A 144,179-nucleotide genomic window follows, 5' to 3' on the forward strand; every position below is an offset into this window, starting at 1 on the left:
CTCTGACTCCATCAGCTCTGAATGAGACTGATGTCTCTGTGAGCAGTGACACCAGTTCCATCAGGTTTCCTCTGCAGCACTGAAACAGGTGGAGGAAGCTTTGGAGGCTCACTAACATGCAGCAGTTGGAGGAGATTTAATCTGAGCTGAGCAGTGAAGAGAGCGAGCACAGCGCAGAGACACTGCTCTGCAGAAGATCCAGTTTTTAAATGAGAGCATTGATACATTTCTATAAATAACTCAGAGCAGTTGGATATGTTTGGTCTGTAGTTTCTGAATGATACTTGAACCCGACTTAAACTCAAGCCTGCAACTACTTTAAAGAGCAGAACAGGACAAAGAGAGGAGCAGAGAGGAGAGCCGGGTGGAGGGAGGAGGGTACCGCTGCGTTACGTGGAGCAGGAGTCGGAGGAGGACGAGGAGACGTTACTTTAACAGCTGGTTTCTCTGCAACACAAAACAACCAAAGATCAGAATGAAACATGTTAAAAAAAATAGATTCTTCTTTTCAGGAAAGTGTTGGCAAACATAATTTCCTTTTAAGTGTTCATCAAACCAGCCAACATAAAAGCAGACATATTCAGATACTGTATTTTTTTTTTGTGTTAAAAAGCTAAGTTAGACATAAATGTGTCAGTCAGTCCTACCAAGAGTGAGACTGAGCATAATGACAGTGCTTCCTCTGTCAGGTTGCAGTTACAGACTGCAGCAGATTGTTGTTCTCTCACTGATGTTAGTCTTTCCTCGTGCAACAAACCTTCAGCAAATTTAGAAGGAAATATACAGGAAGCCTCCTGCACACCTTCATTACCTTCATTTCACTTCCACTCTCACGACTTGCAGGAACCCTGTTTTTTTTTCTTCTCTAAGGAATAAACTTTGGGATTTACAGATATATGCTCATTGACTCATACACTGCACATACTACTCATACTCATATATTCACAGCTCATATTTATTATCTTTGTTTGGGTCTTGAATATATTTTACAATAAAGCTACTTCGATTGTCTATACATTTGCCTCCCCTCATTTTTGCTATGGGCCATGAGCTGGCCTGTGACAGCACGATTTCCTCTTTGAGGACTCTAATGTGTCGAGCAGCCTGAACAAACTGATGTCTGAGCTCGAGGGGACCGAGAGAGAAACAATGAAAACAACAACAACAACAACAACAACAAATGGATACCAGCAGGTTTGTTCCCTGAGGGTACTGTATGTTCCTGACGCCACAAGAAAAGCTTCTCTTTCACTTTCACAGGACACAAAAGCCAAATGTTATTTGTAAAGAGCTTAAAGGTCTTTAAGTTTTCTGTTAGTGCTGAGTGACAGAAGTACAAGCACTGAAATGAACACGAGCTTAAAGAACTTCACATCATTGATCTGAGGAGAGCATCCGTCATTCAAAGAGTCTTCATGAGGTTTATGAGGAGGTTTAAAGGAATTTTGGATACTGGTAATATCAGCCTGTCACAGATATACTTTAATTATAGTCAGAGTTTTGGGCTGATATGATTGTTTGTAGGGGTTAAAGGTCATCAGGGTCTTTATGAAGAATAACAAAGCTGTTTCAAACCTTTTCAGCTCCATCACACTGTTTGTATCACTGCACTGGAAACTGATGTGACTCAGTGGATAAATCTCAGTCCTGATGTTGGTGCATCTCATTCACATCAGCCAATACAAGCTAATTAATATTTGATTTTGGTGGGAAAACAGATTCAGTGTTTCTGTAGTTGTGTGTTAAAATGAAAAGTGGAAAAAGATTGTTTGCACCAACAGAGGAGCAGAGAGGAGAGCCGGGTGGAGGGAGGAGGTTACTGCTGCATCACCTGGAGGAGGAGGAGGAGACGTAGTTTTAACAGCTGGTTTCTTTGCAACACAAAACAACCAAACAGCAGTTCAATCAGAGCTGAACGAGTAAAGAAACACAAACACTTTTGATTGATTTTTATAACCTGAAGTTCACGTGCAGGAGACGAGGAAGGTTTGATCGAATTAAAACAAAGTTACAGAAGAACCGAAAGACTAAAATCTGAATGGAGTCTGATGGAGTGAAGCTTAGAGTAGGAGACCTGAAAATATTAGAGATTAATATAGAATCAACCTGATGCAGGAGTCGTCGTCGTTGTCGTCTTCATTGTCGTCGTTGTCCTCTTCATTGTCGTCGGTGTCGTCGTCGTTGTTGTCATCGTTGTCGTTGTTGTCATCGTTGTCGTAGATGTCACAGGTGGTTTCTCTGCAACACAAAACAACCAAACAGCAGTTTAACTGTCATGGTCCTGGGCTGTGTGCCCAGCGTTTTGTGTTTTTTTGTTGTAGGTTCTGTTTTCACTGAGTTCTGATTTGTTCCTTGTTTGTTTTTCACATTAGTTTTAATTAATATAGAATCAACCTGATGCAGGAGTCGTTGGAGGAGGAGGAGGAGGAGGAGGAGGAAATGTCACAGCTGGTTTCTCTGCAACACAAAACAACCAAACATCAGTTCAATCAGAGCTAAATGAGTAACAAAACAGAAACACTTTTGAACGATTTTTATAACCTGAAGTTCACGTTCAGAAGACGAGGAAGGTTTGACCAAATTAAAACAAAGTTACAGAAGAACTGAAAGTCTGATGGAGTGCAGCTAAGAGTAGGAGACCTGAAAATATTAGAGATTAATATAGAATCAACTTGATTCAGGAGTTGTTGGAGGAGGAGGAGGACGTTACTTTAACAGCTGGTTTCTCTGCAACACAAAACAGCCAAACAGCAGTTTTATTGTCATGGTCCTGGGCCGTGTGCCCAGCATTTTGTGATCTGATTTGTTCCTAGTTTGTTTTTCACATTAGTTCCTGTTCTTTAAAAACATTAAATTACAAAAACACAGGAGGTCAGAGACGTGACAGAAGGACGAACAGACACAAGAACACAGACGCAGGGGAGACAGGAGCAGTTTGATGAAGTTTAGCTCAGAGTAGGAGACCTGGATTTATTGTATATTAATATATATGAATATTATAAAAACCAGAAGCAGACAAATATTTTTTATTGTTATGCATGATTTTAGATGCAGTCATGTTGCTGAAATATGACATTTGGGGCCTGATCAGGGTTCACGTTGTTCATCTGTAACATGTAGGGTTACATGGACACACGGGGACGCTGCTGATCTATAACGAGGCTTAACGAGAGCCTCAGTGAACCTCGAGCTTTGTGTGCAGCTCGTTGTGAGTTACAGTAAAGCAGCACAGGTGAGCTCGAGGCTTCATCCACACCTACAGTCACTGTGAACAGTTTCTACTGAAACAGCCTGAAGAGGAACTCTGTGCTGACTGATGACTGTTTCAGCTTCAGCTGCTGCTGCTGCACGCACACTGAGTTGTTCCTAATAAAGTGCTCGTGCTCCTGAACTGACCTGTGAGCCTCAGAGTCAGTCTGCTCTCATAGTCTATTCTGGGGATGTAGCAGTCGTACGAGCCGGCGTCTTCTGCCCTCAGGTACTTTATGAGGATGGAGAGGCTTCCCTTCTTGTATTGATCTGGGTAGCTGAACACTCGACCTTTGAACTTTGGATCTGTTTTATCTTCTCTGCCGTTGATGATGTCCAACACAACTTTATCATTTCTGTCCCTCCAGAAGGCGTTGACCTCACGGGGCAGCCGTCCGGGGTAGATGCAGGGCAGCAGGACCTCATGCCCGATGAAGCCGTTCCTCACAGACTGGCTGCTGACTGCAGGAGGACAGGACAGATGAGTTACAGGTTACCTGTGCAGAGCTCCATTAAAGCTTTGAGTTTTAGATCACTGTGTGAGCTCAGCAGCAGAGCAGGCCTCAGAGAATGTGTCTGAACCCTAAAGTGAGCAGCCACACCTGGACCAGGTGAACAGCTTCAGCTTCTGGAGGTTCCAGCAGCAGAGTTAAAGCTTCCTGTTCCAGCTTTTTCTACACTGCTGAAACACTAAACCTCCATCCTCTGAACCAAATCCTCACAAACTAGTTTATGGAATCAGTCTGAGGTTTGGAAAAACCTTAAAACACTTTTGTGTTGGAGGACAAAGTGAAAATCTCAGCCTCTCTGAATCCTCTTGAATCTCTAAAAGCTGAGAGAGGCCTGATGAACAACTCGAACATCCTTGATAAACTGGAGGTCTCATATAAAACACATGTAACAAAGTTTCAAGAATAATTCCAGTATTTTATAAAGTCAAACACATTCTGCATGTCTGATGGGATCAGTTGATTAGGATGTCTCCCCCCTCTGGAGGTTTTTGGGCGTGCCTGGGAGAGATGATAATGAGCCGTGGAATGCTGGAATACATCTGGATCCCCCAGGAGGAAGTGGATAGTTGGCTGAAGGATGTTTTGTCATCCTGTTTTGTCTGCTTCCAGCACTACCCGACTTTAGATGAGTGGAAGGTAATGGATGGACCACAAACACACTGTGTTTTCTTTTGTTCACTGGTTCCAGTGGTTCAGTGGTTCTTATAAATGTTCTGGATCATCAGAACAATAATCCATGATTCTGGTTACAGAGATCACAAAAATCCTCCAAATCAAAAACATTAAAGTCACTGATGCTTCATTTTCACACCACCCAGATTATCTTTAAACTGTTAATGATGATGAGGCAGTTACATTTAAACATGTTTGTTCCTCTGTGCAGTGAAGCTGAGGAACAGACTGAGCATCACTCAGGGCAAAAGGTGCTACAAGAATCTGTTTTTTACAACATACGGGAGGAAGACGGGCTTTGACCGGGCGTGTAAATTTAGCTGAACACATCTGAAACTAATGACAGATAATATGACAGCACAAGTACAAATAAAGACAAAGACACACAGGAAGACCAGCTAACACAAACACAGAGAAAAACAGGAAGAGATGGAAACACCAAAGCTACAGTTTGTAGTTACAACATAAACTCAAACTACGAGCAGTTCAACTAGAAAAGGAGACCCAAGAAAACTTGAGAAGGCAATCATAAAGAACCCAACCTGGTAATATCTGCCATATGGAGAAGAATCCAAAACCACAAATAAAGTAAAGACAAGAATCCAAAATGAATCCAAAACGCTCCAAACGTGGCAGAAACAGGATCACTGACAGCTCTGCTTCTCCTCAGAGAAACTCACCGCCTCAGATTTGGTATAAAAACGTGAATTCAGTTTGTTTTTTGCCTCATCAATAAAAATATAATCTATGGTTTTAAACAAGTTTTTGACAGATTTCTAAAATATTTGGGTTTTCTTGTTTTTTATGACAGTAAAATAAATTTGTTACACACTGTGTGTAGGTGAGTAAACACTACACTGCCCAAAGTATTCTTCCATATGAGCTTGAGTGAGGTTTCATTCACAGGGTTTGATGTGATGTCAGCTCACCCTACTACTACTACTACTACTACTACTACTACTACTACAACTACTGGTGAGATGATCCACCTCTGAGGCAGCAGAGTTTATGGAGCTGCCCTGCGTTGGCACGTGGTGTTGAACAGGATCGAAGGGTTCCTGTGATCAGCTTTTGAGCCGTGTGTTTGCAGCTCTGGGCTTTCAGTCAGAAGCCAATTGAACTGGTTGGACTTGATAAACTTGAGGAAGAACTCCTTATATTTTGGTGTTGATCTGGATTCATTTCTACTTTAAACTGATAAATGAAGCATTGATCTTGGTTTGTTCAGAGTGTTGATGTTCAGGCTTTTTAAAGCCTGTGCTGCTGCTGCACACACACTGAGCTGTTCCTAATAAAGTGCTCGTGCTCCCGAACTGACCTGTGAGCCTCAGAGTCAGTCTGCTCTCATAGTCCATTCTGGGGATGTAGCAGTTGTACGAGCCGGCGTCGTCCGCCCTCAGGTACTTTATGAGGATGGAGAGGTTTCCCTTCTTGTATTGATCTGGGTAGCTGAACACTCAACTTTTGAACTTTGGATCCATTTTATTCGGTGTGCCGTTGATGATGTCCAACACAGCTTTATCATTTCTGTCCCTCCAGAAAGCGTTGACCTCATTGGGCAGCCGTCCGGGGTAGATGCAGGGCAGCAGGACCTCATGCCCGATGAAGCCGTTCCTCACAGACTGGCTGCTGCCTGCAGGAGGACAGGACAGGTGAGTTACAGGTTACCTGTGCAGAGCTCCATTAAAGCTTTGAGTGTTAGATCACTGTGTGAGCTCAGCAGCAGAGCAGGCTTGTGTGTGTGTGTGTGTATATATATATATATATATATATATATATATATATATATATATATATATATATATATATATATATATATATATATATACACACACACACACAACCTCACCCCTCTTTATCTAGGTGAACTTCACCTCACCTCACCTCACTTCACATCACCTCCTCTGCTCTTCCTCCTCTATCCACCTTACTGTTCCCTCTGCCCGCCTCAGCACCATGGAGAGCAGAGCTTTCTCCCACTCTGCTCCACAGCTGTGGAACTCTCTCCCACCACACATTCACATATTGGCTCTCTTCATGTTTTCAAATCCCAACTCAAAACTTACCTGTTCAAGATTTTGTTTACAAACAAAATCCCAGAAACTTCCTCTACAGACTGTAAACCAGGCTGTGTTTAACTGTTTATTATTAGGTCAGAATGTAATGTCATATAACACTATAATGTTCATATTTTAACCTTTGATATGACTAATTTAAACCAATGTCAGCCACGTCTTTGCCATGTTTATGGACAACAGGTAATTTGAGGGTGGTGCAGGAAGTACTGGGTTATAGAAGTAGTGACATGAGAGTGTCAGTACTCTTTTAAATAAAAAGGGCATTTTAATAATGATAAAACCTACAGCTAACCGGTGAGTTTAACTGAGTGGTGTGCCTCAAGGATCTATCTTGGGCCCATTACTGTTTTCTTTATATATCCTACCCCTGGGGTCAATTTTTAGGAAATATAACTTGTCCTTTCATTGTTTTGCTGATGACATTCAGATCTATTTTCCAATGAAATCTAATGCTTCAAATTCATTGCAGATTTTGTTGAACTGTCTTTCTGACCTGAAAAACTGGCTAAACATGAATTTTCTGCATCTTAAAGAAAGCAAACCTGAGATTCTTTTGTTCGATTGTGCTGACCAGTTGAGGACCTCTGTTGCCTCTCTTGGACACTTAGGGTCATACATCCATCAATCTGTCAAAAATCTTGGTGTGATCATTGATGGCTCCCTTAACTTTGACAAACAAATTAGTTCTGTGGTGAAGACTAGTTTTTTCCAACTGAGATTGTTGGCCAAAGTAAAGCCCTATCTTTCTTATAAGGACTTTGAAAGAGTCATACACATTTTTATCATGTCTAGACTGGACTATTGTAACTCTTTATATGTAGGTTTATCTCAGTCATCTCTTCGTCGGCTCCAAATGGTCCAGAATGCTGCTGCTCAACTTTTAACAGGGACCAGAAAGTGTGAGCATATTACTCCGGTTTTAGCCTCACTTCATTGGCTTCCTGTTAATTTTAGAATTAATTTTAAGATTTTATTGATTGTTTTTAAGATTTTATCTGGGCAGGCACCTCTGTACTTGTCTGATCTTATTCATGTTCATACTCCTGTCAGAACATTAAGGTCTGCTAATCAGATGATCCTAAAAATTCCAAGGTCTAGACTTAAAAACAGAGGTGATCGAGCTTTTTCAGTTGTGGCGCCGAGTCTCTGGAATGCCTTGCCATCTCATATTAGATCAGCTCGGACTGTTGCTACATTTAAATCTTTGCTAAAGACGCATTTTTATGGGCTGGCTTTTAATTTGAGCAAATCTTGACATTTTGTATCTATTTAGTTATTATATTTTTGTCTGGATTTTTGTTTGTGTGTTGATGTTTTGTATTTTATGTATTGCCTGTGAAGCACTTTGGTCCATTCTGGTTTTTAAATGTGCTATATAAATAAATTTGACATTGACATTGACAAGGTCCAAACAGGACCCTGAAATAAAGCTGCCTCTTTTTAAAATGTGCTCTTGGAATTATAAAGTGCCAAATCCTTTAGGAACCACATCTGTATTTGAAACACAGGCCAACCAAAGGCGTAGGAATGAGTTTACTGTTGGGGGGAAACCTGACAGATATGCTAAGAGGGAGGGAATAAAAGCACGAATAACCATGTTCAGTTCAGTCTGTGACACAAATGGTCTCAACTTTGAGATGTTTCTTAAATGATAAAAACAAATGAAGAACTGATATTGATCACGTGTCTATCGTGATATATATTGTTATTGATTTATTGCACAGACCTAAGACGTATACATTATATATCTGATACACTGTCAACTGTGCTCACAGCATCACCTGACCCTTACAGTAAAGGTTTTCACTCATTTATTCAAAGACGTGCTCCACCCTCTCCTCTTCCTGCCTCTGCGCTGCATTTCTGCTCCTAAACATACAACATGGTTTCAGAGATGAGGCGCAGCTCCTGAGCCTAAACGTGGCTCATGTTACACTAAACGAGAAAAAAGTTCACTTATTGATCACTATGGAGCAGCATTTCACCATAAACCTGTACACAACTCTAGTGGGGTGTTGTACTGCACCTGGCAACCTAAACATAACCTAACCCATACTCTTCATTATTTCCACAGCACTTATAAAACATTATTGAAACTTTATCTTGAAAAAACAAAATCACACTGCTGTACAAGTCTCAAAAACTCCCCAAATCAGTACATTTCAAATATGATCCACTAGGTATTGGGGGTTAAACCCACCACGCTCACACCTGGTCAGAGTCTCTGTCCGGTTCTCACCGATTAATCACAGTAAACAGGTTTTTCAGCTTAGACTCACCTGAAATCACACAGCACAGCAGCCAGACCAACGCCCCCAAGCTGCAGAGAGACGAACGCTGACAGAAGGACACGAGCCTGAACATAATTCCTGCTGTTTAACGCCGTCAGCGGCCACAATAACTGTCCAGCCATCTGTTTACATCAGGGGTCTTGCCACCCCCCCCCCCCCCCTCCCCCCACACTTCCTGCTTCCAGCCTGTGAATTGATGTCAGAAGTGTAATACAATTTGGCCCTTTAAGTTACTTTTTTTTTTTTTAATTTTGCTTTCCCCTTCAATTAAGATAATGATTTGTTATGTAATTTAAATCATATACCTCCAGGTACCAGAGTTTAGGATATTTGGTACTGGGCCGCATTGAAAAAATAAATTATTTCTGTTTTAATTATTATGAGTCTGAACGACGTTTTATTCTGAAAAATGGGCTGATTCTCTCAGATAACAATGATAAGTGCTCAACAAATATCAGCAAACACACAAAGTGTGTGCAGTTTGTCACACAGTGTGTCTGCTAGCTAAAAGAAGAGCTGCTGCATTTCAGGGAGAGCAAAGAGAGAGAAGTTCACTCAGAGATGGAGAAAGAGGACAGGAGAGGAAGAAGAGAGGCTAGATTTAAAGGTAAGGACTGCAAAACAAACTGAGGTATGCTGACTTTGTGTAATTCAAAGATTGCATGAAAACAGGTCAGCTTGTTGTACTGTGTTTACTGTGTTGGTGCACAGAGGCTGTGTTCATGGTCACAGTTACAGGTTACATCAGTGCAGCAGAGATGAGTTTGACAACCTGATACGTTCACTTTCTTACTCGGAGTACATTTCTACGGTGGCCGGGAACGTGCAAACCAACATTACAAAATCTGAAACACTTTTACAAAGTGCATAACAGAGCCTGTAGGGTTTTACTTTTATAATTTTATACTTCAAGACGTGCAAGCACTCCTGGTCTACACCAATATATGTGGTCCATCCATGATGCCTTTAGGTGCACCTCGTAAATTTAGCTATCTCCACTTGAACAGACTTAATATAATTTAGTGCCCCTTTTGATAGTTCGCATATTGATACACAACATGAGCAACATTGTACTATACAGGCTTATTTACATATTACCAAAAATATTATGACCACGTTGTTACAATCACATTGCATCATGTTCATGCTCAAAGTTTAATTGTGAAAAGACAATTTCAAATGGTTAATGTAACATTTGGCTTTTATTGGATAATTATTATATAGTCAAATGCAATATGGTATTTAGATACAATAATATGTAGGTACATGGTTGTAACTGCATGAAAAGGAGCCGATCAAACTGTTATCAACAATTAACCTCAAATTCCTGTTCATATGATCCTCAAGTGCATCCTTAGTCATTCTCAAGTGAAATGGTTCCCCCTGGTGGCCACATTCTTTAATGAACCGGCAGAAATATTCAATCCACTGCAACACTCACTCAGTTTTCAGGCACTTAACACCCAGCTATCTTTACTTTCTCCAGATTCTCAAAGTCTCTCCATCGCTCCCACTGTGGTTCTAGATGCTGTAGCTCAAACTTCAGGAACTTTGAATCGTCTCCAAACACACAGAAGCACAAACACACAAATTAGAGCCACAGAAGAAGAACTTGAAGAGCTTCACTCTGTGTGACGAGTATCAGCCTCTAAGAGCTGTTACTGTGAAACATCCTGGAAGTTTTGGTCATCATCAGGGTCGTATGGATGTTGTTGGCATATTATTTCCTCCTCTTTATGCTGCAGTGTCTTTTTCTGTTTCAGGGATCATAAAGATCTTCATGAAGAATAACTGAGCTGTTTTACAGCTTCTTCCATCACTGCAGAGAAAACTGATCTGACACAAATGTCTGTTAGTCAGATGTACCTAAATCCCATCTGATTTGCAGTGTTTGTCAGCTAATAAGATATCTAATAAAACAAAGAGGCTAACCCAGGACGAACCTGGGAGAAAGGCCGAGCTCTGCACTGATGTTTCTCAGGTTGAAGCTTCTACTGGTGAAATAAAGACTGCTTACCTTCATCCTACAGCGTGAAATGTTCACTTGAAGCTACGATCTAGTTTCTGACTAACTTAAACTCAAACCTCTACTTTAACAAGCAGAACAGCACAAAGAGAGGAGCAGAGAGGAGAGCCGGGTGGAGGGAGGAGGTTACTGCTGCATCACGTGCTGCAGGAGGTGGAGTCTCCAACATTACTTTAACAGCTGGTTTCTCTGCAACACAAAACAACCAAACATCAGTTTAATCAGAGCTGCAAAGAAACACAAAGACTTTTTTTCTTTTTAAAGAAGGAGGCCTGGTCTGGAGATCCTTTCTTCACTTTCCTGTTTCTGGACCTTAATCTCAGGCTTTTTAAAGCCTGAGCTGCCGCACACACACTGAGCTGTTCCTAATAAAGTGCTCGTGCTCCTGAACTGACCTGTGAGCCTCAGAGTCAGTCTGCTCTCATAGTCCATTCTGGGGATGTGGCAGTCGTACGAGCCGGCGTCGTCCGCCCTCAGGTCCTTTATGAGGATGGAGAGGTTTCCCTTCTTGTATTGATCTGGGTAGCTGAACACTCGACCTTTGAACTTTGGATCTGTTTTATCCTCTCTGCCATTGATGATGTCCAACACAACTCTGTCGTCTTTGTCCCTCCAGAAAGCGTTGACCTTATCAGGCAGCTGCCCGGGGTAGATGCAGGGCAGCAGGACGTCATCCCCGACGTAGCCGTTCCTCACAGACTGGCTGCTGCCTGCAGGAGGACAGGACAGGTGAGTTACAGGTTACCTGTGCAGAGCTCCATTAAAGCTTTGAGTGTTAGATCAATGTGTGAGCTCAGCAGCAGAGCAGGCCTCAGAGAATGTGTTTGAACCCTAAAGTGAGCAGCCACACCTGGACCAGGTGAACACTAAACTTCCATCGTCTGAACCAAATCCTCAGATTTGAACACCTGTATTAAGTTTGATGTTTGATAGATTTACAGATAACATGATTCCAGTGAACTGTCCTACATGAGGCCAATGAGGACCAGTGAATATAAAGCACAGTGGTGTGTTAAAGGTTTACAGGCAGTTATAAACTTTAAGTCCAACAGATGGAGAGAATGAGCAGGGACAGTATCTTTTATCACTGTAGTCCAGGAGGGGTAAACAGGAGGCAGCAGCAAGCCTCTCTTTAAATAAGAGAGGAACACGATTTGTCTCTGACAAAGATCCTCAACTTCAGCCTTTAACAGGTGGTCGATCACAATAAAAGAGTTTCAACAGGAACAGCTTGAGCAGATACAGGACAGGGAGGTGCTGCATTTAGACGTCAGCCGACTCAAAATAATTTAAATACTCTGCTGAACACAAATGGAACCAAAACCATGAAGCTGTCTTCTCTGATTGCACTGGGACATTTTCAGATCTTAACTTCATGGATTCATTCTTCTTCTCTCCTGCCTCTGTGCCCGTCTATACTGTTGTCAGGTCTCAAAGGGACTCTGAGGTGCTGCTTTCACACAGACTCACCTGAGCTCAGGCTGCACAGCAGACACACCAAAGCTAAAGAGCTGCAGATGGACAAACACTGACAGGTGGACATCAGGCTGAATGCTTCCTGACTCATCTGTGCTCAGCCTGCAGGTTCTGCAAAACCATCAGAGACCTCCAGCGCTGCTGTGCTGACTTCTGTGACCCTCAGCTTCGGTGTTCTCACTGCACCTGCATAAAGAAAAAAAAGACACACACACCTGTAATACCACAGCAAAGACCGCCAACGACCAACCATTTAAATAAAGTTTGCATGAAGAGTCGCAGAATCTGCAGGTGGACAGGATTCGATGTTTGCACCTCACATTTGTTGCTTTTAATGTTTTTCTCAACATTTCACCTGTTCACACACACACACACACACACACACACACACACACACACACACACACACAGCCATCACGTTGAGTGTCTCAGACGATGACCTCTGACCTCTCCTGCATGTGCTGTCACACACTAAATTTCCTTCAAGTGCAGCAATGAAAGAGCCTGCTAAAGGTTCCTGCTTAGCTGAGGATACTAACCAAGTGAAGAGTGCAAAGACTATGACACCCTCCTATGACCCCAGAATCTCACCTACTGGTTTGGAGATGAGGTCAGCTGTCGCCTGAGTGGCAACATCAAGGCACTGACCCAAGGTCGTTTCAGGAGGCGCCACGATCAAGTTCTCACCAAACTAGCTGAGATCCTGGAGAGGTGCAGGGTTGTAGCAAACTGTGCTCCAGCAGCCACAAAGCCTACACTGATAGATTTTGTTAGGTCTGGAAGCATGCTCCGTCTTCCCACAGGGGAAAGAAATTGCCTCCTTACTCAGGAAAAGAGTGGCAGATGTTGATAGACCTCAGAAAGCAGTTGGTCTTCCTAAGGGAGACCTTAACAACTGTGCTACAACCAGATGGTCTGGGATAGATAAGAGGACTCTTCAGTGAGCCTAGCATCCCATGGGAAAAGGGCACGGCAGCAGCACATGAGCAAAAGTACCTCAAGTATGCTGATCTAGCAGCAGAAAGAGGGGGGCTGGAAAGCCAGAGTTTACACAGTGGAGGTTGGGTGCCGAGGCTTTGTGGGGAGTCCAGCAGTCCAGCTGCTGCATGGGGCAGAGTTAGCAGGGGGAAGAGCTACTGGCTATGGTTGAGGAGGCAAGACAAGAGCTGGGGGCCTACACCCCAGTAAAGGAAGCTGCAGTGGGTGGTGGGGAGATGTTCCTGTTCATACCACTTGCCCCCCTTCCTGGAGATGTACTGTACTGAGGGGGTAACATCAGTGAACAGCGGCACCAGCTGATGACCCTGCAGCTGACCTAATGGCAGAGGTGCAACAGGCCTAAATGCTAAGGCAGGAAGCAACATCTTACCTGTATAATGAAATTCCTTTGTCATCAATGTCATAAAAATGTGATAAAAATAAGCAAAATATGTGAAAGCAGTGGAGCTGCTCTGAGGTAAACAGGTTAAAAGGTTAAGTACATGTGACCTCTGCTGAAAGGCTGTCAAAGGTCAGATAAAGCATCAAGACGTGAGCAGTGAAAGCAGTGTTCACTGGGTCAAACATGTCTGAGTAAGCGAGTTGAAGTGTGGGGCATAGGAGGGACAAAAGATGATTATTTTATTGTGGAGGTCATTGGAAGATGATGAATGGCCCTCTGAGGCAGCAAACATTTAAATAATGAATTAACCATCAGCTTAGCGTCTTTTTCTCGATGTCCAGTCAAAGGTGAAAATAATTCCAAAATGAAATTTGCCTGGACGTCCTTGTTAGGCTTCCTAGCAAGAGAAAGTTTGTGTCTCTTTATTGTTTAGAATAAAAATGTAAATAAACAAACAAACAAACAAAAAACAGATTAAAAGAGGAAAAGAATGTAATGAGCCGGTTTGACCCGGGCGAGTTTCAACAGTTTCAACCATGGCTGCTGGAAAAGGACTTGAAGTGGAAGAAAGTGAAGGATTCCAAGTCAGGAAAAACTGAGCTGCTGCCATCTCCTGCACATTTACATATTTAAAGTTTATGCAAAAGCTCAGCTGGCTACATGCAATAAAGTCAGCCATAAAAGCTGGAAAGAAGAAGCTGCTTAATTATAATTCTGTGAAACATGAATGAGGCTTTATATTGATTTTGTATTGATCCCATTTCACATCCTTTTTTTCCATATTAGGCCCCGCTTACACGAGCATGTTTTCAGATGGAAACAGCAGTGTTCCTGCCTACAGCTCTCCATGCTAGCATATAACAGGACGGGGAGGCCATGCTACCGAATGAATTAACTTCAGTCTCGTTTTGACTGAAGCGGTTCTGACTGATATGTTTGTTTCTTACCCAGCCCAGATTTGAAAAGTTTGCACTGCCTCCGTAAAGTTTTCTACACAAACTTGGAAACTATGGAAGCTCTTATTTCTTCCTGTTTTTCAAAGGTCAAACTGCACCTTCATAATCTGCCCTCTGTGTTCAAACCGAGTGAAGTTACAGGTTAATGTTTATGTGCTGTTTCACATTGGATCCATCATTGCCCTCCAGTCACACATGTGGTTACATAGTGAACCGATCAAAGGTGATCAAAGGTGATCAAAAGTGAAGAGCCCAGCACCTGCACACAGGTGTGCTTGGGTTTGAAATAAAGAGAGAAGACCATCAACAATACTGCTGAAAACATCACGTACAGAACAGCAGCAGGAACATTTGTGCTGATGATCAGAGTTTATAAATCAAATCAGGTAAATGTTCACATGAAACTACGACCTGTGAGTTTTATTCTTCACTAAAGTGTGAAACATTAATGTGAACAAAAGCTACTCATCACGAGCCTTCACAAACATTCACAAATGAACACAAGCTTCAGCTTTGTAACAACTCACCTGCTTCCTGCCTGTTACGTGTCATCATTTAGCGTCATTTGTGGACCTCTCTGCCTCCATTGCTTTTCTGTCCAACCACCTCGCCAAACTATTTCTCCCGTGTCTGCTGGTTGAGAAGCCAGAAGCACTCCGCCTGCATTTGCCTACATGGATGATTAGGCAAGTGAATCAGATAGAGCAATCGTTTAGCAACAGTGGGGAGGGGAGGCTCCTTTTAAAGAATTCCCTGGTAGAGCCAGGATCAGCCATCTGCTGCAAGTTGGAGATGAGAAGGACGAGAGAGGAGGGAGACAGGACAAATCACTGACTAAAGAAAGAGAAGACAGGGATCTAATTGCTTAATGTGTCTGCCATTGGTGGCCACTCACAGAGGTGAGGGCGGGTACCTGACGTGTCATTTCCGGGCTCAGGACCTCCGTCTCCAGCAGGTATGAATGCTTCGATTGTTCTCTGGTCACTTTTGAGGTGCTGAAAGTAAATGTTTTGCAGAGCTGTAGTGATGGGCAGATGAGGCTCTTGAAGCACTGAACCACAGCGCCCTCTCCTGGAGAAATGCAATGTTTTCAAATCACAATCACGACCCCACTAAAGTTTTTCATTTAAGGCCACACGCCTCCACGTTAATCTTGATACGACAGTGTGATGTATGAACCTAGAGATGTCCTACCAATACTTACCACAGGGGGGCAGACCGCCACTAGGGCATACAGGGGTTCTGATAGCAACAGTAGCATAATAAACAAATGAGTGAACCAGCAAGAAGTTGTCCTCCATGCTCTGTGTGTCGAGTAATAATGTTTACTTAGTGACACTATAAGGGAGCAACATAACATAAATTGGCGACGAGTCGTGTATTTCGGAATACTTTTCATCGACTGGCTGTGAAAGTTAAGTCAGCTTTGTGCAAGTTTTTGGACCGAAATGAACACCCGCGTTTTTGGATAGCTAATGTGCTGATCAACTATGAGCCAACCATCATCGGAGGGCCCGAGTGCAGCTAGTGTTACATCTGCGGATACAAGGACATCGAGTGCTTCGAGTTCATCTACAGTGCACGTAATCCCAGAAAGACGTATGATGGCTGGAATATATGGACATATGGACATTTTCGATGAGTCTGGTGAGCAATGGGCAACGTATATTGAACGTTTTGAGCATTACGTGGTGGCTAATGACATTCATGAGGCTAAGAAAGTTTCAGTACTGTTCAGTGTGATGGGACCTAAAACGTATGGACTGCTTCGTAGCTTAGTAGCTCCCGTGGCACCTGGCACAATGACTTACAAACAGGCTGTGACTGTGCTTAAAGATCACTTCACACCGAAACCGCTTGTTATAGCCGAGAGGTTCAGGTTCCACAAGCGAAATCAGGGGGAAGGAGAAACGGTAGCACAGTATGTAGCAGTGCTCAAGAAGCTATCGGAACACTGTGAGTTCGGGGCTTACCTAGAGGACGCTCTGAGGGACAGATTTGTTTGCGGATTGAAATGCGAAGCTGTGCAGAAACGCCTTCTGACTGAGGAAAACCTCACGTTCAAGAAAGCTGTTGAACATGCAGTGTCAGCAGAGACAGCAGCACACGACGTACAGCAGTTAAGTAATTCCCTGAAAGTAAACGCAGTGTTTTCGCAAGGTGAAAAATGCCGCCGCTGTGGGAAGGGAAATCATAGTGATGATGACTGCTGGTACAAAGACCGCGAATGTCACCAGTGCGGGAGGAAGGGCCACACGAAACGAATGTGCAGGAGTAAATCAAAAAGCAGTCATGAAAGAGAACATAAACACAAAGATATTAAGCCTGAACAGAAAAGCCATGCACACAAACGCAGCGTGAAAGATAGAAAGAAAAAGATCCATCACGTCGAGGCGAATGAAAGTGAAAGTGAAGGAACGAAATCGGATAGTGACAGTGACTTGGGACTGTATGCAGTGTCTCAGAAAGGGAAATATTCACGCATATCAGTAGTGCCAACAGTTAACGGAAAGAAAATGGAGATGGAATTGGATACAGGGGCTGCAGTGTCATTGATTCCTTGGGAACTGTACAAACGAAAGCTGCATAAGTTTCCTCTGCAACCCACTGATATCATACTAAAGACATACACAGGAGAGCCTTTGGCACCAGAAGGAGTTGTTAAAGTGCAAGTGGCATTGAACAAGCAACACGCTGTCTTGCCACTGTATGTGGTGAAGGCGGATGCTCCACCATTATTTGGCAGGGAGTGGCTGAGAGCCATTCAACTAAATTGGAGAGACTTAAAGACTGTACATGCAATTGAGTACAGACAGACAGACAGCTTAGAGACAGTGTTAAAGAGACACTCCGCTGTTTTCTCCGATAAGTTAGGCACCATGAGAGGAGTGAAAGCCAGGCTCACTCTAAGACCAAACAGTGTACCCAAATTCTGCCCACCACGCAATGTGCCATATGCTCTTCGACCGCGAGTGGAAGCTGAGCTGACACGCCTCACTGAGCTTGGCGTTGTCATGGCCGGGGAGGAAACGGACGAGGAAGGACTCACATGAAGGACTCCAGAAGCAAACATAACTAAAAAGGGGATTTATTTCAACGGGGAAACACAAATACAAAAACCTTGGAAGGGAGGCACAGGGAGACGAAGCGCAGGCACAGGGAACACAGGAACATGCGGGCACAAAACATCAACGACGCGACAGAGAACAAATGAAAACTGAGGGCTTAAATACACAATGGGTAATCAGGGCAAGAGGAAACAGCAGGGAACAACAGGTGAGGCAAATGAAACTAATTACACAGGGGAAGCAAAGCTAAACACAAAGCACAAGGAAATCACATTGGCAAAATAAAACAGGAAGTGATAAACCAAGGAACACGCAGACAAGTCACAACACTGGGAACATGACAAACATACAGGGAGGACAAACTCAGGAAATAAATTAACACAAAACGCTGGGCCAACGGCCCAGGACATGACAGTACCCCCCCCTCAAAGGCCGGCTCCCGACGGCCAAAACCAGAAACAAAACCAGACAAGGGCGGGAGGCGGGGGACCAGGAGGGAGGGCCCGAAACAAAAACAAAGACAGGGAGCAAAACAGAAATCACAGGGCGTGAACAAAACAAATCAAACCCGGACAGGAAGAAAACAAAAACACAGGACCAGAACAAAAGGCGACGGCACAAGGCCGGAGACAGTCCAACAGGGGGCATCAAAATGAGGCAGAGCAGAGGCAACACAGTCCAAACAAGAACAAAACACGGGGACGAGAAGCAAAAAAAAAACAACCGGATGAAACAAAAAGCGACGGCACAAGGCCGGAGAGCTCTAATGTCCAAAACAGGGGGCCGAAACAAGGAACAGTCCAGGAGCTATGACAAAACAAAAAACAGCAGGGGAAAAAACAGTCCACAGTTCAGGGGAGTCAGTGGGAAATCCAAAAACAAAAAACACACAGTTCAGGAGGCCGCAGAGGCCAAGGGGCCACAAAGCAAAATCCCAACGAGGGAGGCCGACCGCGCTCCCAGCGGCGGCGGCGACGAGGACGAGAAGGAATCACTGGAGGCCGACCGCGCTCCCAGCGGCGGCGGCGACGAGGACGAGAAGGAATCACTGGAGGCCGACCGCGCTCCCAGCGGCGGCGGCGACGAGGACGAGGGGGAGTCACTGGAGGCCGACCGCGCTCCCAGCGGCGGCGGCGACGAGGACGAGGGGGAGTCACTGGAGGCCGACCGCGCTCCCAGCGGCGGCGGCGACGAGGACGAGGGGGAGTCACTGGAGGCCGACCGCGCTCCCAGCGGCGGCGGCGACGACGAGGGGGAGTCACTGGAGGCCGACCGCGCTCCCAGCGGTGGCGGCGACGAGGAGGGGTCACCGGAGGCCGACCGCGGGGCGTGCGGCGGCGGCGACGGGGAGCAGACACTGGAGGCCGACCGCGGGGCATGCGGCGGCGGAGAAGGGCGACCCCGGGCTCTGGTGGGGAACCCTCGGGTGACGTGGAGCGCTCGGACTGAGCAGAGACCCCCACCGGCTCGGACTGAGCGGGACCCCCTGGCTCGGAGCGCTCGGACTGAGCGGAGACCCCCATCGGCTCGGACTGAGCGGGACCCTCGTGCGCGGAGCGCTCGGACTGAGCGGAGACCCCCATCGGCTCGGACTGAGCGGGACCCTCTGGCGCGGAGTGCTCGGACTGAGCGGGACCCCCTGGCTCGGACTGAGCGGAGACCCCCATCGGCTCGGACTGAGCGGGACCCTCTGGCGCGGAGCGCTCGGACTGAGCGGGACCCTCTGGCGCGGAGCGCTCGGACTGAGCGGAGACCCCCATCGGCTCGGACTGAGCGGGACCCCCTGGCTCGGACTGAGCGGAGACCCCCATCGGCTCGGACTGAGCGGGGCCCTCTGGCGCGGAGTGCTCGGACTGAGCGGAGACCCCCATCGGCTTGGAGTGAGCTGAGCCCATGGGCTGAACGGGGCCTACATAGTGAGGCACCGGATGCGTAGGCTGGGACCGCGGAACAGGGCACACTGCTGCTTTATTGAGCAGCAGGGGCTGCTCGAGGAATAGCAGAGGTGCAGGGGACTGCGTGGAAGCAGGCCGGGAGACGACTGGCTGCGTGGAAGCAGGCCGGGAGACGACTGGCTGCGTGGAAGCAGGCCGGGAGACGACTGGCTGCGTGGAAGCAGGCCGGGAGACGACTGGCTGCGTGGAAGCAGGCCGGGAGACGACTGGCTGCGTGGAAGCAGGCCGGGAGACGACTGGCTGCGTGGAAGCAGGCCGGGAGACGACTGGCTGCGTGGAAGCAGGCCGGGAGACGACTGGCTGCGTGGAAGCAGGCCGGGAGACGACTGGCTGCGTGGAAGCAGGCCGGGAGACGACTGGCTGCGTGGAAGCAGGCCGGGAGACGACTGGCTGCGTGGAAGCAGGCCGGGAGCCGACTGGCTGCGTGGAAGCAGGCCGGGAGACGACTGGCTGCGTGGAAGCAGGCCGGGAGACGACTGGCTGCGTGGAAGCAGGCCGGGAGCCAGAGAGAGCGGGCTGTGAGCTAGGGAGATCTGGCTGCGTGGAAACAGACCGAGAGCTAGGGAGATCTGGCTGCGTGGAAACAGACCGAGAGCTAGGGAGATCTGGCTGCGTGGAAACAGACCGAGAGCTAGGGAGATCTGGCTGCGTGGAAACAGACCGAGAGCTAGGGAGATCTGGCTGCGTGGAAACAGACCGAGAGCTAGGGAGATCTGGCTGCGTGGAGACAGACCGAGAGCTAGGGAGATCTGGCTGCGTGGAGACAGACCGAGAGCTAGGGAGATCTGGCTGCGTGGAGACAGACCGAGAGCTAGGGAGATCTGGCTGCGTGGAAACAGACCGAGAGCTAGGGAGATCTGGCTGCGTGGAAACAGACCGAGAGCTAGGGAGATCTGGCTGCGTGGAGACAGACCGAGAGCTCGCTGACACTGGGGCCTGAGAGGGAGCTGACACTACTGGAGCTACAGAAGGAGCAGGAGCTGAGGGAACTGGGACCAAAACCGAAGGAACTAAGACAGGGGCTGAGGGAACTGACTGAGAGGGCACTGAAACAGCTGACACTGGGGACCGAGGAAGAGTTACTGGAGCTGACTGAAGGCGAGGGAGAGCGACTGGAGCTAGAGCTGACTGAGACCCTGCTGCTGCAGCTAACACAGAAAACCGATGCGAAGGCTTGGACCTGGTTGCCCCCACCCGCGGAACAGGAACGGGTGCAGAGGTCAGCCCGTCCGTGGCTGCCCCCACCCGCGGAACAGGTACGGGTGCAGAGGTCAGCCCGTCCGTGGCTGCCCCCACCCGCGGAACAGGTACGGGTGCAGAGGTCAGCCCGTCCGTGGCTGCCCCCACCCGCGGAACAGGTACGGGTGCAGAGGTCAGCCCGTCCGTGGCTGCCCCCACCCGCGGAACAGGTACGGGTGCAGAGGTCAGCCCGTCCGTGGCTGCCCCCACCCGCGGAACAGGTACGGGTGCAGGGGGAGCTGGAGCCAAGGGAGCGGGAGCAAGGTGAGCAGAGGGAGCTGGAGCTAACTGAGGGGTCTGAGACTGCGACTGAGGAGGAGCTGGAGCTACAGCTGACTGGGAACACTGCGACTGAGGAGGAGCTGGAGCTACAGCTGACTGGGAACACTGCGACTGAGGAGGAGCTGGAGCTACAGCAGACTGGGAACACTGCGACTGAGGAGGAGCTGGAGCTACAGCTGACTGGGAACACTGCGACTGAGGAGGAGCTGGAGCTACAGCTGACTGGGAACACTGCGACTGAGGAGGAGCTGGAGCTACAGCTGACTGGGAACACTGCGACTGAGGAGGAGCTGACACTGGAGGAACTGACACTGGAGGAACTGACAGAGTGCTAGGGTGAACAGACATTAGGGAAACCGACTGAAGGCTAGAGGGGCCTGAGTACGTCAAAACTGGCCGCGTGGAAGCAGGCCGGGAGACAGAAAGAGCAGACTGCGAGCTAGAGAGAGCAGGAGCTAAGGGCGTTAGAGCTGACTGCGAGGAGACTGACTGCGAGGAGACTGACTGCGAGGAGACTGACTGCGAGGAGACTGACTGCGAGGAGACTGACTGCGAGGAGACTGACTGTGAGCTAGGGAGAGGAGCTGACTGCGTGGAAGCAGCCTGAGGCACAGCTGACTGGGGAGACTGAGACACAGCTGACACCGGGCACTGAGAATGCGCTGACACTGGGGACTGAGAATGAGCTGACACTGGGGACTGCTGTAGGTGAAGGGTGGAGGTTAAGAAATCCTGCACTAACCCATGCAGAGAGCCAAATAACCAAGGGTAATCATCGACTAGCCCTTGCAGCTGGGCCGTGAGCTGTTGCTGTTCCTGCTCACATGGGTCAGCCAGAAGGTCCATAACCAGTGAATCCACCCAACAGATAATGGTCTGCTTTGCCACCTCAGGGAGGGGAAAGGCAGGGGGGTGACGGGAATAATTGTCCGCAGGCATAGTAGCGTTGAAGCCAGTGTTACTCACGGAAACGGAGGATTGGGTGTGAAGTGGTGAAGCGGTCCGCGGCGTTATACCGCTCGGGTCTCGGGGTGCCTTCCGCCGTTGCTGCCGGGAACTCCCTCTCCTCTGCGGCTGCCGAGGAAGGGAGGGATCAGCGAAAGGGGAGGCAGGTGAGTGACGATGACGGGGACTGTTCAAAGACGCCGGGCCCCCCAGCGCTAGACGAGTGCCGTCGAAAAAATTGGAGCCGGAGGGGGTTTTGTAATGGTCGCGTCGTTCTGTCATGGCCGGGGAGGAAACGGACGAGGAAGGACTCACATGAAGGACTCCAGAAGCAAACATAACTAAAAGGGGATTTATTTCAACGGGGAAACACAAATACAAAAACCTTGGAAGGGAGGCACAGGGAGACGAAGCGCAGGCACAGGGAACACAGGAACATGCGGGCACAAAACATCAACGACGCGACAGAGAACAAATGAAAACTGAGGGCTTAAATACACAATGGGTAATCAGGGCAAGAGGAAACAGCAGGGAACAACAGGTGAGGCAAATGAAACTAATTACACAGGGGAAGCAAAGCTAAACACAAAGCACAAGGAAATCACATTGGCAAAATAAAACAGGAAGTGATAAACCAAGGAACACGCAGACAAGTCACAACACTGGGAACATGACAAACATACAGGGAGGACAAACTCAGGAAATAAATTAACACAAAACGCTGGGCCAACGGCCCAGGACATGACAGGCGTCATCTCACCTGTGGCGCATAGTGACTGGGCTACGCCAGTGGTGCCCGTGAACAAGAAGGACGGCGCCGTGAGACTCTGCGGGGACTTCAAAGTCACCATCAACCCAGCTCTCTGCATCGACAAGTACCCAATTCCACGTATTGAGGACTTGTTTGCTTCTCTCGCTGGAGGTCAACGCTTCAGTAAGCTGGATCTATCTAATGCATATCTACAGATGGAAGTAGAAGAGAGCTCCAAGAAGTTGCTGACCATCTCAACACAGAAAGGACTGTTCTGCTTCAACCGCTTGCCGTTTGGTGTAGCGTCATCGCCCGCCTTGTTCCAGAAGGCAATGGACCAGGTGCTCCTCGGACTGCCACACACTCACTGCTACCTGGACGACATACTGGTCAGTGGTCCTGACAAGCAGACACACCTGAAAACTCTGGATGCAGTACTCAGCAGGCTAGAGGAATACGGCCTGCACCTCAAGCAAGAGAAATGTCTCTTCTTCCAGGAATCCGTGGAATACCTGGGCCACATCATCGATGCTGCTGGGCTCCACAAGTCACCAGAGAAGGTACGTGCCATCGTGGAAGCACCAGCACCAGGCGATGTAAGTAAACTTCGATCTTTCCTAGGAATCCTAAACTATTATGGACGCTTTATCCCTGATCTGGCCACTGTGCTAAAGCCGTTGAATGAACTGCTGAACAAAGAAAAGAAATGGCAGTGGACGTCAGCCTGTGCATCAGCGTTCCAGAAAGCCAAAGCACTCCTGGTATCACAAGAGGTGCTCACACACTACAACCCTGAGTTGCCGCTCCGTCTCGCTTGCAATGCTTCACCCTATGGGGTCGGAGCTGTTCTCTCGCATGTCATGCCGGATGGCGATGAAAAACCCATCGCCTATGCATCCAGAACTCTCAGCAAAGCAGAACAAAACTACGCTCAGATTGAGAGGGAGGCGTTAGCGATAGTCTTTGGAGTACGCAAGTTCCACCAGTACCTGTATGGCAATACATTCACGCTACTCACTGACCATCACCCGCTTACAACCATCTTCAGTCCAGTGAAAAGCACACCATCCATGGCTGCAGCTCGCATGCAACGCTGGGCGCTCATGCTTTCCGCTCACAATTACACCATTGAGTACCGAAAGGGGGCCCTACATGCCAACGCTGATGGACTGTCAAGGTTACCGCTCCCTCATGCCCCCAGTGAGAAACAAGGTGCAGTGGAGGTGTTCTACACGTCACAGTTGGACACATTGCCAGTCAGCAACGCCGAGATCAAGCGTCACACCATGTCGGATTCCACCCTGTCCCGTGTCATGGAAATGGTCACAACTGGTCGTTTTCCAGCTGCAAAGGACGCAGGTGAGCTGTCTCCCTATCTCCAGCGCCGCCATGATCTCACTGTGCAGCACGGATGCCTTATGTGGGGGTTGAGAGTGATTGTGCCACCCAAACTGCGCCCCCGGGTGCTGACAGAGCTACACTCAGCACACCCAGGTGTAGTAAGGATGAAGAGCTTAGCTCGTAGCTACGTTTGGTGGCCCAGCATCGACTCCCAGATCGAGCACCAAGCAAAATCGTGCCACTCATGTCAACGAGTGCAGAAAGACCCTAGCCTAGCACCCTTACACCCGTGGATGTGGCCATCCAGTCCTTGGGAACGGATACATGTGGACTTTGCAGGTCCATTTGAAGGGCACATGTACCTGGTCATAGTGGACGCACACTCCAAATGGCCCGAGGTGCACATCATGGATAGCACCACATCCAGCAAAACCATCCAAGTGCTTAGGGGACTTTTTAGTCGCTATGGCATTCCACACAGTCTTGTAAGCGACAACGGCCCTCAGTTCTGCTCTGAAGAATTCAGCACGTTTCTGAAAGCCAATGGAGTTAAACACATTCGCTCAGCACCATACCACCCTGCCTCCAATGGCTTGGCAGAGCGATTTGTGCAAACCTTCAAGCACGCTCTGAAATCTTCCAGAGGAACTACACCAGTGCAGCAGCGTCTGGATACGTTCCTCCTGACCTACCGTAACACCCCCCATGCAACAACCAAGGAAAGCCCTGCAATGCTGTTCATCGGACGCAAGCTGCGTTCTCGACTGGATTTCCTGAAACCAAGTATGGCTGGAACAGTGCACCAGTCACAAGAGGCTCAACAGCAACGACGCCAGCTACACTGTAAACAGAGACAGTTTGAACTTGGTGAGCCAGTGCTCGTGCGTGATTATAGGAGGGGGGAGGATAAGTGGACGCAAGCTGTGGTGATCGAGAAGACCGGACCAGTGTCCTACAAGGTACATGTGGGTACACAAGGGGTCTGGAAGCGTCATGTGGACCAGATGCTGACTCGGCCCGAGTCAGACCCACCAGAGACTGCAGGGAGTTTTCCTGTGAGTTGTCCGCTGTCACTTCCTCAGACAACCACACCTGACCCAAATACACCTCAACAGAAGGAGGATACTGATACAGTGCCACACACACCACATGCACCACCAAAAACACCCAAAACACTCAAGACACCACAGTCCACAGAAATGACACACACAGAACATTCAGAGACAACAGGGACTGTACGACGATATCCTGTGAGGATCACACGTCCGCCGGTACGTTACAGGGATCAGTAAACTTAACAACCACAAAAAAAAAAAAAAGAAAAAAAAAAAGAGTTGAACAATGTTGACATTCCAAGATGTTGTAAAAAAAAAAAAAAAGAAAAGAAAAAGTTGAAGAATGTTTAAGAATGTTTGCTCTTGTTGAATGTTGTTAAATGGTTCTGAGTTTTGATATTTGAAGTGATTATAAGCTGTGACATAACTCTCCTATTTTCTGGTAATGTTGTGGAGAAGTAAAGAAAGAAATAATCTCATGTAGTTTAAAAGGGGATATAATGTCTTACGTTTGTTTCCGAAGAAATGTTTTTGTTACTGACAACAAATCTTAGTGGGGAGGAGATATGTGATGTATGAACCTAGAGATGTCCTACCAATACTTACCACAGGGGGGCAGACCGCCACTAGGGCATACAGGGGTTCTGATAGCAACAGTTGCATAATAAACAAATGAGTGAACCAGCAAGAAGTTGTCCTCCATGCTCTGTGTGTCGAGTAATAATGTTTACTTAGTGACACTATAAGGGAGCAACATAACAGACCGCATCGGTCAGCATGTTGAAAGGAAGGAAGTCAGCCATGAACCTGGCTGACTGTCTGACTCTCTCTCCTTCACGTGATCATCACACACATTAGGAACAGCTTCCCCAGGAAGTAAGAAAGGGAGTAAGAAAGGCGCCTCTTGAATGATATGGCACTATGAGTATTATATTTGAATAAACACTGAATAGGTGTGTTACAATCACCATGTCTTTGGCAAGTGACGTCATCTGAGCTCACCTGATTGCTTTTTGACATGTTGAACGTCACTAGCCGCTGATTGCACATTTGGAGGTATATGGATGCCTAGTTTCATGTTTCAATTTAAAAAAGGAGATCAGAGAGATTAATTGGCTGTAACTTAATTATTTTAGGGGCTATTGATATGGTTTAGTTGTCAAAATTAATCATTTTCCATGCTCTCGTTATCTGCACAGGTTTCAGATATAAGTAGAAATAATGACATTTTTTGTAACATACAATGTTACAAAAACAGCTCCATTATTGAAAGTCCAAAATTCAGTTAAACAACAGCTGTTATTGGCACACAGCAGGTTTGGTGCAAGACATGAAACTGTGTTTCAGTCGTCTTAAATACTCTGAACTGAACTGTCAGCTGATTCGGTCTGAATGAAGCAGTGAAGTGGTTCAAACGTCATCAGTGACGTCAACTGAAGCAAGCTCCGACCCACTGCTTAAAGATAAGCAGTGGGATAAGTAACCAATAGGTTACTTATTGGTTACTTATTGGTTACTTATCATGTTCAAAGTGTGTTTCGAAGCCTCGGTGTCAGCTCCGGTCCAGACTCGGTAATCCTTAAGTGTTTGTTCTCCTCTCGTGGCAGGCCTCTCCTCTAACTCCAGATGATTTGAGTGACAGGAAACAAGCAGCAAACCAAACCAAATAAGCACAGCAACAATAACACACTTGGTACGGGAGCCAGCAACACTAACTGTGATACAGTAAGCAATCCAGCAAAGACTAATGGCAGCTCGCCCGCTTAAATAGTGGTCTTGATGAGATCATTAGGAACAGGTGAATCGCCAGGTGGAAGAGTGCCCAGAGGACAGAGACCAGAACTGTGCCCACCCGCTGAACCACCATCCATGAGACAACACAAGAGAGGACAGAGAGAACAAGAACTGGTAGGACACACACAGGAAGACCAAGCGTCAAATTAAGCTTAAAAAGTCCTTGACCATCGGTTTGTCAGGACAGCACATGTACATTAAAATCTCCAGTAACAAGGACCCAGTCATGTTTAGGCATCATTTCAGGTAATAATTCAGAAAAGCCATTTTAATAGTCCTTAATGTATTTAGGTGACAGATGACAACACACAGCACTGAGTGAGAGCAACCCAGTTTAAAAAAAGCTCAGCTCAGTGTCCAAACTTGGTACTGTAAATGCCTCAAATTAAAAGCTGGCATGTCAGTCTTTTGCCCAAATGTTTTGAGTCTCCAGTAAAAATAAGGGGATTGGCCTCACTGTTCCAATACTTTGGAGAGGAGTGGAAATCCAGAATTCAACAGTTGTTAGGCATATTAGAGAATTACTGTGTTTCACTCATTCTCACATACAGCACGATACAAGGTCTTGAATAATCAGGCCCCACCTTGTCTTAAAGACACGACCATAGCACTGCACTTCACTCTCAGACTGTAGGGTTACTCAGGGCTGCTGAGGCCTTTTAGAGTCCTCAAACCTGTCCTCCTGTTTGATAAGACTCACCAACACGAAGGTTCAACAGCCTTTCATCAGAAGGCTGTCGGAGCAGCACAAACAGTCATTGTCTAACATGCCTAACAACTGTCACAGGTCCCATTTTATATTTAGCATTACTAACTCAGTAGTTACTCCTCCCTGTGCTGCTCCTCTTGTATTTGCTCAGGTAACATATGAACCTGTGTCCTTTCAGTGCTGGCTGATGTAGCTAGCCACTTGAAAAAAGCTCAGCATCAATAAGATGTGTGTTAATAGTCTCTCCCAGCTACTCTCTTGGCTGAAAACTGCATCGTTTCCTCAGCTATTCCTCCTGCAACCAAAGGTCAACAACACAGGCAAATTCCAAAGCAGTGGCTGAAAGCCCCTGGAATCCTTCCACTGAGAAACACACAGAGCAGCTTTTGTATCACACACCCACAAAGAAATGACTCAGGATGAAACTCATCTTGTTTTAGTTTCGGTTTCAACGTTTCCTGCTGGAGTTTATTTTATAAATTCTGATCAGCAGCAGAAACAAAGTGTGGCAGTGTGCACAAATATGGATACAAATTAAAAGAGATTTGTCTGCTGTTGTGTCTCATGTCTGTGTGTTAGTGATGAGCTCTCTATACTGTAGCTAACACCTGTTGTTTGTTTTGTGGTGAAAATCCCACTGCAGGGTTTTAGATTTAAAAATATAGAACTACACAGTGAGGAAAAAAATAGTCAGAGCCTCTGTTTCATTGGCAAAGTAGTGACAACTGCTGATGTTGTTTTAGGTCAAGGTTCTGCATTTTTCCCCTTCATAATTTAGTAACATGAAGTTTTTAAAGCCAGAAAGAATTCTGGCAAACTGTCAGGCAACTCAGGAGGGGAAAGCAGTGCTCCAATCACGCGGTCTATAGTGTGGGTGGGGTGCTGCTGACTTCAACTGAGGCTATAGTCACACGGTGGAAGGAATACTTCGAGGACAGTAAATATAAGCTGCACTGTCAGAACTGATGTGTTGGAAGCAGGGGCGGTTCTAGGGGCGGGGCCACAGGGGCATTGGCCCCATCTGAAATCTGATTGGCCCCCTGAAGTGCCCCTGTCCTGTCACTCATCTGTCCTTTATCCAAGAGTGAGGATCAAATTATAGGTGGATGCAATTCCATGCCGAAACACCAGTAGCGCGAATGAGCCAAATAGGAATGTCCAGCATGAATAAAGCTTACAGAAGAAAAAGAAGATCTGAACGATCTCGTGGAGAAAGTTTTTTAACCGACAACCAATGCCAGTGTATATTTTGAGGAATTTGTCGATAATGATAAGTCATAAATTCTTTTTTACTCACAGCTGTCACACAGCGTAAGTCTGACAAACATTAAATTAAGAAGCAAAGTTAGTTAAGAGTAATGTTAACTGAGGCCCTGCTTGTGTTTGGACATGAATGTTAGCATTTCGCTAATTCATGTACTTCTTTGTAATTTGCATTTGTGTGTTAACATTAACTATAATGTTTGGCAGTGATACAGAAGAATATGAACAGAAAGGGTCACTCTCAGGAGGGAATTCAGCAGTTTTTGAGCAAAAGAGTGAGTCTGCCAGCTGAAAATGAGCAGGGTGAGAGGAGGGAGAGAGCAGCAGGACACAGCAGACCAGAGGCTGGTCAGGAGCAGAGCACCTCCAGCCCCTTTTCATCAGGTCAGAAATCATTTAGGGAGAGCAACAACAGTTAATGCTGTAATGTATGAAATGTCTGATATTGTTATTTAGTAAAATGGCACATAAGTTCACTGAATTCTTACAACTCATGGTGATAAGATTTACCATAACTTTAATGTAATGGCTTTAATTTTTATTGGTCCGTATATCACCACATCTACCACAAATACTTGTCCCCTCTATGAATACTGTGGCCCCTTGATGGCCCCTTATTCAGAAAAATCCTAGATTCGCCACTGGTTGGAAGCTGAAGGCTGCATATTCAACTGCTACCTGTGCATTGGTCCAGTTGACAATTTCTTTTTTATACTTGGAGAAAGAGCTTCATAGAGTTGGACTTTGATTTGACCCAAAGATAGATGCAATTGTGACGGTGTGGTCAAGGCCCTTTTTCCGATGTTTAAGTAAATTGCTGCGACAATGCCACCGGAGGGAATTTCACCCTCTGAAAAGTCTTACTTTTAAATGTAGAAAATAAAAAAAACAAACACCTTAATAATTGCACAGGTTCAAAATTATACACTGGGACAGAGATATAGTTCTAGATTAACAGTTTCTTTATTTGTCAAAAATGGGCATAAAACCATAAAACCAGAAATAAAACTACAATAATAAGGGCTCACGCAACCGCAAAATAAACAAAAATAAATAAACCCAAGAGATAAAAGCCAAGCTAGACTTACCAGTAGCAGGGGACCTTCACAACAAAAAGAAAAAAACAAATAATCACAGCGATACACACACGCAAGGATCTCACCCCAAGTGCAGCACAGCAACCGTGACCACAAACTGGACAAAACCCCACCACCAAGAAGGGCCCACACTGCTACTGGCTCGTCGCTGTCCAGTCACACCTAAAGCCAAAGACAAGAAAAAAAATATAAACAAAAGCAAATAGAAACACTCACAATGAGGTGTGATAATCACACAAATGAGCACCTTATAACAACAATTTGGACAAAGGATAAAAATTAAAAAAATAAAAAATAATTCTAAAATGCCCAGTATAAAACCAACAAATAATAGTTAAAAAAGGACGCCAAGCTAAATTAGATACCACCACTGCATCACAGTCAGTTCCGGTATAATGTGTCAAACTGAAGCGATATACTTAGTCCAGGTGGGTGCGAATCCGTTAGCGAGGCGTGGCAAAACAGCCCTCAGTAGGCAAAACAGCCCTCAGTAGGCAAAACAGTCCTCAGTAGGCAAAACAGTCCTCAGTAGGCAAAACAGCCCTCAGTAGGCAAAACAGCAGGCTGGTTATAGGGGAAAATCACTGCGGTCATGGGTGAAGCATGCAGTAGGAATAGTAAGCTGCAACAGGTGCTGATAACCTGTTTACAAAGCTGGGAATCCAGAAAGGCAGGTTTGTAGATATACCACCACGCTAACAGTCAAGGCTCTTATATCCGGCAGCTACACTGTCGTATTCACACGAGGAATTAACACCATTCGACCAGCTGCTCTGTTACTTCCACACTTTAGACAAAGGAATAATCCAACTCGCAAGCCGCATGCCTTTATCCTAAGGGACGCCACTTTGCAATCAACCACAGGTGTGGTATGACGTCACGTAGAGAGCAAGCGAGAGGAGAGAGAAAAAGGGAGCGATCACTCACCGTAACCCAGGTCGGCCACATCTACCCCCTACTTTTGAATCGCCGCCCCGGCGATTGATCATCCAAAACTAACACCAAGGCCTAAAAATTGACCTCTGGGTGCTAGCAATCGATGCCGAAGATGACGGCACATTCACTTGCGAGCCGACCGACCTTGGGAGGTGATGAACATTAGAATGTTGGCCTGCTGTAGTTCGTGCAGACCGTCGCGAGGGTAATTCACTGGCTCCCCCTTGCTCCGCAAGGGGTAAGGGGGAACAATGTACCTGTTGAGCTGGCATGTCAGATGTAGGCAATGGCTTGGGGACCACCGGGGTAGTGGGGCTTGTTGGTTTAGGTACAACAGGTTGTTGCGGAACCCTTGACACCAACAACACCACATCATCCTCACTACCTGAATCCGGTTCGCTGTCAGCCACTGCCGGTGGGATCTCCGGGGAAAGCACAGATGAACCTGGACCCACCTGCGCTTTTAACATGTCCCGATGGACCTGTCGAACCTTACTCGGGTCCCCCACTGGGGCAACGGTGTAAACAGCCCCATCGCCCTGAGGTGCCTTCATGACCTGATGTAAAACAGAACTCCAGGCATCCTAAATTTTGTGCCGACCTCGCACACCATGGTCGCGCAGATAAACCAATGTACCAACCGCCAACGATGCAGCATGCACTCTTTGGTCATGGTGTTCTTTGCGTCGAGCAGCAGCTGCGGACAACCGTTCACGGGCCCCTGCCAAGGCAATATTCAGCCGAGTGCGATGTTCTGGTACCCAATCCTGTACCTCTCCTGGCACGGGATCCTGAACTCGACCCAGCAGGAAGTCAACAGGGAGCCTTGGTTCCCTGCCATCAGCAGAAAAGGTGATTCACCTGTACTCTGATGGGGGGGACTGTTATAACAAAACAGCACATGTGGTAAACACGACGCCCAGTCCCGCTTCCGAGAAGAGGGAAGGGTGCGCAGCAAATCATGGAGGGTCCGGTTAAACCTCTCACACTGCCCATTTCCAGCTGGATGATAAGGGGTGGTACGAGATTTGTCTACCTGATACAGCTCGCATAGCTGTCTGATCAGGGAACTCTCAAAGTTCCGCCCTTGGTCGGAATGAATCCGACTAGGAACCCCAAATTTGAAGAACCATTCATGCATCAAAATTTGGGCTACCATGGAAGCCCGCTGATCTCGAGTGGGAACAGCAACCGTGTATTTACTGAATACATCGGTGATTACCAACACGTGTTCAAATCCATCACGAGAGGGTTCCAGGACAGTGAAGTCCATAGCCACAATCTCATTGGGTCTTGATGCTAATAGGTGGCCCGTGTAGCTATGTGACCCAGATCCTACCCTTTTGGCTACTTGACAGCGCTCACACCTCTGGACCCATTGCTTAATGTCAGAAGACATGCCGGGCCAGTAACAGCGCTGCCTAACCAACTCAGAAGTGCGCTCTACACCCTGGTGTCCATGGTCATCATGCAACCATTTCAACATCTGTGACCTAAGCACTTCAGGGAGGACCAACTGCAGGCACTCCTCGCCCCCGTCTGAACGCCAAGTCTGGCGACACAGCACCCCATCCCTCTCTGCCAACCGATCCCATTGCCTCAACAAAACCAGTACAAGCCCAGGAACCTGCCGTCTCTCCTCTGGAGAGGGAGGCACCTGCCACTTCCAAAAGATCAAGAAATCCTTCAGCGAGGGGTCGTCTTCCTGCAACACCTGAAGCTCAGCAGGGGAAAGGGAAGGGAAGGCTGAAATGGCCGACTGCATGGTCGGAAGCATTGGTCCCGGACAAGGAGCCTGCTGAAAGAGAGCAGGAACCGGCAACCCAGGAACTGCAGACTCTGCCATCTCCTGGCCAGACTTGCACTGGCGAAAAAGCGCATCAGCGTTTTTATTGCTGCGGCCTGGTCGATACTTTATCTCAAAATCAAAGAGTGCCAGTTGGGCTGCCCACCGATGTTCAAGAGCACCCAGCTTAGCCGTCTGAAGATGACTCAAGGGATTATTGTTGGTGAAGACCGTGCACTTATGACCCAGCAAGTATTCACGAAACTTTTCGGTCACGGCCCACTTGAGCGCCAGGAATTCCAGCTTCATAGAGCTGTAGTTGGTCATGTTGCGCTCAGTGGGCCGCAGGCCCCGACTGGCGTAAGCCACTGGCCTAACCCCATTCTCAGTTTCCTGAGAAAGAACGGCGCCCAGGCCATTATGGCTAGCATCGATCTCCAACACAAAAGGTTGTTTGAAGTTGGCATAAGCTAGCACTGGGGCTGACACCAACCGGGCCTTGAGAGCCTCAAAACTCTCCTCGCACTGTGGTGTCCAGGCTTCACTCAGAGCCTGCCCCGAACCCTTCCTTGATTTCGTGCCATCTATAGCAGCGACCAACCTATGCAGAGGGGCAGCCAACATGGCAAACCTCTCCAAAACAAAACGGCGGTAATAGCTGGCGAAGCCCAAAAAGGAACGCAAAGTGGTTACACTTGTGGGATGAGACCACTTTGCCACTGCCTCAATCTTAGCGGGGTCTGTAGCAACTCCCTCCCTAGAAATCACATGACCCAAATACTTCACCTCTCGCTGGAAAAAGGCGCATTTCTCGAGCTTAACCTTAAGTCCCTCCTGTTGAAGTCGGGCCAAGACAACCTCTAGCCGCTGCAGATGTTGGGATACCGTGGATGAATAGATGATAATATCATCCAAGTATAGCAGCAGCGACTGACACTGCTGGTCCCCAAACAGCCGTTGCATCAACCGCTGGAAGGTACTGGGAGCGTTGCACAGCCCAAATGGCATGCGGTTCCATTCGAACAATCCAAAGGGCGTACAAAACGCGGTCTTTGGTTTGTCTTGTTCAACAACTGGAACTTGGTTGTACCCACTGGCCAGATCGAGAGTAGAGAACCAACGAGCTCCAGCCAGTGCGTCCAGGCTCTCTTCAATACGGGGCAAGGGAAATGCGTCTTTTCTGGTCTTGCTGTTAAGCAGCCGGTAGTCTACGCACAAGCGCAGGCTACCATCTTTTTTACGGACCAGGACAATTGGAGAGGCATAAGGGCTACTACTTTCCCTAATCACCTGGGCTTCCAGAAGCTGGTTGATATGAGCCCTGACGGCCTCATAATCTGAAGGTGGGATTCGCCGGTATGGTTGCCGAACAGGGGTGTCATCAAGTAGCGGTATCTCATGTGAAATGAGGGTTGTACAGCCCAAGTTCCCATCCCCGCTGGAGAACACGGAGTTGTACCGCTGCAAACAAGATTTTACCTCCTGTTGCTCTGACCTGGTCAAGACAGACAAATCCACTTCCTCAATTTTATCCTGACAAGAAGTGGAAGCAGCCTGCGTGAAAACTGTGGCAAGGGGCCCCTGCTCCTCACTAACCCCTGCCGGGAGGCTAACAGCCTGTACCTTGCTTAGCGCCCCGAGGTTAGTGCGCGGGTGCAGAAAGGCTTCGGCTGTCCCCACGTTGGTCACAGGGAGGTATACCGTACCTCTGGTCACCGGTACAAGACACGGGGAAGCAAGTAACCCAGCTGGCAATCCTGACCCCAAAGGTTCAAACAGGACAGTCTTGCCTGAAAACTGCTCAGCGCAAGTGGTGGCTACCAACTTCATAGTTCCTCCTGGGATGCACACTGTTCGGGGACCTCGTACCTTAATGGTCCCAACTGGGTCCCTTGGAACTTGCACCTCAGCCTGATGACATTGCTGCAGGGCCTCCACAACTGATTCTGGAGCCTGGGATACAGCACATGAATGAAACAATGCTGGACCATGCTCCCCAAATAGCTCCTTGTAACACCGGCGAATGACATTCATCCCCAAGATTCCAGGGGCAGACACCACACCAGGGGGGTCCTTTACTATCAGAACCCCACAGCCAGACATCACCTTACCACAAAGTGACACACTGAGCTCCAAATAGCCAACATAGGGAATAGCCAAGCCATTGGCAGCCCGAAGCTGTAACCACTGGCAAGACTGCAAACACTCCTGTCCCCAGGGGGCAAAATGCTCCAGAAAGAAGCTTTCGGTCACAGTAGAGACCATCGAGCCCGTATCTATTAGACATTGGACAGCTACCCCCCCTAACAAAACATTCATCGTTGGACACGATGACATTAGGTTGCTCAGCCGTTTTTCTATGGAGCCTAGGGACCCCCCACTGAACCGTGGCTCATCAGCTCAGTGGGCGTCAGTTTTCCGACGACCCAGCAGAAGAGCGCGGGTCTACAGAGTTACCCGAAGTACCAGCCATTGCACCCACACGAACATGGCGTGATACACGCTCCCCATCGCACTCCCTAGCGAAATGCCCGGGCTGCTGACACCGCCTGCAAATCACCGGCCCCTTTAACACAGGCCGGCTAGGTGTCCGTGAACGTTGCAGAGAAGCCACTGTCTGAGTAAGCTGCTGCAACTGTTCCTGCTGGTGTTTTAACAGCTCCCGGAGCTCACCTAGCTCTGAATTAACGGGACGGAGCGGAGCGTGACCTGAGCTGCCCTGTACCCCACACTGGAAGCCACATGCTACGGGGAGTGGGTGGTGATGTTCCTGGAGGGAATGGAACCAACCGGGTCAGAGAGGGCAGCCACGGCCCCATCTACTCCTACACTTTTTTCCTGAAGAAGCTGTTCCTTATCAGCTTGCAGCTTTGCAACCAAGTCTCTAAGCTGCTGTAATTCTTCCTCCATATTCAATCAAAAAAAAAAAAAAAAAAACAGGGGGAGGGGGGAAATTACCTCAAACTCAAGTACACACCCACCCCTCAGACCAGATACTGCTGTTTTGCCTAAAGTCAGAAAAAAAAAGTTTTAGTTTATTAAAATTGCAAACAAAGAAAACAAATAGATGGCACAATAAATCACAGAACCAATTCTCTGTCCCCAAGGTGTATCCTGAATGTGACGGTGTGGTCAAGGCCCTTTTTCCGATGTTTAAGTAAATTGCTGCGACAATGCCACCGGAGGGAATTTCACCCTCTGAAAAGTCTTACTTTTAAATGTAGAAAATAAAAAAAACAAACACCTTAATAATTGCACAGGTTCAAAATTATACACTGGGACAGAGATATGGTTCTAGATTAACAGTTTCTTTATTTGTCAAAAATGGGCATAAAACCATAAAACCAGAAATAAAACTACAATAATAAGGGCTCACGCAACCGCAAAATAAACAAAAATAAATAAACCCAAGAGATAAAAGCCAAGCTAGACTTACAAGTAGCAGGGGACCTTCACAACAAAAAGAAAAAAACAAATAATCACAGCGATACACACACGCACCGATCTCACCCCAAGTGCAGCACAGCAACCGTGACCACAAACTGGACAAAACCCCACCACCAAGAAGGGCCCACACTGCTACTGGCTCGTCGCTGTCCAGTCAGAAGAATCTTGATTGGACTGATTAAATATAAATGCTAATACACCTGACAAGAGCATCATTGACAAACCAAAGATGAGATCAATTATTAATATCAATAACCATGGATCAATAGATTATGGGGATGTGAAATAACTTGGTGTGTTCTGATTTATGTGTGTAATGGTGATCTTATATCTCATGCTTAAAACACAACTCAACAAACATTTGCTTCCTTCATTGCAATATGACAGATTCTCTTACTGTACCATGAACTGCATAAATGATGTTTGCACAGCCAAATTCCAAAGTGGAGCTGGAAAGCTTCTGGAGTCCTTTTGCCAGGAAACACACTGAGCAGCTTTTGTTGCACACACTGACGAGGAGATGACTCAGAATGAAACTCATCTTTTAGTTTCAGATTCAACTTTTGCTGCAAAAACCTGTAACATCATCAAAAAACAGTACAAATAATGAAGAACGAATATGTTTCTCTGACTTTTTCATCTTAAGTAAACTACTCAAAGCAACAGGTTTGCATTTTTTATAGGTACTGGGAACTGTGAGAGCCATTTTATAAGAAGTTTGATCCAAAGTTTGGACAGACTTTTGTGAATGTGTAGTTGAATGGAGGGCTGTGAAAGGCATTAGAGTGTCCAGTTTTTCTACTGTGTGACTATGTTGTGATAATTCCTGAATAAATGTTTGAACTCTGAATTATATTATGCCCACATAATCAAAAATGGCCTCCACCTCGCCTCCTGCCCACACTAAGAAGTGGTGCACGCCAAGGCTGTTTCCTGAGTCTAGCACACTACTTCCTGTAAAGTCAGGACTACATACCAATTCACTAACCCACAATTTAATTCACACAACTGCAACACAAAGGGGATGAGACACCATGTAGGAGGGCGCGTGCAGAAACAGTGCAGAGTCAACTTTCTGGGGGCGCTCATAATAATAATAATAACAATAATAATAATAATAATAATATATTATTATTTTTTAAACATCACAAGCCCAAAATGCTCATAATTAGAATTAAATATAGTACAAAATAAGGTGTGAAAATCATATTTCTTATGGCTGCAAACCTCAATTTGCTTTTTATTTATGTTTATTTTTTCTTAAACGTCACTTTTCTCGAAACAGCCCCCCCCCCCCCTTCCCCCCCATCATGTGACCTTCCTCCACGGTATAAAAATCCTTCTGTCGGACTTCTTGTACATTCCTGCCTGCAGACCTCTGTCTCCAGCCTGGCCACTTTCTCTGCTTCACTTTCAGGTAAACTTCTTAGTTAGCAGCTCATTAAGTTAGCAGCTTCTGTGGCGAATCTTTGTAGAGCCTTTCAACTTAAGGGGGCGACGTTGTCGGCATTTATACTTGTGTTGGTGTATTATGCTTTAAGAACCTTGGGGTCGTGTCCCGGTGTTTTATATGCAATGCCAGCCAATAGAATAGAATAAAATATGATGCTTCATGAGAAAAGTGACTCTCGCAGCCACCTTTCATCCCGGAGCCCTGCTGAGGCTTTTCCTTCACTTTCTATGAACTGACAGATTTCCTCAGGCAGCTCATCGCACCTGTGTAATAAGGCGCGTCACCAAATTCAGAAACTATTTACTCCAGAAAAGACTGAAATTGCCTCTTACAAAGTTCCCTGTCTGTGTTACTGTGTTTATGACGCGTTCTGTCTTCAGGACTTTGCTGCGCAGCGTTTCCTGCTGTGTGACGCAGTGATGCACTGTCAGCTCACCTGTGCAGGTCCCCCTCTTCATCTTTTCCGTATCTGTCCCACCAATCCGCTCTTTCCCCCGCAGCAAGTGAGGAAAAGAGACAGATGGTTTACCTCCGATGTCAGCGTTCAGGTCTTTTGCCTCCCGCCTGTTTGGAAAATCCCTGTTTTCCACTTTTCTTTTGGTCATTTTTGGGGAGTCAGGCAGCTTAAATGTCACTGTGAAAAGTGCTGACCGATGTTTTATCCGCTGATCACTGATCAATCGGCAACACGGAAAACGGGATAGCGCACAGTTCGTGGCCTGCCGGTGTTGTGCCAAAAAGTGATCGTCTGCCATAAAGTGATTTTCGATGTTTCTATGTGCTTTTATGTGTAATGTCTTTGCTTATATTGGTGAATAGAGTGTAGTCAATAGGATTTATGAAGGGCTTAAATATAAAATGAAGAAATGGCCTGTTTTTCAATTATGTTTATGACTCTGCATTATTGCACGTACATTATAATAAATCCAGTCCTCTTTGGTCACTTAAAATATCTTTATAGAGAGTAATGTTATATTTGTTCTGATTTCTGCTGCTCTCTTGGCCAGATTTCTCTTTAAAATCTGACCGATCACAGTTTTTACCCTGATAAATAAAGAATATATAAAAGTCGCTGCTAAACACTGATTGCAGCGTCTACCTTGTGACAGAAATGTTCTTTCTTACTCAAAATTACTTGGTATCATTCACAAGAGAAATGTTTGACATATTTTTCACAGATTCTAGGTCAGCAAGTCATTTACACAGTATAAATACAGGCAATCATTTTCTGGCAATCACTTTTTGGCAGACGATCACTTTTTGGCACAACAGGCAGCTGCTGCAGTGCGTGGAATTTGTAGTATAAGTGGTGGGAGCACATTTACCCGTAGGCTATTAATAATAACTATATGAAATCATCTTGCTGGCCGTATAAAATTAGATCGTGGGCCGGAAGTGGCCCGCAGACCTTGAGTCTGACACATGTGACATAGAGAAAAATTGCAGTATGGAAGTTAAAATGGGCAGATGAATTGTTAGTACAAAAAATTATTTCTTATCCGATTACTTGATTAATTGATAGAATAATCGATACAGTACTCGATTCTGAAAATAATCGATAGCTGTATTCAGAAAGCCATAGTCAAACATTAGTTTTCAGCACCAGTGGAGCTGTGAAAGGCCTTTAAGAAAAATGACATGAACCTCGAGAAATGTAACTACAGGTTCACAAAGACTGTGATTACGCTTTAGGTGTGCTTTCTGGTTACATGTGTAGGCCCCGTCACTCAGTTAACAAGTGGGAGCAGCTTTTAGCGGTTAGTATTAGCTTGCTAATTAGCATTACCACCCCCGCCCCTGGGGGGGGCGCCTAAAAATGTGGCCGCATACACCTCAGAAAGTATATAGCTGCGCCCCTGCTTCTCATCATTATGTACTGCCGCAGACCTTGCTAATCCAGGTGACCTCCGAGCCTGTGTGGCCTCAGTGAAATTATTTGTTAATTAAAACCTTCCTTTTTAATCGCGCTCATAGTTAAGGCTGGATCAGCTGATCATGAACTGTCCTTTAGTTATGCTGCAGTAGACCAAGGTTGCTGTCAGTGTTCTTCATTCACCTCCTTTCACTCTGTTTATACTCCACTCTGCATTTAATCCAGAGTTATTATTAATCTCTGTCTCTCTCCCCCCTCAGCAGATGACCCCCCCTCCCTGAGCCTGGTTCTGATGGAGGTTTCTTCCTGTTAAAAGGGAGTTTTTCCTTCCCACTGTCACCAAGTGCTGCTCACAGGGGGTCGTTGTGACTGTTGGGTTTTCTCTGTATTATTGTAGGGTCTTTACAATATAAAATGCCTTAAGATGACTGTTGTGATTTGGCGCTATATCAATAAAATTGAACGGAACTGAATGATTATTAAAATTCTCGCCTTATTAGGATTTTTCTACATTCAGACAAAATGGTGAAAACGATGAACTATGAAGTCACCCTGTTCACTGGACATTTGGCCTTTGCCTCCACATTCAACGCTGTCTACATTAAGCTGGTTGGCACAAAAGGAAAGAGCAAACGCACACATCTCCTGAGCTTGGAACCATCCTTCTTCAAAGGAGGCGTAAGTCTGAAAACCATCTGCATATTTATGTATGTCTCATGCTTCCTTTACCTTTGGCTATTTGAGGTGATTTAGGACGTTAAATACTCATTCAGGAAACCTACCACCTACATATAACTCTGTCCACCCTTGTAGTAAGGGTATGCTAATTGCTGTAATGTTAAACCTAGACCTTGATCTAGATTTTATCATATACACGTGATGCTGATCCCTTTTAATTTTTTTCAAAAATCTTCTCTGATTATTTCAGGTGTCACGCTTTAATGTGTCCTGCCCAACCTCCCTTGGAAAGCTGGTGCTGATAGAGTTAGACAAACAGATTTATTTTTTCAAGGACTCCTGGTATCCTGCTAAAGCGGAAGTGAAATCCCCTGAAGAAGAAACCTACCACTTTCCCATCTACCAGTGGATCACTGACAGTGAGGTGCACTACTTCAGAGAGGGAAGAGGTATGTGGAAATGTGCCTGTTCAACATCCTGCCATGACAACAGAAGATATGAAAGAAAGAAAACATCGATAAAGATGATCAATCAAATTGCAATGAGAATATATTAAACCTTAATATGCTCTCTTTTTTTGTTTCATTTTGAAGCTCTCCTAATCTTTGAAGATGACAGCAATCTTCTTGGTGGATACAGTCGGCAGCAGGAGCTTAAGCAGCGACAGAAAATCTTTCAGTAAGAGATTTTAATTTTTCATATCTCAACATTAAGATGCCTGAAATCCTCTTCTGTCTCTTCTGTCTCCCTCTCTGCCGGAGGGTTGCCGGTTTGAGCCCCTGTCCCTGCGCTGCATTGTGTCCTTGGGCAAGACACTTAAACCACATTGCCTAACAGTAGCGCCGGTCTCTGGCTGCATGACCGCAGATGCTCGTCTCTGGATGAGTGATCTGGAACCATCATTTCGTTGTGTGCCTTGTGCGCACAATGACAATGAGTTGAATCTAACATCTAACATATGAAGATAAATATACAACAAGTAAAATGTAGCAGGATTTATGAAAATGTAATGCTAATTTCATGTTTGTTTTTGTTATATAAACTAGATTAAGACTGCAGATTGACTGCTCTCCAGACTCTTGAATCCCTCACCTGTCTTTCTCCCAGATGGGATGTGTATGAGAAGGGGGTACCCCACTGCATTAAGGCAGACAGCCTTGATTCTCTACCCTACGATGTCCACTTCTCTGTGACCAAGACCGCAGAGATGAGATACACTGCAGTCACAGGGTGAAGTCCTCACGTCCTCTTACATATGTCTGAATATCTCACTACATGTCTGATGAAATGATTTTAAGAATAATAAACTTTTTCTTTTCAGACTGCTAGAGTTGGAACTGATTGAACTGGCTGAGTGTAAGAGCAGCTGGACTCGCATCAGTGACATCAGTCACCTTTTATCTGCTCATCGGACTCAAGTATTAGGTAATAATCAATCAAGTTCATAGAATACTGCATTATGGTATATGTTCAACTACTACTTCAACTACTGTTTCTAGTCATATAATGCTTCATACCCTGCGCCCTTAGGGTGGCATGTATAATTTTTTGTGTTTTTGATTATTTTCTGTCTTTTATCATGCCAATAATTCCAAACATCGTTCTTATTTGAGTTCTTGTTCCCAGGTTAGTTTCAGCTGGCATTTTGGTACAAGCCTAGTTTGCTTTACTGTTAAAATATCAATCTTGAATTCCTTATTTGTCTTAAGCCTCCGTTCATTGTTTGAGTTTAGTAATCTTTTGAGTGTTTAGTTCCCTTAGTGCAGTGGATCCCAAAGTGTGGGACGGTACTGGCAACACGTAACAGAAATTTAGTTTAAAATTACTCACAAGTATGCATAGTTACATATTTATATTAATGTGTTTATTGATTTAAAAAGTGAGTTAAAGCTGGTAATAGGAGGTGGGTCCAAAGTCCCCAAAGTAAAGTCAAACAATATTATTTTTTCCAGACTTTGTTCAGAAACACTGGAAGGAAGACTCTTTTTTTGGCTACCAGTTTCTAAATGGTGTCAACCCCACGTTGATCCGATGTTGTAGAGCACTGCCTGAGAACTTTCCTGTCACTGGTGACATGCTGTCTCTCTATGGTCAGCATAGTTTGGCAGATGAAATGAAGGTAACAGTTTAATTTCCTTGACTGTAACATCCCTTGTCTCATATTGATCTTAATAACACAGTCACTGTAATGTCCTGGTCGCATGCATGGGATCAAATCATTTGTAATTCTTTCTGAAATTTCAAACAGAATGGCAACATCTTCCTGTGTGACTACAAGCTTTTGGATGGAGTGCAATCAAACACCATCAAAGGAAAGAAGCAGTACTTGATGGCTCCTCTCATTCTGCTCCAGAAGACCCCTGATGGTAGGCTAATGCCAATTGCTATTCAGGTGAGTTTAACAGTGAATAATACCAAAACTATAAGTTGAGACACTATCTCTGAATCACACTTAGCATTCTGTTGCATGTGTTGATGCAAAGTATGGGCTCCCACTGTATGTGTGAGTGTGTCAACTGACATTGCTCTGAATCATATAATATAGCAGGACATGTTTTTGTAGGCTTGGGCACAAAGGGGCTTGACTATTGACTGGGCTGAGTGCAGTCTAACCAGTTACAACCAGTTCTGTGCATTCTGCTCATTGTCACTGGCTCTCTGGGCTCTTGCCCCTTGACTGTGGGGGCTCTGTCTGGGGTCTCCCTCCTTCCTCCTCTGGGTTGTGTGCGTGGTTGCCATCAGGATGTGTGGCCTCGGGTCTTCTGAGCTCCGGGTGAACCGTGGATGGCCTGGGTCCCCTGGGTCTTTCCCTGTTTGCATCTGGATCCTGAGGGGCATGGTTGTGGCCTCTTGCCCTCATTATTATGTTCCATGACAGAGGCACATACACATTACTACAAACCACAGCAAGATTGTGTGTATATACGTATATGCACCTATGTACATGTGAATATGTGTATGTATGTGTATTTACCGCCTACGCCTAGAAATTCTGTCCATAAAAATTATCAACAAAATTGGTGACAAAGGGCAGCCCTGGCGAAGTCCACCACCCAGAGGGAACGAGTCTGACTTATTACCAGCTATATGGTACAAGCTCTCACTGTGGTTGTACAGGGACTGAATGGCCCACAACAATGAGCCAGACACCCCATACTCCCGCAGGACCTTCCACAGGATACCCTGAGGGACGCAGTCAAATGCCTTCTCCAGGTCCACAAAGCACATGTAGACTGGATGGGCAAACTGCCATGCACACTTGAATATCCTTGAAAGGATAAAGAGCTGCATTGTTGTATTGTACCTCTTGGATCCGGGGTTTGACTAATAGACGGACCCTCCTTTCCAGAGCACAGGCCATGCGTCGAGGTGAACTCGACTATATCTAGGTGGTATCTCTCAAACTCACACACTAGCTCAGGCTCCTTCCCCACCATAGAGGTGACATTCCATGTCCCAGTAGCCAGTCTCAATAGCCGGGGATGGGTCCGCCAGGGCCTCTGCCCTTGGCCACTGCCCAACACACACTGCACCCAACCCCTTCAATGCCTCATGTGGGTGGTGGGCCTGCAGGAGGGCGGGCCCATGTTGTCTCTTTGGGCTGTGCCTGGCCGGACACCACAGGCTAATGCCCAACCACCAGACGCTTTCCCTTGAGCTCCCTCCCCAGACCTGGCTCCAGGGTGGGGCCCTGGTAACCCTATACTGGACAGGGTAAACAGTTCCCTTGTTGGTGTTTCCATAGCGGTCTTCTGAACCGCTATTTGTCTGGCCCCTCCCCCAGGCCCAATTTGCCATGGGAGACCTTACCAGGGGGATAAGCCCTGGACAACACAGGTCCTGTGATCACTGGGGCACACAAACCCCTCCACCACAATAAGGTGGCGATTCACGGAGGAGGGCAGGAAATTTCCCCCCTACTAAATAATCCACAGTCAGCTGTTTGTGGGATTATATCAAAGTGGAAGTGATTGGGAACAACACAAACTCTGCCATGAAGAGGTAGGCCATGTAAAATCGAAGAGTGGGGTCAGCAGGTGCTGAGGAGCATAGTCCACAGAGGTCACCATCTTTCTACAGAGTCAGTCACTATAAACCTTTGAACTTCATGTGGCCTTCAGATTAGCTCACAAACAGTGTGTAGAGAGCTTCATGGAATGGGTTTCCATGTCTGAGCAGCTGCATCCAAGCCTTACATCACCAAACACAATGCAAACTGTCAGATGCATTCATGTAAATCAGTGGTTTCCAAAGTCAAGAGTGCTGTGGCCCCCTTAAAAACCAGAAAATCTCCATGGGGACCCCCTTTACAGAAAGTTTTGAAATTTTCCTTGCTAGAAAGCTGTCTTCACCTTCATCAAAATACAAGAGAAAGTGATGTATTTACTTGAAAATTTAACTTTAAAAAAATGCATGTAAAATGCTAATGCCAATATGTGACCCACTTGGCAAAGGGACAAAATCGTCAGTACGAGAGCAGCAAAGTTAGGTCCAAGCAACGAGTAATATCACAAACTACCGTATTTTTCGGACTATAAGTCGCACCAGCCAAAAAATGCATAATAAAGAAGAAAAAAACATATATAAGTCTCACTGGATTATAAGTCGCACCGGGGGGGGGGGGGTTAATTGATAGAATCCAAGACCCAGAGCAGACATTCCATCTTGAAAGGCAATTTAAAATAATAATGGATTAAAGAGCAGGCCGAACAGGGTTACGCCTACGTTGTGGTAACGTAACACATTCAGCTACATGACGCACACTAAACTGAGTACGTGTCTGGTATGTTAACATAACATTAACAGTTATTCAGATAACCACAGCATAAAGAACATGCAAACAAGTTCACCAAACCATCAATCCATTGAATTCTTCGTCCTCGGTATTACTTCTAAAAAACTCCGCACTCTCCGTAGGTAGACGAAGCGCCGCTTTCTCTTCTGTGTCGCTTTCGTCAGACTCGTCGTCAATTGCAGTTCCAATTATTCTGGCCTTTCTGAATCCTGACAGGATGGTTTCAGTTGTCACTGAAGTCCATGTTTTGTTGATCCATCCAATGACTTCCAGGAAAGTTGGGTGGCGCATTCTCCCGGTTGCCGTGAAGCTGTGCTCTCCATCCATCATCCACTGCTCCCACAGGTTACACAAGACTGCCTTAAAGCTCCGGTTCATGGTTCCGGTTCATGTCAAGTGTCTGAGTATTTTGGTTAATGTGTTAATAATTTCACATATAAGTCTCTCCGGAGTATAAGTCGCACCCCCAGACAAACTATGAAAAAAAGTGCGACTTATAGTCCGGAAAATACGGTAAACACCATCTTAATTCATTTTTTAAATGCATTTTTGTAAATGTGTAACTATATGCATAATTTCATGTTTCTAAATGAGAACTGGTTCTCAAACATTTTATCTGTCTGACACCATCTTCACCACCACGACACTGTTCACACACTCTGCACACCCTTCAAGATTACTCCTATTCTGTTTCTCTTTCTATCTACACCGTGGTAGAACAGCTTTAATGTACCTTCAGTGCACCTGGACTTGCTTCCCTTCCACCAGGTATACTACACACAATATTAAATTTGTCTGCTTTTCTTCTCTCCATATCAGCCAGCTGTCTCCATCTGACAGTTATAATCCCCACATTGTCATGTTAGATTGTTTTCAATCAAATGTAGGTAAAAAAGATCAAATGCAGTGAATAAAAAAATAAAACCTTTTTCCTTCATTCTCCTTCAGCTAAAGCAGAAACCAGCAAAGGACAACCCAATCTTTGTTCCTACTGACTCTGAGACCGACTGGCTGATGGCAAAGATCTTTGTGAGAAGTGCAGATTTCAACTTCTTTGAAGTCAATGCTCACCTGCTGCGCACTCACCTGCTGGCTGAGGTTTTTACAGTGTCAGTGTTGCGCAACTTGCCCATGGTGCATCCTCTGTACAAGGTAACTGAAGCTCAGGAACCATTGTGTTTTAAGCTAACACTGTTAAATGGCATATAAAGCACAAAGACTTCCAACTTTAAGATCTGTCTTTTTCTTTAGTCCACTACGGTTGAATTCTGTGTGGTACCATCAAACCCTAAGTAGACCCCTGTGATTCAGTATCGTATAGAACTAGGGTGGGGAATTAATTTTCCCAGAGGGCCACATGAGAAACTAGGACAGTTGTATGTATACAATAAGTGCTATTGCTATTTTGCTTGTACTTCACCTACAGTTTTCCAGCTCTTTTACAGTATAACTAACTGTTAGTGATTCAGTGTTCTTAACTTGAGGAAGTCAACTATTTTAGTAACAATGTTAATGCCATGGTTCATTTTAGCACTGACTTACAGTCCCTTATAACTTTATTAGACCACCTGAAATGAAAACAGAAAAAACAAATATTTTAGAAATGTGTTAAAAAACTTGTTTAAAACTAGAAACATGTTATTTATTAGGTGACAAACAAACCAATTCACAATTTATACCAAAATTTGAGCCGGTACATTGGACTTCTCTGAGTCAGAAATGAATCAAGCAAACACATTTTTTCTCTTCAGGGCTGCTTGTAAAGAACATCTAGATCAAAAGTAATAATGTGCTTCATTATTTTGTTAAACAGTTTTTTGGGGGTAAAAATGCTTGTAGATTGCATTTCTCTGAGCGTAACATGGGCTGACATTGGTTTGAATTTACTGGGACATCCACTGCTGTCATTGTGATGATGCATTAATGAATGCTGCAGACCAGCAAACTGCTAAAACATCTGCTTTTAAAGTGGTGGCCACATTTGCTGATGATCAATTAAGTGTGTTTGATTAGCAGTACCTGGCTGCTACTGGCCCTCTTTATTCCTATGGAAGCAGTGGAGGTGTGGTTGGTATTACAGTGTCCTCTGAAAACTTTCTTTTTCATGTAACTGTATGAATAAAAACCATCAAATAAGCAACATAGAAGGAATTTCCTTACTGATGAATTTCCTTCTTTCTATCAGCTTCTCATACCTCACACTCGTTACACTCTGAACATCAACTTCTTGGCTCGGCAACTTCTGATATCCAAGACTGGAGTTTTGACTCGGGTATGAAAAAGACCAACACACTGAACACACCAGAATCTAAGCAATGTTTTCTTTTTCAGTATCATGTAAAGGATTTGACTCTCACTTGTATTTCACTTTTTTTCGTAGTTTGCAGCTTCCGGTGGAAAAGGTGTAGTCACAATCCTGCAGAAAGCGCTGTCCTCACTGACCTACAGCTCCCTCTGTATCCCAGATGATATCGCTGAGCGTGGGCTGAATGATGTACCAAACTTCTACTACAGGGATGATGGACTGAAGCTCTGGGAGATCATCCACAGGTTCCATAAGTGCTTCACACACTGATAAATGAGGCCTAACCTGATCATTAGACTGTGGAAGTGTTACCACTCAAGTACAGTACCACTCAAAAGTTTGGACACACTCAGCCATTCATATGAATGTTTGCAAAGATTTTTAGGGTACATTAGTTATATTAATTCCAAAGTCTAGAGCAAAAACTTTAAGTGATTCATACCTGTATCCTTTCCTGTCATCCATTACTATCAAGAAAATAAGTCATCCATTTAAAAAAGGGTTAAAAAATAATTTATGGTGTACATTGTGTTTAAAAACCTGTAACATGAATGGGTTTGTGTTTCATTGGTTTCATTTATCAAAGGTTTGTGAAGGAAATTCTCAGCTATTACTACAAGACTGATGATGACGTCCAGAAAGACTGTGAACTGCAGAAGTGGATTCAGGACATCTATGAACATGGATTCCTTTCACAAGCAAGCACAGGTGAGCTGCATATGGACCTATTCTGCTCACTTCCTGCTCCATACTTTGACTCTAATAGAGGACATGCGGGACTTGAAGTCCAACCATTACACAGACACAGGAGTAGTTAATGGAACATCAACAATGTAGTAGGTAATGTTTATTATAATTAAAATTAAAGTACAGAAGTAAAGTGATTAGATGTCTTGTCAACCACCAAGACCTGATGCTATGACTATGTCACAGCCCTGGTTCTTGACCAGCTCTAAACTAGCTGACATTATTATACCATAAATAAACCTAATGAAGGCATTTGTGCTCAGATGGCAGAGAATGCATTCAAACACTAATTTCATGAACATTATAATCCAGGTCAAAACTTTCAGCAGTGATTCTTGTCCTCCAAAATTCCAGCAGCTACAAAAATGAATCCGAGCATTTAGAGCAGTTTGGCTTGTATGGCCTGCTAATACATAAGCTGGTCACAGCATAATCTCAGACTTTATTATGATAATAACACTCTGTGTGCACCTAATATTCTCCTAAGTGTTTGGAAGTGATGACAGTTGTTTTCTTTCCGGTGATCAGGAATTCCACAGAAATTCACCACTGTGGCTGAAATGGTCAAGTTTGTTACCATGGTGATCTTCACCTGCTCTGCCCAGCACTCAGCTGTCAACTCTGGACAGGTGAAGCCTCCTGACTTCATTTCATTTCACTGATTTAGGTTGCAGTCATTTAAGGCCATGTCAGAATCATCAAGGGTCTAAAGTGATAAGCTGAACCTGCCTCTAGCTATTTTCTACTTTCCAAACTACTTCAGCACCCATGCTGGCTACTTTCCTAATACATGGAGAGTTTTTAAACTGTAAATATAATTTAAATGCTGATAGAATATTATTTAAATATCTAGATTGGACAGTTGAGCTCAGGAACATCTTGCTTTTCATACTGAACTCCTGCAGCTCCCTGCAAGCTAAGATTAGCTTGAGGCCCCACCCACTCTTGAGCCTACCTCTGGTGACCCACCACCAAGCTTAACCCATGAATAAGTAGTCTCATGTAGTTGTGTTTGGTTTGGTTGGACTTACTGCAGCTCCTGAGTCTGCCAGCCAAAAGTCTCCTCATACTCATATATATTCCCAATATTTGATGGGAATATTAGCACTCTAGTTTCAAGCGTGCTCTTTGTTTCCCCTCCATCAGCTAATCAACAGATTAGCCAAGTCAGGCCTTCATGTTTTTTAGACCCCTGACTCATTGGGCTCACATGGACTCAGCATTATTTAGAGGAATCTGGGAACTTCCCCACAACGGACGATTCTGGTTTAGTTTTCTGTCATTTTGTGATTATTTTTAATCACTCAGCTTGTTTCAAAGTCCTGTTAATTTTCTTCCAGTCCTTTACTTTTATTCTTGTGCATTCCTGGTTCCAATTTGATTTTCCCCTGAATGAAATTTGCCTTTTGTCGCATGTATCAAGATCACATTTGATTATAGATGTTGAATTTTACTCTTCCTCATCTTTCCTGCATGTTGGTTGTTTTCCTTGTGAATCATTACATCATGAGCTTGAGTCATCACCTGGGATCTCCGCTCTCTAAGAGTTCATAAAGATATATCCAGTTGTTTTTGAAACATTGTGGACTGACTCGTGCTACCATCCCTGGAGTCTGCAGGTTTTAGAATTTGGCTGTTTGAGCATAAGAAAGCCTAAAAACACAGAAGTATTTAAACACTGAGATCACACTGCTCTGTGCTTCAAACCCCATTCATGACCTGTTCATTATTTCCTGCAGTACGACTTTGGTGCATGGATGCCCAATAGTCCTGTCACCCTGCAGCTTCCCCCGCCAACCAAAAAAGGGAAAACAAGTGAGAAACAGATGCTGGACACATTCCCCAGCATCAATACAACAGTTCATGGCATGGCCGTCATGTGGCTGCTCAGCAAGCAGTCCTCTGACTCTGTAAGTGTTCACGTTGTGCGATGTACATTAAAATGTCTAAATGCTTAAGTCATACTCGTGTAGTTAATGTGCCTCTGATCTCATGTCACTCTCCTCAGGTCTTTCTTGGCCAGTACCCACAGGAGCATTTCACTGAGGAGTTTCCCCTCCAGAAGATCAAGTATTTTCAAGAAGAGCTCAAAAACCTGAGTGCAGAGATCAAAGCCAGAAATGAGAGTTTGGACCTGCCGTACACATATTTGGATCCTGAGATGGTTGAAAACAGTGTTTCCATTTAAATATTGGAAGCTTTTGTTTACCAGCAGGATCTAATATATGTGGTCTTGATAAATTTGTAAATTGGAGCAGTTTCAGTCACGTTGTCACAGCTTTGAGACAGTGATACAACCATACACAACAGGAAGTTCCTCCATTATCATACACTTTCCTCTTCAGCTGAATGTAAATCCATTTATGGCATCATTATTGTTGTGTGCCTGAGCATGCAGGTGTGCTACATCTGAACTGTAGGTGCGCTTCCCTTTTCTGTGAAGCACAAGAACAACAATATGTACTTAATAGGCAACCTCTTAATGCTGGATATTTTTGATCATACTAGTCAGAAGCAGGCTTCATATTATGCCTCTTAATACTGTGCAGGATTATACTGTAGCATGGTTAAACATGTGATTAACAAAGAATTAATACTCATGTAAATTTACTGTAAAAGCTGCATGTAAGCCTGTGACTTGTCCAAAATGCCCCCTGCCCTATGACCTGGAATAGGCCCCAGGCCCCTGTGACACAGAACTTATGGAGAGGGAGAGAAAAAATATGAAATGATGGTAAATTTTTGCTAAAGTTCACATTAGGAGAAATGCATAAAGGATCTTTTGGGGAGTGAAATCTCAGCAGAGGGTTGCTGAGCTGATCAATAATCTAGTTTACTGTCTGCATCTTTAAGGTGGATTCACTTCAATTGTGTGTTCATGCAATATTATCAGAAATATGGAAACAGACAAAATGATTCTTTCTGTTTAAAGCAGTTCTCAGAGGTCAGTGATTCCTTTGGACTTTAGTCATGTCACTGTATTTACTGTGAATATCACTTGTTGGTCTGAGTGTTTTTATGAGTTCAAAGTATAAATTAATAATAAATTAGAGAGCTTTATCAAAGCTGTAGCTACTTTATCCATCCACTGGGTGGAGACATGACTCTTCATTAGGAAGAGCTGAAGAGCAACTGGGAAAAATGGCTGTGAATGACTTCAGTGACAGAGAGTGTTTCAGAAACTGTTTTGGTTCAGACCGTATCTTAGAATAAAGCAAAACAAACAGGAAGTGTGATGTCGTCTTTCTCACATGAACTAATGTCTCTGAGGAGTGTTTCATGCAGCTTCTTGAATCTGCTGCAATGAATGAAAACAGTTCTTAACACAGTGAAGTGTGCCCAGTAAAGTGACCTGTTTGTGTAGACTCAGAGAACAGTGGTGAACAGCAGGAAGTTAAGCAGGGAGCCAAGGTGACTGAAGGTCAGGTCACCTGTGAAACAGCATGGCTGCTACCTGAACAAGTGGCTGCTGACCATAAAGCTGCTGTTTGCTCACACAGTGCACCAGAGGATACACTGGATTTATTGATAAATCTTCAGATTCCCTGTTCCTGCCCACCATATTTACAGAAATATATGGAGAGGCACTGGACAACCTGCAGCCCTCGGTTTTTAGTTCACTGCTCATACAAACAGTGAAGCACTTCCACCACAGACTGAACTGACTCCAGCTCCTTTCTGTCTATCTGACGACATGTGAACATGACAGCTTTATGTGGTAATGACACCCTTTCACTTTTCACTGTGCGCTGATTACCACATATGTGATGACACACAGACAGGTTTCGTTAGAACTGTTTCCACTGTTCTTTATTATAGTGTACACATGTACAACAATATGTCTGTGTAGATTCTCAGTCATCCAGGTCATAGTAGTCTCTGGAGCTTGAAAAAGGCGACTGGACTTCTTTTTGTTTCTTGAAGACGTTTCACCTCTCATCCGAAAGGCTTCTTCAGTTCTCAACCAAATGGTGGAGAGACCCAGGTATTTAAACCCCTGTGGGCGTAGTCCCCTGGAGGTGGTTATGACCCTCTATTGATCATGTGCGTGAACACATGTGCCCAGGTGTGAAGAGGGCGTGGGTCATATTTAATCAGTGGTTTCAGTTGAAACCAATTTAGGACTCCGCTCCATTGTTTCCTGTGGCCTATTGAGGTCACTGGAACAAAGGTGTGAATGGGGGTTGAGACGTCTGGGAAGGGAGCTCAGGACAGCACTGTAAGCGGGGGAAAGTTGGTGACGTAATCCACCTCCTCTGTTCAATGATGGTTGTTCACAGTGGACATAGATGGCTTCTTTCACTCCTCTTTCAAACCATCTGTTTTCCCTGTCCAAAATGTGAACATTGGCATCCTCAAAAGAGTGCCCTTTTTCCTTCAGATGCAGATGTACTGCTGAATCTTGTCCTGTCGAGCTGGCTCTTCTATGTTGTGCCATTCGTTTGTGAAGAGGCTGTTTGGTTTCACCAATGTAGAGGTCCGAGCACTCTTCACTGCACTGAACAGCATACACTACATCGCTGATCTTGTGTTTGGCGGGTTTGTCCTTGGGATGAACCAGTTTTTGTCTTAGGGTGTGACTTGGTTTGAAGTATACTGAGATGTCATGCTTGGAGAAAATTCTTCTGAGTTTCTCTGACAAGCCTGACACATATGGGATGACAATGTTGTTCCTCTTGTCCTTCCTATTCTCTGTAGTTTGTGTTTGGCCTTCATTCCTGTGCATCTTAGCTGATTTGATGAAGGCCCAGTTGGGGTAACTGCATGTTTTGAGGGCTTTCTTAATGTGTGTGTGTTCCTTATGCTTCCCTTCTGCCTTAGAGGGAACACTTTCCGCACGGTGTTGTAGGGTCCTGATCACCCCAAGTTTGTGTTCCAGAGGGTGGTGGGAGTCAAAGAGGAGATACTGGTCTGTGTGTGTGGGCTTCCGGTAAACAACAATAATACATTTCTCACAGAGCCGGCAAGATAAAGTGAAAATGAGGTCAGTGAACAAATAAGATAAAGTAATGTATTAGATATTCTGTTTCCTGCTCACCATCAGAGACTGCACAGATGTGTATTATCCATCAATTATTCTTAAATCTATTGAATAGAAAGTGGTTACTTTAGACAGAAACAAGCTGTTTTAGCTTGAGCAAGGCCTGTTGACAAATATACGATAAAGTTGGATTATTTTGAACTATGAATCATACAAAGCTACTCTATAAAAAAAAAAAACATGGAGGTGGGCAGGAGAAGAAATGAAATGTAAGAAGTCAGTGAGTGCTGGGCTGTAATAGATATTCATGATACTTTCAAACTTTGCATATAGTTCAAATTTCTGTATGCAGAAATCAAATCAGCTGTCATGTTTTCACTTTATGAGTCCACTTTAAACAGCAAATTAAATAAAACTTCACCACAGCTGACCAAGAAGGTCACAATAACCATGGATACAGTGAGACAGCTGACTCTGCCCTGTTTTGTAACCTGGACATGAAGAACTGGAGACCCAACAGCCCACAGAGTCATTCCTGTTATGTTTCTTTAAGTCTGCTGCCTGGTTGTTCATGTGTCGTTGGTGCATTGGAACCTAACTTCTCCTGTGTGGTCACAAAATGCAGGCAGGTCTGCGGACGTCTACACGACCCTCTCACTATCTGATAAAAAATTAATTCACTGGCACCCAAGTGGACCCTAGCAGGAATTATAATCCCTACTTTAGGGTTTAGTTTGATTTTAGCCACATGCTAAACAAGCACAGTTAAAAAAAAAAAGACATCAAGTATATTGTATGCATTTGGACTTCTGTTATAAGATTTCCATTTGGTGCTCCATATAGATGGGAAAAGGAGGCAAAACTGAAAGCACAACACAAAGAGCAACAGCTCACAATATAAAACAGGAAGTGAGACAACCAAAGAGCTGACACGACCTAAACACGGGAGACTTGGCACAAAAGGGAGGAATGCTTGAATTTCTTCAAATACTCACACCATCCCATTTGTACTGTCTTTCCCACTTTACACTCTTCAGGAGAGGAACCAGCAACCTTTGTTCCATCAAGACTCTGGAGACCTTTGCTCTCTGTCCACAGGTTTAATAATGTAGAAAATGGTGTCGTTATACTGTTTGCATTTGTGTAATATCGATGCCACCATTGGTATTGATATTGATCAATATCAGTGTAATGAGACCGATACTTTAGCTTCAGTTCCTCTCCTGCATGCGCTGCTGCAGTTTCATCAAAGATGCACGCCGACCCTTTAAGTTCTGCTCCAGTCACAGCACAGAGCAGGCACACTTTGCTCCCCACCCCCACTGGGTTTTGATGTCGTACCGTCACATGACTCCGTGGCGCCAGACAAAAAGCAAGTAAGCAGGCCCGGCCAGCCGGCAGCAGCATACAAACACTGGCAGTGCTGAGACGGCGCAGAGCAAAGTGAAAGATTTGGTCTCAAGTAAATACAGGGCCAGAATCACCAATACTGATACCAATACTGATAAGATACTCTTTAATAATTAAGGTGAATTCTACATGTGGGAAAGACTGTCTGAGTAAAAGGAGGCGGTTACCACAGTCCTCTGTCTCCTTGGAAAGAGCTCACTTTGCTTAATGGTCTGTCATCAGTCTCTCCACCAATGCACTGAGATCATTTGAGGAATTAACCAGGGAGATATCAACTGAAAATCATGTTTCGGTTTCAGAAGTGATTCCTGGTGTCACTGCTTCTCAGAACCACTGCAACGTCTGAGTGCCAAAGTAGCAAACTGCTGTCATCGTCATTTCAGAGGTACTGAATTGTTTTATGGCCTTTCTGTCAGCACCTAGCTGGACATTAGATTTAAAAACCTGGGAAATATTGAGCCTGTAAAAGTTCAACTTGTCACTGAAATGCAGTTTCTGAGTCAGATCTCTTCATCTTCATCATTTTCATCATCTTCATCATCTGCATCAAGCTCAAACTCTGCCATCAGCTCCTAAAACTACTTCAAGCTCATCTGCAGAGGCTGCTGCATCCCCACGTGTCCCACAGCTAAGAAGCTAGCAGAGGAACAATGATTCCAAACCAGAGTGACTGAAAAAGAATCAAATTATTGCAATGACCCAGTCAAAACTCAGACCTGAGCCTGATCAATATGTTGTGACAGGACCTGAAATCAGTACCACAATAACAGTTTATGTTCACATTCTTCAGCTGTGTGCTTCATCCCAGTTCAGAGCAATGCAGACCACACATGTGGCTGACAGCAGGGATTTGCTTCTGTTGGAACCCAGATATGAACTAAAGCCCGACTATTTTTGTGATAAGAAGAAACCTCAGCCAGAGCCAGGACATGAGTAGAAAAAACAGGTTAATACTAAATTAATCAAGTTTCTCATGAAGGTCACTTCTTTGAAATTAATCAGAAACTGAACAGACGTCAGTCTACACTACACACCAGACTCATGGAACAGCCTGGGCTAACTAGCCCATTCATGCCAACACACGTGGGCAGCATTGTGCTGTGTGTGTTGTGTATTTATTTCTTGCACCTGATGCATGTGTACTGTGTGTTCCAGTTCACACACCTTGCAGCTTTTTTCTTTTGTTGCTACTGGATCTAGAGCAGAGTTCAGATCATATCTAATGATATGGATGAATTTTTAGATGGCGTCACAAATGAAAAGTCTAACATGAGATTTGTTGTCATACACAAGCATAGCACCATTTATGCTGCCCCTTGTTGCAGCCTTTGCAGAGCTGTGCGGTGGCTCATTCGTTGGCCAAAATGATCCACTTTCATACACACTCGAAATATATAATCCGACTCATTTTCTGTTTTAATCTCTGTGAGCTGAAGTTTGAGCTAGTTTTGTTACAGGCTCCTCGTAACATCTCTGAAAAGAACTTTCTGTTCATTACTTGTCATTATTGTCATTATGCCGAGTTTCTGATAAGCGCTCGCTACGTTCACTGTTGAACTTTTCCCCGTTTCTCCTTTGTGTATTGTGAGGTTTCACTTGCTTGTTGTTAGTTGCGTAATCATAGTCTACTCTTCCAAGTATTTGCTGTCATCAGGACCAAATCACAACAAACAGTCGCCTGAAGGCGCGTTTCCTCTCACTGAAAAACCAGTTTCAGCCTGTGGGATAACTTGCAAACATGTGACCCAGAACACCATCTCTATATCAGATCATGTTAATCCAGAAAACGATTCAGTCTAGAGTCAGCTGATTTTATTTAACCTGTTTGCATTTAAAGAACAGAGATCGATTAAAGTCATTTGATGAAGTGAATCATTAAGGCAAAGGTTTGGGAGGACTCAGAGGAATGCAGGGGAACTTATCAGGCTTATAGAAGTCATCATTCTCCAAATTATTTATTAAAAAGTAAATAAATATTCAAGTTAGATGGAAATGATTAAAATTCATATTTATACAGATTACAGCAGTTCTTAGAACTTAGAGCTGGTATCATCAGCTATTATCATTAATTAGATTACTAAGACCTCTAAAATATCCTTTTATGTATTTGTTTTGCAAGACATTTCATAAAAACATTTCTGCAGCGCATCATGTACAGATCTGCTGAACCTGCTGCCCTTAATTATATTTTCACACTTTATTTTTACACTTTTCCCAGTTCAGAACAAGCGTATTGGCGGCAAAGCCAGCGACGACCTAGAATTGAATGCTGTAAGTAAGCGATGCATCTGAGTGAGCTGTCAGGAGAAGACCAGTTCCATCGAAGTTTAGGTTTGCCTTGGTCATAGTTCAGTAAAGATTAATGACATATAAAATGAAAGGAGCAGTGTTAGAGCTGATCTCTGGGGCGAGGCCTTTATTACAGATGTAGAGGTGAGTCTTAGTCCCACACACTGAAATGTGTCTGAAATAGAACTGAAAACTTTGCTAACTTTAAGAGACATATAAAAATTTTTTAAAAACTTTAAAATTCCAGCTGGTCCTGGTGAAAATCTGTGAGTTACTGTTCATGGACATCATTCCCAACAATAAATCAGCTGCTGTATCACACTCTGCGACTCTCTGAGCTGGGAAGGTGACAGTGACTGGGAGTTGCATGCGTGGTAGAACTGAGCAGCTCTTTGAAAAAGAAAGTAACTAAAAATGAAAATAAGACATGAAAGTAAAACCGATCTGTTTTAATCTCTGACTCGCACATTGAGCAAGTTATTTCCTCGACACTGGATGAATGACAGTTTCCTCATAACTTATCTGATTTGAAGAGAGCTCTCTCTTCAAGGAGGTAACTTACCTGCCATAGTGCTGGCTTTTTAGAGAGTATTTGTTTCCTCATATTGATTTCTTACTCTTTCTTTTCCTCGTGCCTCCTTTGTGGTTCTCCAGGTTTCACCTGTTTCTAGACAGTTTCTCTTCATCTCGTGTTCAAAGTCCCGTTTGTCTTCATGAGTGTGATGAGGTGAGCTGCCCATCACTGCAGGAATAGTTTGTAAAACCTTTGAGATTATCTGAATTTCTGCAAACATTGCCTCGAAAACCTCCCCTCTATATCAGACAGATAACCTGTTTAAGGAAATTCAATGAAAGCATTTCATTTGTTTAATTAATGTAATCCACACATCTTCTGCTTATCCAATGTCACTGGCATTATAAACAGCAGTTATTTCAAAGTAAAATGAAGAATTTGAAATGTTGTCATCTGTGTGACATGTCATTATAAAGGTGCAGCATGTACCAGCTGTGAAAGGCGTTTTGCTGACAGCTGACTCTCAGGTTGTTTTTGACAGGAGGAACCGTGAGACCGTCAGAACCTCCTGAAATGTTTGGAACGTTCAACTAAACGCCACCGTTTTGGTTTCTGCTCAGACTGCTGTTGTTTAACTGAACAGCTCAGTTATAAGAACATACTGCTGCATGCTGATGCTGTGGGAGTACTATTGCACAAAACTTGGCAAACACGTCCAAAGCAGTTCAAAATTGACTTCTGCTATAACAGGAAGTCACTCATTTTCAATTTGCTCTGTAATCTTAGTGCAGTTTCCAGGTGTTGGAAAAGTTGTGATTCTCTTCATATGATGCAGTTTTTCTCTCTGTGTAATCATGTAAAATGACATGAATTGTAATATGTTGTCATGGCCGGGGAGGAAACGGGCAAGGAAGGGCAAAAACGCAGGACTCCAGAGGTAACTTAAAAGGGCGTTTATTCCACCGGGGAAACACAAAAATACAAAAACCTTGGAAGGGAGGCAAAGGGCAGGCGCAGGGAACACAGGAACACACGGACACACAACGTCAACGACGCGACAAGGAACACATGGAAACTGAGGGCTTAAATACACACTGGGTAATCAGGGCAAGAGGAAACAGCAGGGAACAACAGGTGAGGCAAATGAAACTAATTACACAGGGGAAGCAAAGCTGAACACAAAGCACAGGAAAACCAGACTGTCAAAATAAACAGGAAGTGACAAACCAAGGAACATACTGACTAAACACGGGGAACAGGCACAGACTCAGGACAGAGACGCAGACATATCACAACACTAGGAAACACAAGACAAACATACTGGGAGGAGAAGCTCAGGAAATAAACTAAACACAAAACGCTGGGCAAACGGCCCAGGACGTGACATATGTATTGTTGGTCTTTTTTTTTTCAGGTTACTTCACCAGAGCTGACAGTTGAATTTCACAGGACACTCCCACAAAGCTGAGCTTAAAAGGAGACATCAGTGCTGGTCTCCAACAGCAGAGTCCAGCATCAGAGGACAAATTCATCAAATTCATCTTAGTGCCATCGGCAGAGGTAGGACAGATAATTTATGAAAGGATTTCAGTCAATGTCAGATTGGTGGTTATTTGACTGTTTAAAAAAAAGAATAGAAAAATCATTTTGCATTGGTTACTAAGCTTCAAGCATCCATCGTTTTCCTACTTTCAGAAGTAAAAACGATGGATTATGAAGTCATCGTGTTCACTGGCAGGCTGGGCTTTGCCACAACTTTTGACAATGTCTACATTAAGCTGGTGGGCATAAATGGATCGAGCAAACGTAAATGCCTGTGGAGCTGCATGCCATCGTTCTACAGCGGTGCAGTAAGTCTGAAATCTCCATCTGTTTTAATGTGTGTCATACTCACTGTGCAGCTCTGATTTACCACACTCAGCATGATCAATTCAATTTTATTTATACAGCAATAAATCACAACAAACAGTCGCCTCAAGGTGATTTATATTGTAGATAAAGACCTTTCAATAATACAGAGAAAACCCAACAGTCAAACGACCCCCTATGAGCAGCACTTGGTGACAGTGGGAAGGAAAAACTCCTTTTAACAGGAAGAAACCTCCAGCAGAAGCAGGCTCAGGGAGGGGGGGGGGTCATCTGCTGAGGGGGGGTTGGGGGGGGGGGGGGGGGTGCAGGACAAAAGACACACTGTGGAAGAGAGCCAGAGATTAATAATAAGTAATGATTAAATGCAGAGTGGAGTGTAAGGAGAGTAAAGGAAACATACATTTTTGCCATCACGTGTAGTAACTGTATCCTAATGCCTGGCAGGTTAGAGCCCAGTTCCTGGGTATCATATACATGTAACATTGATGTAACATCACTTGGAGATTTCAAAAACTGCTCTGTTGTTATGCCAGGTGTCACGTTTTACCGTGTCCTGCCCAGTCCCCCTCGGAGAGCTGCTGCTGATAGAGATAGACAAAGAACACCGGTTACTCTTTCCAGACAAATCTTGGTATGCTGCCAAGGTGGAAGTGAATTCCCCTGAGGGAGATACCTATCACTTTCCCATCTACCAGTGGATCACTGACAGCGATGTCCACCGCTTCAAAGAGGGAACAGGTTTGGGGAAATATGCCGTCCTGCATGCATTTCACTAAGAACAGAAAATACAAAACAATATAAAGTAAACTGAACAAATCTGAACCATGCTGCATTTAAAAAGAATTGCTGTCAAATAGTAGACCTTTCTATGTTTAAGCTCTCAGAGCCTCTCAAGAGAAAAACAGTCTTCTGGCCAAATACAGTCGGCAGGAGGAGCTGGAGAAGCAACAGCAGGTCTACTGGTAAGGAGACCGAGCTAGCATTTTAACATTTGGAGTCAATAACTAAAGGCCAGAAATGCTCTGTTTGACCTCATAAACACACTTTATTTCAGGTCAAATATATATATACAAAAATAATCAAAGTTGACATGAAAAAAGAAAAGAGTGGCATGGTTAGAAAAGGAAGAAAAGCTGCGGAGGATAGGGACCTACTGGACTGTTTGTCAAATATGAGAAACTCATTAATGGTAGCTAATAATAATAATGTTTGTATTATTTAGTAATAAGAGCAGAAACCTGCTTATGCCATTATCATTTGTTCATTTGTGTAGTGTGAGAAACTTCTTTGTACAGTTTGAACAGGCAAGGAAATATTGATGAGTCACATGAAGACACTGTTAACAGTCATATCCATGGCACCTCAAAACTTCTGTTTTTCTTTTTTCCAGCTGGGAAAAAGAGGGAATTTCCCACTGCTTGAAGGCTGACAGCATTCAGTCACTGCCCTACGACATCCGCTTCTCTCTGACCAAGACTGCAGAGATGACCTACATATCAGCCCAAGTGTAAATGCCACATCTATCTATCTATCTATCTATCTATCTATCTATCTATCTATCTATCTATCTATCTATCTATCTATCTATCTATCTATCTATCTATCTATCTATCTATCTATCTATCTATCTATCTATCTATCTATCTATCTATCTATCTATCTATCTATCTATCTATCTATCTATCTATCTGTCTATCTATCCGTCTATCCGTCTATCTGTCTGTCTGTCTGTCTATCTGTCCGTCCGTCTGTCCGTCCATCCATCATGTTTACTAAAAAAACTTTATTTTGTTTAATTTGCAGACTGGGACAACTGGGACTGATGCAAATCCTTGAGTGGAAAAAGGAGTTTACATGTATGGCAGATATTAGTCTCCTGTTAGGTCTCCGTAAGAATAAAACATCAGGTAATGAAATTATCCTTAACCTACTAAAGACTAAAGCGTATGCATATTTTAGCATTTCCAGTATAGACTAAAGGTTGTTTCATGCAGTAAAGAATCTGTCTGGCACATTTTAAACAAGTAAAATTAAGTTTTATTTCCAGAATATGTCCATAAACATTGGAAGGAGAACGCTTTCTTTGGCTACCAGTTTCTAAACGGTGTGAACCCCATACTGATCAGACGCTGCACTGAACTCCCCAAGAACTTCCCTGTGACTGATGCCATGGTCCAGCCTTTCTGTCTGGCAGATGAAATGAGGGTACTTATGTGGTTTATCTGTTTGGGAATTTGAATACACTGATACATTCACTTTGTAATAATGTTAACACGACATGGACTCAAATAACTGTTCCTTGTCTCTGATATTTAAAACAGAAGGGCAACATCTTCCTGTGTGACTACAAGCTTTTGGATGGAGTGCAGGCAAACACCATCAATGGGAAGAAGCAGTTCTTGATGGCCCCCCTCGTTCTGCTCAGGAAAACTGAGGAAAATGACCTGGTGCCAATTGCCATTCAGGTAAGCTTAAAACCTGTGGTCTCAATTCAAGCACTGCCAAGGTCAATGTCATCTTGGTTAATGTGTCTTATTCTTTTAAATGGCATTTTCACACTTTGTATATGATGTGTGTGTGTGTGTATATATATATATATATATATATATATATATATATATATATATATACATACACACATGAAATTGGGCCTTTAAACATACTCGACATCTATCAGTGCTAACAAAGAGATTAAGTCAAAGCCGTCTTTCCTTCTCGTGCAGCTGAAGCAGAAACCAACAAAGGACAATCCGATCTTTTTACCTACTGACTCTGAGTACGACTGGTTGTTGGCCAAGATCTTCGTGAGGAGCGCAGATTTTAATCTTTATGAACTCAATGCTCACCTGCTGTGCACTCACCTGCTGGCTGAGGTTTTTGCTGTGTCACTTCTGCGCAACTTGCCCATGGTGCATCCTCTGTACAAGGTAACTGCTCCTGAGGGGCTATTGTGTTTCTAAGGTGTGCCACACGTCTGCATTCTTGTTGTGCAGCAGTGGACTAAACACAAAGAATATATGAATCTAATACAGCAGACAAGAAAGCAAAAAAGCCAATTTAATTGTAACAAATTTCTCTGTTTCCATCAGCTTCTCAGACCTCACACTCGTTACACTCTTCAGATCAACTACTTAGCTCGGGACCTGCTAATATCTGAGAGCGGATCTTTTGCTAAGGTATGAAAAGTCCAACAAGTTTTCTTTTTGAGTGTCATATATTTGTCTCTCATTGCAGTTTGACTGTTCTCTAGTTTACAGCTTCTGGCGGAAAGGGTGCTGCTGAAATCCTGAAGAAATCACTGGCCTCGCTGACCTACAGCTCCCTCTGTATCCCAGATGACATCAGGGAGCGTGGGCTGACAGATGTACCAAAATTCTACTACCGAGATGATGGACTGAAGCTTTGGGAGATCATCCACAGGTTCTATCACCACTCTGCCCGACAGCACATATGTTTGTTTTGGTTTTTGATGTTCAGAAGATTCTCCGAGGTTCTCCGAGTGTTTGGTGGTTCAGACACAGACAAAAAACAAACTTCCTGATCCGAGCACAGAAAGCAATCTGTGTTGAATCTTCCTCATCTTCTCTTATCATCTCACTCCGATAATCAAATTTGGAAAACTAGATGATTTTTTTAAAGAGAGTACATTTGTGGTGTGTAAATGGTGTGTTTACAATCAGGACTGTGCCTGACTGAATGTGTCTCCATTTGTCAAAAGCTTTGTGGACTCAATACTCAAACACTACTACAAGACTGATGCTGAGGTCCAGGAGGACACGGAGGTGCAGAACTGGATTAAGGAAATTTTTGAACATGGATTCCTTTCACAAGAAAAATCAGGTGATGATAATATGCACATTATATTTTATCACAATATAGCTTGAATTTAGTCTCTTTGTTGACATAATTCAGTGTATTCTTTCTGATGATCAGGAATTCCTCAGGAATTCTGCACTGTGGGTGAGATGGTCAAGTTTGTCACCATGATGATCTTCACTTGCTCTGCTCAGCACTCAGCTGTCAACTCTGGACAGGTGAAATCTTGATGACCACTGATGACAGTTTGATCAAACTGTAGTAGACTGTAGCAGAAGCTTTCCAGCATGAACGGATAAAACATGAATGTGCAGATAAATTCCACTAAAGTTTGAAGTTTATGTAACCCCCTCAGCAGCTGAAACGAGCACAATCAGACTTAAACTTGTCAACATGTCGGCACCAAGTAAATACAGTTTAATGTCTGTGCCAGTCTGCAGCCTGCAGCCTGCAGCCTGCTGCCTGCTGCCTGCTGCCTGCTGCCTGGCTGATTGCTCAGACAGCCAAAAGACAAAAGTAGCTTCTAAATCCTTTCAAAATAAAACCTGCAGCATCCCAGTCTGCGTTTTACACCTCCATCTTTCTTGTGCTGGTGTGTTTATATGAGTCCAGCCATTGGATAAGTTAACATCACGTCAGCGAGACCAATTTAACTAACTCTTGAAACATCACTGATATTTAGCTTTAGCGTCATTAATTTCAGAGGTATATGCTTCTGTACAATTTAGACACATGTCTGAAGATGGAAAGTTTCCAGCTAATTTCCTGCTATCGTCTAACTCCACAAACATCATCAATCCTTTATTTTTAGATTTTAGACTTTATTTTAACACCAAGAACAACAGTCACACTGATCCTTTTATTTTAAAGAAATGCCTAGTAATCTCACATTTCTAAGCTATACTTCAAAGGCTGTTCTTCTTTTCAATAATAATAATTATTATTATATATTGAAATTTTTTAGGGAACATTTGGACTCTGTGCTTAATTAGATTAAAAATACACACCTCCTTCCAAGCCTATTAATGCATTTTCATCACTTCTTCAATGCAGTATGACTTTGGAGGCTGGATGCCCAACTGTCCTACCTCCTTACAGCTTCCTCCACCAACACAAAAGGGGACAACGAGTGAGAAAACGATGCTGAGCACATTCCCCAGTGTTAACACAACAGTGCATGCCATGGCCACCTTATGGCTACTCAGCAAGCAGTCCTCTGACCGTGTAAGTGCTCTGCAAACAATCAATGAAAAAATGATCCCAATGTACATCAAGAGCAAAGCTGATCTCTTAGAACGAGCCTGCTCAGATTCTATCATTGCACATTAATGCATCAGTTTGTCATTTATGTCATGTTGATGTCATCAGGTCCTTCTTGGCCACTACCCCGAGGAGCATTTCACTGAGAAGTTTCCTCGCCTGAGAATAATAGACTTTCAAGAAGAGCTCAAAAAGCTGAGCGCTGACATAAAAACCAGAAACAAGAGCCTGGAGCTGCCGTACTCATACCTGGATCCAAAAGTGGTTGAAAACAGTGTGTCCATTTGAGTATTACAAGGTGTTTCCTCCTTGTTGAGTCTAATATTAATGAGAAGGAGGAGAAGGAAAAGTGTGTGTTCTGATTTATAACTGATTCTACTGGATTTGATTTTGTTTCACATCATAATCTAAAAAATGCTTATTACCTTATCTGGGAGCACAGTGGACAGGAAAATGTAAAGAATAGAGCTGGGGCTGCTGCACTGAGGGTTTTATGATATCTCTTTATATTTTTCTATTATTTTTCTATTATTATTCTATTATTATTCTCCTTTTCTGTCATTTTCTTTTGGATGTAATTGTAATCCTTTTTTCTCACTGCAGATTGTTGCATGTTAACTGTAGTTTTCCAATTCACAGAGTTCATCTATTGTAAATTCCTATGGTGCCCCCCCCCCCCCACACACACACACACACACAACATAAATATTCACATTGTTTCAAATAAAGACATTAGCGGTGCTACACAAACACTGACTCTGAGATGTTTAATGATCTTAGTAAATATCTGATAAATGATGACTGTCAAACTGTCACATTATGTCTAAACTAAATTGCTTGTGGAGTTTGAACATTTCCCTTGTGCCTGGATGACTTCTTGCCACCACCCAAAGACATGGACGTTAGCTTAACTGCTGTTTCTAAATGAAATCAAATGTGAGAGGTTGCCTTTCTCTTGAGTTACCCTCTGAGAGACGGCCTACAACCAAGCTGTGTCTTTATAAATGTAATTACAGGGGCTTACAAGGAGGGTGCAAACCACTCGTTACAGATAAGACAGGAAGGTCAGATTAGTCTTTGTCTTAATGAAAGCACCTAGAGGGTTAAGGGCCCAGTGATGTCAGTGCAAGGATTCAAACCAGCATCCTCTTAGTGATAAACCTTCTTCTTTTCCTCTAGGCCACCTCTCCTCCTTATTCTGCTCTATCTACCAGCAACTGGTGTTTTCGTTCCCCTGGGATCTCTGCCAGTTCCTTTGTGGGTCCCGCTCATCTTAGCTGCTATGACCCCTTTTCTCTCTTACTCGCCCTGTGACCGACCATTGACCTGTCCAGAATACACCCTCGTCACACCTGGTACAGGCTCTGTCACATGTTAGCAGTGTGGCCCAAGAAGAACATGTAGACATACTTGGTAACCACAGATGCAGAAGGATGCTAACAGCATTAGAGTGCCAGTGACATCCTGATGGTGCTGCCCACAAAACCCTTTTTCAAGACCTGCTCATGATTTTCCTGCAGTGCTGAGCAAAAAAATGCTGACTAAGGTAATATATATATATATATATATATAGGAAAGGGCCAACACAGACAGACACACCACAACAATTCACATTCACGTCTTTTGCCCATTTAGAATCTCCAGCAGCCTAACCCATGCATGGCTACTGGGATGGGCTCATTCCATTTTCTGCTGTTATGATGCTTTTAGTTTTTGGTTTTATTCCAGTTTTGGTTTCATTATTATTCTGTTATGTGGATCATTACAGGGCACATAAATTCAGTGTTCATACACTCCTTTATCAATGCATTTTTATAATTCTTTCTCTCTTATGTATGTTTTTATGTACCTCCAATTACAGCAAGTCAAATGGTATTCACTGTGTGGTCGTTCGAAGGCCATGACAATAGACTGAATGTTACACACATCAAATATTCAAAACAAAAAATGGTAATAAAATTAGATTTTTAAGTTTCTTCACTTAAAACAAGGGAAGAGAGCAGAGTCACAACTGAAAAGCTGCATCCCCACCTGGGTACACACCCTCTTCTTAAAGTATACACTGATCAGCCATCACATCACTGACAGATGAAATCAATAACACTGATTATCCATTCATCACGGCATGTGTTATATAATAGGGACCAAGTGAATATTTTGTCCACAAAGTAGATGCTCAGGAAACATGTGCAAGTGTTCCTAGACTGCCGTAGTCAGTATTCATCAAAGGTGGTCCAAGGAAGGAACAGCAGCCTGCCATAGGTGGTCAAGGCTCATTGATGCGTGTGGGGAGTGAAGTGCATCTATCAGTCGTTTGAACTATTGTAGCTCAAACTGCCAAAAAGCTTTAGTGGTGTTTCTGATAAAACTATGTAAGCGTGCACAGTCCATCACAGGTTGTTGTGTATGGGGCTGTCTTGTCAGTGTGTCCATGCTGACCGCTGTCACTCAGCAGAAGCTTCAACAATCATGTGATTGGGCCTGTGAGCATCAGAAGTGGACCACAGAGCAACAGAAGATCTGATGAATCGTGTTTTCTTGTATATCACATGGACAGTCGGATGCATGTGTGTGTGCGTGTTACCTGGGGAACACCTGGCGCCAGGCTGCGCTGTGGAAAGAAGGTAAGCTGGTAGAGGCAGTGTGATACACATTTCTATTTTCTTTGCTTGTTTCTTTTATTTCTGCTGTGGCTAAAGCAGAAATTTTTTCACTCACGTTTAAAGTGACTGCAACAAAAGCCCACTAAAGAGGAAACAACAGACAGATGAGACCATAAGCTGGTTCTTTTCACAGCACTGGATGGATGACAGCTTCCTCATAGCTTCTCTTTCAAAGAGACTGTTCAAATATTTGGTTACTTATCAGTTATGAGTTTGGTGCATAGTATCTTTGCTAAGTTTCCTTGTTTCTTTTTGTTTTGATGCTCATCGTTTCCTCATTTGTCATTTTATGGGGTTTCACCTGTTTCTTGTTCCTTGTGCAGTAATTAAACAGTCCATTGCAGGGATGGCAAAAGTGTACACAATCTTTACTTAAGTAGAAGTACACGTTGCTGTGTTAAAAGAAAAAGTACTCCTGTCAATGTTGAAATACTGGTTCAACTTCTTTACTCAAGTGAAAGTGAAAACATACAGGCTCTGAAATGTACTCAGAGTAAGAAAGTAAAAGTAGATCTTTGGAGGACTAACTGAACCTTGTGCTGAATAAAACAGTAATGTGACATGAGAATACAAATATTATTACAATCAGAATTTTAATTGCATTTAATTGAATCTGTTCTGTAGGACACAAACTGTGAAAGTGAATTTAAGCACAGCTCTGTTCTCTGTGTTCTCCATAGTAGAGGGTGACTGTGCCTCCACCTAAACACCAACATGAGGATACTCAGGGGTTACAGTGGGATTCAGAAGGTGGAGGAACCCTAAGATCAGCTGTAGTGGCTCTGCATGGGGAGAAGAATCACAACTTTCTATTGTAGCTGCAGTAAATGATGTTGGTGTGCAGACTGTGATCAGCTGACCTGCTGCTGCTGCTCTGAGGTTTACTGCTCTGTGTGGATGAAGTGAACTCAGCTGTAAGCTGATGTTTCACGAGCTGTCTTAGCTGATTTCCACCCTCTGACAGTATGCAGCTCATACTGTCTTTATACTGACAGTATGCAGCTCATACTGTCTTTATACTGACAGTATGCAGCTGGTATGAATGTTGGATTCAGTGAGTGAATCTAAGCATTAATGACCTTAAATTTAAATTCAGCTCTCCTTCACTTTTTCTTTTAAACCTTTATTTTACCAGGTAACATGTTTGAGAACCAGTTCTCCTTTACAAACATGACCACTTGATGTACACTTGATGTAACCTAACTATGATGGCCACAGCCGCTCAGCACCAGCCCCACACAGAGCTTTTGAAAACACTGTCACTTTTATGCTAGCTCCTTGTCTGTAGCGCCACCTAGATGTTGAAGTACTGCGACCACAACTTATGGACATCTGCACCCGGTCAGGCCCACTTTGACACTGGAGCACAGAACCATAAATGATGGATAAATTATGTTTTTGTATATTTCATCTCTTTGTATGTGATAAGCTCCAGTGATGGATACACCAATACGATTGGTTATTATATGTAATCGTTCCTCCATTTAGGCTCAAGTCTTTGAAGGTGTAATGATGTGAACCAATAATGCAGGTGAGAGTCATGTTTCCTCCAACTTAAAACAAAAAGATATGAGCACATATTTAATAAATGCATTGGTAACGACTGTTTGTTCAAAATTCTAATCTGTAATATAAATAAACAGAATCAAATGAAGACAAGAAAATTAACAGGTTTATTCTACCAATGAAAGAAGAAGGACGGTGCTGAGGAACCACCAAGTCAGAATACTGACCTATCAGCAGAAATGTGTCAGCTGAAGCAAGAAGTCCAGCCAAGATCTCAGACCTGAAGCTGATCTTTTTTTGGAAGAACGGGCTTTAAGTGTCAAGGTGAACATGCGCTTATTAAAAAAAAGAAGAAAAAAGCATGTTACTATGTGCATCTTTGGAGGGATATGATCTAACAGCATCCACTCTTCTGTGAAGGCTTTCTGTTTGAAAGGTTTCAGAAGTCTCTCTGTGGAGAATTCACCCAGAAAAACTTTTGTACTGTTAGAAACTGATGGGAGATGCTTGTTGCTTTTGATACTGTTGATACTTTTTGCATTTAAAATTAATCTTGCTGTGATTCTACAGTAATCCAGTGGGGAGTGATTGGGGGACTAAATGGTGGCAACATTTTGAGCGGCTCACTGAACAAAGAAACAGCAAACTGTAAAAAGAATGTTGTTTGAATTACTGCGGCTTAAACATCGGGCTTATTGATAACTTCACAAACACTGGATGAATGACAGTTTCCTCATAACTTCATTCCACATCTTTCCTTGTTATGTTCCGGTGCATCTTTTCCTTGTTCCTCTTTCAGGATTTCCAGGGTTTCATCAGCGGCTGCTTTCTTGTGTCTTCAGTGTTCTGGATGTTAGTTTCAGGAGGAATCTGTTAATCCTTTCAGGTTAACTGTATTTCTGCAGAAATATGATCAGGAACACCAGCTGATTTTAACACAATCTCTACAATAATATAAAAATAGTGGAAAGAAATTATTGATATTTTTTAAATCAATTCAGAAAAAATTCCAATATCATCAGTAAATTTAAAGATGAAATTAGCCTAGATGTAAGTGCACAAACAAAATTTGATTTTCACAACAATTTTAAGGAAGTGAATCATGAATAACAGTCAAAAAGTCTGGGAGGACTCCAAGACCACAAACCCCGAAAGGTATTTTGTTGATATTAACTAGTTGAGCAGGAAGCAGGTGGCTCATGATTTGAAAGGAGGAACTACACTGTTAACAGAAAAGCTTTTTATTTATTTTAAATAAAAACATTAAAATGCAGCTGCACTGATTTTGATTTCTGCTGAGAAAACAAAATGAACCTTTATTGATCATTTTCCGAGCTCAAATTCGGCATTGGTGATGCTCAGTCACAGCTGTACTGGAAGATGAAGCTTCACCCACAAATCTGTATCAGCAAACACCATAAAAACACTGCAAAAAGCGGCACAAACAATCTGATATCTGATAATTGATCTCCCCTACAAAACTTCACTGGATTGGTCCTCATCCTGTGCTCTGGCACAAGAATGCATTTTGCAACATGAAACTGAACAGGATGAAGATTCTGCCACCAGTGCTGAGAGCTGCACCTTACAGGACACGCCCACAAGGTGTGCATATAAGGAGACATCACTGTTGAGTTAAATCAACAAGGTCGCTCTTCAGATCATCATCAGCAGCAGCAGAGGTAAGACTGAAAGCTTCATCAGCGTCTGACTGCGACTGTTCATACATAATGGAAACATTTATATTTGGGTCACTGTGATTCTCTCCCTGCCAGGATTTTTTCTTCTCTCGAGAGTGAAAATGGGCGATTATGAAGTGATCGTTTTCACTGGTGACCGTTCCTCTGCCTCCACTTTTAATAAGGTCTACATTAAGCTGGTCGGCACTGACGGAGCGAGCGAGCGCACACACCTGTGGAGCTGTGTGCCATCTTTCTACAGAGGAGCAGTAAATATGATACTCAATTCCATTTTTATATATTATTTACCATTTCATGATAACAGCGTATACCCTACAATATTAGAGAAGACCTGAACAACAGGCAATCACCTTTGAGTGGCATGGAGAGAGAAATCAAAGCTCCCTTTCAAGAGAGAGAAAACCTCCAGGAGAATCAGGTTCAGAGAGGAGCAGCCATCTCCCACGACTGGTTGGGTGTGAAGGGGTGAGGGTGGGGGTGGAGACTGACAAAATCCAAACTATGGGAGGGAGATGACAAAACTGGCAACGAGTCCAGCCTCTCTCCAGGAGACTGGTTCCAGAGCTCAAACCATGTGCTGAGGTAAGCCTGACTATATCTAGCTGGTTTATCTCAACCTCACGCGTTAGCTCAGGCTCTTTCCCCAACAGAGAGGTGACATTTCATAGCTCCAATAAGTGGGGATCAGTCTGCAATGGCCTCCACCCTTGGCCACTGCCCGATACACATTTCACCTGACCCTTACGACACCTCCTGCAGGTGGTGGGCCTACAGGAGGGCGGGCCCATGTCGTCTCTTTGGGCTGCACCTGGCTGGGCACCACAGGCTAATGCCTGACCAACATGCTCTTCCTTGAGCTCCTTCCCCAAGCCTGACTCCAGTGTGGGGCCCGGGTAACCGTAAACAGTTCCCTTGGTGGCTTTTCATAGAGGTATTCTGAATCGCTCTTTATCTGGCCCCTCACTCAGGACCAATTTGCCATGGGAGACCCAACTAGGGGGACAAGCCCCTGGACAACACAAACCCTTCCACCATGATAAGGTGGTGTTTCACCGAGGAGATCAGGTTTACCTGAGAAAACCTGCAGTTTAAATATGTGTCCTGGTTATATTAAAAAAATATGGATTCATCACATCACAACAAGTTTCCTTTGTTAGTCATTGTACACAATGAGATTATGTTCCAGAACTGTGACTGTATTGTGGTTCCTCAAAGGTTACAGCTCAGTTAAATGCCCGTCTCATTCTGTGTTTCCTCCAGGTATCACACTTCATTGTGTCCTGCCAAAAATCCCTTGGACAGCTGGTGCTCATAGAGCTGGATAAAGAGCGCCACACACTCGTCCCAAACAAGGCTTGGTATCCTGCCAAGGTGCACGTGACGTCCCCTGAAGGAGAAAGCTACTTTTTTCCTGTGTACCAGTGGATCTCTGACAGCAACACTCACTACTTCAGAGAGGGGGCAGGTCTGTGAAAATGTTAGAAATTAATAAACTAAAACCAGTAAATAATTAAAATACTCATCAAGAAGAAATGCTAAATATTATAAATCCACTAACTAATTCAAACAGGAAGCATTCAGAAAGCCTGCTTACAACAAAATAAAAGTCTTTAAGAAATTAAAATATTTTCAGAAGATCTGAAACACAGGAAAAAACAACAAATACGTTCTCCTACCTGCTTCCCACGAGTGAAACCAATCCAGGGGGGAAATCTGACCTGTGAATAAAGCTTAAAAGTAAAATCAGACTTCTATTCCAAAAATAAGTTACCATCAACACTTATTATAAATGCAGTGGATTAACATTGTATCAATCCAGCTGCACAACAATATATTCAGTTCATTATAATACTATACATACTTCAGTAGTATTTGAAAACCACCTGTCAATGGCATTTAATAATCATGTTCATCAGCATTTGAACAAACAAAACAAAGCACACAGTGAACGGAAACAATCATCTGGAACAGCAGCACCTCTAACAAATACACAAAGCAAACAATACTCCTCTGATCTTAAAGAGTTATGTCTAATTACTCCAGAAAATTCTTCATTTCTCCACAAAGATTTGTGATGGTAATGGCACCAGAAAACACACAAATACACAGCCATCAGCAGGGACAGGAAGTGAAAGAGGCGACGCTGGGCTTATCGCTCCACCAATAGGCGGAGCGATAAATGACGGCCTCTTCCTCAGATCACATGGGCTACACTAACCTTTGTGTACACTCAAGCATGAGCAGAGGAAGTTACAGCACCAAATCAAGAGGAAATAAAAGCATGACTGATGCTGAACTGATTTTACTGAGTCTCCTGAGCTGGTTTTATTCAAGAGGTGGTTATTAAAATGAAAAGATTTTTGCAACATTGGTCCAAATTAAAGGGATCAAGATCCCAAATGAGTTTTGGATATACAGATAGCAGATTTTACAGATAGCCTTTTTTGTTTTTTTCTAGCTCGCACACTAATTGAAGACAAGCACAGATTTCTTGGTCAGTACAGTCGGGAGAAGGAGCTCGTGCAGCGACAGGAGGTTTATAGGTAAGAGACCAGAGCAGCATGGTAACCCAGAGAGAGATCCTCCAGGAGCAGATGGCTCTGCATTTATAACATATAAAGGAAATTTAACCACCACATGACATCTGTCATGATTTATTAAAATCTATGATGTGCTGTTTATCTTTTGTTAAGTTAAACCTAAACCTTAATATACAAATAAACATAATCTAAATATTAATGTGCCTTTACATGCTCTTTAACTCCTTATTTTCATCTTTTAGATATGGCCAAAAAAAACCAATAACATTAATGATTTAAGCAGTAAGTAATTTAAGCAGTTGTTAGCAATAATGTAATGTGTTTACATCATTTGTTCCCCTGCATGGATTTTGGAAATATGTTTTCAGGATACAAACAAAATCAGGTACGATGATGCTGATGAATCACAGATTTATGTGTACATACAGTTAGTAAACAGGGTCCATTTCTTTTCTGTATTTAAATTTCTTACAATGCTACTGTTGTTTTTTGTTTGTTTATTTATCTTATTTTTTTAACCAGCTGGGACAAACAGGGAATCGCCCACTTTAAAGCAGACAGTCTTTTATCGCTGCCCTATGACATCCGCTTCTCTTTGACCAAGACTGCAGAGATGATCTACACCGGAGCCACAGGGTGAGCTCATCATATCCACACACACACACACACACACACACACACACACACACACACACACACACACACACACACACACACACACACACACACACACACACACACACACACACACACACACAATCTGTATATATACATTTATGGTTTCAATCATCCTAAAATGGTCTTTGTTTTCTAGACTGGGAAAGCTGGGGCTGATGGGATTACTTCAGTCTAACAAGTTTACTTGCCTTGAGGATATTTATAATCTGCTAAATGTCCACAAGACTCAAGTATCAGGTAATGAATTATAATGTATACATGATAGCATGTATTAAAATGCTACTTAGAAATAATGATCCAGTCATGGACATCTGAATCTCAGCCAAGTATGGAGTAAAATTTAAAAAATTTTCCAAGATTTTCTGAAAAAGTATTTGAGCTTTCTAAAATATGAAGAACTCAGAGGCCATTTTATATTAGGACATTCATTCTACAGCTACTTGTAAATGTGCAGAAAATATTTCTGTATGTAGTTTGCAGCAATCAAAAGACTGCAGTGTGCTTCATATAATTCAGGCTCTAACTGGCAGTTATGTTTTTGAGATCAGTTTTATTTTCTCAGTTTTCCTGCAGTCAAAAATGTTGGTCTCACCAGCGGCTGACCAGGATGGTTTAGTCCAGCATTTTCAATAAAATTATCTTTTATTTCCAGAATATGTCTATAAAAATTGGAAGGAAGACACCTTCTTTGGCTACCAGTTCCTAAATGGTACCAACCCCATGTTGATCGAACGCTGTAAAGCACTGCCAGAGAACTTCCCTGTCTCTGATAAAATGGTGTTCTCTAACAGTCAGCATCATTTGGCCGATGAAATAGAGGTAATTTTTTTCATTCCCATGAAATAAGGTTGACTGTAATATCCATCACATCTGGTTCATGCCTGCACTTGGTGAAGTGTTTGCATTGACACGTTTACTTTACACATGTATTGTCCAGACTACGTAGTTGGGGTCAAACCATTTATCATTGTGTTTGAAATTTCCAACAGAAGGGTCACATCTTCCTGTGTGACTACAAGCTTTTGGATGGAGTGGAGCCAAACATCATCAGTGGGAAGCAGCAGTATTTGACAGCCCCCCTCGTCCTGCTCTGGAAAAATGATCAAGATGAGCTGCTGCCAGTTGCTATTCAGGTAAACTTTGAACTCCGACATAAATATTAAGGCTCTGCATCTGAGCATTTTTCGATTTCACTTTCATTGGCTGTTTTTAAAAAGTATCCACCTTGCTGAATGTGTCTTTAATCAGGTAGTAGCAGTTACCTCAGGAAGTAATGGATCTAGAAAGAAAGAAATTCTCTCTATTCTCCTCAGTCAAGTTTCTTCGGTCCCTGTCTGAATTCTTTTCATTGTCATATCTGAGTTTTACTTATTGACAGCTGAGTGTGACAAATTTGTAAGTGTCATTTATTTATGAAGCTCAAAATTAACAATTTCCCCTAAACAAATTTAAGACAAGAATAGTAACTTCCAAGAATCCATTGTTAGTAACAATATCAGGTACTCTTGAACACTGAACTGTGTTCATGCGTAGTTTGCTTAGGGGTCAGGAAAGGCCATAATGAAAGGATGTTTCTAATTTTAGAAATATTGCGCAAATGCAAAAAAGCGGTCCTACATATTTGTTTAATATGTGCATTGAAGGACATATCCTGGTCAAAAATGACTCCAAGATTTCTCACAGTGTTACTGGAGGCCAAAGTAATGCCATCCAGAGTAAGTATCTGGTTAGACACCATGTTTCTAAGATTTGTGGGGCCGAGTACAAGAACTTCAGTTTGATCTGAATTTAGAAGCAGGAAATTAGAGGTCATCCAGGCCTTAATGTCTTTAAGACATTCCTGCAGTTTAACTAATTGATGTGTGTCATCTGGCTTCATTGATAGGTAAAGCTGAGTATCATCTGCATAACAATGAAAATTGATGCAGTGCTTTCTAATAATACTGCCTAAGGGAAGCATGTATAATGTAAATAAAATTGGTCATAGCACAGAACCCTGTGGAACTCCATAATTAACCTTAGTGTGTGAAGAAGACTCCCCATTTACATGAACAAATTGGAGTCTACTAGATAAATATGATTCAAACCACTGCAGTGCAGTACCTTTAATACCTATAGTATGCTCTAATCTCTGTAATAAAATGTTATGGTCAACAGTATCAAAAGCTGCACTGAGGTCCAACAGGACAAGAACAGAGATGAGTCCACTGTCAGAGGCTCTAAGAAGATCATTGGTAACCTTCACTAATGCTGTTTCTGTACTGTGATGAATTCTGAAACCTGACTGAAACTCTTCAAATAAACCGTTCCTCTGCAGATGATCAGTTAGCTGTTTTACAACTACTCTTTCAAGAATCTTTGAGAGAAAAGGAAGGTTGGAGATTGGCCTATAATTAGCTAAGACAGCTGGGTCAGTGATGCTTTTTAAGTAGAGGTTTAATTACAGCCACCTTGAAGGCCTGTGGTACACAACCAACTAGTAAAGACTGATTGATCATTTTTAAGATTGAAGCATCAATAATTGGAAAGACTTCTTTGAACAGTCTAGTAGGAATGGGATCTAATAAACATGTTGCTGGTTTGGAGGAAGTAACTATTGAAGTTAACTCTGAAACATCAACTGGAGCCAAAGAGTCTAAACAAATACCAGCAGTGCTGAAAGCAGCCAAACATGAAGAATAATCTTTGAGATGGTTATGAATAATTTTTTCTCTAATGTCTAAAATTTTATTTGTAAAGAAATTCAGTTAAAGTGTTAGTTAAAGTGAAAAGAATCTAATCCCCTGGTTGTTGGGATATGAAATGTTGGGATATTGAACCAGTGTCCTTAAATTCTGACGTTGTCCTCAGTGATAGACAGTAAACAGGGGTGGATATGCTTTATATTGCACAGACCTTGAGTGGTAATGTCTCTAATTGGTATTTAGGAACACTGTCCTGGAAAAATGTCTCCTGTATCCACCAGGGGGAGCAGTGATAATGGAAGCACATTCATTTCCATCTTTCTTAACTGTTTATTGAACCACCTCTAATGTATTGCAGGTTATATACATGATTATAACAGAGCCATAAAGGTGAACCGTTCTGTAAAACAGTCATATAGACATATATTTGCAGCAAATAAAGTAGTGGTTGTGCACCCTGAAGGTTTGCACTCAGTGGTTACTGCTGACTAATGTATCTGAACATGAAAGTATTATGTAACCACACTGCTAATGTTTTTAAACAAAAAGTAAAACTGAAACTTACACTAGTTGATAATTGCTGGTTTCTGTCAGAGAAGTGTTTCAAAAGGGCACGTCTGACAGAAAGCACTGACACTGCACAACAATACTGAGTGTGTGTGTGTGTGTGTGTCTGTGTGTGTGTGTGTGTGTTGCCTGTTGGTCAGAGTTGATAATAAAGCAAATGAAAGACCAGAAACACATTTTTCCTTCTCCTGCAGCTGAAGCAGAACCCAGGTGAGGACAATCCGATCTTTTATCCTTCTGATTCTGAGTACGACTGGTTGATGGCCAAGACTTTTGTGAGAAGTGCAAACTTCAACTTGTATGAACTCAATGCTCACCTGCTGCGCACTCACCTGCTGGCTGAGATCTTTGCTGTGTCACTGCTGCGCAACATTCCCATGGTGCATCCCCTGTACAAGGTACCAAAGGCTGAGGAACCGCTATGCTTCTTAGATACGACACACAGACTTGTGACTTTGATATTAGGGTTAAACATGTGACCATAAAACATCAGACTAGAAAGGAAAAGTTCATTTTCTTACTAATGAATTTCTCTGTTTCCATCAGCTCCTCATACCTCACACCCGTTTCACTCTGAACATCAACTTCTTAGCTCGGAAACGTTTAATATCTAAGGGAGGATCCTTTGATAAGGTAAAGACCAGCAAAGCCAACAACTTTTAGTTCTGAGTTTCATGTATCTGTCTTTTACTGGGTTTTGACTGTTTTCTAGTTCACATCTTCTGGTGCAGAAGGTGCCCTCACAATCCTGAAGAGATCCCTGCCCTCAGTGACCTACAGCTCCCTTTGTATCCCAGATGATATCGCAGAGCGTGGGCTGACCCATGTTCCAAACTTCTACTACAGGGATGATGGACTCCGGCTCTGGGAGATCATCCACAGGTTCTCTCACCACTTTGTCTGACCACACATTTATATAATTAGAGAATAACTTTCATTAGTTCTGGGTTTCTTTTGTTGCAGGTTTTGGTTATGTTTGGATTTCTAGTTGCTGTGTGTTCCTGGTGTGTCCCTTTGTGTTTTTAGGTTTCAGTTTTGGTCAAGTTTAGGCTATCTCTGTGTGCCAGTCTCCCTGTGTGTTACGTCTGCATTACTAGGCTTGGTTTCTTCCTGTTTTTATTTTGCTTGTGTTTAGTTTGGCGTCCCCTTGTGTCGTCTGTGTATTGTGCTCAGGTGTGCTACTCATCTGTTGTCATTCCCCTCATTATCAAGTGTGTGTATATATTGTCTGTGTCCTTGTTAGTTTATTGTCTGTTAGATTAGATGTTAGATTCAACTCATTGTCATTGTGCGCACAAGACGCACAACGAAGTGATCGTTCCAGATCACTCATCCAGAGACGAGCATCTGCGGTCATGCAGCCAGAGACCGGCGCTACCGTTAGGTTTAAATGTCTCGCCAAAGGACACAACGCAACGCAGTTGTGTCCTTTGGCAACTTTGCGTTGAACCAGCAACCCTCCGGCTGCAAGGCGAACGCCTACCCACTGCACCACTGCCACTAATTCGTCATCTATGCCTACGCGTGTGTGTCTTATGTTTCATGTCACGTTATGTCAAATCACCCACATTTTGTTTTGAGTTTGAGTTTGTGCTGCTGGCTCCTGTCCAGCCCTTCCCCGTTTTATTTATTGAATAAAGTTTAATTTAATAAGTTTAACAAAGTTTAAAGTGTAATAAAGCCTCTGCCTTTAGTGTCCTGCTCTGGGGTCATCATCCTGCCTGCCACACAGCGGTACATGACACAACCTGTGCACGTTGTACCCTGCCTTTCACCCCATGAAAAATGGGATAGGCTTCACCCCGCCCGCAACACTGGCAACAATGAGCGAAAGAGGATGGATGGATTACAATTTGTTCAGTTTTAACAATGTATTTTTAAACTTATAATGTAATCAGGAATGTGTTTGACTGTGTGTCCATTTGTCAGGTTTGTTAGATCGATACTCACCTTCTACTACAAGGATGATGCTGATGTTCAGCGTGACACTGAACTCCAGAACTGGATCAAAGAGATCTTTGAAAATGGATTCAATTCAATAGAAAGCACAGGTGATTATAATGTGCACATTGTATTACCATAAAACTTAAATTTATTCTCTGTGTTGACATAATTCAGTTTATTCTTTCTGATCATCAGGAATCCCACAGAAATTCTCCACTGTGGCTGAGACGGTCAAGTTTGTCACCATGGTGATGTTCACCTGCTCTGCCCAGCACTCAGCCATCAACTCTGGACAGGTGAAGTCCACTAATTTACCCAGATTATCAGTGATGGTGTTTTTGCACGGATCAGTTCTGGATGAAAACCCACTCAGCAGCTAACACAATACTGTAAGGTTTAATGTATTCTACTGCAAGCAGCAAGTAAGTTGAACTGTTTCCTGTTGGAATTCCACATATTTCAGTGATGAACATGTTTTTGTAGGTCTAGCACAGAGGTGTCAAACTCAGTCACAGAGCGAGCCCGTCTTCAGACTGTAGTCTGAGGCTTGGTTATTACATTTTTTCCAGGAGCTTGTCTGGTGCGCGGACTTTCTTTTTGCTTAGTTTTCGCTTTTGTTCCTGCACCCTTTTGAACTTTTTTTGGATGTGTGTTTTCCTCTTCGGTGTTCGAGAAATAAAACACTAACATAAGGCTATTAATGATCTTTGCTATGGATACACGACATCCTCACCACCGTCATGCTCCTAATGTTCCCGACTGCCTCCAATTCCAGCTAATCCCAGGGACAGATAAAAGAATGTACTTCATGTTTTTTAACAATATGTGAAAACAGAATTTATTATGTGTTATTGATGGATCAGCTCAGACTTTCTCTTGGCTGAAATTTGATCTATTTATGGCGTCTTCTTCTTGCCATAACTCAGTAACAAGGTTTCAGAACACATTACATCTCCCCTTCTGAGATTTTGAAAAGCTTTAAGAGATTTTGCCGATTTTGCAAGTTTTCCCACCTACAACGAATGGAAGGTATTGTAGGTACACTTCAACTGTGAGAGACACAATCTAAAAAAAAGTCCAGAAAATCACATTGTGTGATTTTTTTTTTTAATAATTAACATTTAAATGCATAAAAAAGTATTAGATTACCTAAGAACCAGCATGAATTCTGGCTCTCACAGACCTGTTAGTTTTCCTTGAGAAGCCGTCCTATTCTGCACTAATTAACTGTATTATTTGCACCTGTTTGAACTCGTTACCTCTATAAAAGACACCTGACCACACGCTCAATCACAAACTAACATCTCCACCTTACCCAAGAACAAAGACTTGCAAAATTGGCAGTGTATCAATATTTGTGTTCCCCACTGTATATTAGATATATTATATGAACTTATTATTGCACTTTTGTTTAAAAGGTGTGCAACAAATTTGCTTTATTTCATTCTCAACAGGGGCTGGGGGCACATCTAACCTGACTCAGTCTCGTGTTTGTTACACACCTAAAAATCCCTTATAATCCTGATGAGCTATTCTTTCATTGTTTGTCTGGCTGATGGAGTTAGCAAACTCATCCCGTACCTTTTTAGGGTCATCTTTCTGACTGCCTGTCCAGTCTAGAATTTTGTAGATGTCTCCACCTTTTCCACAAATCCATATGCTGAGCCAGCCTACCCTCAGCATGACCTGAGCTCAGACAGCAGGCCATCAAAACAAAAGTGCCATGGCTCCTGAGTCTTTCAGATAGGTTGATACACATCTGTGGTGTCTCTGACAACTTCCTGCTGCCATCTAATTCAGCTTAACATCGTGGATACCAGGATGTTAATGTGATTTTAGCACACTGGAGCTTTTTTTGAGCTAAAATTTTAAATGCAGCTGAAAGACTCTGTACCGTTTTTAACCCAACTGTTCCTGATGATTTTCTTTTCTTTTAAATTTATAACATTTGAAGGCATTTGGGTTCAGTGGTTAATGATGTCAGACTTAAAAGCTATTCTTCAAAGCCCATTACTGACTGATCCATTACTTCTTCAATTCAGTATGACTTTGGTGGCTGGATGCCCAACAGTCCTACCACCCTGGAACTTCCTCCACCAACAAAAAAAGGGACAACAAATGAAAAAACAATGCTGGAAATGTTCCCCAGTGTTGGCACAACAGTGAATGCCATGGCCACTGTATGGCTACTGAGCAAGCAGTCCTCTGACCAAGTAAGTGCTCCACTAAGACTTTCCATCCATCCATCCTCTTCTGTTTATCCTGGGCCGGGTGGCGGAGAAGAAAACCAAAACTAAACGTGTCATTGATCTCATATCGATATCATCAGGTTCTTCTTGGCCAGTACCCAGAGAAGCATTTCACTGAGAGGTTTCCAGTCCTGAAGATAAAAGAATTTCAAGAAGAGCTCAGAAAGCTGAGTGAAGACATCAAAAGCAGAAACTCAGGCTTGGATCTGCCGTACACGTACTTGGATCCAGACGTGGTTGAAAACAGTGTGTCGATTTGAACACCGGAGGGCATCCCCTCATCCTCCAGCTTCAAATCAGTGACAGTGGGCAGAGTGAAAAATGAGTGTTCTGATCATCACTGATTTCACTGATTCAGCTTTAGTTTCACTTTATGATCTTACAAACTTATTATCAGTGAATACAGTGTTGATGAAACTGAAAGCACAAATGTGAAGCTGTGGTAGTCAGAAGGTTTTCATGAACTGCGGCTCTTTGTAATCTTCTGGGCTTGTTTTGGTCTCAGCATGTGAATTTTTCTAATCTCTGATTTTTGTTTGTGTAGCTATAAAGGATCGCTGATTTCCTCTGCCATGAATTCTGGTGTTAAAAAACATATCCATAATAATATTTGCATTTAATGAAATAAGAAGTGAAGAAAAGATAAAGATTCATTCTGTTTTAAAGGAGGTTTAACAAAGCTACACTGAGATGTATTATTGTGACAACAGTTCCAACTTTATCACTTTTAATATCTTTTAATCATTTTAGGAATTATGTGATGAGTAATGACAAAATATCATGTAACTGCTGCATTGCGATCACATAAATGTAAACATTAAACTCAACGCTTAATCCACTGTGTTATCGTTCTGTGTAGGATCTCATCATCCAGGTACTTGTTTTTAACCTCTAATTTGAAAGGCTTCTTTAGTTCTCAAACCAAAAGGTGGAGAGATCCAGGTATTCAAATCCCAGTGTGTGTAGTGTGTGACCAAATAAAATCCTAGAATTTAGGAGTCACCACAGCGGCTCACCTGCCTCAATCTCACCTTACACCCAGCATCCTCCTCTGTCACCCCGACCATCTGCACGTCCTCTTTCACTGCATCCATGAATCTTCTCTGTGGTCCTTCCCTTTTCCTCATCCCTGGAAAATCTATCTTGAACGTGCTTTGTCCATTATACCCACTATCCCTCCTCGTCACATGTCCAAACCATCTCAGCAGTGCTTCTCTAACTTTGTCTCTAAATCACTCAATCTGAACCGTTCCTCTGATGTACTTATTTCTAATTTTTTCCTTCCTCGTCACTCCAAATGAAAGTCTTAACATCTTGAACTCTGCCACCTCTAACTCCTGTTCCTTTTGTTGGTTAGCTAGTGCATGATATAGTCGGGCTTACCTTAATGCATGTCCTGGGCTCTGGAATCAGTCTCCTGGAGAGGGGCTGGACTCTGGTCTGGAATTGTCCTCGGTGAGAGGCAGCGAGCTGGGGAGCGTATTCTTGTGTCCCCTCAGCTTGCTGCCTGTATAGACTACACTGAGGGTATACTGTTTATACTGTCTTTATACTGACATTACCTTTAAATCGAACCTCTCTTCTTCCTCCCCTGTCCTCTGCCATCTTTCTCCATCTCTGAGTGAACTTCTCTCTTTCTCTTCTCTCCCGGGAAACACAGCAGCTCTTCTTTTAGCTAGCAGACACACTGTGTGACGAATGGCAGACACTTTGTGTGATTGCTGATATTTGTTGAGTTTCATTTGGCACTTTATTAGGAACAGCTCAGTGTGTGTGCAGCAGCAGCTCAGGGGGCTTTAAAACACCTGAGATTAAGGTCCAGAAGTAGGAAAGTGAGGAAAGGATCACGCTGCAGGAATAAGTGAACAGAAGAGGACGGATGTGAGCTGAAGAGCTGAAGCTGAAACAGTCATCAGTCAGCACAGCGTTCCTCTTCAGGCTGTTTCAGTAGAAACTGTTCACAGTAACTGTAGGTGTGGCTGAAGCCTGGAGCTGACCTGTGCTGTCATTAATCCGCTCTCCCTCTGACAAAATACATGTGGTTGGAGTCCAGCTTCAATGATGTTCTCGTTAAGCCTCGTTATGGATTAGCAGCGTCCACATACACCAATATAACGTATGTTACAGATGAACAGCACGAACTCTGATCAATCACCAAATGTCATATTTAAGCAATATGACTGCATCTAAAATCACGTATAACAAAAATGTTTGACTGCTTCTGGTTTGTTTAGTAGGTTCATATATAATAATATATAATATTTGTAGGTCCCTACTTTGAGCTAAACTGCACCAAACTTCAGATTTCCCCCAGTTTTAGAGGCTTTCAGTTCTTCTGTTTTTTTCTTTTAATTTAAATTATTTTTTTTATGGATGCAGCTTGATAACCAAGCTAGCCAGCATTAGGTCATTAATATTCCTTCCCCAGTCCCCCCATAACACCAAAGGTGGGGCTTCAAACAGGGAGGACACTATTAAATGGGTGACAGCACAATATGAACATCCATGTTTTATATCCAGCCTATGGCTCAGACAGAGATGAAACTGTCACCATTTCTTTGATACAAGGTCAATAATTAACTGTCAGAGAAAGAAGTTACATGACCCAGTGCTTTAAGGTTTGAGTTTATTCATTAAATCATGTGTAGCAGTTACACAGTATTTTGTACTCATATTTTCTGAGATGATTAAATGAAACATCAAAGTTCTATACTGCTGATTTTTTTAACATCAGAATTTGTAGTAGATAAAGTCAGAGATCAGTGAAAGCTACTAATGCACCAAATATGCAACACACTGCAATAAGAAAAAATAAAGATAAAATATTTCATGTGTTGACACAGAAAAGAAAATGTACGTCCAGAAGACTGCAAAGAAGAACCCATCCATAAAAACCTCAATGACACAGTACATGTATTTCATAATTCCCCTTCATTAATAAACCAAGAAAAGTTCAAATATGATGTAAAAAAAAGCTAAATATATTGTATGAGCTATAAATCAGAGCACACCCTTTTCCCTCTGCCCCCTTTGCTAGATATTAAACACACCCACTGTAATAGTAGCCAAGAAAAAAAGATTAGAGACACCTCCTAATATTCAAATAGACACACTGTTTTCAATCACACCTGGATCCAGGTATGTGTATGGCAGACTCAATTTCTTGTTTCTGTCCTTGATGTCTGCACTCAGTTTTTTGAGGGCATCTTGAAATTCCTGAATCTTTTGGAGGGGAAACTCTTCAGAGAAGTGCTCGTTAGGATAGTGGCCAAGGAAGACCTGATGAGAGTGATTTGAGATGAGCAACACATTTAGTTTTAGATCCACAAACATTTAATAGCGATCTCACACACACAGACAAACACACAGACAATCACACGCATGCATGCACACATGCACACACACACACATACTCACAGATTATTAGATTGGACTGATTCTAGATCATTTTTGCTCCACTTATATCTCAGTTTGTTATGTTGTATGTGATTGATTTTCATTTTTCATGAAGTCTTTGCAGAGCACTTACAGAGTCAGCTGATGGCCTGCTGAGCAGCCACACGGTACCCATGCCATGAACTGTCGTACTAACATCGGGCAGCGTGTTCAGTATCCTTGTTTCACTTGCGTCGCCCTTTTTGGTTGGTGGGGGAAGTTCCATGGAGGTAGGGTAGTTGGGCATCCAGCCACCAAAGTCGTACTGCATAGAGAAACAGAATAACAGAATGAGTTTAGTAACCTTGATATTCAAACAGAACATTGTTCTGTGTTTGGTAACATAAGTCACTGCAGTCCTTTAGTTCATACTGAAGCACTTCAAATACTACGCTATGAAACATTAGAGATATTTTACATTATTACAGACATCGAGCCCACATGATGAGCTAACTATAAAATTCCTTGATTTTTCATTAAATCTGTTTTTCTCCTGTTTTAATTTAATTTTTACTATTTCCTGCACATCTAGTTTCTTTCCTTCATGGAAAAAACAAAGAGTCAAAAAACTAAACAAATTATTCTGACCTGAATTAATTCATCATATCCTGAGATATCACAAGACTTCTAATAAAGCTGGAATTGATTTGCAGAGTTTTTGATAAACTTAAATCATCAGTGTACAGTGATCGTTTTTGCCTGTCGAAGGCTTCACCTGCCCCGTGTTGACCGCTGAGTGCTGGGCAGAGCCAGTGAAGATCACCATGGTGACAAACTTGACCATCTCATCCACAGTGGTGAATTCCTGTGGAATTCCTGGTGATCACAGTGAATAAACTGCATTACTTCAACAGAACTAGTGGACTACATGTAAGCTGAATTATGATAATATACAGGAGCTGCATTATCACCGTAAACCTTGACACTTTCTCTAAAGCTCACCTGTGCGCTCTTTGGAAAGGAAGCCGTGTTCATAAATATCGTGAATCCACGTCTGCAGCTCAGCGTCATGCTGGACCTCATCATCAGTCTCGTAGTAGTGGCCCAGCACTGCGCTGACAAAGCTTCGACAAATGAAGACTCATTCAGTCAAACACAATCCTGATTGCATTTTAGGTTGTTTTACACAGTGATGAATATGGGACCATTACATAAAAATATGTGAATACTTCTTTAGTTTACAGTGCTTTAAAAAAACATACGTTTTCTTTATGAAACAGCTGCAGTAAGGGGAGAATTTGAAAAAATAAGATTTAGCAAAGATCATTTTCTGAATGCAGATTATGGACTGTAGGGGTTTATATTCTGTGTCTGAACCATCAAACCATCACCTCAAGACTACTGGATAACCCACATCCCACTGTAAAACAGGCTATAGCATGAAAACAACTTTGGAAAGACATAAGAGAACAGATCTAGGGAATAATGTGATGGGTTTTCTAGGGTGACTCAACCTGCAAGGCCTCTTTCATCAAAGTGTGGAGCACAGTGCAAGAATGAAGTTTATAACTGATTAAAGTTATTCTATAATTCTCATATTATCAGCAAGAGTGACAATAGAACCTGTGGATGATCTCCCAGAGCTTCAGTCCATCATCCCTGTAGTAGAAGTTTGGTACATCATTCAGCCCACGCTCAGCGATATCCTCTGGGATGCAGAGGGAGCTGTAGGTCAGTGAGTCCAGTGATCTCTGCAGGATTTGGATTGCACCTTCTCCACCACAAGCTGCAAACTAGAAAACAGTCACATCTCAGTTAAAAAAAATATTTTACATGCCTCAGAAAAAGAAAGTGTTGGTTTTCTCATACCTGTGTGAAAACTCCATCTTCAGACATAAGCTTCTCCCGAGCTAAGGCATTGATCTGAAGAGTGTAGCGAGTGTGAGGTATGAGGAGCTGATGAAAGAAGGAAGTGTATTAGTAAAACTGACTTTTTTTCTTATTTCATGTTTTATATTCATACGTTCTGATACTTTTATACCCCAAAGGAAGGTGAAATACCTTTGAAACCTAATGGTTTACCTTGTACAGAGGATGCACCATGGGCAGGTTGCGCAGCAGTGACATTGCAAAAACCTCAGCCAGCAGGTGAGTGCGCAGCAGGTGAGCACTGAGCTCATACAGGTTGAAATCTGCGCTTCTCACAAAGATCTTGGCCAACAACCAGTCATCCTTAGAATCAGTAGGAACAAAGATGGGGTTGTCCTCTGCTGGTTTCTGCTTCAGCTGCAGGAGAAGAAACAAACATGTTTTTCTTCCATTTTATTTGATCTATTATTAGTACTGTCCAATAACCGTCAAGGATCCTTGGTAAATATTGCTTAATTACTGTAGGTTTGTAACTCAGACATGTTTGTCTCCTGCCATGACTGGCTCAAAAGCCATGACAAATAATGGGAGATGATACTGTTAGTTAGGTGAAAGAACCAAAGCTTTATCTGAAATGAACAGAGTAAATTAAAGTTACCAAGATCATAATCATGGTATATATTGTGTCTATATTGTGAAACAGTGTTTGCTTCAAATCCATCAGTGACTCATATAATGGGGAAAAGCAGACGTAACCAAAGAGCTCCTCTTTACAGTAACAACCAACATTGGGGCAGTTAACCAGCTGAGTGTAATTTAATTACACAGCATGTTTCTGACATGCTTCATCAAGAGGCCCATTGTCATTATACTGATAGTAACGTAAATAATATATGCACTGCTCTCCAAGCTGCTAGAAAACATAAATGACATAGAGAATGTGTAACTTTACAGAGGAGGGTGGTCTGTGGTTGATGCTGTGATGCGTTTGGTGTTAGCTTACACAAGAGAGCATGAGCTACATGTAAACACAGGCAACGAAGGTGTCACAGAAAGGAGGATTCTTTCTATCTTAGAGTAAAGGAAAGTTATTTTGATCAACACACAGCTTTAGTATATATATATATATATATATATATATATATATATATATATTTTTTTTTTTTTTTTTTTTAATTTATTTTTTTTTTAAGTGCTAAACTCACCTGAATAGCAATTGGTGTCAGTTCATCATTATTAGTTTTCCAGAGTAGGACGAGGGGGGCCATCAGGTACTGTTTCTTCCCATTGATGGTGTTTGCTGGGACTCCATCCAAAAGCTTGTAGTCACAGAGGAAGATGTTGCCATTCTGTTTGAGATTTTGCAAAGAATGAGAAATTATTTGACCTCCACACATGCAGTCTGGATATTACAATTTTAAGGTTTATGTGTCATTACAATCATATTGGCCATTCATGCACGTAAGATGAACCTGATACAAGGAGCACTTAGTCTACTTCATTTCAGGAGGATCATATAGTTACCTTCATTTCATCTGTCAGACTGCTCTGGCTGTGGGTGAAGACCATTTGATCAGTGACAGGAAAGTTCTCGGGCAGTGCTGTACAGCGTCGGATCACCAGGGGGTTGACACCATTCAAATACTGGTAGCCAAAGAAAGCATCATCATCCCAGTGATGACTGACATATTCTGGGAAAAGAACATATATTGCATTTAAAACTTTGGACTATGCAAACATGAGAATAAGCTTAAAACTGTAAAGTCTCCATGGTTGATGCACATTTCATAAAGTTGCAAAATATTGTTGCAATATAAAATGGCTTCTGTTTTTTATATAGTAGTACCACTAGCAGACTGGAAAGTCTATCCCATAATGGGATTTGATATAATATAATTGACATAATGGGATAGTTGGGCATGCACTAAAAGCATGCTGTGAACCTAGAATGATAGTTCTTTACCCGATATCGGAGTCCGATGGAGAAAGAAAAGGCGACTTATACCATCCATACAAGTAAACTTCTTCTTACACTCAGCATATTCCAACAGTTCCAGCTCTACCAGTCTACAAAACAAACATACAGTAACTTTGTTAAGGTGCTTTAAATAATTTCAGTAGACGTGTACACAGATAAATAAGAAGAAATATCTTTACCCTGTTACGTAATTGTAGGCCATCTCTTTTTTCTTGGTTATGGAGAAGCGGACATCATCTGGCAGTGAAGCCGCCTTTCCCTTAATGCAGTGGGGAATTCCCTCTTCATATATATCCCAGCTAAGATAGAAAAGAACAGAGCAGTAAGGGACCTGGAGAGTCTAACTCACTAATGCAGCTGCAATCCTAATATAGAATATGTATATAAATTCAAACTGAAGCATGTTTGAGATTTTAAAGTTGCTCAGATTAACATGCAGAAAATACCAGTGGTTATTAAGTAACTGCACCATTTGCTTTCAATCTGCCTGCAAGCTAAAATCTGTCAAAATAGTGATCAATAGATTATTTCTTTTTAGATGCATCTTAAACAGTGATGAAAATACCAATGACACTGAGGTGCTGGAAGCATAAGTTTCATATCCTTCTGGTTTTAGTGAAAATTAAACTTGAAATAGAAACTCAAATACAAAACTAAAACTCTTCCAAAAACTCACAGTAAATCAAAACAGGAAGCAAAACTCAAGCTACCAATAATCAAACATGAAGAGAAAACAGTGAAACTAATCATTTCTAAAGCATGCCCAGAAAACCCTGAGACCAAACCAGGCATCATGACATGAGATTTATTTGTATTTATTATTTTAACATAAATCCAACCAGAGGTGGAGGAGCATTTTAAGTTTCTTAGTTCTTTGGCTGCAAAATGTTAAAACAGAAGCTTCTTACCAATAGACTTTCCTTTCCTGCTCAAGCTCCTGCTGCCGACTGTACCCACCAGGAAGAGGGCTGCCATCATCGATTTTTGCTTAAAAGATTAAAAAAAAAACAACAAGGCACCACAACAAAGTGGCTTGAATTTGCTCCATAGTCTGTGTCTGTCTTTTATACACACACACACACACACACACACACACACACACACACACACACACACACACACACACACACACACACACACACACACACACACACACACACACACACACACACACACACAAACATATTTCCACAAACCTGTCCCCTCTCTAAAGTAGTGCATCTCGATGTCAGTGATCCAGTGGTAGATGGGAAAGTGGTAGGTCTTATCCTCAGGGGAAGTCACTTCCACCTTGGCAGGATACCATGCATCATCATGGAAATAGCTCTGTTTGTCCAGCTCTATGAGCACCAGATCTCCAAGGGAGGTTGGGCAGGACACAGTAAACTCTGACTTCTGGAATAATAATGATGAAATACCTCTGAAAAATCTACAAGAGATCAAGCTCATATATCTACGATAATCAAAAACAAGGCTGTTTGTGAAATGGTCACAATCTGTAGTTTATTGATTTGTGTTGCTGAACATGAATTTTATTTTTATTTAATTACTTTTGAGTGTGTGTCCCTGGCCATGACTTTTTTTTTTAAAACGTTCTATTTTTGGTTGCAATAGTAGCACCTCCCTGATTTTTCTACACAAAATATGTGCTGCAGAGACAAAATACACTTCCTATTGAAATATATTACTTGTGTCCATCATTGCATTTTGTTCAGAGTTTGTATTTTTTAATTTTTTTGCATAAAAATGATTGAAAACCCTAATTATTGACAGTAGAAGATTTTAAAATGCCTGTCATATATAAATGAAACATCCCATGTATGATAACACAAATAAAGCCACTAAAGAATGATATACCTTTATAAAAATGTAATAATGCCATCAGGTCATATTAGCCACTAAAATAACTTTATTACTTGGAGGTTAAAGATGGAGATATTTCATGGAGATAATTCAGACTTACTGCTCCACTGTGGAAGGGCGTATGTAAAAGTTTCCACAGGTGTGTTCGTTCACTCTCCCCTTCTGTGCCGACCAACTTAATGTAGACACTATTGGAAGTACCAGCCCATGCCAGATCACCAGTGAACACGGTCACATCATATTGTACCATTTTCACTCCTGAAAGTAGAAAATTTCTAATAAAAAGAGAATTTAAATAAACATTTTGACTGAAGGCAATGAAATGACAATGGCAAAAGATATTATAAGAAATTATTTAAATTTGTCTTCTCTATGGATGATTGAAATCGAATCATTGCTGTTTGAAATTCTTTCTGAAAATATGTATTTTACCTCTGCTGATGAGACCAAGAAGATGTTTGAAGCTCTGCTCTGTGGGTATGAAACATCCACATGGTCTCTCTTTATATACTTTTTTGTGGGCGTGTCCTGTCAGTTGTGACATCAGTCAGTTGGAACAACTTCAGCTAAAAGGGGAGATACCTTTTCAGATTTTTTTTTTTTCCCATTTGCGCTGAACCTGAAACGTTCACTGATAAGAATCTTTTACATTTATTAAGTCTTTTTTCAGAATTATCCATTCGGACTGTTAATTGGTCTAAAACTGCACTCTTACCATTCTGTATGGAGAGACTAGATGTGGCAGCCTTGGTGTGAAGCTATTACTGTCAAACCAGAAATATTAAATATCTTGAGATGAATATTTACCCCAAGCTTTCACAGTATCCTAGCTTAATCTTAGTCCATTACTCAAACTGTTACAAGATGATTTAAATAGATGGTCTAACCGCCCTCTGTGAACAAATACCAAATAGTTGTACCTAAAATTAGAAAATCTTTGCCCTTCAAACTTGGGTCCTTCACCACAGGCCTGGGAGCTTGAGGCTCCTGCACAGTACTTTATAACAAAAAAAACCCTTATGCATGTTTGCAAGAGCATACAAGTGGAACACAGCCAGGGGAAACAAACAAAAAAGAACAGGAACCGAGGATGATGATATCTGGGTGTGACAGAAACCACAAATAATTATTGTATTCTAATTTTATTGCCTCAATACAAACAAAGAGCCCTAAAATTGATTAGATTTTTCCATAGAAAAAAATTTGAGTTCTCTGGAACTGACTGAGTACTCACTGGACCAGCCCCAGAAATTATGAAGAAACTGTCAGTTATCTGCTATTGTTGTTCTCATATAAAAAGATCTCAGGTCAAACAGGTTCCAGTGAATCAGTTCCACATGTGTGAACATGAGGAAAATATGCTTGGTGGTTTTTTAGCATAAAATGTAAAATTTTTGCAGAAATAAAGAAGTTGGATTCAAACCCAGGACCGTCTTGCTTTAAGGCAACAGTGCACTGCACTGCTGTCCTGTCATTTAATTAAAGAAAAAAATATAAAAAACCAGTGCAGCCTGTAGGAGTCTGATTGCAATTCTTCTCTTGGACTTTTGTGCTAATCTCAGTTTGTATTTCTCGACTGGTTTGGGAACGCCTAGTGATGAGTTCTCTGGAACTGACTGAATACTCATTGAATCCAAGAATTTATACAGAAACTGAGTTTTCCATTGTTTTTGTTCTCATGTAAGAAGATCTCAGGTCACAGAGGTTATGATGAACTAGTTCTAGACATGAGGCCTGATGGTTTCTAATGTAAAATGTAAAATTTTAGCAAAAAGAGTATAAAACTTAATACAAGGAACAGTTTATAAAAAGACCAGTATGGATTTGTGAGTGAAAGGCAAAGAGAAGGCCTTTGAATGCACTGAATGGCCCAGTGTGCTCAATGTATTTAAAATATATATATATATCAGAAAATGGAGTCATCTCATTTCTAAAATATTAACAGCAGAAATTCTGACAAATATTTCACAGTGAATGTCTATCAAAGAAGGCTGATACCATGGAGGTCTTCTGTCACCACTGCTTTTCACACTATTTTTGCATGACCTCTCAGTTTAGATGTCCCTACAAATAATCACATTTTACTTAATAAAAAAAGGAAACTATGTCAAACACCAGCCATCATCCAGCACAGCAGTTTCACTAGAAATGTGTTGGAATGTTATGCAGTTTTGACAATATTTGCCTCAAATAATATTTCCTGGATCAATACACACAGTTAAACAAATATTGATAATATCATTTGTTTATTTCCCACAAAAATGCATAAAAGAAAGAAAAAGAAAGAGGAGCATGTTATTGGGTTTAATTTATAACAGGGTAGAGTTATGTATGAAAATGTTGATGGTGATATTCCACTGCCAGTGATTCCACATTTCTTCTGGCCCTGCTGGCCCTGTCCTCCATGTATCTCTGTGCTATTGCTGAGTATCAAAGTATATACAACTCAGTTACCTGCTTACTTTCTGTCAGGGCTAGCTGTGTGGCAGCAGGATAGCACCCCAGACTGCAGGACTCATAGAGCCAAACTGAACATAAAACATGGTTTTATTGGAGGAGTGACAGGAGGTAACAAAACACAGCTACACTGGAGCCGGTCGGGTTCCAGAATTAAAATACAAAACTAAAGAAGCAGGGAGACGCACAGCATGGATAAACAACAACAATGACACAACAAATGACCAGGGCTTAAATACAAACACAGGATAACAAGATTGGGAACAGGTGGAGAAACAGCTGGGAATAATTAAACAAGACAAGACCAGGAAGTAAAACTAAATACAAGGCATAAATACAAGAGACAAGACTGACAAAGTAAAACAGGAAACAAGTAGGCACTGTACACAGACTTGTCACAACAAAGGGAATAAACTAAATACAAACACACGAAGCATGGAACATTACACAGAGGGATAAAACAGACACAGAAGCACAGAGACGCGAGGAAGACAAGTACAAAAGGAAACAGGAATTCAGTATAAATAACTACAACCAAGAACAGCCCTTATGAACTCTAGCAAACAAAGAATAAAACCATATGCAAACTGCGACACACAACAGAAGAATCTCAATGGAAACAGAAAATAAAAGAATGAACAAAAGTGTGTTTTACCATACAACTTGCTGGCATGTCTTAACACCTCTTCCTTCTATTCTCACAACTTGCTTCCTGGCAACTTGCTGCTTGGCCTCCTGATGACTGCTTGCAGCTAAATGTATTGTTATTATTATTTTTTAACCCTACTGTTTGGGCAGGAGATGAGCCTGTACTTTTTCACTTTTACTTGAGTAAAGAAGTTGAATCAGTACTTCAACTTTTACCAGAGTATTTTTAACACAAGTATCTGCAAATATCAATTGGTTGGCTCTCACTGCGGTATTGTATCACTTCCTGTTCCTGTTCCGGAGCACAGTCGTGTTTTGCTGTTAGCTGTTAAATCTGTATAGTACTTGAGCGTGCCACAAACTTTTTGTGTGCTGCGTCAGTGGATTGTGCAAACAGTTTTGTTGTGAAGAAAAAAAAACAAACAACTCCCGATTGTATTAAAAATATCAGATTGTGCGTTATACAATGAACGTCCTACTGGTCATATGATAGCTGATATATCAACTGATATTAAAAAATATCAGATTCTGCATTATACCAATGAACCTTTATTCTGTATGCTTCATGATAGCTGTTAGGTTCCTTAAGCACACGTAGTGTATCAAACAGCAGCCATCTATGGTTGATTTATTATATGTTTCACCAATACCTCAAACATAGCGCAGAATGTGCACCTACTCAAACAGCTGTTTTACTCCCATATTTATCGTCAGTTTTAAGCAGAAATTAAACGTGTAGTCCTAGTTTCTGTTTCAGCACCGATGCTGTTTCACTGACCTTGATAAAACCTGACAGTTTGGTGAAATCACAGCTGCAGACTCTCATCCTTTTTCTGACCGTTCCACACAGCTTACCCAAAGCACGATTCAAAGTCACAGCAGAATATCACACAGGAGGAAATAATGTCTCAGTGACGTGTATAATCCTATTTTTGTGTAAGTCAAAACGATGCACCGATTTACCCATTAACCATGTTTCTGTTCTTTTTCATCATTAACAGAGGATCTTAGCTTGTTAGTGAAACATCTCTGCACAGTTTGTCTTCATCAGAATCAACTCAATAGACTACAGCAGAATAAAAGTTTATTACAGGGTGTTGTTAAAACACATCAAATCGGCTAACATGTTTAAACAAACTCCCACTCCTAAATAACCTTTTATAAAATAATAATGCTAACAGCCCCTGTGTCTGCATCATGCAAAAGGTTTAGGGTGTTGTTGAATCAGATCATACAGACTAGCATGTTTTTTTCATGTGTAAACTTTGTTTTTTTCTGTATCGTAGTATGCATAGCGCACACAGGGCTAGCGTCAGTCAAGGATGGGCCCGACAGAACAAAGGATCATGGGAGTTCTCATTTTGGGGTTTGTGTGTTTAGTTACAATGTTGTCAATTATGTTTTGCTGCTCTCTCATCGATATTATTAATTTGAGATGTGAATTACGCACGTTGTCAGGTACGGAGGTTAGCTACTAATGTGGTTCCAGTGGTTCAGTGGTTCTCATAAATGTTCTGGATCATCAGAACAATAATCCATGATTCTGGTTACAGAGATCATAAAAATCCCCAAAATCAAAAGCATTAAAGTTACTGATGCTTCATTTTCACACCACCCAGATTATCTTTAAACTATTTAAATGATGATGAGGCAGTTACATTTAAACATGTTTGTTCTTCTGTGCAGTGAAGCTGAGGAACAGACTGAGTGATGACCTGAAGCAACATCCCAGCATCACTCAGGGCAAAAGTTGGTACAAAAATATGTTTTTTACAACATACGGGAGGAAGACGGGCTTTGACCGGGCGTTTAAATTTATTAGAACACCTCCAACTGTGAGGATTATGCCACAGCTGCCCCAAGTTAACAAGATTGGTAATTACAACATGATTTTTGTTAACAGTTAATCCGCCCATATGTGCAAGTGATTCAATCAAAATTAAATGTTTAATGCTAAAATAGAGTTATTGTTGTCATGAATTTTTAGATGTCATGTTTTACAAAAAACAAACAAATAAAAAAAATAGTAAACACATTAAAACATTTTGATTAAGTTGCCAATTACAGTTATTTACATTCCTGAACAGAAAAATTAGTTTTAGTGGTTGGATGTTATTGTCATGCAGCGCCAAATGCAGCCTTTGTTCAGACTGAGCAGTAGTCCCAAACAGCAGCACACAACCAAGTCCAAACACACCAGATGAAAACACAATATGACGCCACAAACTCCAACAAACTGAGGGTCTGCACACACACAGGAAGCTCAGAGGGTACAGGAAACAAGTGAACACAGCTCAAACTAATCGCTGATAATGGGACAGGGGAAGTAAAAGTAAAGGCAAAGACAAATAGAATATAAACTCTAAACAGTTAAACTAAACTAGAGAAGGGGACCCAAGAAAACTTCAGATCACAATCATAAAGAACCTAACAGGTAACATCTGCTATATGGAAAAGAATACAAAACCCCAAATAAAGTAAACACAAGAATCCAAAATTTAGCCCACACAACTTTATCCTTTTCACAGTGCAGTCAGACAGGTACTGTTCCCTGGAAACCAGCAAACCCACACTCATCCATCAGACTGGCAGATGGAGAAGAAAGTCAGTGACCCAAATAACAGATCTGATCGTCATAAGTGAAGCCAGGCTATTACAGTAAACTGAAACTGTCAAATGAGAAAGAAATGAACTTTTTTAAATAATAAAGACTAAAACTGAACAAAACACTGGAAAACTAAAGAGTCCAATACTGTGAGAGCCTGATCCACCTGAAAGAAGACTGAATCCAGAGAAGAAGCTGAGTAGGAGGACAGTGGCTAAGAGAGAGAGACTTCTCTTCCTATTTATAATTTATAATTCATTATTTATAATAATATGTTTGGGATTTTGTTGTAGCCGACTGTGTGATGAGGGCTGTTCTACAGTGAGCTCTTTTTTTTTAAACTTTACTTTATCGTAAATAAAACCACATGTTAACTCTTTTATAATGTTCTTCTTCTACAACAAACATTTATTTCTTCTAATCTGAATTATTTGTAAACTGAACACAGCACAGTGGTGTGGTAGTTAGCACTCTTGCCTCACAGCTAGAACGTTTGGGTTTGAATCCACCTTGGCCTGGGCTGTTCAGTGTGGAGTTTGAGAGATCTCAGTGAAACAAGCTGTTTACATGCAGGAAAGAATTGTAATAGTCAGTAGGAATTACTAAATTATTTAATCTGCTCTCTGATGACTGCACAGATGTAGCACTGGAGCTCCACACAGGCCTTTCATTGCACGTTCCTCCTGTTTGTTCAGCAGCAGCTCATCTGATGCAATGAGACGAGTCAAAGCATTGAGAGGAGGAAGAGTCCTGATCTTCACATGGAGCTTTTGTTAGAGTTTCCCAGCAGCTGCAGAGAGAGGAGCCGCTGCGACTTTTACCTTTGCCAAACAGTAACATCAGTATTACTGCATGAACACAGTACAGCTGCACCAGCATGTGACTGGAACTTTATGTAATTTGTACACTGTAAGTCTCAGATACCAGTGGAGAACTAATTAAACATAATTCCTGCTGTTGGTGTCAAATACAGATTTAACAACGTCAGCTGCCAGATCACTGTCCACCAGGGTTATAATAGTTTTGGATTTTACATTATAGTTTAGTTTTAGTTAGTTTTTACTTTTTTTTCTCTAATTCAGTTAGTTTTAATTTGTTTTCAGAGTGGTTTTGCTCGTTTTTATTAGTTTTTATTTTTGGTTTCATGCTTAGTTTTAGTTAGTTTCAGTATTAGTTTTAGTATTTTCATACCTAATCAGGTGCAAGATTCAAGGCGCAAAAGTGACTATTGTGTAATGAAAACTTGACAAAAGATACCGTTTAAACAAATATATTCAACAACCAACTGTTCACAAGACATGCTAAATGTGTGTAATATTAAGGACACACATGAACATCAACAGGGAGAAACAAAGAAAAACATGAACTCCCAAACTCAATAAATTCTACAATAAACTCCACAATAAAGTTCAGCATCAGTGCAGCAGATTAACAACACCTACATGTGGTGTTTGACAAAAACAAACTCTTTGAAGGAGTCAAAGCTCAAATCCAGCTGCATCCTGATGTTGAAGCTGCTTCTGTTTTGGAGCTAGCTTGGTTAGATGCTGCTAATTAAACCTGCAGGGTCTTTGCAGCCTCTGTACACAACCTACGGAAGTGTCCGACCTCATGTGCACGTTTATGCTTGTGTAGCTGGATTGTGTGTTAATTACCTTGTGGTCGCGTGCAGGTGTTTTATATGCAGCGCAGGCTGGGACTTCTTTTTTGGTCCTCGTTCTTTGTGCTCAGTTTTTTGGCTGCAAACATATTTGTCCCTGTTTTTTTTCACTTTCTTCATTCCTTCACGTCCATCCTGATAGTTTCAACAGTCTCCTACCAGGAATTTGCTGACAGTTGTGAGTCCTTATATTGATGCTTTGATTATTGTTCCTGATTGTTATTCTCTCACTGATAAAGTAGCCGGAAACGCACAAGGATTAAACAGGTTAATCACAACGTTCTGGGCTGCATGGACCCGACAAGTAGTCCCGTTTCTCCAGAGGCGCAGGCCAGGTTACCTGGTAGGATCAGAGCGGTTTCTGTAGCCGCTGTGCGCTTCTCAGCTGGACTTTGATGTTGCTGGTTTTTCCTGACTGAGAAATGTTCTGCACATTTTTCATCATCCACAACAAGACTTTCGATTCTATCTGTGCTCTTGTACTCAAAGAACCTCCATACGGGACTCTGCCGCTTTCTCGGCAGACCGCAGCCATTACTTTGCGGACCAGCGCGGTGAGCGCACGCACATGCGCACGCACACAGTTGTCCTGTGGCGCTCCCAGCTTAAACTTGGAGAGCGGAAAAAATGATTTCATATCAATCCACAAGGCTTAAAAAAAAAAAAACAAGTAAATGAAAGTCAGTTTATCGATAATTTCAGTTAGTTTTAGTTAATTTTGTAAACTCACAATTCAGTTTTAATTAGTTATTGTTTTTTCCTTTTAATTATAGTTTTTATTTATTTCAGTTAACGACAATGTTTTTTCAATTTCAGTTTTCGTTATTTCGTTCGTTTTCGTTAACTATAATAACCCTGCTGTCCACCTATACAGAGCTGATTTACCAACACTCTGCACCGCAGCAAAAACTCTCTCCTGACAGTAAAAATCTACTGAAGCGATGCAGCGTCAGTGGATATTAAAGCGCAGCTGTGACTGCTAAAACTTTGACTCACCCTGTAATTCCTCACTCATCCTGCATGTTTACAGCTGACTCCCTTTCTGCTCCTCCGTAACACCAGTACGTTATTCACCAGGTAAGACTCCACGGATCAGCAGTCTGCATTTTCCACCCCTGTGACCCTGAGTTGGAGTTCTGTAATCTCCTTTGCAGGAAGATGCATTTGCTTCTCTCACAGGAACTGGGGACCCTCCAGCCAGCTGGAAGACAGCAGTTCATACACAGTTGCTCCCCTGGATGCATTATCTGCAGGGTTTGGTGAGGACACGAAAACCTGCTGCACCCACCAAAGGTGTGAAAATCTTCAGTCTGTACTTCGCAGTGCAGAAGAGCTCCTCTCTGAGCATGTTCCTCTGAGACTGAGACCGCTGCTGCTGTCAGTTCTAACCTTGGAACAGCGGCGACCATTTTAGGAGATTTTCCCACCATGAAAGCACAGTAAAGATCTCCATCCTTGGTGACCTAGGCTCTAACTGCCCACTTTATTAGGAAGAGCTGAACCCCAGAGTCTGTGATTAATCACAGAGTTTTTACTTTGGTGTCAGACAGGTTCAGGTTACAAAATCTGCTGATTTGATGGGAGGAGAAAGGTGCTGGAGCTGACCACAGCAGTGGGTCATTTCAGTTAGAAACACAGTACAGTGGTTTCATATTTTTTATCTGATGCATGATGGAGTTTGTTTTCTAAAAAAATCATTAAACGTGACCTTTGATCAGTATTTTTCTGACTCAGTTGTTTTGCATGTAGAATAACTTGGAATACAAACAGGAAAAACGCTTTTTTCCTCCTTCGGTGGGAGTTTTATACAGACGAGGACTCTGCAGATTCTTTTACTTGAAGCTCAGGTTTCTGCTTTTATGTGATCATGTCTAAAGAAACAGATGCAGATACATAGATGCACAGGTCATCTGTCATATTAACATCAAAAACCTTTAAAGATTTTTTTATCAGTTAATATTCCATTTAATGAAAACATTTAAAACTTTTGCTGCCCGATTTGATTAAAATGTGTGTTTGATTTAAGGAGTCATTTTCACTTTAGAAAAACATTTCAGTGATTTTTTTGTGTCGGTTCTCAATAAGTTTCAGATTCAATTAAACATTATTTTCAGATGTTTTTGGAACCAGAAAAAAAATCAAAGCTGGAAAAAGTCAAATAAAGTCAAAGTGTTTATTGTCATGTGACTCAGCAAACAACAGGCATATGTAAATGATGCAGAGCGTGCAAACAGAAGCACACAGCAAATATTGTGATGTGCAGAGAATGACTGAGTCAGAGGAAGCTGAATGTGTTACCAGGTGGAGGCACAGCTTCAGTTCTTCAAACAGATCTGAGGTCAGTGTCTTTACAGCTCGCTCACTTTGAATACTGACAAACTGCAGCATGTGAGCTCCGCTTGTTTACAGCCGAAAACAGGAATTCATGTATTAAAATCCAACACACTGAAGTGGTTAGTGCAACATTTTATTGGCTGTATTCCCATCACTGCTTAATAAATAAATAAATAAATAAACTCACACTGTCCTGGTTGTGTTTCTTTTCTTCACTTCAAATAAACTCACACTGTAGCAGAAATCCAAACCTGTACAACGTTCTCCTTTAAAGCCAGTCTGTGACACTCCGTGATGTAAATATACAGTTAGTATTGATAACGGCGCCATCTGTTGGCTTCAAAGGTTCATTCAGTGTTAAATGATTGTGGCTCAAACTTCAGGAACTTTGAATCGTCTCCAAACACACAGAAGCACAAACACACAAATTAGAGCCACAGAAGAAGAACTTGAAGAGCTTCACTCTGTGTGACGAGCATCAGCCTCTAAGAGCTGTTACTGTGAAACATCCTGGAACTTTTGGTCATCATCAGGGTCGTATGGATGTTGTTGGCATATTATTTCCTCCTCTTTATGCTGCAGTGTCTTTTTCTGTTTCAGGGATCATAAAGATCTGTTTCTCAGGTTGAAGCTTCTACTGGTGAAATAAAGACTGCTTACCTTCATCCTACAGCGTGAAATGTTCACTTGAAGCTACGATCTAGTTTCTGACTAACTTAAACTCAAACCTCTACTTTAACAAGCAGAACAGCACAAAGAGAGGAGCAGAGAGGAGAGCCGGGTGGAGGGAGGAGGTTACTGCTGCATCACGTGCTGCAGGAGGTGGAGTCTCCAACATTACTTTAACAGCTGGTTTCTCTGCAACACAAAACAATCAAACATCAGTTTAATCAGAGCTGCAAAGAAACACAAAGACTTTTGTTCTTTTTAAAGAAGGAGGCCTGGTCTGGAGATGGGCTCAAACTTGACTTTATGTAAATGTGAACATTTACATAAAGTCAAGTTTGGGCTGCTTCATGTAAAGCAGGGGTGTTCTCCTGTCCAGAAGCTAAACACCTCCTCTGAAATGCTGCTGCTGTCGGTCTAAAAACAAAGAGTCAGATTGTTTTTGTGAAGCTAAGTTTTTTTAAAGCACATGTAGGGTTACATGGACCCACGGGGACACTGCTGATCTACAACGAGGCTTAACGAGAGCCTCAGTGAACCTCGAGCTTTGTGTGCAGCTCGTTGTGAGTTACAGTAAAGCAGCACAGGTGAGCTCGAGGCTTCATCCACACCTACAGTCACTGTGAACACTTTCTACTGAAACAGCCTGAAGAGGAACTCTGTGCTGACTGATGACTGTTTCAGCTTCAGCTGCTGCCGCACACACACTGAGCTGTTCCTAATAAAGTGCTCGTGCTCCTGAACTGACCTGTGAGCCTCAGAGTCAGTCTGCTCTCATAGTCCATTCTGGGGATGTGGCAGTCGTACGAGCCGGCGTCGTCCGCCCTCAGGTCCTTTATGAGGATGGAGAGGTTTCCCTTCTTGTATTGATCTGGGTAGCTGAACACTCGACCTTTGAACTTTGCATCCATTTTATCCTCTCTGCCGTTGATGATGTCCAACACAACTCTGTCGTCTTTGTCCCTCCAGAAAGCGTTGACCTTATCAGACAGCTGCCCGGGGTAGATGCAGGGCAGCAGGACGTCACCCCCGACGTAGCCGTTCCTCACAGACTGGCTGCTGCCTGCAGGAGGACAGGACAGGTGAGTTACAGGTTACCTGTGCAGAGCTCCACTAAAGCTTTGAGTTTTAGATCAGTGTGTGAGCTCAGCAGCAGAGCAGGCCTCAGAGAATGTGTTTGAAACCTAAAGTGAGCAGCCACACCTGGACCAGGTGAACACTAAACTTCCACAGGTACACAGGAACACAGCTACAGCAGAGGGAGGTGCTGCCTCAAAGTAATTCTGCAAAAACTGGATTTAAATACTCTGCTGAACACAAATGGAACCAAAACCATGAAGCTGTCTTCTCTGATTGCACTGGGACATTTTCAGATCTTAACTTCATGGATTCACTCTTCTTCTCTCCTGCCTCTGTGCCCGTCTATACTGTTGTCAGGTCTCAAAGGGACTCTGAGGTGCTGCTTTCACACAGACTCACCTGAGCTCAGACTGCACAGCAGACACACCAAAGCTAAAGAGCTGCAGATGGACAAACACTGACAGGTGGACATCAGGCTGAATGCTTCCTGACTCATCTGTGCTCAGCCTGCAGGAGTGACGGTCTGATGCAGGTTCTACTGACTTCTGTCAGATTTGGTGTTCTCACTGCACCTGAATGAAGAAAAAACAAAACACACACCTGTAATACCACAGCAGAATGACCAACAATTAAATAAAGTTTGTATTAAGAGTCACTGCAGGTGGACAGGATGAGATGTTTGCGCCTCATGTGTGTCATGGTCGTTGACCCAGTGTTTTTGTGTTTTTTCAGTGTGGTCCTGTTTGTGTTCCTTAGTTTGATCATTCAGAGTCTTAGTTTGTGGTCTGAATTTTATTAGTAATCATTGTTTATACTGAAGCCCTGCTCATTGTGTGGTACTCCAGTGTCTGTCATGTCCCTGGTCTCATGTGTTGTTGTCTTTGGTTTTTCCCAGTGCTGTAAGTCTCTGTCGAGTTGTTTCCTGTTTTATTTTGACAGTCTTGTGTTCTGTTTCACTTCCTTTGTGTCATTAGTATTATGTTGTTCACCTGTGTTCCCTGCTGTGCTCACTGCCCCCATTAGCCCTCCTGTATTGTGTTTTCTCTGTTTGTTGTTGCGTCCTCATCATTGTGTTTCCCTGCTTTTCAGTCTGTGATTGAGTTCCTAAGTGTTTGCTGCTGGTTCGGTCCAGTTCTGTTCTCCTGTGTTTTCCACCAATAAAGCTGAGTTTTGGGGTCCTACTCTGCTGCCACAGCAGTCCATGACAGTTTGTTGCTTTCAGTGTTTTTCTCAACATTTCATTTGTGCACACAAATGCACACAGACACACACTGAGGCAGCAGTCTTATCAAGTAACTATAAGGAACTATAAGGTCATTCTAGGACAGGAAAAACCCTGCAAATGATGTGTTAGCAGGATTAATCCAAGAACATGGATCCATCCTGAAGGGGTGAACAGGAACAACAGTTCACTGAGGAAAGAGCAAGAATTCCCAGGTGGTCGAGCTAAGGTATTAGTTAAAGTGTAGAAAAGGATTTATGGTTGAAACTTCAGCCTGACAGGACTAGAAGACCTTAAAATTCAATGAAATGGTGTTAGGATATGACCTGCATATCTGCATATTTAAACTTTGACATAAAAGCCCAGCTGGCTACATATAATAAAAGCTGCTGTGGCAAGCAAGGCAGAGAGCCGAAAAAGATTCGATCCACAAAAGTTGTGTGAGATCCTGCAAAAGCTTTTCGAGGCCACGCACGTCCGCGTTAATCTTGATATGACAGCGTCCGTTATCATGTTGAAAGGATGGGTGAGAGACTGCCAGCAAAAGTTGCCTTTAATTCATAAGTCAGTGGCTACTGTTGGCAATCTCTCACCAATGAACGTGCTGAACGACTCTATCATGTCAACTTGACATGATAGAGTCGCTGCAAAAAAGGACCAAGATACAGGAACACAACAGATACAGGTACACAACAGATACAGGAACACAACAGATACAGGTACACAACAGATACAGGAACACAACAGATACAGGTACACAATAGATACAGGTACACAACAGATACAGGAACACAACAGATACAGGAACACAAGAGATACAGGAACACAACAGATACAGGTACACAACAGATACAGGAACACAAGAGATACAGGTATACAACAGATACAGGTACACAACAGATACAGGAACACAATAGATACAGGAACACAACAGATACAGGTACACAACAGATACAGGAACACAATAGATACAGGAACACAACAGATACAGGTACACAACAGATACAGGAACACAACAGATACAGGTACACAATAGATACAGGAACACAACAGATACAGGAACACAACAGATACAGGAACACAACAGATACAGGAACACAACAGATACAGGTACACAACAGATACAGGTACACAACAGATACAGGTACACAATAGATACAGGTACACAACAGATACAGGAACACAACAGATACAGGTACACAACAGATACAGGTACACAACAGATACAGGAACACAACAGATACAGGTACACAACAGATACAGGTACACAATAGATACAGGTACACAACAGATACAGGAACACAACAGATACAGGAACACAAGAGATACAGGAACACAACAGATACAGGTACACAACAGATACAGGAACACAAGAGATACAGGTATACAACAGATACAGGTACACAACAGATACAGGAACACAATAGATACAGGAACACAACAGATACAGGTACACAACAGATACAGGAACACAATAGATACAGGAACACAACAGATACAGGTACACAACAGATACAGGAACACAACAGATACAGGTACACAATAGATACAGGAACACAACAGATACAGGAACACAACAGATACAGGTACACAACAGATACAGGAACACAATAGATACAGGAACACAACAGATACAGGAACACAACAGATACAGGAACACAACAGATACAGGTACACAATAGATACAGGAACACAACAGATACAGGTACACAATAGATACAGGAACACAACAGATACAGGAACACAACAGATACAGGTACACAACAGATACAGGTATACAAAGGATACAGGTACACAACAGATACAGGAACAAAACAGATACAGGTACACAATAGATACAGGTACACAACAGATACAGGAACACAACAGATACAGGTACACAATAGATACAGGTACAGAACAGATACAGGTACACAACAGATACAGGAACACAATAGATACAGGAACACAATAGATACAGGTACACAACAGATACAGGAACACAACAGATACAGGTACACAATAGATACAGGTACACAACAGATATAGGAACACAACAGATACAGGTACACAACAGATACAGGAACAAAACAGATACAGGTACACAATAGATACAGGTACACAACAGATACAGGAACACAACAGATACAGGAACACAATAGATACAGGTACACAACAGATACAGGAACAAAACAGATACAGGTACACAATAGATACAGGAACACAATAGATACAGGTACACAAGAGATACAGGAACAAAACAGATACAGGTACACAATAGATACAGGTACACAATAGATACAGGTACACAACAGATACAGGAACACAATAGATACAGGAACACAACAGATACAGGTACACAACAGATACAGGAACACAATAGATACAGGAACACAACAGATACAGGTACACAACAGATACAGGAACACAACAGATACAGGAACACAATAGATACAGGTACACAACAGATACAGGAACACAACAGATACAGGAACACAACAGATACAGGAACACAATAGATACAGGAACAACAGATACAGGAACACAATAGATACAGGAACACAACAGATACAGGTACACAACAGATACAGGAACACAATAGATACAGGAACACAACAGATACAGGTACACAACAGATACAGGAACACAATAGATACAGGAACACAACAGATACAGGTACACAACAGATACAGGAACACAACAGATACAGGAACACAATAGATACAGGAACAACAGATACAGGAACACAATAGATACAGGAACACAACAGATACAGGTACACAACAGATACAGGTACACAACAGATACAGGAACACAATAGATACAGGAACACAACAGATACAGGAACACAACAGATACAGGAACACAATAGATACAGGAACACAACAGATACAGGAACACAATAGATACAGGAACACAACAGATACAGGTACACAACAGATACAGGAACACAATAGATACAGGAACACAACAGATACAGGTACACAACAGATACAGGTACACAATAGATACAGGAACACAACAGATACAGGAACACAACAGATACAGGTACACAACAGATACAGGTATACAACAGATACAGGTACACAACAGATACAGGAACAAAACAGATACAGGTACACAATAGATACAGGTACACAATAGATACAGGTACACAACAGATACAGGTACACAACAGATACAGGAACACAATAGATACAGGAACACAATAGATACAGGTACACAACAGATACAGGAACACAACAGATACAGGTACACAATAGATACAGGTACACAACAGATATAGGAACACAACAGATACAGGTACACAACAGATACAGGAACAAAACAGATACAGGTACACAATAGATACAGGTACACAACAGATACAGGAACACAACAGATACAGGAACACAATAGATACAGGTACACAAGAGATACAGGAACAAAACAGATACAGGTACACAATAGATACAGGTACACAATAGATACAGGTACACAACAGATACAGGAACACAATAGATACAGGAACACAACAGATACAGGTACACAATAGATACAGGAACACAACAGATACAGGTATACAACAGATACAGGAACACAACAGATACAGGAACACAATAGATACAGGTATACAACAGATACAGGTACACAACAGATACAGGAACAAAACAGATACAGGTACACAATAGATACAGGAACACAACAGATACAGGAACACAACAGATACAGGTACACAACAGATACAGGAACACAATAGATACAGGAACACAACAGATACAGGAACACAACAGATACAGGTACACAACAGATACAGGAACACAAGAGATACAGGAACACAACAGATACAGGTACACAATAGATACAGGAACACAATAGATACAGGAACACAATAGATACAGGAACACAACAGATACAGGAACACAAGAGATAGAGGAACACAACAGATACAGGTACACAACAGATACAGGAACACAACAGATACAGGTACACAACAGATACAGGTACACAACAGATACAGGAACACAATAGATACAGGAACACAACAGATACAGGAACACAACAGATACAGGAACACAATAGATACAGGAACACAACAGATACAGGTACACAATAGATACAGGTACACAACAGATACAGGTACACAACAGATACAGGAACACAAGAGATACAGGAACACAACAGATACAGGTACACAATAGATACAGGAACACAACAGATACAGGAACACAACAGATACAGGAACACAATAGATACAGGAACACAACAGATACAGGTACACAACAGATACAGGTACACAACAGATACAGGTACACAACAGATACAGGAACACAAGAGATACAGGAACACAACAGATACAGGTACACAATAGATACAGGAACACAACAGATACAGGAACACAACAGATACAGGTATACAACAGATACAGGAACACAATAGATACAGGAACACAACAGATACAGGAACACAACAGATACAGGAACACAAGAGATACAGGAACACAACAGATACAGGTACACAATAGATACAGGAACACAACAGATACAGGAACACAACAGATACAGGTACACAACAGATACAGGAACACAATAGATACAGGAACACAACAGATACAGGAACACAACAGATACAGGAACACAATAGATACAGGAACACAACAGATACAGGTACACAATAGATACAGGTACACAACAGATACAGGTACACAACAGATACAGGAACACAAGAGATACAGGAACACAACAGATACAGGTACACAATAGATACAGGAACACAACAGATACAGGAACACAACAGATACAGGAACACAATAGATACAGGAACACAACAGATACAGGTACACAACAGATACAGGTACACAACAGATACAGGTACACAACAGATACAGGAACACAAGAGATACAGGTACACAATAGATACAGGAACACAACAGATACAGGAACACAACAGATACAGGAACAAAACAGATACAGGTACACAACAGATACAGGAACACAACAGATACAGGAACACAGACACGGCGAAGACAGGAAACCAGGAAGTCAGTATGTAAACAACAATAACCAATGACAGGACGAGAGACTATGATGACCAAAGAAACAAAACCAAATGCAAACTGAGAACATGACAGAGAAACTCAATGATGACAGAACCTAAAAGAACTGAACACAAAACTCTGGGCACACAACGAGGACCATGACTGAAGCTGGACAGAAGAAGCTGCTTTATTAAAATCCTGTGTGAAATTCATGCCATTTCACATCCTCTCAGTGTGCATCAGAAGCTGTCCTGTAATTAGATGTATGAACGGGACCATGAATAAATGTGCAGCTGAGTTTAACAGGACTACAGCTGGTGGTCTTCTCTGTGTGTGGACCCCGTACTTCAATTTTGTTGTGGTTTTCTACCACAAACATGCACAAAGGGAAAGGTCACAGCACCACAGAGCTCTCACAACAACTCACTGTTTCCATCACAGCCCCCAAACACACACTTTCATCATCAAGTTGGCAGCGATCAGCTGTCCTGTAACATTTGACACGATTATTTGTTTCTGACTAATAAACATCATATCTGCTGTCTCTGATGCTGCTGCCGCCTTCACAAACATTCACAACATGATCACAAGTTTCACCATGGCAACAACTCACCTGTTTCCTGCCTGCTACTTATTATTCATCACTTAGCTTCATTTCTGTGCCTTTCTCCCTCCATTGTTTCTCACCGATCAACCACAACACAACACAATTTGTTTGCTGCTGCTGGTAGAGACAGAAGAAAAAAAGACTCTGCATTTGACCACATGCAAAGTGGGAGACGAGGGGAGTTACCGCTGCATCATGTGATGCAGGAGATGGAGAAGATGGAGCTGTCACTTTAACAGCAGGTGTGTCACAACACAAATCATCCAGCCTGTCATGAACCGGTGTGGTACCCTGGAAAAGGACCCCAACGCAGGACTCAGAAGACAAGAACACAACTTTACTGCTGGAGACACACTGAATGAACCAAATACAGATTCAGTCTGAACAGTAAAACACATCTTGATATGAGGACACGACAAAGGGACAGAGGAAATGCAGACAATATATATACCAGAGGTAACAAAAGGAAAGAGGTGGGGCCCAGCTTATCACAGGGAAACGAGATAAGGGCAGTAAAAATAAAAGCTAGACACGAGAACTGGAAAGTAAAACAGGAAGTGAGTAAACATGGAGACTTGTTGACACAGGGACAAAGGCACACTCAGGAAATATAATAACACCATACAGATGAATTAATAACACAGGGGAGGCAGACCCAGTAACAGGTGCCATAACTGAATAAGGAGACGAGATAACTAAGGGAATAGGACACGGAGATAAGGCAGACAGAGGGACACAGGAAAGAGAACAGATTTACATGATGTCAAAGATCAGACAGCTTTATGTAAATCAGGCGTTCATATCTCTGGAGCCCAGCTATGGCCTTATGGACGAGCCACACAAAAGGTCACTGTGCACCCTCAGCTGAACTCTATTGACCCATTTTTACAAGAATAAGCAAAATCAAGTAATACAATTTGGTAATGAAAAGTATTATTCCTATTTATTTATTTCACTGAAATAGCAAAGTGAACTGAGTCTAATGATATGTTTCAGTGCAGTCCAGCAGGTGGCAGCACTGCAGCACAGAGCCACTGAACAGGCTGTTCACCAGTCTGATAACCAAGAAGTTCATGTGCAGGAGGAACTGAAAGCCTCTCAAGTCTGGATGGAGTCTGGAGCAGTTACTGGAGCCTATCCCAGCGGGCACAGGTACAGGTGCTGCCTGTACAGGTCACCAGCCTGTCGTAGGGCTTTTATCCCACAGAGCCTGAAAGACAAACATGATTTAGTGCAACATACTGGGACTTCTTTGGTCTGTTTGTGCATGCACTTGCACTTTTTTGTCAGTTTATGTGAACATAGCATTCAAATAAGAATAAACAGGACAGAGAAAGTGTTTTTCTGGGGAAAAAAGTCTGTAAAGGTTGTATAATTTATTAACAGACATACAAAGCCTTAAAATTAATCTGCTCTGTCTGAAAACATGCTGAAGTGTCCCACAGAGTGCAGTTTTGTGATAAAAAGCCACTCAGTGCTCTTTGATGCCTTTGATTATGAGTCAAACTGTAGTCGTGAAGAACGTGAGCATCTCACTGTCTGAAAACCATCTGCAGCCTGCAGCCTCTATAGCAACTGCTGATGTTACACAGAGTCAAAACCTGTTAAAGCACAAAGAGTCTTCAAACCTACACACTGTCACATGCTTTGACAGTGTGTAGGTTAAGTATATGTGCTCACTGCTCAAACACTGACAAAGTTCAAATGAAGCATCAAGGAGTAAGTAGTGAAAGTAACTGAAGTGCTGGGATTGGAACCTATGCCAGCTCTCACAGGGTGAGTGGCAGAGTTCAAAGATTTAAAAAAAAAAATCCAATTAAAGAGGAAAAAAGTGACCTGAGTGGTGCTTCAAACCTTCAGCCTCATACTTTAAAGTCAACTACTTACCCAACAGAGCCAGCTAATAGTTTAACTTATGATGATGAAACTGCAAATTAGGTTAATTTAAAAAAAAGACAAATGCCGTTAATTCTACCTTTGCAGTAATCTGGTCTGTATTTAATGATTTCTCACTTTGTAAGACACCGACCCGACCTCAAGTGGTCCTGACGGATCTCAGTTTGTAGCTCACTTGGCCCGGTTCTGAAATGTAAAGTTTTTCTACAGATGGAAACTTAAACTTCAGCTCTTATTTCTTCCTGTTTTTCAAAGGTCAAAGTGCACCTTCATAAGCTCCCCTCTGTGTTCTCCCCTGTGTTTGACCTGGGTGATGTTACTGGTCTGTGTTGGTGTTCTTTGATTCACTGCTTTTATGCACAGTATGATTACAAAGACTGACATTTCCCCTACATTTAACTGTACTGCTTCACTTTGGATCCTTCATTATCCCTTCATTACAACCACAGTTACATAGTGAACAGTCACTGATTGTGCTCAAAGATAAAGAACCCAGCACCTGCACACAGATGTGCTTATGTGTGACCTGCAGTTTTATTCTGCACTAATGTAGAATAAAATGTAATGTAATTTATAATGCACTAATGTGTGTGAAATGATCGTGTGAACAACCGTTACTCAGTGTATTTTCTTATGAAAGGATTACAGAACCTTTGGGCCATGGCTGTTTACTTCTGGACCAGTGTTTGCAGGCTGAAGGCTGAACGTTGAACCTGTCAACACTGCAGCTGCAAATCAGTCCTCAAACAGAAGACTCAAAATCAACACAAACAAGTGTGTGACATCTTTTATGTACCTGTATAGTTTCCATTATGTTCAGATATAATGTACTGTGGGTACACTAATACTAACATACAACAGCAGACACACAAAGCAATCAGTCTACACTACCTATTATTAGTCTCATTCATTTCACCTGTTGTTCCCAGTTGTTTCCCCTCACCCCTCGTTTCCTCTGTGTATTTAAGTCTCAGTGTTTAGTTATGGGTCCGAGTCCTTGTCATTTTTTATGTCTGTGTGACATTCCTGTGGTGCCTTTGAGTTTTTCTAGTTTTGGATTTCTAGTTTTAAGTTTTCTTGGTATAACTGCCTTCTGTTCAGCCATCTCAGTTAAAGACATCATAAATAAAATCTCAAGTATCAATCCTGCACTCTCCTGTGTCCTGCTCTGAGGTCCCTCTTGCCTAGTTTGCCGCAGCACCCGTGACACTTTTTTGGTAACTAACCTAGGACCATGACAACATTAGTGACACTCAAAACCTCCTCACACACACACACACACACACACACAGTTTCTTGTTTATCAGCAATGATCATTCAAAGAGGGCGATGTGATGAAACCACAAAAATGCCTCACACATGCAAACCTGAGGAGTTTGTGCTGATACTGCCGATAGCTGGATCTGATAAAGGTTATTAAACATGCTCTCAGTAAAGAACCCACTTATGCATAGTGACACATTAATTTGTCAGACAGATAAATGAAGTAAATGTCTCTATAAAATCCTCACTACAGTTCAAAGACTCACTGTGAGATGGTGGGAGAAAAACTGCTGACAGAGCTCAAAATTAGAAACTAAATAAATTAAAGCCACAAACGGCGATGATTGGGCCCTCACACCCAGTGCACGTCGACCCATGGCGCCAGGCCCGGATTAAGGTGGGTCTGGGCCCCGGGGCAAGGAGATTGCAAGCCCCCCCCCCCCCCCCCCCCCCCCCCCCTCCCGCTCCGAGCCCATACCAACCCAACCCCCCCCCCCCCCGACACACACTCCCCTACAAAAGTCTCTTTCTGCTCTTCCTTCGTGCAAAATCATCTACCAACTCATCAAAGTTCAGCTGTTGCACAAACTGTGATTCAATTGCAAGAAGTGAGAGGGAGTTCAGACGATTTTGGGTCATTTTCATCCTGAGCTCATTTTTTATTGGAGCCATTCTGGAGAATGACCGTTCCCCTTCACAGTTCGTAATTGGCAGAGTCAAGAACAGTCGAAGTGCGATGTAAAGACTTGGAAAAGTGGACTGCAAATCCAAATTTACCACGGTCTTTAGCATTGTATTTGGGCATCTTTGTTCTTTTGGAATGAATGATTTGAATTGAACAAGTTCATCTGCCAGGCTCATGGTTAGATCAGTGGGATATGCTGCAGCAAGTGCTTCGGCCCTTGAAGTGAGCTCACTGATTGACATATTATCAGGCATGAAAACAACATGAAAAAGATTGGTCAAGTGTGTGTATGCAGTTAACCGATGGTCAAGACAGGACACAAGCTTGTCAATTAGAACATTGAACGTTTCAATTTGAAACTTTTCTTTTCCACCTAATTTAACATCTGGCTCTGCACTTTCATCAGCCATATGTTTGCGCTTCTTTGTGCGCTGGAGATCATGTCTGTAGTCTTGGGAGACTGAATCAGTAACACTTAAGGCTGATCTTTCAAAATGGGCAAAATTGTCTCTCTGTGCTGCCACAAAATCACAAAGAGAACTGAGAAGCTGTGTTGCCGTATTTATGTTGATGTTAGGCTTCTGTAACTGCAGGCTTGTGGCTTGGAACCGCTGCAGTATTGTATCCCAAAAGTATGCCATGACAGCTATCTCTAGGGTGTCCAGCTTGCCACAAAGTGCAGAGGCCTCACTTCTAGTGTCACGTTTCTCCTGTGGATCTTTGGAAATATTGTTCAGTGAATCTCTCAGTTGTGCATAATATTTCCACAGAGCATTTGTTGATTCAGCTCTTGCACTCCAGCGAGTGCCTGACAAGGACTTCAGTGTGAGTTTCACATTTGTATTTCTGAAAACCTTTCCCCACCTGTGTGTTGAAGAGGCACAAAATGTGTACAAAGATTGCAGGAAGTCAAAGAAACGCCCAGCTTCTGGGCTACTGTCAACAGCATTGACACCAACTAAATTCAATGAATGCGCAGCACAGGGGACATAACAAATCAATGGGTTTATGTGTTTCAGATGAGCTTGAACTCCATTGTACTTTCCTGACATATTACTTGCATTGTCGTAAGACTGGCCACGACAGTTACTTATGTCTAGGCCCAGGTTCTCCACCATTGCAACAACACACTCAGCCAAATTGCTCCCGCTATGATTCTCAATAGGCTCGAAACCCAGAAACCGCTCAACAACGTCTCCCCCAGCTTCAACAAATCTGAAAATAAAAGTGAATTGGTCCACATGTGCAAGATCGGGAGTGGAGTCAACGATAACAGAAAAGTATTTGGCCTCTTTTATCTCACTGATAATCGCTTCCTTTGTTCTTTCTCCCATTAAGTGGATAAATTCCCCACAGATTGTGGATGAGAGATAGGACACAGAGCCTTTGCCCTTGCCTCCAAACCTTTGGAGATGGTCAGCTAGAAAAGGGTCAAATTTGGCCAACAGTTCGATAATGCCTAAGAAATTACCATTGTGAGGTGATCCAAACTGCTCGTCATCTCCCCTGAACGCAAGGCCCCTCTCTCCCAAAAACTGAATTACAGCAACAACTCTTCTCAAAACGTCCCGCCGGTATTGCCTTTCTGCATCAATTTGTTTCATAAGATCAGAATCAATTCTTCCTGTGTCTTTGGAACGACTGTGTAATGCTAACATGCAAGCCCTCATTCCTCTCATGCTCACCGATACGCTCAGAATGTTTCCAATCAGAAAACCCATTGACAAATGCATTGCACTTACTTGAGAACAGTTTGCAAGCAAAACAATAAATGCAACCAGAGGAAGGTGAGTAAAGGAGCCACTGCCTTTCCACAGACTGACCATTAGGTAGACAGCATTTGACTAAGGAATTTGTGAAACTCCTAGTGCCACCCCCCATGGTCATATCTCTAATTGAGGCAGGGTACTTTTCACTCCGATTTTGAAAAGCAACTGCTCCTCTACTAACCAGAATCGACTTAGCCTGTTCAGTAATGGCATTTGGCCACAAAGCAGGGTCATTAACGGTTTCACACCAGGAGTTTGAGGTCCTAGCTGCTAATGGGATACTGGTCTCAGTGTACTCCTCCTGGTCTGACAGTGAGTCTGCTGTTGTAAGAGTACACGAGTCTGGAATGGCTGTGGTATTTGAGCATGAAGCAGAAGATCCATGACTGGAGATGGTGTCCCCAGCTTCTGGGTGAAAACTGAGCTCTGTGTGTGGCCCTGAAGCCTGAGCCTGAGAGGCCAGGTCTACACCGGATTGGATCTGTGTGGGCTCCGGCATGATCAAATCAGTGGTGCTCTCTACACTGCTGCAACTCGGACCACTGATGACATTATCAACATTGGTATCAACATTGGAATCCTTTGGCTTATCAAAAAAGCCAGAAATCGAAGGCACATTTTTTAAGAAGTCAGCCTGTTTTGCCTCTCTGTTTTTTTTGGCTCTTCGCTTTGAAGCGCCACTTTTTTGCTTGCAATCCATAGGCCTACTATTAATGACAGTTGCAAAAAAAAACAAAAAAAAAAACAAGACAAACAAAAAACCAAGTCGCCACTGGCTCTGTGAAAAGTCACTTGATGACAACACGATATATGATTAAGGGCAGAAGCTAGATAAAGGTAATATCTCAACCGTGTAAGACTTCCTAAGACAGAACAGAATATGATGAAATGATTAAAATGGGAAAAAGTCGCTTATCAGCTTTTTAGTTATTAAAGATGGCCAAAAGTTGCAGTGTGAAGCTTAAAGGCAGAAAGTAGCTGTTGTTTACATATCAAAACTAATAGGCAATGTCGCTAAATTCACTAAATGAAGTTGCCAGAGAATGGCCAAATACAATACAACACTCCTTAAAGTTCGGAAGGTGTTATATTTAAACACGAAATACACTAGCCTTTTAAGGTAGGCTTTTAACCTTTAAAGGTGTAATGTGATATGCGTATAATGTGATATAGTATAATGTGATATAGTACACAATAATAAAATATAAATGTATACAAGCCTTTAAAAAGGCTGTTGAATATTAAACTACATATAATGATATAGTATGATATAATATAATACAATATAATATAAATGTATACAAGCCTTTAAAAAGGCTGTTGAATATTAAACTACATATGATGATATAGTATGATATAATATAATACAATATAATATAAATGTATACAAGCCTTTAAAAAGGCTGTTGAATATTAAACTACATATGATGATATAGTATGATATAATATAATACAATATAATATAAATGTATACAAGCCTTTAAAAAGGCTGTTGAATATTAAACTATACGTATAATGATATAGTATAGCTTAATATAATATGATACAAATGAATGCAAGCCTTTAAAAAGGCTGTTGAATATTAAACTATACGTATAATGATATAGTATAGCTTAATATAATATGATACAAATGAATGCAAGCCTTTAAAAAGGCTGTTGATTATTACAACTAAACAAGTGATGTTGCACAGGTTGAATGCAAAGCAATTTTTCAAGCAGTAAGCCAAGGTCAAGTTCTGAGTGAACAGAAGTGATGCAGGGGGTTATATATATAGAGACAGAGCCAAAGTCTCCGCCCCTTCTTTCAGTCCACTACTTGTGGCCAATTCAGCAACTTTTGATGGTCCCTGGCGACTAAAAATGTCGTGTAGCACCTTTGGCAACTTTTTGGTCAGCTGATGACTCAACTCATCTTTTCAGTGGCATTGTCCGTTGATTCTCGCTATCCCGACATGCCGCTATTCCGACAACTAATGTAATAAATATTTGCCTTTACTGACGGTTAGGGTTAGGAATAGTTTTAGGGTAAGGCATATGCCTTTATTGACGGTTAAGGTTAGGAATAGTTTTGGGTTAGGCACATTTAATTAAACAGTGTGTCAGTAATAAACAAAACCAAAACATACCGCTATGCCGACAGTAGAAATCAATGGCAATAGTGACATGCACCCGGCATAGTCATTGTTTTTCAGCATAAATGTAACTCTGTGCTGCTATCAGAAGTGTTTCTCATGGTGAAATAGTGCTGCAGATTAGCTCTAATCTTTAAAAATTGCTAGCATTGCCCTTTTGCATTATGAACGCAGCCATGCATGCACGTTTTCTAGAGATGAGCGTTGTGTATGACGCTTTGCCGTCATATGTCACGTCATGACGTCATCTGGCGATTTTTCAGAGAGCCAATAGTGACTTTCTGTGATTTCCACAGGAAAATCCATATTGGACATCCAAATTTGTTCATATGGACATATGCAAGCGAAATCTGCAAAGTTGAGAGGTACAAAACCTTGTGTTCTTAAGGTGAATATCTACTGGTGTATTACTCTCCCCGAAGAGAACTAATAGGTTATAATGACAAGTGAATCACCATGTCATTTTGTGTGCAAACAATATTGTGCAGGAGCGAAATCACTTCCCATAGAATATAGATACAAGTTCTGCTAGCTCTCTACTGGGGCCAGCGTTAGGCCCAGGATATGCGGTGGTCACAAAGCGACAGTGTTGCTAGGTCTAGTAACTTGTGCGCATCTCTAGCGATAAAAGAAACCATCTATTGACTTTGGCGATTTTATGGCGAATCTGGCTACTTGTCTTTTAAGTGACAAAAGCATTATTTTTAAACACAACTGTAGCCCTGCGCCACTGTCAGAAGCCATTCTAATGGAGAAATAGGGCAGCAGATTAGGTCTGATCTGTAAAAAGCTGCTAGCACTGCCTTGGTTAGTGTTGCCCTCTTAAAAAGACAGGATTCCATCTTCAGTTCAGCAACTTTTTTTATTCCCGATTCTCTGAATGACTCCACAAAGCAGGCACAAACATGAGCACAGATGAACGAGAGAAAGTAACAAAAAAAACATTCACCAGAGGTCGCACCGCTCACCAACCTCGCGATAGTTGATGACATCACATCCTGAACTCTGACCCCATAGTAGCAACATTAATCACAGTAATATTTGGCATAACATCAAAATAAAATAGAAACGTAAAATATTTACCTATTGTTTAAATCTGTTACTGCCAACTAAATAATTGAAAATACAAATAAGATTAAAAGGGATATTTCAAGGTCGCAACACCCTCCCCCACTAAAAAAAAATGTTGCAGAACATTTTCTTAATTTCTTAACTGAACATTTGATGCAAAGGTACATAAACAGGTGAGTATCATACACATCACATTTTTTTCTCTTTTACAGGATGATGAGGCTGTGCTATCTTAACAGTCCATTCTTCATTTTTTTTTCTTTCTAATGGTCTCTCATGGCCACAATACAGGATCAAATGTCTACAGTCCATAAGTATTGTAAGGTGCATAGTCCATAGAAGCATTGGTGGGCCCCCCAAATCTTCACAAATGGGACAAGGAAATTACCATTTACACCCAGAACTGTGTATTCACACATTTCATAGCCATGTGTTCTGCATGCCTATCAGTAAGTGTACACATTACTAGTTCTCACTTTACAGTATGTACCACACTACTGCCTTAACTCCAACATGTTAGCTTAGTACCCCATTTTCTGTACTTATTATTGAAATAAATGTTCAGAAAACCTGTTTTTATATTCTGTGATGCATTTGAATTACCACATCCCCGTGAACTATAACTGTATAACAAATCACAAATAAACTAACTTGTAGTTGTCTTGTATATGTGTGTGTGAGCCTCTATTCAATGTAAAAAGGATACATGGATTATGGACTGGTTAGCAGGCCATGGCTGGTTCTGGAGGACTCCCTCATACTAACAGGACAGGTTTCCAGCGGCTGAAAGGTCGGCTGCCCCAGCTGGTCATAGGTGTAGACATGCCTCGGCTGTCGGACTCTTTTAGGCCTTTCTCTCCCTGTTTCAGCATCACTCTGTTCATCCTCAAGTTCCATAGATGGCACTTCATGTTGTTCCTCCTCATGTTCCTCTTCAGAGTGCTCCTCAGGTATGAACACCTCCTCAGGTTCACCTCTGAGCATTTCACTCCGGGGGCAAAACTCTTTTGCTTCTATATTGAGGGGTGGATTTGCCCGCCTCACTGCTGCCCACATGTGATTTTCCTCATCACTGGAACTGCTTGCATCAGTGGGGTAAGTGTGCTTGGCTTTATGCCGTCTCCTTGTTCTCTGCTTTGTTTTGTCTCCATTGCTTTTCTCTTTCAGGCTGGGCTCCTCTTGCACCTCAACCAGGTAAGGACACGGCAGGAGTAGGTTTCGGTGTAACACCCGTTGTCTCCCTGTTCCTTGCAATGGCTCAACTACATACACAGGGCTATCAGGTCCTTTCCTTCCCTTGACAACATAAATCAGATCTTCCCAGTAGCTGCGTAGTTTTCCAGTGCCACCTCTAGGCGTCAGGTTTCTCACCAGGACATGGTCACCTGACCCCAGGGTAGAACTCCATGCGTTCTGATTGTAGGTTTTCTGTCCTTTTCGTGCATTTTTTTTCATATTCTGCATCGCAATCGCATAGGCCTCCTGCATGGCTTCTCTCCACTTCTCTGCAAAGCCAGTCTGTGACTGGTTTCTTTCCCTTCCCTTCCTGGGGAACATCAGGTCCACTGGTAGTGTTGGTTCACGACCAAAGAGAAGAAAGAATGGAGAAAACCCTGTTGCCTCATGCACAGTTGAGTTATAAGCATGAACCACTTTGTTCAGGTGCTCCTTCCACCTTGCCTTCTGAGACTCTTCCAGTGTGCGCAGCATTCCTAGCAGCGTCCTATTGAAGCGCTCTGCAGGATTAGCCTGGGGGTGATATGGAGAAGTGCGGGAGTGGGGGATACCACAGTAGCTTTGGAGTTTGTGAAAGAGAGTGTTTTCAAACTCTTTTCCCTGGTCGTGGTGTATCTTGGATGGGAAACCAAAACGCATGATAAAGTCATCAAAAAGCTTTTTGGCTGCAGTCTTCCCAGACTTGTCTCTCGTTGCATATGCCTGTGCATATTTTGTAAAATGATCAACAACGACCAGTATGTATTCTTCACCTCCCTTACACCTGTCCAGATGTAAGTAGTCAATGCAGATCATCTCAAACGGTGCGGAGGTCTCTATACTCTGTATAGCTGTTCTGGTTATTCTGTGAGGCTTCTTTCTCTTTATGCAGCAACACACATTTGTGACATAGTGCTCCATCTCCTGTCTCATCTTAGGCCAGAAGAAGCGTTCTCTTGCCAGTGCTACCATTTTATCTGCACCTAAGTGTCCCATCTCCTCATGCAGGAGTTTGTACACAACTGGCTTCAGACAATCAGGAACAACTAGCTGTTTTCGTGTCGCCGTCTCCCTTCTGAGGATACCATCACCATCCATGTGTAGGCGGGGCCACTCTCTGAGAAGCTGTCTGACACCTTCATTCTCTGCCAGTTTGTCTTTATGTTTCATGTGGGCGTGTGTCCTTTTTAAGGCCACCACTCTGTTTATGATGAGGTCTGTGTTTTGAGCTGTCCTCATGTCCTCTGTTGCAAGAGGCTGAAGTGGCTCAGTGATGCTGCACCCTTCTGACAGCACATCTTCGTTACAGGTAACAGCTGATATCCAATTCACCTCACCTATTTTGTCCAGGTGCGGAGCTTTCGTGATGCATTCAGCAGCTTCCTGTGGGCATTCCTCCGTACATTCTTGAATGAGCTCCTCGATGGGCTTTGGTCTGCGTGACAAGAAGTCTGCATCTCTATTTGCTGTTCCAGGCCTGTATTTCAATGTGAAATTATAGTCTGCCAACTCTGCAACCCAGCGATGTCCTGCTGCATTGAGTTTTGCTGACTTGGTGACATAGGTCAGAGGGTTATTGTCACTGTAGACTGTAAAGTGAGGTGCGTGGAAGAGGTAGTCACGGAACCGTTCTGTGATAGCCCATTTCAGCGCGAGGAATTCCAGTTTACCAGAATGTAGCTTGTAATTTCTTTCTGCTGCTGTTAAGGTTCTTGATCCATATGCTATCACTCTGAGTACCCCCTCTTGCCGTTGGTACAAAACCGCACCTAAGCCATCTTCAGAAGCATCTACGTGAAGCACAAAGGGCTTCTCCAAATCTGGGTATGCCATAACAGGTGGGTTGGTCAGCTGATCCACAATTTGGTTCAGTATCTCTTTGTGGGAGGAGGTCCACTGAACTGGATGGGAAGGTGGTAACTGGGCTGACTTGCGGCTACACCCCTTTTTCTTTTGGTTTTGCTTCACCTCAGATTTTGGCTTGGCTAACAGTTCATAAAGGGGCTTGGCTGTCCTGGAGAAATCTGGGATGTAGGATCTATAATAGCTAAGGAAACCCGTTAGTTTTCTCACCTCTCGCACAGTGGTTGGTGTCTCGTGCTTCAGTGCTTGAACTGCTTCTGTTTCCTTAGGATTCATCCTGTATCCCTCTGCAGAAATCACACGACCCACATAACAGACCTCACTTTTGAAAAAGTCACATTTTTTTGGTCTCAGCTTTATGCCACACTCTCGCTGCCTCCTGAGCACCTGTCTTACATTTTGGATGTGTTGATCGAAGTCAGGACTAAAGACCAATACATCATCCAAATACGGGACACACACTTCATCTCTGAGGTCTCCCAAGCATCCTTCCATATAGCGTTGGAAACAGGCAGGGGCATTCGTAAGCCCGAATGGGATCCTCACCCACTCGTAGAGTCCCCATGGCGTTATGAATGCAGTGCAGGGTCTGCTTTTCTCACTCATGAAGCCCTGATGGTATGCTTTTCCCTGGTCCAGCACCGTGAACCAGGAGTTGCCTCCCAGGTTTTCCAGAATCTCTTGTATCCTCGGGATGGGATGACGGTCAGGCAGTGTTTTCCCATTCAGTAGCCTGTAGTCTATACATAGCCGCAGACTCCCATCCTTCTTCCTGACACATACCACAGGTGAAGAGTATGGAGAACAGGATTTCTGGATCCAGCCTCGGTGGAGTAGGTCCTGTATGTGCGCTTTAACTTCCTGATAGAGATGTCTGGGGATCGCATTATATGTTCTTTGGATGGGCACATTGTCTTTTAGCTGTATCTCCATCTCCAAATCTTTAATGCACCCTGTATCCCAGTCATCCTTAGCAAAAACATCACACTCTTCCCTGAGCATCTGCTGTACCTGCTGTCGTTGGTCCTCAGATAGATGGCTCAGGTCCACGGGTGGGTCCCATGGCCCACCTCGTAGCTCTCCACTTGACTGCTGTGTGGGTGGAGCAGCACAGCTGTGTGGTGTCTGCGAAGTCTGTTCATCAGCCAGTTTTGTCTGCAATGGGTAGATGGCATCCACACTGTACAACAGGCCAAGTGTGGTGCGACTGTGTAGCACAATGTCATTATCAGTCACATTCTCAACAGTCACTTCAATGTTTTCATGATCTCCTGGAGGGAGCTTAATCAGCTGTGCTCTAATGGCAAGACCAGATGGCCAGGGTGCTTCAAGGTTTGGCTCTAGCACTACGTGTGATGCACCCACCATACTCTTGTTTAGTCGGCCACACTGCACCCCCATCACTTTGTTACGGGGGATGGTCACTGGTTGTCTACCCACTCTGGCTACATGGGGCTGATTTTCAAGCTTTGGCTTTTTCAAAACAGATAAAACAGCCTTTGCAGTTCTGTGACCTACCTCCAGTGCTGAGCAAAGTCTCTTAACCATATGACCGGATCGCATGCAGTCTTCATGTGTGTCATTGGTCAGGGCTAATTCCTCAATCACATTAAAGCCGATTATTGGGCGTTCCATATCGTGGCTTGCCACCAGGATGGGGACCAGGACAGGTTTGTCGCTCATTCCAGCTACAGCATCTTTAGCTAAAGTCACTTCAATCCCCATCCATCCCTGATATGGGATGTCAGTTCCATTTGCCGCTGAAAGCTCTAACGATCCATCTTCAAGCAGCTCAGTCACCGGTCTGACTTCCACATCTGGCAAATGTTTTCTTTTCCAGCCCATTCCCACTACTGATACCTGTGAGCCCGTGTCCCACAGTATTGTAGTGTCCACTCCTCCTAGGGAGGCTCGAACTAGACACCTCCTCCCCACCAGTTTTGCAGTTTGCAATTGTTTACCAGTGAGAGGTGCTCCTAGACTGAGAAGATCTGCTTTCTCTGCGCTTTCAGTGGGACAGTGCAGGATTTCAATTTTGCTTGTGCTGGCTCTTACGTTTTTCATTCGGCAACCTGCTGCCCAGTGCTCAGTACTGCCGCACTTGTAGCAATGAGCACACCTTCCATCAGGATTGGACTGTTGACATTTTTGACATTTTCGGCTGTTCCCAGTCTTAGGTTGGGTTCTGTATTTTCCGTTTGGCTCTCCATTCGCTCTTTGTTGAGACTGCGGGCTCTGCTGAAGGGTTGCAATGTGTGTTGTGAGGTTCTGAATAGCTTCACATATGGCTCTGTTACCTTGATCCACTTTGTCCATGAGTGTATCACGTCTATTTGCTTCCCCACCTTTGTTCTTGTTGGGTTTAGACACATGTTCGCATTCAGCTCCTTCATTTTCCTCATTAATTGCTGCCACACTGATCATTTTGGTTTTCGGTGTGGTTAACAGCTTGTTTCTCCTTTCCATTTCCAGACTGTATGCAGCAGTCATTTTCTCCAGAAGAGCTTCATCAGTCACTTTGGGGGTTTGTAAGTGTGGTTTCATGTCTGTTCGAATGGTGTCATCACGAAGACCAGTCATCACTGTTTGAAGGAACTGGTTTTGAATTAGTTCTGCACTGTACTTCAGACCAGACTTGACTCTTTCTGAGGCAAGGACAGTTTGTTGTCTCATGTCCATGGCTCGCATCAGAAACTGTATGGGCGTCTCTTTAGGTTCCTGAACTGCACGTGTGAGGGAGTGATACAGCTCAGTGGAATCTTTTTCAATGTAGTGGGTCCGCAGGATTTGTCTGAGGGCTTGCAGCGTCAGGTCTATCCTACTCTCTAAATAACTTTTTAGTTTTGTTCCAGGAGCTATTGCTTGAATAACAGCTTCGACAACTTCTCCCTCATCATATCCTTTTTTCAGTGCCTTTTGAATCTGTCTTTCCAGACTTGAGTATGTTAATTTGTCCCTTTGATTTGGTTCCCCAATCTGTCCAGTTATTTTTAACTCTCTTCTATACAGCGGGTGGACAAAAGAGACATTTTGGCTAGCTATAGCAGCTGTTGCATTCATGGTCAAGTCACTCTCCCTTTGTCCCTCTACATCACTGGGTGCAATTTCATTTTCGGCCACAGGGTGGCGCTTCTGGATGACATTTTGAGGCAAGGGTACTTCACTGTACTCACATTTCTCTTTTAATTCGTCGATTTGGTCATTGAGTTTCAGCAAAACAGACATTCCTTCATCTTCTCTTGAGGTAATATCTTCTCCCTCTATATACTGAAGAATACACCTTCTCAACTTACGTGCTACGTTGCTGTCACGTTCATCTACAGTTAGGCTGAGGGCTGTACACACATCCTTCAGGTCCTGTGCTTTCAGACTCAACAACTTTTCTTCTATCTCAGCCACCAGGCTTTCCCAGTCAGATGACATCTGTTGCACTTCGGCCATGATCAAAACGTTTTACCTTCTTCCTCGGGGCTCTTGGAGTCTGTAGCCTTGGTTAGCAGCTAGTGCTAGCTCGCACCGAGTCCGCATCTGTCGCTCTCTCTCGTCTTGCTTCGCGGTGAAGAAAACACTTCAACCGGGCGGAAACACCAAGTTTATGTTGCCCTCTTAAAAAGACAGGATTCCATCTTCAGTTCAGCAACTTTTTTTATTCCCGATTCTCTGAATGACTCCACAAAGCAGGCACAAACATGAGCACAGATGAACGAGAGAAAGTAACAAAAAAAACATTCACCAGAGGTTGCACCGCTCACCAACCTCGCGATAGTTGATGACATCACATCCTGAACTCTGACCCCATAGTAGCAACATTAATCACAGTAATATTTGGCATAACATCAAAATAAAATAGAAACGTAAAATATTTACCTATTGTTTAAATCTGTTACTGCCAACTAAATAATTGAAAATACAAATAAGATTAAAAGGGATATTTCAAGGTCGCAACATTAGCAATACCTATTCCGACATCCCGCTATGTCGACATGTCGCTATTCCGACACTTCTTCACTGATGGTTAAGGTTAGGAATAGTTTTGGGTTAGGCACATATCGCTATGCCGACAATAGACATCAATTGTCGGCATAGCAGCATGTCGCAATAGCGACATGAATCCCACTGCCTTCTTGTAGGATAGTCGTAGCCGTGCACCCGTTATAACGCTGTGACATTATACATAATGTCATGACTTTATCTGGCGACTTCTAGCGACTTTTGAGAGAGTCAATAACAACTTTCTGTGATTTTCTTAACAATACTGAGTCCACTGGAAAATCGACATTGGAAATCCAAATTTGTTCACTGAAAAAATACAGTTGCTCTTTCAATGACATAAGTCTTTAAGTACAATATAATTTATTCCAATACAGTTATAATATTATGTAAATGTCTATGAGCTTGTAGCCCCTTAACTGGCAAGGGCCCGGTGACGGGCCGTTTGTAGTCCCTTTTATATGGCAGGCTAGACCCTCCCATTTTTATTGACACGTCATTCGGCCAATCATGTAACTGGCTGCACCAAATCACCTGACAAAGCTACGTGACGCCCTCTGAGTATTATTGGCTCTGGGAAACCCATTTCTTAACATTATTGGCCGAATGAGGTGTCAGTCAAAATGGGCGGGTCTAGCCTGCCATATAAATGCACTTCATTCGGCCCGCGGACCAGACGCAGCCGATTAATAGGCTATGAAATGGGTTGTTCAGAGCCAATAATAACCAGAGGGTGTTATGTAGTTGTTTCAGGTGATTTTATTTGCTGCCAGTTAAGGGGTTAAACAAATTGTTGGTGGCTAAATCTGATATGTGAGATATTAATAAAATAATATTGATAGAAGTTTCGATAAATGGATTTAAGAATATTAGATTCAATTTTCACTTAACTGTGGGACATATGGAAGCGTAATCTACAAAGTGAAGTGGTACAAAACCTGGTGTTCCGAAGGCGAATGTCTACTTGTCTATTACTCTCCCCGAAGACAACTAATAGGTATCATGACAAGTGAATCACCATCGAAATCACTTCCCACAGAAAATAGATACAAGTTCTACTAGCTCTCTACTGGGGCCAGCGTTAGGCCCAGGATACGTTGTGGTCACGAAGCAGGTGTTGTCAACTGAGAAACTTTGCCGTTAGATTTAGTGACTTGTGGGGGTTACACCTCTCCATTACGAAACCCCGCTACTCCGAAACCCGAAACCCGAAACCGGGGGTGCATATCCCTACCCCCTTACCCTAACCCTAACCCCGTTCGGAGTGGCGGGGTTTTGGAAAGGAAAAACGTCCGCACTTGTGGGCGTCCCTAGCGACAAAAAAACATTTAGCAACTTTCGCAACCTTTTGGTGAATCTGGCTGCTCGTCTTTAAAGTGACAAAAATCATTGTTCTCAACATAACTGTAGCTTTGCGCCACTGTCAGAAGCATTTCTAACGGTGAATCAGTGCTGCAGATTAGCTCTGATCTGTAAAAATCCGCTAGCACTGTCTTCTTCTACTACAGACATAACCGTCCCCACACGTTTTCTAGAGATTGGCATTGCGTGCATGGTGCTGTGACATCATACGTAATGTCATGATGTCATCTGGTGACTTTAAGCGACTTTTCAGAGAGCCAATTGCGACTTTCTGTGATTTTTAGCAGGACTGAGTCCACTGGAAAATCCATATTGGTTTTTCTCTTACAATGGCTGCCGTTCCTCATGGCCCAGGGATCCTCTGGTTGTCGTCCCCCATGCCCCAGGGGCCCTCTGGTTGCCATACATCATGGCTCAGGGGCCCTCTGGTTGCCATATTCTGTGGCCCAGGGGCCCTCTGGTTTTCGTACTGCATGGCCCAGGGACCATCTGGTTGCCATATCCTGTAGCCCAGGGGCCCTTTGATTGCTGTCCCCCTAGGCGCTCTAGTCGCCGTACCGCATAGCCCAGGGGCCCTTTGATTGCCGTTTCCTGTGGCCCAGGGGCCCTATGGTTGCCATATCCCGTGGCTCAGGGGCCCTTTGATAGCCGTCCCCCGTGGCCCAGGGGCCCTCTGATTGCCATCCCCCGTGGCCCAGGGGCCCTCTGATTGCCGTCCTCCGTGGCCTAGGGGCCCTCTGGTTGCTGTACGACATGGCCCAGGGGCCCTCTGGTTCCTATGTCCTGTGGCCGAGGGCCCTCTGACTGCTGTCACTCCCCCCAGCCCATTTCAGTTAACCCTTATAGACTAAAGAAGTACAACTAAAGAAGATCCTAGAATAGAGGGCTCTATCGCAATCAGCATCGACATCGGTATCTGGATTGTTGTTGGGCCCCCCTGGGCCCCCTGGATCCATGGGCCCCAGGGCGCCAGCCCCACTCGCCCGGTCGGTAATACGGCCCTGCTTCTGGCCAGCAGCAGTGATCTGCACACCAGATGGTAATCGCTATTCACTCACCTATTCTTCCTGAACGCTCACCAGACGGGTATTAAAGCCATGTGAAATTTTCGGTCTTCGCTGGATCATTGCCCCTACCAGTAGCCCAAATCATGCTCCGTGTTCTTTTGTTGACCAGCTTGCTATGTGACTTGTGGATTAACCATTGTTTGTATGCAGAGCTGAGTTCGATTCCGTGTACTGGTGAACAGGGAGTGAGAGTGAGAGCATCATCTGGCTGATGGGTAACGGGAAGCGAGCTCCATGCAGTTCCCCCTGTCTAAACCCAGACATTCCCTGTCAAACTAACCTTTGGATTTGTGCAAACAAAGACTTTAAACTTCTAACGGTTATTTCAGCAGTTGGGTCCTTCATTTTCCCCCAAAACAATGAGGGTGTCGTACATTTCACACTGTGACAGTCTTCATTCTCCTCTTCTACCCACAGGAATGACGTAATATGTTCTAACAGTTCTTGCAAAAACGATGCTGTCTTCATAGGGATAAAGTAATTATTTTCCCTCTTTTGGTTTTTGGTTAGTCTTTTGATATGAAGGAATATTAGGGCCACATTGAGAAAAAAAATAAAATTGTGCATTTTGAGAATAAAGTCAAAATTTTGAGAAAAAAGTCTAAATACTATTTTGCGAAAAAAGCTGAAATACTATTTTGAGATTAAAATCGCCATTTTAAGTCAAATAATGTCCACAGCTGCTGTACCCTCTACTAAATACCTCGGGTAGATGAAATAACTTGATCAGGTGTCTTATTGTGTCTTGTGATTTAACATATCCCCTCTGTACTACACGAAGGTGCAACTGTCGAGTCCAACATGAGTAACTAGATCAATCAATCTTTTTAGTAGAAATCATATTACTACATGGCAAACAATTTACCAGTAGATGTAGTAGAGTCATAGAAAAACAGAGCCAACATTCATGATATGCATACTCCTGAGTCTGTGTAATTGAATAATTAATTAAAAGGCGTGTGTTCAAAATAATAGCAGTATAGAGTCCAATCAGTGAGGTCATTCATTCTGTGAAAAAAACAGGCATCAATCAGGTGGCCCTTATTTAAGTATGAAGCCAACACATGTTGTACATGCATTTCTCACTGAAAACCTGAGGAAAATGGGCCGTTCCAGACATTGTTCAAGAGAAAAGCGTTCTTTAAAATATTGATTGAAAAGGAGAAAACATGTAAAGAAGTGCAAAAAATGACAGGCTGCTAGGCTAAAATGATCTCCAATGCGTTAAGGTGGAAAGCAAAGCCAGAGAAAAATGGAGGAAAACAGAAGACTACCATTCAAATGGATGGAAGAATACCCAGGATGGCAAAGACTCAGCCAATGATCAGCTCCAGGGTGATCAGAGACAGTCTGATGTTACCTGTGAGTACTGTGACAATTAGAAGACACCTGTGTGAGGCTAATCTGCCGGCAAGAAGCCTCCATAAAGGCCCACTGTGGGGAAAAAAAAGGCATGTGCTGAAGAGGTTACAGTTTGCCAAAGAGCACATCGTATGGCCTCTAGAGAAATGTAGAAACATTTTGTGGACTGATGAAAGTAAGATTGTTCTTTCTGGGTCCAAGGGCCCCAGACAGTTTGTCAGACGACCCCCAAACACTGAATTCAAGCCACAGTGCACAGTGAAGCATGTTAGTGCAAGCATCATGATATTCACATGTTTCTCTTACTATGGTGTCAGGCCTATTTATCGCATACCAGGGATTATGGATCAGTTTACATATATCAAAATCCTTGAAGAGGTCATGCTGCCTTATGCTGAAGAGGAAATGTCCTTGAAATGGATGTTTCAACAAGATTAAACAAATATGTAGGACCGCTTTTTTGCATTTGTGCAATATTTCTAAAATTAGGAAACATCCTTTCTCAGACTGAAAAGCTAATTCATGCATTTATTACTTCTAGGCTGGACTATTGTAATTCATTATTATCAGGCTGTCCTAAAAGCTCCCTGAAAAGCCTTCAGCTGATCCAAAATGCTGCAGCTAGAGTACTGACAGGGACTAGAAAGAGAGAGCAGATTTCTCCCATATTGGCTTCTCTTCATTGGCTCCCTGTTAAATCTAGAATAGAATTTAAAATCCTTCTCCTCACATACAAGGTCTTGAATAATCAGGCACCATCTTATCTCAAAGACCTCATAGTCCCATATCACCCCAACAGAGCACTTCGCTCTCAGACTGCTGGCTTACTTGTGGTTCCTCGGATACTTAAGAGTAGAATGGGAGGCAGAGCCTTCAGCTTTCAGGCCCCTCTTCTGTGGAACCAGCTCCCAGCTTGGATTCAGGAGACAGACACCCTCTCTATTTTTAAGATTAGGCTTAAAACTTTCCTTTATGATCAAGCTTATAGTTAGGGCTGGATCAGGTGACCCTGAACCATCCCTTAGTTACGCTGCTATAGGCCTAGGCTGCTGGGAGGTTCACATAATGCACTGTTTCTTCTCATTCACCTTATTTACTTTGTTTATACTCCACTCTGCATTTAATCATTAATTGTTATTAATCTCTGGCTCTCTTCCACAGCATGTCTTTCTCTCCAATCAGCCCCCCCTCAGCAGAAGACCCCCCCTCCCTGAGCCTGGTTCTGCTGGAGGTTTCTTCCTGTTAAAGGGAGTTTTTCCTTCCCACTGTCGCCAAGTGCTGCTCATAGGGGGCCGTTTTGACTGTTGGGTTTTCTCTGTATTATTGTAGGGTCTTTACCCACAATACAAAGCGCCTTGAGGCGACTGTTTCTTGTGATTTGGCGCTATATAAATAAAATTGGATTGAATTGAAGACAAAGACCCCAAACACACCTGCAAGTGAGCAGCATCTTGGTTCCAGACCAACGAAATTAAAGTTATGGAGTGGCCAGCCCAATCCCCAAACCTTAATCCAATAGAAAAATTTTGTGGTGACATCAAAAATGCTGTTATTGAAGCAAAACCAAGAAATGCAGAGGAATTGCGGAAAGTTGTCAAATCATCCTGGGCTGGAATACCTGTCCACAGGTGCCAGAAGTTGGTCGACTCCATGCAACACAGATGTGAAGCAGTTCTCAAAAACAGTGGTTATACAACTAAATATTAGTTTAGTGATTCACAGAAATGCTAATTCCTAAAGATTTTTCAGTTCATAAAGTGAATATTTGAGTTTATAAAGAAAAATGCAGACACTGCTATTTTTTGAACAGCCCAACATTTATTTTTCTTCATTTCTGTTAAGTAATTGGAAAACTTATACCAGTGCCTGGAAATAAAAACAATTTAATGATTCAGAGCTTTACTGTATGTGTCTCCCTCAGGAGAAATCACTTCCACCTTGGCAAGATGCCAAGAGTCTTGGAAAAACTTTGTCTGTTTGTCTAACTCTATCAGCGTCAGCTGTCCAAGAGAGGCTGGGCAGGATATGGTGAAGTGTGATGCCTGCAGTAATGACAGAAACCAGAAAGGCTTTGAAATATTTACAAGAGATCATCCTCACATGTATCTGATAACCAATAGCTGTAATCATAGTAGCCACAAAACAGTTACTACAGAAAGGAGCAAAATTAAAATGCATTTAATCTCATCTAGCTAAAGGTGAGGGTGCATAACATAAGCATACAAATGGCTTTCAGACTTACTGTTCCTTTAAAGAATGATGAAATCCAGCTCCTGGGGAGAAGTGTGCGTTTGCTCTCGTCTGAACCAACCAGCTTAATGTAGACATTGTCAAATGTAGAGGCAAAGGCCAGATCACCAGTGAACACGGTCACTTCATAATCAACCATTTTCACTTTCAAATATGGAAGAATCCTGATGAGGAGAGAATTTTAATAGCAAAATCAAAGAAGTCAGTTCAAATTGAACTTTCATTCTTATAAGTTGCATAATATTTATTGCTGATTGAAGTCTTTTCAAAAGCATCAACCTTACCTCTACTAATGAGACAAAGAAGTTCTCCTGAAGAACTGCTCTCTTGATATAACAAATGAGCATTGGTATCTCTTTTTATATGCACAGTATGTGGGTGTATTCTGTGAGGTCAAACAATCAGTGCTAGTGACAAAATTTAAACCTGCAGTTTTAAATTTTGTCACACATGTCATGATATGTGTGCACTTAAGATTTCATGGCATTTTATGTTGTTGCTGATAGGTTCAGATCATTTTAATAACTCAGAGAACAAACACACAACTCTTTTCAAACTTGCGCAAGGAGGAGAGATCCGTTCCTTGAACCCAGCTCTCGAGTGAGCGGAAGTTATCTGTCCCAAAGGACGGCTCCCTGCGCAGCGCTTTTGTTCGGACTTTCACAATAAGATCACGTGGTTTACACCAAACACAGTTTACAGCATGTAATAAACAACATTCTTGGCTTTTTCCTTACCATATATGGCAGTAAGTATACTGTGGGATGTGCATACGTAACATGGCGTATATGAGACACTTATCCTCTGTGTGTTTTTGCAGGCTTGAAACAGCCTGCAGGTAACTACAACTTCCTTTGTAAGAAATGTCACCACGTGTTTCTGTTTCAAACATAAAAACAACAGTATCATATGTACATAAAACTTATAAAAAATATACAAACAGAAGATATGATAATTCATAATAAACAGGATGGAATTTATACCATAACTCCAACAGTTGCCAAGAACTACTAAGAAAAAAAGGTCACATGTGACTTGACCGGAGTCACAAGAGTAGAAAGTACAAATCCCAAAAATCTCTAGAAGCTGTGCTGCATTTGCATATACCATTAAAAATAACTGATTTTCTGAATCTGATGTCAGCAAAGCAGAGCAGAGGGCTAAGCCTTTGACATGTTGTTAAGGGAATGTTAATTAGCAGTTTTGCCACACCTTAATAAGATATCAGTTTGCATTGGTTTTGAATAACTTCATGCTTAAAGGTACAGTCACAACACTTGCACAGACTAGGACCTGTCCAGGACAATTGTGATTGTACAGCAGAGAGTGGAGCACCTTCTTACTATAAATGGTTGAGTCATCCACAAGATTTTACTGTAAATAGGGGTAAAATAATTATAGAATCTCAGTCTCACACCCCAAAAACCACTGCAGTTGGACATACAGAGTGTCAGCATTATTATAGTTTCACTTTTCCAGTCAGAACATGAAAGTTGTTTCCTGGATAAAGAAGGGTCCTTCCATGATATATATCTATGGTATGTGCCTTTATGATAACATTCACACAGACAATTTAACCCTTGAAATGTCAACTTTGAAACAAACAGCTTTCAAAATTAGATAAAAAAATGTACATATACATTTTTTAAATTGTTTTATACAAAACTTTTTACCTGTCTGCAAGGGACAGCTTCATAGGGTGCCCCCATGACCCTGAAAAGGATAAGTGGAAGAACAGATGGATGGATGGATGGATGGATGGATGGACAGACAGACAGACAGCTTCAGCTCTGGGATGTTGATTGGTTTCCTCTTATGAACTGCTTGCTTCGGCTTCCACAATATCTGACCTGAAAGGTCAGGACTTTGATTTGGAAGTTCAAAAATCCTTCTTCGTCTTATGACTGTTCTTTGTAAAATAATAGTTTCCCAAGGATTTTTGTCTTTGCGATATTTTAGTTTTCCTCTTGAAATCCAGTTTATTTTTAGATCTGGGTTGGATGAGTTTCCAAAGAAACACTGTAAAATTGTGCAATTGTTGATATATTCTATAAGTGTGTGATGAGAAATATGAGATTCATTTTAAGATTGCAGATTATTTCAAATAACATGATGGTCACGTTCCTCACAAGTACAGTATGACTTACAGTGAACGGTCATGAACAGCACTGAGGGGCTTATCACAAAGTTGCAGTTCTTGCACACAGTCCCTGTGTGATTTTATATATCGTGTTGGGGTGTACAGGTATCTGCTTTACCGAGGACATGTTTTATAACCTTTATCAGATCCATCTTTACACCATGTGCAAATATGTCGATGGCTCATCTTTTCACTGTCTGATCACAAACTCCTCTTGTTTTTCATCACGTCTCTCTTTAGATTATCATTATGATAAACAGCAAACGGTGTGTGTGCATGTGTGTGTGTGTGTTTCCAGGAAATGTGCAGTAGAAGTCTCTGAAACCAGCTAACTGAGCTCTGGCCACAGAAGAAAGAGGGTGCAATAATGTGCATGTTTGTCTGCCTGACTGAACAATTTCTGTTTTAATTCTTTTATACAGTGATTTGTGTGTCCTCAAATGTCAGGAGGGAGAAACACGAGACTTTTATTATGAAATACAAAAATGCAGAAAAGGACATTTATTATGAGGTTTAGCCCAGTTAAACATTATTGGGAAGTTAGCTAGCTAGGATCCATCTAATAATGATAAAAACAAGTAAAACTTAGGATGTAAAGGAAGACGTAAATCTAAATCTCAACTGTTCATTGAAGTTGGGTGAGCTGATACATTATATTCCCAAAAGTATTTACTCACCTGCCCATTTCTTTGAATTCAGGTGTTCCAGTCACTTCCATGTCCAGAGGTATACAAACTCAAGTGCCTATTCATGCAGACTGCTTCTACAAACATTTGTGGGTCATCCTCAGGACCTCAGTGAATTCCAGTGTGGTACTGTGACAGGATGTCACCTGTGCAACAAGTTCAGTCATGAAATTTCCTCACTTCTAAATATTCCACAGTCAGCTTATTGGTATTATACCAATGTGGAAGTGGCTGGGAATGATAGCAACTCAGCCACGAAGTGGTAGGCCACATAAAATGACACTGCAGGGTCAGTGGATGCTGAGGGTCATAGTGCACATAGATCGTCAACTTTCTGCAGAGTCAATCACTACGGACCTCCAAACTTCATGTGGCCTTCAGATCAGCTCAGGAATGATGCATAGTTGTAAAAAATAAGCACATGGGCACTTATTGCTTGAACAACATCAGAACATTTCTAATAAAGGACAAAGGACTGACTTCTATTTGATGAAGTCAAGTTGAAACCAGATATATACACTGCTGATTAACTAAGTAACAGCTAACTGGCTAAATGCCCTTTCCTTGCTGTTTTCATATGATTTATGTATGGTTAAAATCAACACTTTGACAGATAAGTTCATATCATACTGTAGATGTTGTGAAGCCAGGTAAATATATATATATATATATATATATATATATATATATATATATATATATATATATATATATATATATATATATATATATATATATATATACACACACACACACACTGCTCAAAAAAATAAAGGGAACACTCAAATAACACATCCTAGATCTGAATGAATGAAATATTCTCATTGAATACTTTGTTCTGTACAAAGTTGAATGTGCTGACAACAAAATCACACAAAAATCATCAATGGAAATCAAATTTATTAACCAATGGAGGCCTGGATTTGGAGTCACACACAAAATTAAAGTGGAAAAGCACACTACAGGCTGATCCAACTTTGATGTAATGTCCTTAAAACAAGTCAAAATGAGGCTCAGTATTGTGTGGCCTCCACGTGCCTGTATGACCTCCCTACAGTGCCTGGGAATGCTCCTGATGAGGTGGCAGATGATCTCCTGAGGGATCTCCTCCCAGACCTGGACTATCCGCCAGCTCCTGGACAGTCTGTGGTGCAACGTGACGTTGGTAGATGGAGCGAGACATGATGTTCCATATGTGCTCAATCGGATTCAGGTCTGGGGAACGGGCGGGCCAGTCCATAGCTTCAATGCCTTCATCTTGCCTTCATCCAGCCACATGAGGTCTAGCATTGTCCTGCATTAGGAGGAACCCAGGGCCAACCGCACCAGTATATGGTTTCACAAGGGGTCTGAGGACCTCATCTCGGTACCTAATGGCAGTCATGCTACCTCTGGCGAGCACATGGAGGGCTGTGCGGCCCTCCAAAGAAATGCCACCCCACACCATTACTGACCCACTGCCAAACCGGTCATGCTGAAGGATGTTGCAGGCAGCAGATCGCTCTCCACTGCGTCTCCAGACTCTCCAGACTCTGAAGAGCACAGGGTGCCAGTGGCTAATTTGCCAATCCTGGTGTTCGCTGGCAAATCCCAAGTGTCCTGGACGGTTTTGGGCTGTGAGCACAACCCCCATCTGTGGACGTCGGGCCCTCATACCATCCTCATGGAGTCGGTTTCTAACCGTTTGTGAAGACACATGCCAATTTTGTGGCCTGCTGGAGGTCATTTTGCAGGGCTCTGGCAGTGCTCCTCCTGTTCCTCCTTGCACAAAGGTGGAGGTAGTGGTCCTGCTGCTGGGTTGTTGCCCTCCTACGGCCTCCTCCACGTCTCCTGGTGTACTGGCCTGTCTCCAGCTACACCTGTTGTCTATTCCATTTGCACAACAGCATGTGAAATTGATTTTCAATCAGTGTTGCTTCCTAAGTGGACAGTTTGATTTCACAGAAGTTTGAATTACTCGGAGGTATATTGTGTTGTTTAAGTGTTCCCTTTATTTATATATATATATATATATATATATATATATATATATATATACACACACACACACACACACATACACACACACATACAAGCAGAAACTCAGCAGACAGGACACATACTGAACCTTGTTATGTCTTCCCGTTTATCTGCTGTCATTTTTTCTATCTTTAGGTTTGAAAAGACTCTCTGTGATTTAGCATGTTTTAACTCTATCTAACGTCAGCATCAGTTATAGTGGATGTAGATTACTTCAGATAGCATCGTGTTCACATTCCTCATGAGCACAGTATACCTTAGAGCAAAAGGGCTTGAAGACCACCAAGGGGCTTCTTATCACAAAGCTTCACTTTTTGCACACAGAATATTTTTTTAGGGCCCAAGAACAACCTGTGCAAAGGCCGTATTGTAATTGCTTTGGACATTTAGGCAAATTAATTGCTTTTTTTGAGGGCCTAAATACCCTCAAAAACTCATGAAATTTTGCACACGTCAGGTCTGGCAAAAATTTAAGTATTTTAATGGTTTCAGGCATGGCCCTTTCAAAATGGCTCTACAGCGCCACCTTTAGTTCAAATCCCACTGCCGTGTTTCACGTACATGTATGAAATTTGGTACACATATGTAACATGTCCAGACGAACAAAAAAGATCAATGGGTCCAATGGCCTAAACCTAACAAGAAGTCCGCCATTTTGAATCAAATGGCTGATTTTAGCTATTTCCTGCCCCTATACTCTCTATAATAACTCAGAGGTTTTGTATGTTATCAACTTCATATTTGTTTTGTCTTATCTACACACCAGGGGGAATCTACATTTCAAAAATGGTGAGTTTTCACCAGAGGGCGTGGCCGTGACACCACAGTGAATTTCAATCATTCACCAGGAAATTTTGATTGCCTCTCATTCAAACCTGCATTTTCCAATCTGGATCAAACTTCCACAGTAGGAAGACGGTCCGCCCCTGAACCCATACATATCATAATATTTACTAACAGTCGCAGCGCCACCTAGTGGGTACAGGAAATGTCATGTTTGACACTTTGAGGTACAGCTCCAAGGTGGTTGAGCAGAACATCTCAAATTTCCCCTGGAAAGCCTTAAGGAGTTACATTGTTTTCAAAACTGTGAGTTTTCGCCAGACGGCATGACCCTGGCAGGATGGCAGAATTTGGTGTTTTGCCATGAAGACAAAAATGGCAGTAACTCAAAGCCACTCAAAGCATCCTGCCCCGAACACAATGATATGCATAAAGTCCCTAAATGTTAGAGTGCCACCTTGTGGGACCTGGAAATATCATGAAATAACATGTATAACAAGCCCTGGAGCTACATTTTATCTACATATCTGAAATTGTGCAGGCTCATGTAACATCCTAAGATGTACAAAAAAAAGTCTCTTGGACCCTTACCCGAAACCCTACAGGAAGTCAGCCATCTTCAATTGAAGGTGTCAATTTTTGCCATTTTCAGGCCTGCAATTTGAATCATCTCCTCCTAGGGCATTTCACCCAGTGAGACCAAAATGGATCCAGATCATCTAGACAAGTAGCCCATCAAAAGTTATTCATGGTTTTGTAGAATATTCAACGGCCTTGTCACACCAGGCCTTTTTCTCCCTTGCCACAAAATTGTTTGTGCAACCATTCACACATGCTTTGCCAGATTAGCCTAAAAATGTAATCACTCATGTACAAACTCAGGCTGAACCCGTAACTACGGATTCAAGGCTATGGGTGCAATAGCACCCCCTACAGAAATAAATGAAAATTTGTATGACATCCACAGAATTAGTTTCTCTGAAATGCATGAAAATTTGTTTTAACAATCCTGACATCATCCTGATCAAAAATGTCAATGTGACTCGTGCTCTATTTTGCACTCCACAGCCGTGACCACACCGCAAATACTGTATTGGGTTTGTATGGAGAGCAAAAAATGTAGTTTCCTGTAAATGAATGAAATTGGATAGACATTCTGCACCTGAATAATGTTTATTCTAAACAAACTTTGACAGCGAGTGACGTTTGGGGCCACAGATTGCCCTTCTTCAGACTTGTTTAAATACTTATTGTGTATTTGATATATTTATTGTATTGTAATGATCCATGATGGACGTTATTGCTAAATGTGTGTCACAGTTATTGTTCTCTTTAAGTTAGGTTGTTTTGGGGTTGAACCGGAAGGAGATGTGGGGGGTCGCTCTTGGGAGGGAGGTCTCTTTTTTTCTTGTGTGAGTTAGAGTTGGCTGTATCCGGCGAGAGCTGTTCTGTGTGTGTCCGGCCTGATTAAATGGTGTTAGTAACGAAACCTCTGCCTGGTGCTTGGGTGACATAACGGAACGTTACACTGGTGTCAGAAGCTTAAACTACGAACTACCACGCCTGGATCTATTACCAGCGGCTCTGCTCACGGCTCAGGGACACAACTCCCGATTATGCGGAGGAACACTGTTAAGAAGGAGGAGCAGGAGATGGATATCCGACCCGCTCGCAGCGTGAGGGAAGCGGCGCTCCAGCTGGCTGCTGAGGCTGGGTTCTCCCCAGGTTTGTCTCGGCTGGAGGGCCGTTCGCGCCATGATCGCCATTTCGGCGGGACGGAGCGGAGGTCATGTGATGTAAACAATGATGGCAGCGCCCATGCACAGCCGGCTACGGTAAACATAAAGACACCCAAGTTCAGCGGTAAGACGCCGTGGGAAGTGTTTATTGCTCAGTTTGAACTATTAGCTGCTGCAGCTGGCTGGTCTGTCGAACATAAAGCATTGCAATTAGCTCTGTGCCTGTGTGAGGATGCAGCAGCATGCCTGCTGCTGCTGAGTGAAAGAGAGAGGGGAGACTATACTGCTCTAGTTGGGGCACTCCAGAGACGGTTTGGGCAGTATAACCAGCCTGTGCTACTGAGGTCAGAGTTTCACAACAGACGGAGACTGCCTGGAGAACCGCTGCGTATCCTGGCCCATGACATTGAGTGCCTCTGCAGGCGGGCCTATGACAACATGCCCCTTGCAGTGCAGACAGAGCTCGCCCGTGATCAGTTCCTACAGGCCCTCAGCCCCAAAGAGCTCCGTATTCAGACACAGCTTGCTCGTCCAACCACACTCAGTGCAGCTCTGGAGTTGGCGTTGGAGAGGGAGATGCTGACAGGACCTCCTGGAGGGGCTGAGGATTCACCAGTGGTCAGAGCAACATCTGCACCTGCTGAGCGGACGGAGAGGCAGGGGGGACCACACAGCATGACCCAGGCGGCTGCTCTTCAGTCACCTTCTCCCCGTGCTGGCACACGCCGCCGACCACAAAGCTGCTGGGGATGTGGACAAGCTGGACATCTCATCAGGCAGTGCCCCAGGTTTGCAGCGGCGCAGGGAAACGGTCAGGGGCCCGTGTAGGTGGGAGTACACGGGCCGTCGTGACCAACACCCCCACACCACCCACATTGTCACCTGGCATGGTCATTACTGTAGGCTGGACCCAAGTTGGTGACTTTTGCCACATTCCGGTGGTGGTTGATGGGGTATCCTGCACAGCACTCCTCGACACAGGGTCCAACACAACACTGGTCCGACCTGACATCATTCCAGCTGGGACTGCCATGCAAACAACCAATGTGCAGCTTAAGACAGTGACTGGTGACCTGGCCCCCATAAAAGGGAGGGGGATGTTTCAGTTTAAGGTTGGAGACCTAACCATGCCTTTTGCTGCCTGGGTGGCTGACGTCCAGGATGCCTGCATCCTGGGGCTGGACTTTTTACGAGCCATTGATGGTGTGCTGGACCTCGGGGAAGGCTGTCTGTTACTCCCGGGAGGAGAGAGGGTGCAGCTTAAACCCCCACCTTTAAACCCATCCCCTGCTGTAATAGCGGCTTGCACCTCGGAGCCCCCTGTATTACCACTAGTTGAACAGCGAACTGATGAAGAGGAGAGGCTGTCAGCAGTGAGAAACGTCTGGTCCAGGAACTGTGAGGGCCTGACTCAGCAGCAGCAAGGAAGTCTATGGCAGGTGCTCTTGGACTTTAAAGACATTTTTGCCCTCACAGAGTGTGATGTAGGCCTGACACACTTGGTGGAACACGTTATTGACACTGGGGATGCTCGTCCTGTTAAAATGCGTCCTCGTCGCCTTCCTCTGGCTCATCAGGAGGCGGCTGACCAAGAACTGCGTGAGATGCTAAAGATGGGCATCATAGAGCCATCTGAAAGTCCCTGGGCATCTGCTGTGGTGATGGTGCCCAAGAAGAACAGTCCACGAATGCGCTTCTGCGTGGACTACAGGCCACTTAATAAAGTTACTAAAAAGGACTCTTATCCCCTTCCCAGAATCGATGAGTCTCTCGACCTGGTGGCAGGGTCTTCCTGGTTCTCCACCCTGGACCTGCGAAGTGGTTACTGGCAGGTGCCTCTGTCCCCAGATTCTAGACCAAAGACGGCCTTTTGCACGAACAGGGGACTGTGGCAGTTCAGAGTCCTGAGCTTTGGCCTGTGCAACGCCCCAGCCACCTTTGAGAGACTTATGGACGGTGTGCTGGCTGGTGTCCCAAGACAGCAGTGTCTGGTCTACCTGGACGACCTCCTGGTGCATGGGACCTCTTTTGAAACCACCATGGATACCCTGAGACAGGTAATGGAGAGAGTAAGGGCCGCAGGCCTTAAGCTGCACCCGGACAAGTGTCACTTCATGAGGAGGGAGGTGGAGTTCCTTGGTCACAAGTTGGGTCGGGAGGGCATCAGCACTTTGGAGGAAAAAGTGCAGACCATTAGGGACTGGCCCACTCCCGCAGACCAGGTGCAACTAAAAAGCTTCCTGGGACTGGCGTCATATTACAGGAGGTTTGTAAAAGGCTTCTCCTCCATAGCTGCACCACTCTTTCGCCTGCTGCAGAAGGATCACGACTTCAGCTGGACCCAAGACTGTCAGCAGGCATTCGACACCCTGCGCAGATCCCTGACGGAGTCTCCGATCCTTGCCCCACCTGACCCCGCACTACCATTTGTCCTGGACACAGATGCAAGTAGTGTGGGACTGGGAGCCGTGCTGTCGCAGGTCGGACCTGAAGGTGAGAAGGTGGTGGCATACTTCAGCCGGGTCCTGAATAAGAGTGAGCGACGCTATTGTGTCACACGGCGAGAGCTCCTGGCTGTGGTGATGGCAGTGAGACACTTTAAGTACTACCTATGTGGCACGCCTTTTATCATCAGGACTGATCATGCCGCCCTCCAGTGGCTTATGTCTTTCAGAGAACCAGAGGGGCAGGTGGCTCGTTGGCTGGAGGAGCTCCAGGCCTTTAATTTCACTGTGGAGCACAGAGCAGGGGCACACCACTCCAATGCGGATGCACTATCCCGCCGCCCATGTGCCGCGACAGGCTGCCGCTATTGTGGGAAGCGGGAGGAGAAGGAGAGGGAACTCACAGCAACAGATAATCCTGCACAGCTCTCCTGCAGGGCACTCCTAGTGGTGGACATGGCAGAATGGAGGGCCCAGCAGGAGCAAGACACTGACCTGCTACCAGTACTACGATGGCTTGAGAACGAGCAGCGACCTAACTGGGATGAGGTTACCGGGCTCTCTATCGCCACCAAAGGGCTGTGGGCCAAGTTCAATGCTCTAAGGTTGGACAAGGGAGTGCTGCAGCGCGGCTGGAAAGATCCTGCTACAGGTGAGGAAAGGTGGCAAGTTGTGGTACCCAAGTCGCTAAGGCCAGCGGTGCTGGAAGCCTGCCATGGGAGTAGAGGCGCTGGCCACTTTGGCGTGTCAAAGACCCTTCGCCGCCTGCGCCAGGGTTACTATTGGGGCCAGCAGCGTAGAGATGTGGAGGGCTTCTGCCGAAGCTGTGACTCCTGTGCCGCCCACAAAGGTCCGCTGGACCAGTCCCGTGCTCAACTTCAACAGCAACCGGCAGGTGCACGGATGGAGCGAGTGGCTGTGGACATCATGGGGCCATTTCCCCGGACTGATAGGGGAAACCGCTATGTGGTTGCTGCTATGGACTATTTTACCAAATGGCCGGAAGCATACGCCATCCCGGACCAGGAGGCGGAGACAGTGGCTGACACATTAGTGGAGGGAATGCTCAGCAGATTTGGAACTGCAGGGGTTCTTCACAGTGACCAAGGCCGTAACTTTGAGTCCAGGGTGTTTGCTGCCATGTGCGAACGCCTTGGAATTCAGAAGACCCGCACCACGCCACTCCACCCCCAGAGTGATGGCCTGGTGGAAAGGTTTAATAGGACACTGGCCCAGCAGTTAGCCATCATCACGTCAGAACACCAGCGTGACTGGGACACTCACCTCCCACTCATCCTAATGGCCTACAGGTCGGCCGTCCAGGACTCCACCCAGTGCACACCCGCCCTGCTCATGTTAGGGAGAGAACTAAGGACCCCTGCTGAACTGGCTTTTGGGAAACCTCCTGATGCTCCGGATGCGCCACCGGGTCAAAGCTATGCCAGGAAGCTGCAGGACCGACTGGAGTCGGCGCATTCCTATGCTCGGGACCAGCTGGCAAAGGCGGGACTGCGGCAAAAGAGAAACTACGACCTGACTACTAAAGGGAGGCACTTCCGTGCTGGAGAGCTGGTGTGGGTCTACAGCCCGAAGAGAAAAAAAGGACGGTGTCCTAAACTGGACAGCAACTGGGTTGGACCCTGCAGTGTCCTGGAACGAGTTGGGGAAGTGGTTTATAGAGTACAGTTACCACCTAGAGGCAGGAAAGTGGTCCTGCACAGAGACAGGATGGCCCCTTATAAGGGTCGTTCTCCTTCCCCTTTCTCTGAGGGATGCGTGCAAATCCCCCACACTCCAGCTCAGCTGGACTCCCAGCTGGACATGGCTCCCTCCCCATCCCCTTGTTCTCCCCCTCAGTTTCCTGTAGTTCATGCCGCCCCTCGGAAGCCAAGGAGGCGACGTCAACTGCCTCCCCGCCTCAGAGACTGTGTTTTTCCCTCGAGGACGAGGAACTTTTTGTTGGGGGAGCAGTGTAATGATCCATGATGGACGTTATTGCTAAATGTGTGTCACAGTTATTGTTCTCTTTAAGTTAGGTTGTTTTGGGGTTGAACCGGAAGGAGATGTGGGGGGTCGCTCTTGGGAGGGAGGTCTCTTTTTTTCTTGTGTGAGTTAGAGTTGGCTGTATCCGGCGAGAGCTGTTCTGTGTGTGTCCGGCCTGATTAAATGGTGTTAGTAACGAAACCTCTGCCTGGTGCTTGGGTGACATAACGGAACGTTACAGTATATTTGTAATATATCTGCATATTTATATATTTTCTTTCCCGTTGATGGTTGATTGTATACACGTTTGTCTTTTGCCTTCCTCTTTTCTGATTGGTAGGCAGCATCCATCACATGATGTATGATTGTGTATATATACAATTAGTCCTGCATTGTGTTTGTTAAGTCTTGTCATGTCCTGGGCCGTTTGCCCAGCATTTTGTTTTTAGTTTATTTCCTGAGTGTGTCCTCCCCAGTATGTTGTCATGTTCCCAGTGTTGTGACTCGTCTGCGTGTTCCTTGGTTTATCACTTCCTGTTTTATTCTGTCAGTATGATTTCCCTGTGCTTCGTGTCTAGTTTTGCTTCCCCCCCGTGTGATTAGTTTCATTTGCCTCACCTGTGTTCCCACCTGTTTCCTCTTCCCTCATTAGCCCCTTGTGTATTTAAGTCCTGTGTTTTCCATGCCTGTTGTCGCGTCATTGATGTTTTGTGCCCGCATGTTCCTGTGTTCCCTGTGCCTGCCCTTCGTCTCCCTGTGCCTCCCTTCCAAGGTTTTTGTATTTGTGTTTCCCCATTGAAATAAATCCCCTTTTAAGTTATGTTTGCTTCTGGAGTCCTTCATGTGAGTCCTTCCTCGTCCGTTTCCTCCCCGGCCATGACAGAACGACGCGACCATTACAAAACCCCCTCCGGCTCCAATTTTTTCGACGGCACTCGTCTAGTGCTGGGGGACCCGGCGTCTTTGAACAGTCCCCGTCATCGTCACTCACCTGCCTCCCCTTTCGCTGATCCCTCCCTTCCTCGGCAGCCGCGGAGGAGAGGGAGTTCCCGGCAGCAACGGCGGAAGGCACCCCGAGACCCGAGCGGTATAACGCCGCGGACCGCTTCACCACTTCACCACTTCACGCCCAATCCTCCGTTTCCGTGAGTAACACTGGCTTCAACGCTACTATGCCTGCGGACAATTATTCCCGTCACCCCCCTGCCTTTCCCCTCCCTGAGGTGGCAAAGCAGACCATTATCCGTTGGGTGGATTCACTGGTTATGGACCTTCTGGCTGACCCATGTGAGCAGGAACAGCAACAGCTCACGGCCCAGCTGCAAGGGCTAGTCGACGATTACCCTTGGTTATTTGGCTCTCTGCATGGGTTAGTGCAGGATTTCTTAACCTCCACCCTTCACCTACAGCAGTCCCCAGTGTCAGCTCATTCTCAGTCCCCGGTGTCAGCGCATTCTCAGTGCCCGGTGTCAGCGCATTCTCAGTGCCCGGTGTCAGCTGTGGCTCAGTCTCAGTCTCCCCAGTCAGCTGTGCCTCAGGCTGCTTCCACGCAGTCAGCTCCTCTCCCTAGCTCTCAGTCAGTCTCCACGCAGTCAGTCTCCACGCAGTCAGTCTCCACGCAGTCAGTCTCCTCGCAGTCAGTCTCCCCTAGCTCGCAGTTAGCTCTAACGCCCTTACAGTAGCTTCTGCTCTCTCTGTTCCTTCGTTCCCCTCTACTTCAGTTCTGATCCCTTCAGTCCTCTTAGCTTCCTCCTCAGCTTCGGTCCCTTCAGCTTCCCCTGCACCCGTACCTGTTCCGCGGGTGGGGGCAGCCACGGACGGGCTGACCTCTGCACCCGTTCCTGTTCCGCGGGTGGGGGCAGCCACGGACGGGCTGACCTCTGCACCCGTTCCTGTTCCGCGGGTGGGGGCAGCCACTGACGGGCTCACCTCTGCACCCGTTCCTGTTCCGCGGGTGGGGGCAGCTAGGTCCAAGCCTCCGCATCAGTTTTCAGTGTTAGCTGCAGCAGTAGGGTCTCAGTCAGCCTCTGCAGCTCTCCCTAGCTCTCGTTCTGCTTCCACGCAGCCAGCAGCTCTCCCTAGCTCTCGTTCTGCTTCCACGCAGCCAGCAGCTCTCCCTAGCTCTCGTTCTGCTTCCACGCAGCCAGCCGCTTCTACGCAGCCGGCAGCTCCCACCTCAGCTCCCTCGGCCTTAGCTCTCCCTAGCTCTCGGTCTGTTTCCACGCAGCCAGATCTCCCTAGCTCTCGGTCTGTTTCCACACACTCAGT

The 144,179-nt window shown here is 43.3% G+C and overlaps 7 protein-coding genes across 8 annotated transcripts; 4 read left to right on the forward strand and 3 right to left on the reverse strand.

The window, feature by feature from the left end:
* Window positions 1–10,045: 10,045 nt before the first annotated feature.
* On the reverse strand, window positions 10,046–30,266 carry LOC115793543 (T-lymphocyte activation antigen CD80-like). Of its 2 annotated transcripts, none has more exons than XM_030748600.1 (4): window positions 30,206–30,266; window positions 12,299–12,490; window positions 11,224–11,538; window positions 10,046–11,017 (listed from the first exon to the last, which is right to left on the reverse strand). In XM_030748600.1, exons 2-4 carry the CDS (start codon window positions 12,393–12,395, stop codon window positions 10,890–10,892), a joined length of 540 nt encoding a protein of 179 aa, XP_030604460.1. In that variant the 5' UTR covers window positions 12,396–12,490; window positions 30,206–30,266; the 3' UTR covers window positions 10,046–10,889. The 2 variants fall into 2 exon arrangements, with proteins under 2 accessions (XP_030604460.1, XP_030604453.1); XM_030748593.1 differs by lacking the exon at window positions 30,206–30,266 and adding an exon at window positions 15,169–15,402.
* On the forward strand, window positions 15,868–25,521 carry LOC115793484 (uncharacterized protein K02A2.6-like). The gene is made up of 2 exons (XM_030748513.1): window positions 15,868–17,647; window positions 22,879–25,521. Exons 1-2 carry the CDS (start codon window positions 16,132–16,134, stop codon window positions 25,512–25,514), a joined length of 4,152 nt encoding a protein of 1,383 aa, XP_030604373.1. The 5' UTR covers window positions 15,868–16,131; the 3' UTR covers window positions 25,515–25,521.
* A 7,421-nt stretch (window positions 30,267–37,687) lies between the features above and the next one.
* On the forward strand, window positions 37,688–51,373 carry LOC115793495 (hydroperoxide isomerase ALOXE3-like). Its single transcript, XM_030748524.1, has 15 exons — window positions 37,688–37,726; window positions 40,136–40,313; window positions 40,564–40,762; window positions 40,907–40,991; window positions 41,421–41,543; window positions 41,635–41,738; window positions 42,266–42,432; window positions 42,562–42,705; window positions 46,057–46,260; window positions 47,294–47,380; window positions 47,489–47,658; window positions 48,000–48,121; window positions 48,689–48,789; window positions 49,900–50,070; window positions 50,169–51,373. The coding sequence occupies exons 2-15, from the start codon at window positions 40,158–40,160 to the stop codon at window positions 50,346–50,348; spliced, it is 2,013 nt and encodes a 670-aa protein (XP_030604384.1). The 5' UTR covers window positions 37,688–37,726; window positions 40,136–40,157; the 3' UTR covers window positions 50,349–51,373.
* A 7,687-nt stretch (window positions 51,374–59,060) lies between these two features.
* On the forward strand, window positions 59,061–64,587 carry LOC115793513 (hydroperoxide isomerase ALOXE3-like). The gene is made up of 14 exons (XM_030748547.1): window positions 59,061–59,204; window positions 59,757–59,961; window positions 60,101–60,185; window positions 60,614–60,730; window positions 61,027–61,130; window positions 61,271–61,428; window positions 61,545–61,688; window positions 61,947–62,150; window positions 62,313–62,399; window positions 62,474–62,643; window positions 62,942–63,063; window positions 63,157–63,257; window positions 64,093–64,263; window positions 64,408–64,587. The coding sequence occupies exons 1-14, from the start codon at window positions 59,061–59,063 to the stop codon at window positions 64,585–64,587; spliced, it is 1,992 nt and encodes a 663-aa protein (XP_030604407.1).
* Window positions 64,588–70,269: 5,682 nt separating this feature from the next.
* On the forward strand, window positions 70,270–81,090 carry LOC115795381 (hydroperoxide isomerase ALOXE3-like). Its single transcript, XM_030751258.1, has 14 exons — window positions 70,270–70,416; window positions 71,429–71,633; window positions 72,627–72,711; window positions 73,231–73,344; window positions 73,523–73,623; window positions 74,039–74,205; window positions 74,376–74,519; window positions 76,832–77,035; window positions 77,184–77,270; window positions 77,350–77,519; window positions 78,567–78,688; window positions 78,777–78,877; window positions 80,624–80,794; window positions 80,911–81,090. Exons 1-14 carry the CDS (start codon window positions 70,270–70,272, stop codon window positions 81,088–81,090), a joined length of 1,998 nt encoding a protein of 665 aa, XP_030607118.1.
* A 2,839-nt stretch (window positions 81,091–83,929) lies between these two features.
* Window positions 83,930–90,165, reverse strand: LOC115797011 (arachidonate 15-lipoxygenase B-like). Its single transcript, XM_030753499.1, has 14 exons — window positions 90,016–90,165; window positions 89,249–89,447; window positions 88,961–89,039; window positions 88,232–88,351; window positions 88,038–88,141; window positions 87,599–87,765; window positions 87,280–87,423; window positions 86,288–86,491; window positions 86,075–86,161; window positions 85,829–85,998; window positions 85,208–85,329; window positions 84,981–85,081; window positions 84,360–84,530; window positions 83,930–84,109 (listed from the first exon to the last, which is right to left on the reverse strand). The coding sequence occupies exons 1-14, from the start codon at window positions 90,163–90,165 to the stop codon at window positions 83,930–83,932; spliced, it is 1,998 nt and encodes a 665-aa protein (XP_030609359.1).
* Window positions 90,166–100,244: 10,079 nt separating this feature from the next.
* LOC115798266 (programmed cell death 1 ligand 1-like) lies at window positions 100,245–101,861 on the reverse strand. The gene is made up of 3 exons (XM_030755059.1): window positions 101,765–101,861; window positions 101,034–101,348; window positions 100,245–100,477 (listed from the first exon to the last, which is right to left on the reverse strand). The coding sequence occupies exons 1-3, from the start codon at window positions 101,859–101,861 to the stop codon at window positions 100,350–100,352; spliced, it is 540 nt and encodes a 179-aa protein (XP_030610919.1). The 3' UTR covers window positions 100,245–100,349.
* Window positions 101,862–144,179: the final 42,318 nt, after the last annotated feature.

The sequence above is a fragment of the Archocentrus centrarchus genome, chromosome 2, assembly GCF_007364275.1.
Source record: "Archocentrus centrarchus isolate MPI-CPG fArcCen1 chromosome 2, fArcCen1, whole genome shotgun sequence".
Lineage (NCBI taxonomy): Eukaryota > Metazoa > Chordata > Actinopteri > Cichliformes > Cichlidae > Archocentrus > Archocentrus centrarchus.

Coding starts and splice junctions, on each gene's coding strand:
- LOC115793543 (XM_030748600.1), bottom strand. CDS start 12,395: ATGAGTCAGGAAGCATTCAGCCTGATGTCCACCTGTCAGTGTTTGTCC. Junction 11,539..12,298: donor GCTGTGCAGCCTGAGCTCAG/GTGAGTCTGTGT, acceptor GTCCTCCTGCAG/GCAGCAGCCAGTCTGTGAGG. Junction 11,018..11,223: donor ACTGACTCTGAGGCTCACAG/GTCAGTTCAGGA, acceptor TTTGTGTTGCAG/AGAAACCAGCTGTTAAAGTA.
- LOC115793484 (XM_030748513.1), top strand. CDS start 16,132: ATGAGCCAACCATCATCGGAGGGCCCGAGTGCAGCTAGTGTTACATCT. Junction 17,648..22,878: donor GACACGCCTCACTGAGCTTG/GCGTTGTCATGG, acceptor AGGACATGACAG/GCGTCATCTCACCTGTGGCG.
- LOC115793495 (XM_030748524.1), top strand. CDS start 40,158: ATGGTGAAAACGATGAACTATGAAGTCACCCTGTTCACTGGACATTTG. Junction 40,314..40,563: donor CATCCTTCTTCAAAGGAGGC/GTAAGTCTGAAA, acceptor TGATTATTTCAG/GTGTCACGCTTTAATGTGTC. Junction 40,763..40,906: donor CTACTTCAGAGAGGGAAGAG/GTATGTGGAAAT, acceptor TTCATTTTGAAG/CTCTCCTAATCTTTGAAGAT.
- LOC115793513 (XM_030748547.1), top strand. CDS start 59,061: ATGGATTATGAAGTCATCGTGTTCACTGGCAGGCTGGGCTTTGCCACA. Junction 60,731..61,026: donor ACCTACATATCAGCCCAAGT/GTAAATGCCACA, acceptor TTTAATTTGCAG/ACTGGGACAACTGGGACTGA. Junction 63,064..63,156: donor CCTTTCACAAGAAAAATCAG/GTGATGATAATA, acceptor TCTGATGATCAG/GAATTCCTCAGGAATTCTGC.
- LOC115795381 (XM_030751258.1), top strand. CDS start 70,270: ATGGGCGATTATGAAGTGATCGTTTTCACTGGTGACCGTTCCTCTGCC. Junction 74,206..74,375: donor ATTTGGCCGATGAAATAGAG/GTAATTTTTTTC, acceptor AATTTCCAACAG/AAGGGTCACATCTTCCTGTG. Junction 78,878..80,623: donor CAGCCATCAACTCTGGACAG/GTGAAGTCCACT, acceptor TCTTCAATTCAG/TATGACTTTGGTGGCTGGAT.
- LOC115797011 (XM_030753499.1), bottom strand. CDS start 90,165: ATGGTACAATATGATGTGACCGTGTTCACTGGTGATCTGGCATGGGCT. Junction 88,142..88,231: donor GCCTACAATTACGTAACAGG/GTAAAGATATTT, acceptor TTTGTTTTGTAG/ACTGGTAGAGCTGGAACTGT. Junction 85,330..85,828: donor CTCTGGGAGATCATCCACAG/GTTCTATTGTCA, acceptor CATTTGTCGAAG/CTTTGTCAGCGCAGTGCTGG.
- LOC115798266 (XM_030755059.1), bottom strand. CDS start 101,861: ATGAGTCAGGAAGCATTCAGCCTGATGTCCACCTGTCAGTGTTTGTCC. Junction 101,349..101,764: donor GCTGTGCAGTCTGAGCTCAG/GTGAGTCTGTGT, acceptor GTCCTCCTGCAG/GCAGCAGCCAGTCTGTGAGG. Junction 100,478..101,033: donor ACTGACTCTGAGGCTCACAG/GTCAGTTCAGGA, acceptor TTTGTGTTGCAG/AGAAACCAGCTGTTAAAGTA.